The sequence below is a fragment of the Nuphar pumila genome, chromosome 4 (genome assembly GCF_984573655.1).
Source record: "Nuphar pumila chromosome 4, dmNupPumi1.hap1.1, whole genome shotgun sequence".
Classification (NCBI taxonomy): domain Eukaryota; kingdom Viridiplantae; phylum Streptophyta; class Magnoliopsida; order Nymphaeales; family Nymphaeaceae; genus Nuphar; species Nuphar pumila.
The window spans coordinates 86,924,747-87,068,925 of NC_143252.1; the positions used below are offsets into that span (position 1 = coordinate 86,924,747).

Sequence of the window (144,179 nt, forward strand, 5' to 3'; positions counted from 1 at the left end):
GGGTGTTGTACTATTTATTCGGTAACTCAGATGTTATAGTGGAAAGCTCAAGTGGTTTGCTTGGGGACTGGATGTAGGTCAGGGTTTTGACCGAACCAGCATAAATTCTGTGTTTTATGTGTTGTGCCTTATTGCATTCTATTTTTAATTTATCGATCTATTTAGTATTTCACTATTCACCCCCCCTCTAGTGGAATTTCATTTGGTATCAGAGCAGGTTTGCTGGTTTCTACATAACAAGTCTTCCAGCACAAATGACATCTACCTCTTATGCTCGTGATATTGAAGGTCAACACACATCTCGTCCTCCTTTCTTCAACGACTCCAACTATGGTAACTGGAAATGCAGAATGACTATATTTCTCAAGTCCATAGATTTTGCTCTATGGAAAATTATTGAGCATCCATAAACATCTCCATCCGCAGACTATAGCTTATGGTCTGATAAAGAAAAGAAAATGGCAAATCTAAATGCAAAGGCTATGAATGCCTTATATTGTGCTTATGATCAGAATGAATTCAACAAAATATCCATTTGTGAATCTGCTTATGATATTTGGAATTCTTTAGAGGTTATTCATGAAAGAACCAACAAAGTAAAAGAAGCCAAAATCTCATCTCTGGTTCGAAAATATGAGCTGTTTAAGATGAACAAAGATGAACCCATCACAGAGATGTTTACTAGATTCACCAACATCACCAACGACCTGAAATCTCTGAAAGAAACCTATTCCCAGACAGATAAGGTGAAGAAAATCTTGAGATCTCTCACAACTGATTGGGAGAAAAAGACTACAGCTATTGAAGAAGCTCAAGATTTATCCAAGCTTACCCTGGATGACTTAATAGGCAATCTTATGGCCTATGAAGTCCATATGAAGCAAAGTAGGGAAGAGGAGCAACCTTCAAAGAAAACTCCAGCCTTCCCAGCTCTTTCTGAGAATGAGGACTCAGAAAAAGAATCTGAAATTGCGCTACTCACCAGAAAATTCCAGTGCTTCATGAGAAAGAACCGGCTTCCAAATAAGCACAAGGAAAGAAAAGACTCTAAGGAAGATTCCATGTGCTATCAGTGTAATAAGCTAGGTCACTTGAGACGTGACTGTCCTCTTCTCAAAAGAAAATCCAAAACTGAGGAACCAAAGTAGAGGTTCTTCAAGAAAAAGGCTCTACATGCTCATTGGGATGATTGAGAACCATCCACAAGTGAAGAGTCAAGTGATGATGAAGTTGAAACCGCCAACATGTGCTTCATGGCAGAAAGCTCTGTAAGTGAATCCCTTGACTTCTCCTTTGAAGATCTTCAAAATGCTTTTCAAGAACTTTTTGAAGAATAAAGAAAAACGATTCTAAAAAATAAACATTTGAAATCTGAAAATCTAGAGCTTATGTTGAAAAATGAAAAACTCAATATTGAAAATTCTGAGTTACAAAAGAAAAATTTTCTGATTACTTCTGAAATCTCTTCTACTAGCTCCAAGACTAAAAATCTTCAAGTAGAAATTTCAGAATTAAAAAGTAAAACTGAGAACCTTATGAAAACAGTTTTCAAGTTTACTAAAGGAAAATAAAACCGGGATAAACTCCTATCCTCTCAAAAAGTCTCTTTTTACAAGAATGGTATTGGCTACTCTCATTTTAACAAACCTTCTTGTATAAATCAAAAGACCACTTTTGTCAAAGATTCTTCTGAACCTAAAAAGGAGTATTATTTTAATTCCTTGTACTCCTCTAAAGTTATAGACAAACCCAAATCAAAATGGATATGGGTTCCTAAGTCTAACAAAAAGGGACCTGATTGGGTACCACAAAGGATTTTTACTTGATATTTTGCAGGCTCCAAAGAAGAAGAACAGATGGATACTAGGCAGTGGATGTTCAAAACATATGACAGGACATCCAGATCTTTTTGCTGTTCTTCATCATAAAGAAGGAGGAACTGTCACCTTTGGAGATAACAACAAAGGTTTGATAATTGGTATTGGTAACATTGGCAATATTGATAAACCTCTTATCAAAGATGTTCTCCTTGTTAAAGGCTTAAAACATAACCTTTTAAGTATAAGTCAAATGTGTGACACAGGTTATAATGTTAGCTTTAAACATGATGCATGTCTTATAGCAGACACTAACGAAAAAATCATTTTAAAAGGTATAAGAAGAAATAATATATATGAATTATACCTAGAAAACATTACTGAACATTGCCTTATAGGTAATAATGACACTCAACATTTATGGCACATGAGAATGGGTCATGTCAACTCCAAATACATGTCTAAATTAGCTAAAAACAAGTTAGTACGTGGGTTACCTAAAATATCTTTTAAAAATAACTATTTTTGTGATGCATGTCAACTAGGAAAATTGTCAACATCATCTTTCAAATCAAAACATATTGTTTCAAGTAAAAGACCTTTAGAGCTTCTCCACCTGGATCTTTTTGGCCCTTCTAGAGTAGCTAGTCTTAATCATAATAAATATGCTTTTGTCATTGTAGATGATTACTCAAGATTTACTTGGGTTATATTTTTGAAAAACAAAAGTGATACATTTTGTGAATTTGAAATTTTATGTAAAAAGTTACAAAATGAAAAATCTTTTTCTATTATAAAAATCCGTAGTGACCATGGAGGAGAATTTGATAATGAACTTTTTATAATTTTTTGTAACTTGCATGGTATTTCTCATAACTTTGCCTTTCCTAGAGCTGCACCTCAAAATGGTGTAGTAGAAAGAAAAAATAAAACCCTTCAGGAATCTGCTAGAACTATGCTCCAACATAATAATCTTGCTAAATCTTTTTGGGCAGAAGCTGTTAATACTGCATGCTATATAACAAATAGAGATCTTATTAGGCCCTTATTAAATAAAACTCCTTATGAATTATTCTATGACAGAACTCCAAGAATAGACTATTTTAAAGTCTTTGGATGTAAATGCTTTATCCTTAATACAAAAGATAGCCTGGATAAATTTGATGCTAAATCTGTTGAAGGCATATTCTTAGGATATTCAAGTCATAGTAAAGCATACAGTGTTTTTAATAAGAGTTCATATACTATTCAAGAATTTATGCATGTCAGTTTTTGTGAATCTATTGATCAATCTGTTCTTAAGCAGACTAACGATGATGATGTTGAAAGTACATATTTATTCCTAGATAACACAGCTAAATCTAATGAAGATGATCATCAAAGAACATTTGTTGAAATCAGAGATCATCCTCAAAAGCAGATTTTGGGAGACCTGACCAAGGGGGTTCAAACTAGAGCTCAGCTGGAACGAATTGCAAACATGGCATTCATTTCTCAACTTGAACCAAAGAAGATTGATGAAGCCATCATCGATGAGTTCTGGATGCTAGCCATGACTGAAGAACTGAATCAATTCCAAAGAAATGATGTTTGGGATCTTGTACCAAGACCAAAGGATCATCAGATCATTGGGACAAGATGGATCTTCAGAAACAAGCTAGATGAAACAGGTAATGTTATAAGAAACAAGGCAAGACTAGTAGCTCAAGGATACAACCAAAAAGAAGGTATTGACTTTGATGAAACATTTGCTCCTGTTGCTAGACTTGAATCTATTAGAATGTTTTTAGCATATGCAAGCTATATGGATTTCAAACTATATCAAATGGATGTTAAAAGTGCTTTTCTAAATGGTTTTATAAATGAAGAAGTTTATGTAAAACAACCTCCAGGCTTTGAAAATGAACAATATCCAAATCATGTTTTCAAACTAAAACGTGCCTTATATGGATTAAAACAAGCACCTCGTGCTTGGTATGACAGACTCAAAACTTTTTTATTAAAAACTAGTCTTTCTGTAGGCAAAGCAGACTCTACTCTATTTGTGAAAATAGTGAATAATCATACCCTAATTGTTCAAATTTATGTGGACGATATCATCTTTGGATCTACTAACAACACTCTCTGTGAAGATTTTTCTAAGTCCATGCAGAAAGAATTTGAAATGAGTATGATGGGAGAACTCACCTACTTTCTTGGACTGCATATTAAGCAAACCAAGGATGGAGTCTTCATCAATCAATCTAAGTATGCTCATGAACTTCTGAAGAGGTTCAACATGAACTCAACTGCTTCAAAGAATACTCCTATGAGCACAACTACTGTTTTGGACAAAGATAAAGATGGTAAGTCTGTGGACACAAAGGTATACCGAGGTATGATAGGATCACTACTCTATTTAACTGCTAGCCATCCAGATATCATGTTCAGTGTTTGCTTGTGTGCTAGATTTCAGTCAAATCCAAAAGAATCACATCTCAAAGCTGTAAAAAGAATAATGAGATATTTAAAAGACAGTTGATTTTGGATTATTTTATTCAAAATCTTCTACATTTGATTTAATCTCATACAGTGATGCTGACTTTGCTGGAAGTAAATCTGACAGAAAAAGCACAAGTGGAACATGTCATATGCTAGGGCACTCACTAGTTTCATGGTTCAGTAAGAAAAAAAACTGTGTATCTTTATCAACTACTGAAGCTGAATACATAGCTGCTAGCCTATCATGCACGCAAGTCATCTGGACGAAACAAAATTTAAAAAACTTTGGTTTAAAATTTGAAAATACAACTATTTTCTGTGATAATACTAGTGCTATAAATTTATCTAAAAATCCGAACTAAGCATATTCAAATAAGACACCACTTCTTAAGAGAACAAGTCTTAAACAACATAATTAAACTCGAATTTATACCCACTAATCAACAGTTAGCAGACATCTTCACTAAACCTTTAAAACACGAAGACTTTACACGAATTAGAAGAGAATTAGGAATATGCAAATTAAGTGACTTATAATTAATCACACTTATTTGGATTAAAAACATCTTATGAGTTCTGATAAAGTTTTATTTTATTTAAAAAAAAATGATTCCTTCTTATCAATCTTTTCTTTTATCTATCATATACATTTTCTTTATAGTCAAACTGTGTCTCCATATTCACGTATACTCTAAACTTTCATAAAAACACTTTCATCATGACACATTCTTTATGTCTTTTAACATGTCATCTTTCAAGTACACATCAATAATATCTCATTGTCCTATTTCTTTTTACACATATCCATAAGAACTATTTACATTAAGTAAAATTATCATGACATCGTTCACGTCACTTATCTCATAACACCTTCTTAATTACTTTTGTCTTTTTGTGAAAACCTCTCTTACGACAAGCCAACCCATCTCCAACATGATATTATATTCCTCACTTATTACTACTCATTGTTTTTCGTTTCTTATCATCAAATGAAATATCCATTTTCATTACTTCATTTCATCCTATCAAGACACTTCACTAATCGTTATGCCTATACATAACTTAAACAAAGAATAACATTATAAGAAATCTTGTTTTTCAAACTTGAGTCATAATCGAATGTTTATCCTTCTTATTTTTTTTTTGTTTTTTTTTTTCACCACCTTTTTCAAAGTTAAGTTCTTTAATATTTCACGTACAGTTTTACTGTTTAATGCTCTATGTCATCTTTTATATCATATCTTAAGTACAATCTACTTTTGTCTTTTTATCCTTCACACCTTTTTGTGAAAACTCATTCTCGACAACTTGTCCTTCATTTTTTTATTCTCATAAGTACTTTGAGTACCATCCTTTTCTCTCTCTATCTCATACGAAGTGAGCCTCCATCCGTAACCATTGACCCCTTTACATTCTTATAATTCATCTTTTTTAAAAACCATGAACTCCCTCCAAACGAGATTCATTAAAACCATGTCCTTTAAGCAAAACATCAAATTCATGTCAATCATAACTTTACTTTATGTCATACATCTCATATCTAACCTCAAGTGATTGTTGTCCTTTATGACTATTCTCACTCCTTCCACGCATATCCATAAAAACACTTCTTAAATAAGAAATTATTGCATCTCTCACTCATATATCCTTTTTTGTCTTATTCCAAACTCCTTTTTCACGAATTTAGAATGCTTTCACATAAAGTAAAAACATCGTATAAAAAGTTGTTTGTTCTATTAGGCCATTATTTTTTCTTACATCTCATCACTTCCTCACACAAAAATCTTTAAAATCTATAGATTACTCACCTTCTTGACTTTATTCATTCATCACACATCTATTCTAATGGGGCACTCCATACTCAAAGCATGACACATCCCACTATTCGATAAACTCTTCCATAGCAATTTTTCTCTATATAGAAAAATTATTTGTATAACTTTGTCCTTCTTGTCATTCACACCAATATAATACACTATCTTCCAAAAATTGATTTGATTTATCATTCACAAGCCTCTTAAATTACAACTCACGAATTTCTTCATTCAACTAAAATTAAAAAATCATTCACTTCAAATGTCATTCATTTTGTATCACAATTATTGTCTTACTTCTATTTAATAGATTGGTTCATCCCTCACCATTCCACTCGAATTTCTCATTCTTCATACAAGCTATCACTCTTTCCAAGCTCTTATTTCTAAGTCTCTCTTTGATCAAAAGTACTTGCAAATGACATCCTCTTCCACATTTGACATTAACATGCTTTAAGCTTCGGAGTTGAGATTTCCAGATCTCATTCACACATATCACTCCATTAACTCCATGACCATCCAACCAGGCAAGTTAGTTCATCTTGAAGCGTTTCCATCTTTTGATTTACAAACTTCTCTTTCCGAATTTATTCATGTCCTAGCCTCTCCAAAATTAATGACCATCTATCCACATCTCATCAAAGTGTTCTAAACAAACCTTTCTGTCGACCATGATCACTCTACTATCACTTCCATGGTTCATGGAAAAGTCTTTTCCTTCGACATGTCTAAGTTAGGCCACATTCTGAATATATCTTCCTACGGGATTGAGCTCCCCAACATAGTTCCTCTCGACCAAACCGTGTTTAAGAAAGTCCTCCTCTCCACTCCCTCCACCCACTTTCCGTGGCATGAAAGCAACTTAAAGCCTCATGCTTTGTTGTTGTCCAAAATGCTTTCCTCCAATGTAGTCCCTAAGTCGCCCTCTAGGGGATTTATTGCAAATAAAATCTCCCTTCTTCTTTATGCAATCTTCTATGCCTTTCCCATCAACTGGTCCAGTGTCATCTTCCATAACATGATTAACTTTCGTTCCTTTCACTCTCTTCCTTTCAGGTACTTTATCACCCTCATTCTTGAATTCTTCCAAATACCTCTTGCAACCGATGTCGTCTATCACTCCAAGCACACGTTTGATGACTCCTCTCTCCATGAGGAAGAGTCCTCTCACATAAACTCTAACGCCGAAGGCCCTCAAGAAGCAGATCCAGCAGCAACTTCTGACTTTGACATCTTCTCAGCACTTGTCAATGTATAGAACACCCAGAATCTCCTTCTCAAGAGTCAAGCATCACTGCAAATTGACCAAGATGCATTACTTAGAAAGTTTCACCCCTCATTCGGCTCAAATGAACTCTTTATTCATGTTGTTTGTAATAACTTTAAATATTTTTTTCCATTTGGTCTGTAATAACTCTACTTACTCTGATCCCCTCCTTTTTGTCCATGACAAAGGGGGAGAAAAACCTGTCTCCAATAGTGGAGAAAAATACTCTTTGACATTTTTTAATATTCTTATGATATTATTATTACTATGCATAATATCTTTTTTGACAAAGGGAGCATATTTTGTCATCATAAAAAAGGAGGAGAATGTTGAGAAACTATGTTTTGATGACACACAATATGATACACTGTCATATTTGATTTAATATGATATGATAATATGTCTTCGTGAAAAATGTTATATTATGACTGAATATGCTTTGCCATGTATCTAACGAGTATTTGATGCAAGAATATCTCAGCCAAAAGAATGGAGACCTCCTGTTCAAGTACAACAATGGTGCAATCATACCTCTTGAAGAAAAAGCTTGATGAGCCATGCATTCTTAAAGATCATCTAAAGAGATCGACTTCCTCAAGATGAAGACTTTTTTCTTCTTTAGAGTCATATGTAACAGAACCTTCAGAAGCATGCATATTGCATATTACATACTTTATCATAAAAGTCACTTGTAACGCCCCAACTTTTTATAGTAAAAATTTTGGAGTAAATTTTTTTTTTTGAAATAGCGGAAGTGCGTAAAATATAAGTCAGGCGCATTACAGGGTAAAACAGAGAAGTACTAAACCTACCATTCATTAATTGAAACATTAATGTCATAATTACATCCCATAACAGAATTGTAAATCTACTAATCAGAGTTCAAACATAAAATACTGAATAAATGAGATCTCTTGGCTTTATCCAAAACGACACCCCGATGCTACAATTAGTTGCTACCTGAAAAACATTTAAAGCAGAAGGGTCAGACTCCCCTGTCTGCGTAAGAAGCATTATATTTATATGTGGTGTTCAGTGACCTGTGTACAAATATGTGCAAGTACTGCAGATATAACTAGCATGGAAGTTTATAACATTCTAAGAAGATGATTATGCTTTCTAATTCATGATACAATGCAAAAGATGACTGAACTAGATGTATATTTAACCACATTAGTACCAGCTGTAGATTCCACAAGTTTTACTAAAGTCAACTCAACAGAATGTAATTCTTCAGAGATAAGTTTCTAGTCAACTTAAATTATTTAATGCTTATCTTACTCTTACCCTGTGGGTACACACAGGCATAGACCTCGTAGCGGACCGAGACCATACGGGGGTCTATTATTTAACAACCCGTATGACTAGCCGTACGGATATCCAAAGGGGACGGTCAGTGACCGAGAGAGAACTCCCCAGTGGCTAGAACAACAATTAGGATGCACCCTGTACTTGTGCAGAAGACTTGGATCTACCACCTAGGACATACTGGTAGTCCTGGTCCCCTAACTTCGTGGACTGGGGACCTGGTGAGACGCCTAACTCTCACAAGAACAAGAATGTCCACGAAGCTTGTACCACCTACCCTCTCCAAGGTAGACCATGGGTCCAGTAACATACACCATCTTTCAGGTGTACCCAGAGCCCTGAGAAACCAGTAACATATACCATCTTTCAGGTATACCCAAAATCCCACATATTTAATTTATATGTGTATAAATTTTCATTCTTGTTTGTTTGGATCCAGTAACATACATCTTCTTTCAGATGTACCCAGAACCCTAGGAAACCAATAACATATACTATCTTTCAGGTATACCCAGAATCCCATATTTAGGTTATGTGTGCATATATTTAATTTTATTTATTCTTATATGCAAGTCATTGCACCACAGGAGACTTTCAAAACCCCAATTCATACTCAAGTTGATCTTAGTATATGCACATTACCCATCGAATGCCTCAAAGGCACCGACCACAATTTCTCATAATTCTGGTTCAACTTTGTGTCGAGTACTTAAACATTCGGCATTTTCAGTTTTGTTTATGAGCTCGAGTGTACGTTTAGTACCCCCACTGGTTATGCCGCAACATGGCATTATCACACTTTATCATGTGTGTTCCATGTATTGGACATAATCCTAAAGTCCATATGTGAATCACATATTTAGTTTACCATCGAAACTATTTCCTTCATAGATATTTTAATTGCATTCCACTTAAAAAGTCTTTAGAAAAACTTTTCTAAAAGAACCCTTCACGAAAATCATTTTAGAAAACTCTTTACTCAATTTTTTTCATGTTTATTAGTCAACCAATAGGCTCACCGGTCGACCAACCTTTTTGGCTTCAAATCTTCTAAGCAAAACGTTATTTTTTTGTAAAATTAGTCGACCGAAGAATTTATCAGTCGACCGGACAGAATGTCTGTTTTCTGGAAAAGTTTAGCAGCAGTCGACTGAAGGGTTTATCAGTCGACTGATCATAAAATTAGTCGACCGAAAGTTTTATCAGTCGACCGGACAGAATGTCCGTTTTCTGAAAAAATTTAGCAGCAGTCGACTGAAGGGTTTATCAGTCGACTGATCATAAAATTAGTCGACCAAAAGTTTTATCAGTCGACTGGACAGAATGTCCGTTTTCTGGAAAAATTTAGCAGCAGTCAACTGAAGGGTTTATCAGTCGACTAAACAGAATATCAATTTTCTGAAAATTTTAGCATCAGTCGACTGAAGGTTTTATCAGTCGACTGATCAGAATATCTGTTTTCTGGAAAAACTTTAGCATCAGTCGATTGAAGGTTTTATCAGTCGACTGATCAGAATAACTGTTTTCTGGAAAAAATTTAGCATCAGTCGACTGAAGGTTTTATCAGTCGACTGAACAGAATGTCTGTTTCTTGGAAATTTTAGCAGTAGTCGACTGAAGGTTTTATCAGTCAACTGAACATATTATCAGTCGACTAACTATTGTCTCAGTCGACTAATTTTGTCATTTTTCTGTAACTTTTAAAAGGGTGTATCTTTTTATTTTTCAAACATTTTGATCATTCTAAATGGACTGTTTTGCCACCCCTTTCATCCTCAATGTATGGAATCTTTCAACTATAAATATGAGTGCATTCCACACTCAAAAACATCGAATCCAATCGAATTACCCAATAGGAATGATATATCTTTATTTTACCATGATGTGAAATAGCAATCACGTATACATAACTTCAGACCTGATTAAAACCATTCAATCTACAAGGTATGGAAGGTGTATTGAACAAGAAAATACAACCAAACAATAATTTCATGAATAATAATCCAAGATACTTAAGGTTCCACGCCATTTGGCTACTTTATTTTTGTTTCGATCTTGAATCTGTCATGGCTAACACCCACACCAAAAATATATGCATTTTCCTACATAGATTCGAACTGTAGGTTTTGATATGAGTACTACATATCACCAGGCATACACATAGGAACAAAATGTCCTTACAAAGAACACCACAGTGCTCCAACGTTGACCAAGGGTGAGAACCATTGGCTGAACCACTACATATTAACCTATTGGCGAGTAGGTGTTTCAACTCATGCCATCTGGGTCTCGAGGCCCTAAACCTACCTACATATAGGTGGTGCTGGTCACGTAAACTCCATGATATTGCAACATAGATGTGCATCAAGGCATCAACCACTTACATACAAATAACAATGCTCCTTACTTCTTAGGAGTCTCACGACGGTAAGGCTACAACCCCTTCTCTTCGTTAGAGCGGCACCCCACGTCGATAATGGATGTTCACGCGTTCAGCAAGGGAGGTCCACACAGTCCACCAATGGAGGTCGACCACCACTGTGAGAGAGAGAGAGAGAGAGGGAGAGAGAGAGAGATAAAGAGAGAGAGAGAGAGAGAGATACGTCTAATGTAACTCCTTACCAAAAATCTCTCATTTAACTCCTCTATTTAGGGGGAAGTTACCAAATTTTCAAGGCATTAAAACTTCACCCAAAACTTACGTTTTTGGTGGGTGATGTCTATTTCCAACAATGCCCCCTCCTGTCTTTGGCATGATTTCCTCTAACTTCCCTCACTATTTGCTTTATGGGTACCCCTCTTCCATGTCACTTGGGATTCTCCTCAATCCTTGGTAGAGGTAGATGGAAAAGCCAAAAATTTAGGCTTAACATAATCCCACGTTTTTACCCTTTTCACCAAGGTAGAAAACATCACTTTCTTGTGAAAAAAAATAATTTGTGCACAGGGGGTTTTGAATTAAGGTTGCAACTCTACAACCCTGTGCGTCCTACCATAACTCCACTTCACCACTTACTGTTTACTTTTGCGAAAATATTCTTTTTATGTCATATTGGGACGTTTTTCCTTGTTGATGGATTTCTTCCATTTTCATGTGGATTTTTTCACCCGTTGGTTTTAAACTTGCACTTGCTTACTTTAAATGTGCTTCGGATCTCACGCTATCATCCCAAAAGCATCGGGTTTCTTTACTTGGACTCGTGAACCGGGTCAGATCATCGGATCTCGCCAAGATCCGGATCCAAAACCACTTGTGAGAGTTTGTTATCGGTTTCGTTCTAGAAACCACAAGTCATAAAAATTGTACTGTCTAACTTAAAATCTTACTATTTCACATAACGGATCCGTTTTATTCATTTAGAATTTCATAAATTTCACGGGTTTTACATCCTTCCCCTCTAAAAAAGAAATTTCGTTCGCGAAATTTGTAATACATTTCAATCAAACAATTGAGGGTACTTGTCCTTCATTGCTGCTTCCGGTTCCCACGTGCATTCTTCTAAGCCATGATGTCTCCATCTCACATTGACTAGTGGGATGATCTTGTTTCGCATCACCCGCTCACTGCGATCTACGATTTCGACCGGTCTCTCTTCTACGGTCAGATCTTCTTGCACACTGATGTCCTCAAACTGAATCACGTGTGATGGATCTTGAATGTATTTTCTCAACATCGATACGTGAAATACATTATGAATCTTGGCAAGTTGAGATGGTAGCTCAACTCGATAAGCCGTTTCACCGATCCGCTCTAATATTAGGAAAGGTCCGACATATCTAGGACTCAACTTTCCCCTCTTTCCGAATCTGAAAACGCTCTTGGTCGGCGATACCTTGACAAACACTGCATCTCCCACTTTGAAGCTAAACTCTCTGCGTCGCTGATCCACATAGCTTTTTTGTCGACTCTGTGCTGCTCTAAGTCGATCTCGTATCTTCTGTATTTGTTCAGTGTAATGTTGAAGTACCATTGGTGACTCAACTGTTCTTTCGCCAACTTCATCCCAATATACTGGTGACCTACAAGGCCGCCCATACAGTGCTTCGAAGGGCGCCATGCCAATACTTGCATGGTAGCTATTATTGTAGGCGAACTCTGCTAGTACCACGTGAGCATCCCATTCGCCTTTCCAATCCAACATACAGGCACGTAGCATGTCCTCCAGTGTCTGTATGGTCCTTTCTGACTGTCCATCGGTTTGTGGATGAAAGGCAGTGCTGAACTTCAACTTAGTTCCCAATGCCTTTTGTAACTGCCCCCACAGTCGTGAGGTAAACCGAGGGTCTCTATCAGATATGATCAAGACAGGCACCCCATGTAGTCGTACTATCTCCTGAATATACAGGTCGGTCAAGCTCTCAAGTGATTGATTCTTCCTCATTGGTAGAAAATGTGCTGACTTAGTGAGTCGGTCAACCACTACCCAAATAGAGTCATGGTTCTTTCGGGTTCGCGGTAACCCCATCACAAAATCCATCGTGATATGTTCCCATTTCCATTGAGGAATTTCCATCAGCTGCATCGTTCCTCCTGGCCTTTGAGGCTCGATTTTGATTTGTTGACATGTCAAGCACTTTGCGACGTATCTAAAATGATAGCAAGAATTAGCATAATCCCGATCTTATATCATAGAAAGAGCAACCTAATTAGAACACAAAAATTTTTCTCGTGAATTGGTTACCTTGCAACATCGCGCTTCATACCATTCCACCAGTACCAATATTGAAGATCTTTGAACATCTTGGTACTGCCCGGGTGAATGGTATACTTGCTCTTATGTGCCTCTCCCAATAACTCTTCTCTGGTCTCTGGATCACTCGGTACCCATAGTCGATCTTTAAACCATATACTTCCATCCTCCTTGCGCTGGAAAGCAGTGTCTTCTTAAAACGCCAATGCCTCCATCTTTCCGTACTGCGAGTCTTCTTTTTGCTTAATCACGATCCGCTCTCGTAGTTCTGATCGTACAGTCAGGCTAGACAGCCTAAGTACGCCTTGATCATCGGAGAAAGGTCTCCATTCTGTGAACTCAGAAATCATCTTCCATCCAAGATTTACCAGGCTAGAAAGATTTCCCCCAGCCTTACGACTAAGGGCATCAGCAACAACATTTGCTTTCCCTGGATGGTACGAGATTGTAAATTCGTAGTCCTTGATGAACTCGAGCCACCTTCTTTGTCGCATATTAAGTTCCTTCTGAGAAAATAAATACTTCAAGCTCTTGTGATCAGTGAAGACTTCGAACTGCTCTCCATATAGATAATGTCTCCAAACCTTTAAAGCAAAAACCACCGCTGCCAACTCCAGGTCGTGCGTGGGGTAATTCCTCTCATGAATCTTCAGTTGTCGTGATGCATAGGCAATGACCTTGTCGTGCTGCATCAATACACACCCCAATCTAGTACCAGAAGCGTCCGTGTACACCACGAATCCCCCGCTTCCAGACGGTAAGGCTAACACTGGAGCTGTGCTAAACTTAGCTTTTAGGGTTCGAAAACTTTCTTCACTTTTATCATTCCATTCAAACTTTACCCCTTTTCGTAAAAGCTTTGTCATTGGCATAGCAATTCGGGAGAAGTCTTGGATGAATCGCCTATAGTAGCCAGCTAATCCTAGGAAGCTTCGGATTTCGCTGACATTCTTTGGTTGTGACCAATTCATCACAGCTTCAACTTTGGCAGGATCTACTGAAACTCCATCTTTCGAGATCACATGTCCAAGGAACATGACTTCTTCAAGCCAAAATTCGCATTTCGAGAACTTAGCGTATAACTGATGTGTCCAGAGGGTTTCTAAAACAATTTTCAGATGTTCTTTGTGTTCCTCCACATTTTTCGAGTATATCAGTATGTCATCAATGAAGATGATGACAAAGGAGTCTAAGTATGGCCTGAATACCCGATTCATCAGGTCCATAAATGCCGCTGGGGCATTAGTGAGTCCAAATGACATTACCACAAACTCAAAATGCCCATATCTGGTTCGAAATGCTGACTTTGGGATATCTTCATCTTTTATTCTCAACTGGTGATAACCTGACCTCAAATCAATCTTAGAAAAGACTTTTGCTCTTTTCAATTGATCAAATAGGTCCTCGATACGGGGTAGAGGATATTTGTTCTTCACAGTTGCTTGGTTCAGCATTCTATAGTCTATGCATAGTCTCATAGACCCGTCCTTCTTTTTCACGAATAGGACCGGTGCTCCCCATGGAGACGTACTCGATCGTACAAAACCACGCTCCATCAGTTCTTGCAACTGCTTCTTCAGTTCTTCCAACTCTGCTGGTGCCATCCGATAAGGTGCTCTTGATATTGGCTTTGTACCCGGCATTAGTTCAATCCCAAACTCGACTTCCCGCTGAGGAGGAAGTCCAGGAAGTTCTTCTGGGAATACATCAGCAAAATCGCGGACAATTTCCAAATCCTCTAGCCGAGTTAGTTTTGTTTCACCTCCGATCATACTAACCAGAAAAGCCATATCTCCCCGACGGAGATACTTTTGGGCCTTGAGGGTCGAAATAACCCTTTTCTTGATTCCAGGCTTTGCTAATCGGAATTCCACTTCCGGCATATCCGGTCGAGACAGAATTACTTTTCCTTCTCTACAGAGGACTCTAGCATAGTGTTCAAAGAGCCAATCCATACCCAGTATGACATCGTATTCGGTCATATCAAGTATGATTAGGTTGGCAGGTAAGTTGTGTTCTCCTAAAATAACTTCTACTTCTGGCATATAGTTCACACAAACTTCATGGAATCTTATAGGATTATACACTACTAGTTCTTGATTCAATGATTCTGTGGGGATTCTAAGTTGTTTTGCAAAATATAAAGAAATAAAGGAATGAGAAGCTCCACAGTCAAATAACCTTAGCCATAATTTCGTGAAATACTCATACATACTCATATGGTTTTTTTTTTCTACATTACAAAACAACTTTTCTACATACTTACAGAGTCATCGCGGTCGCTGGAAGAGCCAAGATCTCAAATTATTCAGTCCTGCTCTGATACCAAAGCTGTAACGCCCCAACTTTTTATAGTAAAAATTTTGGAGTAAATTTTTTTTTTTGAAATAGCGGAAGTGCGTAAAATACAAGTCAGGCGCATTACAAGGTAAACCAGAGAAGTACTAAACATACCATTCATTAATTGAAACATTAATGTCATAATTACATCTCATAACAGAATTGTAAATCTACTAATCAGAGTTCAAACATAAAATACTGAATAAATGAGATCTCTTGGCTTTATCCAAAACGACACCCCGATGCTCCAATTAGTTGCTACCTGAAAAACATTTAAAGCAGAAGGGTCAGACTCCCCTGTCTGCGTAAGAAGCATTATATTTATATGTGGTGCTCAGTGACCTGTGTACAAATATGTGCAAGTACTGCAGATATAACTAGCATGAAAGTTTATAACATTCTAAGAAGATGATTATGCTTTCTAATTCATGATACAATGCAAAAGATGACTGAACTAGATGTATATTTAACCACATTAGTACCAGCTGTAGATTCCACAAGTTTTACTAAAGTCAACTCAACAGAATGTAATTCTTCAGCGATAAGTTTCTAGTCAACTTAAATTATTTAATGCTTATCTTACTCTTACCATGTGGGTACACACAGGCATAGACCTCGTAGCGGACCGAGACCATACGGGGGTCTATTATTTAACAACCCGTATGACTAGCCGTACGAATATCCAAAGGGGACGGTCAGTGACCGAGAGAGAACTCCTCAGTGGCTAGAACAACAATTAGGATGCACCCTGTACTTCTGCAGAAGACTTGGATCTACCACCTAGGACATACTGGTAGTCCTGGTCCCCTAACTTCGTGGACTGGGGACCGGGTGAGACACCTAGCTCTCACAAGAACAAGAATGTCCACGAAGCTTGTACCACCTACCCTCTCCAAGGTAGACCATGGGTCCAGTAACATACACCATCTTTCAGGTGTACCAAGAGCCCTGAGAAACCAGTAACATATACCATCTTTCAGGTATACCCAGAATCCCACATATTTAATTTATATGTGTATAAATTTTCATTCTTGTTTGTTTGGATCCAGTAACATACATCTTCTTTCAGATGTACCCAGAACCCTAGGAAACCAGTAACATATACTATCTTTCAGGTATACCCAGAATCCCATATTTAGGTTATGTGTGCATATATTTAATTTTATTTATTCTTATATGCAAGTCATTGCACCACAGGAGACTTTCAAAACCCCAATTTATACTCAAGTTGATCTTAGTATATGCACATTACCCATCGAATGCCTCAAAGGCACCGACCATAATTTCTCATAATTCTGGTTCAACTTTGTGTCGAGTACTTAAACATTCGGCATTTTCAGTTTTGTTTATGAGCTCGAGTGTACGTTTAGTACCCCCACTGGTTATGCCGCAACATGGCATTATCCAACTTTATCATGTGTGTTCCATGTATTGGACATAATCCTAAAGTCCATATGTAAATCACATATTTAGTTTACCATCGAAACTATTTCCTTCATAGATATTTTAATTGCATTCCACTTAAAAAGTCTTTAGAAAAACTTTTCTAAAAGAACCCTTCACGCAAATCATTTTAGAAAACTCTTTACTCAATTTTTTTCATGTTTATTAGTCGACCAATAGGCTCACCAGTCGACCAACCTTTTTGGCTTCAAATCTTCTAAGCAAAACGTTATTTTTTTGTAAAATTAGTCGACCGAAGAATTTATCAGTCGACCGGACAGAATGTCTGTTTTCTGGAAAAATTTAGCAGCAGTCGACTGAAGGGTTTATCAGTCGACTGATCATAAAATTAGTCGACCGGACAGAAAGTCCGTTTTCTGGAAAAATTTAGCAGCAGTCGACTGAAGGGTTTATCAGTCGACTGATCATAAAATTAGTCGACCGAAAGTTTTATCAGTCGACCGGACAGAATGTCCGTTTTCTGGAAAAATTCAGCAGCAGTCGACTGAAGGGTTTATCAGTCGACTGAACAGAATATCAATTTTTTGAAAATTTTAGCATCAGTCGACTGAAGGTTTTATCAGTCGACTGATCAGAATATCTGTTTTCTGGAAAAATTTTAGCATCAGTCGACTGAAGGTTTTATCAGTCGACTGAAGGTTTTATCAGTCGACTGATCAGAATATCTGTTTTCTGGAAAAATTTCAGCATCAGTCGACTGAAGGTTTTATCAGTCGACTGAACAGAATGTTTGTTTCCTGAAAATTTTAGCAGTAGTCGACTGAAGGTTTTATCAGTCAACTGAACATATTATCAGTCGACTAACTATTGTCTCAGTCGACTAATTTTGCCGTTTTTCTGTAACTTTTAAAAGGATGTATCTTTTTATTTTTCAAACATTTTGATCATTCTAAATGGACTGTTTTGCCACCCCTTTCATCCTCAATGTATAGAATCTTTCAACTATAAATATGAGTGCATTCCACACTCAAAAACATCGAATCCAATCGAATTACCCTATAGGAATGATATATCTTTATTTTACCATGATGTGAAATAGAAATCACGTATACATAACTTCAGACCTGATTAAAACCATTCAATATACAAGGTATGGAAGGTGTATTGAACAAGAAAATACAATCAAACAATAATTTCATGAATAATAATCCAAGATACTTAAGGTTCCACGCCATTTGGCTACTTTATTTTTGTTTCGATCTTGAATCTGTCATGGCTAACACCCACACCAAAAATATATGCATTTTCCTACATAGATTCGAACTGTAGGTTTTGATATGAGTACTACATATCACCAGGCATACACATAGGAACAAAATGCCCTTACAAAGAACACCACAGTGCTCCAACGTTGGCCAAGGGTGAGAACCATTGGCTGAACCACTACATATTAACCTATTGGCGAGTAGGTGTTTCAACTCATGCCATTTGGGTCTCGAGGCCCTAAACCTACCTACATATAGGTGGTGCTGGTCACGTAAACTCCATGATATTGCAACATAGATGTGCATCAAGGGATCAACCACTTACATACAAATAACAATGCTCCTTACTTCTTTGGAGTCTCACGACGGCAAGGCTGCAACCCCTTCTCTTCGTTAGAGCGGCACCCCACGTCGATAATGGATGTTCACGCGTTCAGCAAGGGAGGTCCACACAGTCCACCAATGGAGGTCAACCACCACCGTGAGAGAGAGAGAGAGAGAGAGAGAGAGAGAGAGAGAGAGAGAGAGAGAGAGAGAGAGAGAGAGAGAGAGAGAGAGAGAGAGAGAGAGAGAGATACGTCTAATGTAACTCCTTACCAAAAATCTCTCATTTAACTCCTCTATTTAGGGGGAAGTTACCAAATTTTCAAGGCATTAAAACTTCACCCAAAACTTACGTTTTTGGTGGGTGATGTCTATTTCCAACAATGCCCCCTCCTGTCTTTGGCACGATTTCCTCTAACTTCCCTCACTATTTGCTTTATGGGTACCCCTCTTCCATGTCATCTGGGATTCTCCTCAATCCTTGGTAGAGCTAGATGGAAAAGCCAAAAATTTAGGCTTAACATAATCCCACGTTTTTACCCTTTTCACCAAGGTAGAAAACATCACTTTCTTGTGAAAAAAAATAATTTGTGCACAGGGGGTTTTGAATTAAGGTTGCAACTCTACAACCCTGTGCGTCCTACCATAACTCCACTTCACCACTTATTGTTTACTTTTGCGAAAATATTCTTTTTATGTCATATTGGGACGTTTTTCCTTGTTGATGGATTTCTTCCATTTTCAAGTGGATTTTTTCACCCGTTGGTTTTAAACTTGCACTTGCTTACTTTAAATGTGCTTCGGATCTCACGCTATCATCCTGAAAGCATCAGGTTTCCTTACTTGGACTCGTGAACCGGGTCAGATCATCAGATCTCGCCAAGATCCGAATCCAAAACCATTTGTGAGAGTTTGTTATCGGTTTCGTTCTAGAAACCACAAGTCATAAAAATTGTACTGTCTAACTTAAAATCTTACTATTTCACATAACGGATCCCTTTTATTCATTTAGAATTTCATAAATTTCACGGGTTTTACATCACTCATTCCCAAAAGCTATATTTCATAAAAGTATACGCTAGTTTTGAAAAATCACCTTTTTGAAAACTAATAATTATACCTTCTTACAAACCTTTATGGAAAATGTATTTTGACATGATATATTAGCTCATGATTTCAAAAAGCAATAATTGTACCTTCTATCATGCATAAGACAACTTGAAAAGAAATAAAAAGAAATGATTTCAAGTATGTAAGAAAAAGATAAAACATAGAAATCGGCTAGACAAAGAAAAACAAATATAATATGTTTAGAAAAGACTTCAGTTACCTTTTTACAACTCAAGAATGTCGACTTACTTAAAGTCATCATTCTCTTTGTAAAACATTTAATAGCTCCTCTAAAAATCTTTTTAGAAATAACTATTTTAATTCCACTCAAGAATGTCGACTTGCTTAAAGTATTCATTCTCTCTGTAGACATTAATTAGCACATCATAAAGCAATTCTTGATATGACTATTTACAAATCAAGATCTCAAAGCATTTATTGTACTTACACTCATTTAAGTAAAGAAGTGACAATTTTTAAATAAAATACTTAAGTACTACAAATCATTAATTAGAATAAAGACAAAACTACATGATGGCTTACACATCCAACGTTCAATGTACTATTATAAGAAAAAGACTTTTTACATAAAATATATCATACCTAAAATATTACAACGACTAGTGTACCCCAAATACTACGTTTATGGAAAGAAGACTTTCGAAAATCCATAAAGATGTTTTTGAAATGACTTGACATCTCACATCCCAAAAAGACTATCATTTCAAAAAGGCAATGACTATTTTTCTAAGGCTATATAAATACAATCAAATTACTTATTTCAGCAAGGACATGTGAGCTTACAACGAGAAAAATTCCTATTCGATATTTGAAAGAGAGCCTTGAAAAAGAAAAAAGAAAGAAAGAGAAAAAGTCAAGAATAACTCTTTGACAAAGAGTATCTTCTGAGTGAAAATAACAGAACATTATGAGAATCCTTCATTCGCGCATTCATATCATTCTGAAGGTTCTATAGGAAGTATTGTAAACTTTCTGTTATTCACTGTATTCCTTCTTTATTGAAAGAAGTAGACCTCTGAGAAAGAGGGTGTTGTCCTTCTCTGTTGAGAGAAGAAGACCTCTGAGAAAGAGGGTGTGCCCCTTCTCTGTTGAGAGAAGAAGACCTCTGAGAAAGAGGGTGTGCCCCTTCTCTGTTGAGAGAAAAAGACCTCTGAGAAAGAGGGTGTTGTACTATTTATCCGGTAACTCAGATGTTATAGTGGAAAGCTCAAGTGGTTTGCTTGGGGACTGGATGTAGGTCAGGGTTTTGGTTTTCTTTAATGTGGCATGCATAGATTCAGTTCTTTGTGTGCTTATCATACCTGCACAAAAGTATTGTCTTCCATAAGCCAATGCCCATTTCTCTTTTTCTGTATATAAATTTTGTAACCACAGACAATCTTCAAGGTCGTATATCTAAATCATTGCCTCCTAATCAGACATAAATGTGACCTCGTATACGCTCTCAAGTACACACCTTATAAACTTTTTGTCAAACCCTGTCTTCTGATTAAATATGTGTCCTATTTTCTTTGCTGCATTTTGAAAGATATGCCACAAACATAGGCGATGATGTGCATCTGGCCATACATGAGACACTCCAGCCACAATTGCGTGATCACCATCTGTAAGTATAGCTTCAGGTTGCTTTTCATTCATTGCCTATGTAAATACTCTGAACAACCACTCAAAGATTTCCTTGGTCTGGTCATACAAAAAATCACCACCTAATATACAACACTGTGAGTGATGGTTCACTTCGATAAACTGCGCAAATGACCACTATTCAGTATTAATCTTCACTGTTATGTAAAAAACAAGTACATCATTGAAGCATTCATAATCTACTCTTGACTTTGAATCTGCCCAAAACATATTCACAGCATATCCATCTTCATCCAGTTGCATTGCACTAAAGAAACCAGGGTCAATGTTTGATTTATTCTGTAAGTAATCAACCAAAGAACATATTTCTCTATTCGTTATGTTATCTGTCCTCTTTCTTCTCAAGTGGTTTCTTAGATCCATAGGTATGAATGGCACATTCTCGCAACTACCATCTATGTGCGCCCATAAATTGTATGTCTTCCTTGGTGCAATGTCAGCGCTATCAACTATTTCAGCAATTGCAGCATGCACTTCAGTTACTTTATGATCCGACCTTAACATAGGAGTCATAAATAAAGTTGCTAAATTATAGCTATGATCACTGATTAAAGTATGAACTACATATTTTCCATTCGGAAGTCTTCTTAACACCATTCTCGCTGGACAACCACATCTTGAATCTGACTTGCTGCATATTGGATTTTCACTTGACTTCTTCTAACCTTCTTTAGAATAAGCATGTCTTTCTCACCACGACACTCTGTGTATTTTTTGACCAAGAATACCTTCTAACACTGAAGCCAAGTTTTAAGGCATAATCATTATAAAATTTGTATGCAGCTTCCTCATTATTAAACTGCATTCCTTCTACGAGAACATAGTCAAGTGTATTATCATGTACATTCCCAGTGCCTGCACCTTTATCAAGTGTACTGTCATGATCGTCTACCTCATTATCGAATTGCATTTCTTCTGCTGAAACATTCAAGTCAATAGTGAATCCAACGCCTGCACCCTTCTTATCATGTGCATCATTAGTGCACATGTTCACTTCTTCAGGTGCGTCATTAGTACAGATGTTCACTTCTCCATAACTTTCCAATGATTGAGATAGATCATCTTCATTGCAACCAGATGATAAGCTCACCACTATCATAAGCAAGATATCATTTTATGTTAGCCAGCGCATACGTTTACTATAATTTATTCAAGATGCATATAACAACGGATACCGATAAGGTTAAGCAAGTCAAAGAAACGATTCAACGAATCACAGTATAAAAGCAACATCAATTTGTTATTTGCTTATACTATGCATTGAGTTGTTACTTACCATGCCAATAAAAGAAACAATTTGTCGTATATGTGTGTTGACGATAGCGATTCACATGACAACGATTTGATTATATCTACGACGCTGTGAAGCGATTTTAATAGAAATCTCTAAATGAACAACGATTTGAATACAAAAATCGCCATCACAAGTGCACACCAATGTATTTTTGCACGCACATGTTTTAAAATTCTTTCTACAAATATCTTATAAATTGATACTAGAAAACACATAATGTCTTACAAATTGATACGACAATTCAGCATAATAGCTTACAAATCGATGCTACAAAACACATAATATCATATAAATCGATATACATATCGCAAATTATATTATCAATCAATACAAAAATTCAACATAATAGCTTATAAATTGACACTACAAAACACATAATATCTTACAAATCGATATACACATCACAAATTATATTATAAAGCGATGCGGAAATTTAGCATAATAGCTTACAAATTGACACTACAAAACACATAATATCTTACAAATCGATATACATATCACAAAATATATTACAAATCGATACAAAAATTCAGCATAATACCTTACAAATCGATATTAACAAACTAAACGATATCTCACAAATCGGTAGTATGTTACTACAACCGTGATTTGCGATACATTGCATATACTAAGTGAATGGACGATACCGAATGAGGTAGAGACCCTTTCTCGCATCTGTAAACAAGCATTCTTGTCAACACGTCCCAGCGTCTTACAAATATCTTTCATTTTCCAACCGTCGAAAGGACAAGATCCACCTACAATAACAAAATAATACCTTAATGGCACTCACGATGACATACGTTCTTCAACAATAGCATGATGACATGGAAAGGTACTCACGATGCCTTAATGGCACTTGTTGGAATGTTTGTGCATCATTGCTTTCTTTCATACTGCCTAACGACTATGAAAAAGAAGAAAAGATTGTAAAAAGAGATGGCTGACAAATGCCCCTATGACGCCCACCAATAATCGAACCAGTCGATCGATTTATAGTTATCTCCACGAGGTAGGAATGAACCTGAGAATATTTTGTAACATAAGACAGGAACGAGAAGGCGGCAATGTGTTGTAACACAAGCTAAAAAGCATAGCGGGAACCTGGACTCGAGACGACGATAAAGGCTGCTCCGACAGCAATAGACGACGATAAAGGTGCATCATCAAAGGGAGCTCCTATTATATCAGATGGTGGAAACATAATGTTTGGACTTTGAAGAGTTAACATCATCCTCGACTTTCTGGATAGAGGACATTTTTGTCTTTTTCTTGAATCATTCTTTCCCTTTTTTGGATGTAGGACATTTTTGTCCTTTTCTCGAACCGTTGTTTAATGGCAAGAATAGCAGGAAAGGGTACTTAAGTCTTTGCAACCACACCGAACTCTGACGCTAAGTGATGCCAACACATAGGGATACGAGCCTCACACACTTATATACGTGGTGCTTATTCAAACCCCGAACACGCATTGTAGCAAACAGTGCATTCTCGAGGGAAAACACGCAACACCCTCCCCACATTGAAGCTGGTTATATGTTCACATACAATATTCTTATCATTCTCCCACTTAAAAACATGACCGAAAGTCAACAGGACGAGGAAAATAAAATATCGGTCATGCTTATAGGAATAAATCTTTTTTTTACTTGAAACTGCCTCAGGAGCAGAGACCTAACCATGCTTGCTCAGCCATCCTTAATATGGTATATGTACATGTCAACATAAAACTTTGAGAGCTTATCCCTTGACTCCAAGGAGTTGTCAAGCTTCGACATATTCAAGGGTGACACCCATGAGATTTAAACTTTGTACTGTTTATCAAATGGTCTAGGCCCCAACAACCTACTACGCCACGAAAACCAATTTACTCGACCTTGTTTGGGAGATCAGATCAAGTGATGAGTGATTTGGTTACATCCTCACCGTCCACAATGTACATAAGGACCATAAGATCTTTGTGAGATTAAGCAATGGATGGTGAGAATGTCAAATAAATTTTTTAAAGTGATTTGACAGATCACCTAATCTGCTCTCGTTGATAGAGGAGTTGCAAGTTTCCTCTTCTCTTATCGAAGATAGGAGCTTTTGATTTTCATTGGTTTCCGCATCGTGGCTGTTCACTGGAAGTGGATAGCAAGCAACACACTTGTCGTAAACGCGATGATGGTATGCATCTTCCTTTCAATCTGAGGCAAAAATTTTGGACATTTTTTCACAGCTCTATAACAATCATGTCAGGCAGACGAGGATAAGGAAGAAGAAAGGTGGGGAAAAAATGGAGCTGAAAGCAGCCACTCATCAGGTTATTGGCCACCAAGCCGTCGAAGGGAAGCTTGGGCCACTCGTTGACAATGCAGGACGATTCTTCAAGCCGCTCCAAGGCCAAGATCGATGGTCCAAGGAGGTGGGATTCTACCAATCTTTCTGGTCGAATCCTGAGATACCCAAATACATCCATCGGTTCTTTCCCCGGTTCTATGGCACCCAACTTCTAGAAGGTTCGGATGGCTCTGGCTCCCACCAACACCTCGTCATCCAGGATCTCGTCTGGAATTTCTCGCACCCATCTGTGATAGACATCAAAATTGGGTCAAGAATATGGTACTCAAATGCATCCAAGGAGTATTTCACCAAGTGCTTCGAGAAAGACAGGGACTCCATGTAACAACCTGATCCAGGGCCTCTCAAGCCCGGGTTCATGGATGTTAGTTTCCAGAGGGAAAATACTCAATAATCTCAAAAAGGACTCAAAATCATGCCAGATTTTTTTTTTCATTTAATAATTAAATGTCCATACATCCATTTGTTTTAGTAACCATCCAAATGCAAAAACATAATAAAAGAGTAGAGGCAAACCATACTTTGATGTGGCAGTCTGATACTAGGTCTTGTGAGTGATGGCATCAGTCTCTGAACCTACAGTTGCAACCAAAAGAAGGGGGTGAGTCTACAACCCAGTAAGATTCCATTTACAAATAGACACAATCGTTGTAACTATAGTGAGCTCTAAGATCATAGTTTTATTTTAGTTTGCTACTTATGCACACATGTTATTTATGAGTTTTACCCCCTTTACCACATCTCTATTATCATTTTCAAACATATCTTCTACTCTAATCGACTATTCCAAACATAGCCTTCTCAGACGTAGCAACCCATGTAGACAACTTAGAGTCTATGATGTTGGCCAGACATATGAACCACTCACAACAACGTAGTCCAAACCGGTTCAGACTATGAACACAGGTGCTGCAGCAGCTCGCCGGTTGTAAGCCAGAAGCGAAGGAGCTCAAACGGTAACTAGCCGTAGAGCTAGGGTGGCTATACCTGCCCCCAAGGTGTCACACGGAGGTATACCTGCCTCCAAGGTGTCTCAAGGAGGTATACCTGCCCCCAAGGTTTTGTGGTTCATGCTACATCCTACATGTGTATAGTGGGCAATGTTTTAAACCCTAAGGGTCACCTAGAAATGTCTAAGATATTCCCAGATTGCTCAAGAAGTACACACCTCAACATTGCCCCAGACCATGCCTTCTATAGAGTTCTTCATCGTATTCTGTGTGGTCATCCTAATATTCACATCTTGAAGTCAGTGTGATATACAATCATCAATGTATGTCCACTAACTACTTTTTAACACGTTCACATCTCTGAACTGTTAAGGATGTCAACCTACAATAGATTAATTCACAATACTTACAATGCCTCTCTCAAAGCATAAGCGTGACATTTTCCAAGGTAATACCTACCCTATGACTCTGAAACTCTACCCTCAATTTCCATGTAACACATTAATCTCATACATGCAATCATGTCATGATACATTTATTTCATAACTTAGAAAATATGCATGATCAGGTTTAAGTATCAACTTGAATTCTATAGATTCTTAAGCATACAAAATAGTGTCTATACAATAACAAAACTAGCATACTTGAAGCATTGGAATCATATTGAAGAATGCCTAAACTAGCTAGCATGTGTTTTAATTAACTAAGGAGGAATTTGCAAATGTTTACTTACCTATAATGCTTAAATTCTAAATTCTTAGTTTTACACAGCCTTTGATCTAGAATCAATAAATACCTCGTATCATTATCAAAATTACTAAAACACCTTTAGACTTAACTGTCAAACTCTGACTTTATTCTTTCAGAGTTTGTCCTCACATCCCCTACTAATATATTCTACTCAAGCAGTAGAATCCATAGATTCAAGAATCACATGAATCTGACTTTGGGGCACTTAGTTATGCCTTGTATATTTTGTAGGCATATCAAGGGTAAAATGGTCTTTTTGCTTTTTTAGCCATTAACAATGACCTCTATGTCATCTTTACCTCATGTTACTTTAATATTCACATCCATAATAAAAATTGGACCACTTAGGTCCTCAACTCAACTCTGATTTGGATCTTGAATTCGGTATTCTCGATCCAAACCTGCTTGAAATAATTTGTCTGGATCTAAATCGGGTCATCTTATGAGGTTCGACTTGAGTTTTGGGTCCAAACCTGAATCCAATTTGTAATAAAAAAATTGAGTCTTCGCTACTTTAAATTTTCCACCGCGCCCGATCAATCAATCGCACACATATCTTTATATATCCTACGTGTTCATTTTGTTTTGGTCTAGACTTAGTCGGTCTGACCCATATTGGGTCCACCTTTGGTCTGGGCCGAATCGGTCTACCATTACAAACCCGACTCGGTCTGCTAACTAATTTAGACCTGATCTCGGTCCGAATAGACCGAGACGGTCTGTCACAACAGTTATAACTCATTTTTTTCTTCGTTTGGCTTAGTCTGGACACACCCTGACTGAGTTCCTCTGGTCTGCGCTCAATCTGGGTCATGTTCAGCCTAATGACCGACTCGACCTGCAGAAAATGCAAACTGAGCTTGTCATCTCGGCATGCAATAGTTTCAACAACTCTTACCGTTGCCGGATTGTTGCAGTTTCCTGCAAGCAGGGCGACACCGTTGGCGGTCATCGGTGGCTGTCGATCTAATGGTGGTAGCAAGGAAAAATCCTCCTTTTTTTCTTGTGTCTGCAACCGATGAGGGCATTCACCGGACCTCCTACCTCCTCGTAGCAGTTGGTCCTCCCTTCTCGTTTTCCTCACCAGTGAGTGGCAATAACAGAGGGAAAACCCCTATGTTGCCCCCTTCTATTGCAAGGCAGGGACAGGGTTCTCCCTGTCCCTGTTTTGTTGAAACGCGTCGGCAACTATGAGGTTGTCGGCCACCTCTCTATCTAAAAACAACAAGAGGGAGAGGATTTACCTGATGGCGATCGGTGGTTGCAACACCTCCTTCTCCCTTCATGCTCTCTCTCTCTGCTCCTCTAGTGTTCGAATGGGGAAAGGGGAGGAGCCCCTCCATGGCTTTTATAGCCATGGGGTCGGTTACTCCCTCCCTTACGTATTAAATGGGGGCACCCCTCTTCCTCTCCCACGATCTGATTCATGGGAGAGGAAGGGGCGTCATTTCCCCCTCTTTCGTAACCCCCCCACGGTGAGGGTGCATTACAATTCCACCCTTCTTACACAAAGATTCGTCTCAAATCTTTCTCGAAAATAAATGGGAAAATTATGCATGCATATCTGCCTCGTTCTCCCATGTAGCTTCATCCTTACTATGATACTTCCATCTCACCAAGACTATTGAGACAACCTTGTTTCTGAACTTGTGCTTCTTGAATTCAAATACCTCAAGTGGTTCTTTCTGAATACTTAATCTTGTTCGATATCCAACACCGATTCCACTGTATCGAGTATATGTGAAGGATCTGCCACATACTTTCTTAACATGGATACATGAAATACGTTATGCATCCTAGAAAACGATGGGGGTAATGCCAACTGATAGTCCATAGAACCTATTCTTTTCAAAATTTCAAATGAGCCGATATATCTTGGACTTAGTTTGCCCTTATTTTTGAATCTCATTACCCCTTTAAACAGTGATATCTTTAAGAAGACGTGATCACCTAACTCAAACTCAAACTCACATCGCCTCTTATCTGTATAACTTTTCTGATGACTCTGAGCTGCTTGGAGTCTTTCACGGATGAATTTGATCTGCTCCTCCATTTATCGAACCAACTCAGGTCCTACGATTTTTCTTTCACCAACTTGGTCCCAACATAGAGGCGTTCTACATCATTTTCCATATAAGGTTTCATAAGGAGTCATCCCAATAATGGCTTGGAAGCTGTTGTTATAGGCAAATTCAATTAGCGGCAAAATTTCGTGCCATGAGTTGTGATACTCCAGTGTACAAGCTCGCAACATATCCTCTAATGTCTGGATGGTTCTTTTTGACTGCCCATTCGTCGGTGGGTGGAAAGCTGTGCTCATTTTCAACTGAGTTCCCATTGCTTCTTAAAAGCTTTGCCAAAAATTGGAGGTAAATTTTGAATCTGTATCAGAAACAATGGAGTCTGGCACTCTGTGCAATCTCACTCTCTTTTATGAAAAGACGAGCCAACTATTCAAAGGAACATGTCTTACACGCGAGAAAATGTGCAGACTTGGTCAATTTATCAACAATTACCCAAATCGCGTTTAATCCCTCTTTTGTCTTAGGGACTCCTGTAACAAAATCCATCCTTATATCTGCCCACTTTCATACAGAAATAAGTAGTAGTTGCAATAGTCCACCCGACCTCTGATATTCAATCTTTACTTGCTGACATATTAGGCACTTACTAACAAACTCAGCAACATCTCTCTTCATTCCATTCCACCAGAAATTATTCTTCAAATCTCTATACATCTTTGTACTTCCAGGGTGAATGAAATACCTGGAATGATGTGCCTCGGCAAGCAATTATTTTCTAAGTTCTTCATCCTTAGGAATACATACTCGATCCCGAAATCTCAGCATACCTTGGTCGTCTACTTTGAAATTTGGATCTTCACCATTATTTGTTGTTGACCTGATTCTTTCTAACTCTTGATCTAAGAGTTATTTTTCTTTGATGTTGTCCCAAATTTTTGACCCTAAGGTCGTCTGGACAAACATCAACCGACCCAAAAGACATTGCACTCCTACTTTTGGTTCTACAATGCTCACCAGCAGACCTGATATGAATAGTCTCGTGATTGATTCCGCTTTTCGACTGAGTGCGTCAGCTACTACATTAGCTTTCCTTGGGTGATACTTCAACTCAAAATCATAATCTTTTAATAATTCTAGCCATTGCCTCTGTCTCATATTTAATTTCTTTTGAGAGCACAAATATTTTAAACTTTGATGGTCAGTGAATACCTCAAATTGTTCTCTATATAAGTAATGTCGCCATATTTTTAGTGTGAACACTATGCAAGTAATTCTAGGTCATGGGTTGGATAATTTATCTCATGCACCTTTAGTTGTCATGAGGCATATGTGATAACCTTGTCGTATTGCATCAAGACGCATCCCAATCCTTTATGCAATGCATCACTATAAACGGTAAAACCTCCAGTGCCAGAGGGCAAAACTAACACTGGAGTAGTGGTTAATCGCTCCTTAATCTCTTGGAAGTTTTTCTCGCACTTTTCATTCTATTCGAAATTCACATCTTTTTTTGTCAGCTTAGTCATGGGAGCTGCCAATATAGAAAAACCTTCCACAAAGCGTCTGTAGTAACCAGCTAACCCTAAGAAACTTAAAATTTCTGTGGCATTCTTGGGTGTGGGGCAGTTGGTTGCCGCTTCGACTTTTGCTAGGTCCACCATCACTCCTTTACTGATAATATGTCCCAAAAATGATACCTGATCAAGCCAGAATGCACACTTAGAGAACTTAGCATATAGCTTGTGATCTCTAAGTTTTTGCAAAACGATTCTCAAGGGTTCTGCGTGTTGTTCCTTACTCGTCGAATAAATGAGAATGTCGTCTACGAACACCACCACAAACTTATCCAAGAATGGTTTGAACACTCTGTTCATTAAATCCATGAATGCAGCTAAGGCATTTGTCAGCCAAAGAGCATGACCCGAAACTCATAATAACCATATCTTGAGCGAAACTCTGTCTTGGCAACATTCTCTTCCCGAATCTTTAGCTGATGATACCCAGAACGTAGATCCAACTTAGAAAAATAGGCTGCACCTTAAAGTTGATCAAATAAATCATCTATCCTTGGCAGAGTATACTTGTTCTTTATTGTCACTGTATTTAATTTCCTATGGTCGATACACATACGTAATAACCCATCTTTCTTTTTTATGAACAAGATTGGTGCGCCCTAAGATGATACCGATGGTCAGATAAATCTGATATCCAACAACTCCTGTAGTTGATCCTTGAGTTCTTTGAGCTCAGCAGGTCCCATCCTATATGGAGGAATGAAAATGGGCGTTGTACCTAGAGTTAGATCTATCCGAAATTCGACTTATCTATCCGGTGGAAGTCCTAGAAGTTCTTCAAAAAAAACATCTACGAATTCCTATACAATCTCTACCTCTGTGACTGAGATTTTATCGTTAACTTTGATCTTCATATAAGCCAAGTATCCAATACAACCCTTCTGCAGATACCGATTGGCTTCAAGACATAAAATAATAGCCGGTTTCACAAGTTTTCTAACTGCTTGAAAGGTGATAGTTGAGTTTTCAGGGTGTTGAAAACTGACACTTTTTCCTCGACAATTAATCGTTGCATGATGGTTAGATAACCAATCCATGCCCAAGATAACGTCCACTCCCTTAAAGTCCAATATTAGAAGATCTACCGATAATAGACGTTCTTTGACTTGTATCATACATTTTTGGATGACTTCATCTATATACACTGACTTTCCTACTGGTGTCTCTACTTGATATTTCATTTCTAGAGATACAGGTGAAACGGGTAATAGTGCAGCAAAAGTAGGGGTGATGAAACTATTTGTAGCCCCCTAATCAAAGAGAACATGTGTACTAACACCAGAAATTTGGAGTGTACCTTCCACCACGTCAGAGCTAGTCAAGGCTTCATGCAGAGTCGTTGCATAAACTCGTCCTGGAGCAACTGGTTTCTTTCTGGGTTTTGCTCTTTCTCCCTGTACTGGCTGAGGACATTTCCTTGCAATGTGTCCCATTTGTCAACAATTATAACATTTGATATTCTTTTCATCGCAACGACCTTCATGCTTGAAGTCGCAAGTCCTACAACTGTTGTTGCCCTTGGAAGGTGCTCCTCGGTATCGAGGTTTCTTAGCTTTTAGTTGTTCAGGCTTCTTTTTTTGTCGCTTATTGTTGTTTTTTGCACTGCTTCCCTCTTGTGGCTTCGAAGATCTGCCGTTGCCTTGACTCTTCTTGAAAAACCTCCGAGACGATGAACTAGTTTGTCCCTGTTGTACTTGCTTGGGTTTCTCTTGTGCTTCTGATTTTGTTGTTTGAGCATCTCAAAACTTGTACCAGATGCCATCTCCATCAACCTGTCGAACCTCCGAATTTGCAGAGGTCCCACATTCTCAGAATTTCAGGTTTTAGTCCACGCTCATATAGCTTGTATTTTTGCTTTTCTGTAGATAATAAAGCCTTTGCGAATCTGGACGGTGAATTTAACTTGGCGATGTAGGCTGTCACGCTCATATTTCCCTATTTGAGCATTCTAAACTCTTCTTCTTTCTCCATCCTCTCAATCCTGGGAAATAATTGTCTGTAGAACTTGTTCCTGAAGGTGATCAAGGGAACAAACTCTCTGCTACCCAGGACATCTCTGACGGATCACCACCAGTACTCGGCATCCCCAATTAAGTTGGATGTCGTGACCCATGCTTTCTCGTCCTCTCGACACTGTATCGCATCAAGTGTTTTCTCCACTTACATCATCCATTTCTTTGCTACTACTACTCCAGGAGTTCCGTCGAACGTGGGCACTCTCTTATTCTTGAACTTCTTAGCCCAAGAATTTCTTCCTGACGCTACTTGGTTTTGACTTTAATGCAGTAAATTTTGTAACAGCTCATACAAAATTCTTTCTGTGGTATAACCGGGAGGCACACCACTACCAAATGTAGCACATTCTTGCCGAGGTGAAACTGGTGAAGCACCTCCACCTTTTGCTCCCATGCTCCATGGAGGTAGGCTGCCTGATGCATGGGGAGATACAGGATTAATGGGCCCTGCAACATTTCTCCTTGCAAAACCCTCATTCACATGTCTCGCTTGAGAAAGACCTGCTTGTCTCCTGCTTACTTGGGAACCTCTTGACTGATACAATGTTCCCTGACGAGTCCTCATACTGCAACATGAGTAGAGTGATTACTAATGGATTACATTTTACTTACTCATTCAGATTATCGCAAGTTTGCACATTCGTTGAAAGAAATTTATTATTTATTAATAAAAAACAATGTTTTTACACCTTTTCATGGCTTCTTCTGTAATACAACCCATTACTTACTACGAACACTAGGCAACCATAGGCCTTTATTATATGACTTAAACAAAACAATCACTAAGGTATCGGGGTACGAGGGGTATAATTTGGTTCTTCTTCTTCCTCGGAGTCTGAAGGAACCCTAACTGGTACTAGCACTGCCATATTGTCAAAAGCACGTAAGTATGCGTGCCTATTCATATGCCCTCTGTCTCTCCTCAGTAAGGCCATTCCTCGAAGAGGTTGCGCTGATTCTCTTATTTGCTCCTCTTCTACAACATTAGTGCCCCTGCCTTGATGCACCATCGACCTTTGAACACCCTCATGACAAGATATACTGGGCTGTTCTTGACTTCTTCAGCTATTGGTAGGTGTAGCGTTGCTTGGTCCAGCCCTATTTTGGCTAAAATGAGGTCTGCCGCAGCCCGAACAACATGCTGCAGCTCCCCTACCACCTCGATTTGTCAGTGAACCTCTTCTGATGTGCCTGTATAGAGGACGTTCTCGTGGCCCTGGAAATTCTCCAATGGGTGGTTAGGGTTGTGATACCCCTTCCTCTCGTTCATTATGCCCCCACTTATTGATTATGACTGAAACTAGGGTTGGAGGAGAAATGGGAGGTATCATACTCCTCATTGCCCTAGTGACATCCAGTATGACCGTCACGAAGAGCGAAAGAACAATGACCATCTGATCCGTTTGGATCACTTTGGGATACATGTGCCTACTAGAGCTCCTACTACCTCTACGATCGCTCTTATTGCCACTATCGTTGTTAGCGTTCATTTCTACTAACAAGAGGCAATCATAAGTTTAGGACCTACATGAATCTTCCTATGACTCTTTTTGCCACATAATCATTTGAATGGTTGCAATAATTGTTCTTTTAGGACCTTTAAATTATTTTGATTCAAATAAAATTCTTCTTTTAAAATTCGACTTTTCTTATCGAACCTGACTTTGATACCACTTGTAACGACTCGATCTGAGGCCTCTCGTGCCCGAGTTCGTGGACGTTAGTTCCCAGAGGGAAAATACTCAATAATCTAAAAAATGACTCAAAATCATGTCAGATTTTTTTTTCATTTAATAATTAAATATCCATACATCCATTTTTTTTCTAGTAACCATCCAAATGCATAAACAAAATAAAAGAGTAGAGGCAAACCATACTTTGATGTGGCAGTCTGATACTAGGTCCTGTGAGTGATGACAACAGTCTCTAAACTTACAGTAGCAACAAAAAGAAGGGGGCGAGTCTACAACCCAGTAAGATTCCATTTACAAATAGACACGACCATTGTAACTATAGTGAGCTCTAAGATCCTAGTCTTAATTTAGTTTGCTACTTATGCACACATATTACTTATGAGTTTTACCCCCTTTACCGCATATCTATTATCATTTTCAAACACATCTTCTACTCTAATAGGCTATTCCGAACATAGCCTCCTCAGGCGTAGCAACCCATGTAGACAACTCAGAGTCTATGATGTTGGCCAGACATATGAACCACTCACAACAACATAGTCCAAACCGGTTAAACCTATGGACACAGGTGCTGCAGCAGCTCGCCGGTTGTAAGCCAAGAGCGAAGGAGCTCAAACGGTAACCAGTCGTAGAGCCAGGGTGGCTATACCTTCCCCCAAGGTGTCTCAAGGAGCTATACCTGCCCCAAAGGTGTCACAAAAAGCTATACCTGCCTCCAAGGTGTCTCAAGAAGCTATACCTGCCCACAAGGTTTTGTGGTCCATGCTACATCCTATATGTGTATAGTGGGCAATGTTTTAAACCCTAAGGGTCACTTAGAAACGTCTAAGATATTTCCAGGTTGCTCAAGAGGTACACACCTCAACATTGCCCCAGACCATGCCTCCTAGTAGAGTTCTCCATCGTATTCTGTGTGGTCATCCTAATATTCACATCTTGAAGTCAGTGCATTATACAATCATAAATGTATGTCCACTAACTATTTTTTAACAAATGTTCACATCTCTGAACTGTTAAGGATCACAACCCACAACAAATTAATTCACGACACTTACAATGCCTCTCCGAAGGCATAAGCGTAACATTTTCCAAGGTAATACAGACCCTAAGACTCTGAAACTCTACCCTCAATTTTCATGTAAAACATTAATCTCATACATGCAATCATGTCATGCTACATTTATTTCATAACTTAGAAAATATGCATAATCGGGTTTAAGTATCACACTTGAATTCTATAGATTCCTAAGCATGCAAAATAGTGTCTATACAATAACAAAACTAGCATACTTGAAGCATTGGAATCATATTGAAGAATGCCTAAACTAGCAAGCATGTGTTTTAATTAACTAATGAGGAATTTGGAAATGTTCACTTACTTGGAATGCTTAAATTCTAAATTCTTAGTTTTACGCAGCCTTTGATCTGAAATCAATAAATACCTCGTATCATTGTCAAAATTATTAAAATACCTTTAGACTTAACTGTCAAACTCTGACTTCATTCTTTTAGAGTTTGTCCTCGCATCCCTTACTAATAGATTCTACTCAAGCAGTAGAATCCACGAATTCAAGAATCACATGAATCTGACTTCGGGGCACTTAGTTATGCCTTGTATACTTTGTAGGCATATCAAGGGTAAAATGGTTTTTTTTTCTTTTTCAGTCATTAACAATGACCTCTATGTCATCTTTACCTCATGTTACTTTAAGATCCACATCCATAATAAAAATTGGACCATTTAGGTCCTTAACTCAACTATGATTTGGATCTTGGATTCAGTATTCTTGATCCAAACCTGCTTGAAATAGTTTGTCTGGATCTAAATCGAGTCGTCTTATCAGGTTCCACTTGAGTTTTGGGTCCAAACTCGGATCCAAACCTAAATCCAGTTTATAATGAAAAAATTGAGTCATTGCGACTTTGATTTTTCCACCACGCCCGATCAATCAATCATACACATATCTTTATATACCCTACGCGTCCGATTTGTTTCGGTCTAGACTGAGTCGGTCTGACCCATATTGGGTCTGCCTTTGGTCTGGGCCGAATCAGTCTACCATTACAAACCCGACTCAGTCTGCTAACTAATTCAGACTCGATCTCGGTCCGAATAGACCAAGACGGTCTGTCGCAACACTTATAACTCATTTTTTTTCTTCGTTTGGCTTGGTCTGGACACACCCTGACTGAGTTCCTCTGGTCTGTGCTCAGTCTGGGTCATGTCCAGCCCAATGACCGACTCAGCCTGCAGAAAATGCAAACCGAGCTTGTCATCTCGGCATGCAATAGTTTCAACAACTCTTACCGTTGCCGGATTGTTGCAGTTTTCTGCAAGCAGGGTGACACAGTTGGCGGTCTCCGGTGGCTGTCGATCCAATGGTGGTAGTAGGAAAAAACCCTCCTTTTTTTCTTGTGTCTGCAACCGATGAGGGCATTCACTGGACCTCCTGCCTCCTCGTAGCAGTCGGTCCTCCCTTCCCATTTTTGTCACCAGCGAGTGGCAATAACAGAGGGAAAACCCCTCTATTGCCCCCTTCTATTGCAAGGCAGGGACAAGGTTCTCCCTGTCCCTGTTTTGTTGCAACTCGCCGACAACTGTGAGGTTGTCGGCGATGTCTGTATTTAAAAACAACGAAAGGGAGAGGACTTACCTGACGACGACCGACGACTGCAACACCTCCTCCTGTTTCTCCCTCTACGCTCCCTCTCTGCTCTTCTGGTGTTCGAATGGGGAAAGGCGAGGTGCCCCTCAATGACTTTTATAGCCATGGGGTTGGTTACTGAAAGTGCAGTAGGATTGAGGCAACGAGCACTAGAGGGGGGGGTGAATAGTGCTTTTAAATATCGTCTTTGGAATTATAACGGATTTTGAAATTCGCAAAGCAATCACACAAATAACACACGAATTTATCCTGGTTCGGTCTTTTCCGACCTACATCCAGTCCCCAAGCAAAACCCGTTTGAGATTTCCACTATCAACCTTGTGTAACTACAAGATCATACAGACCAAATCCGGTCCCACTTTTAGTAACACACCTACTGAAAGCAAATAACTCCTTTAAACCAAGGAGTCCTTTCCTTTTACAGAAAAATGAAATAAGTAACAACTTACAAAATAACCTATGAGCCCTTCTTATGAATGCAAATGAGATGCAATTGGCTTTTGAGGTTGTTGAAATACTCTACTCACGAATTCACTATCTCTCAAAGGAATTTGAGTGAAAAACTGAAGTGAAAAAATCAACTGAGTGAGAAAATAAATACTTGAATGAATAGGAGTGAAAAGCAAGAAGTAATTCAATTGGATTTGATGTTTATGAGTGTAGAATGCACTCATATTTATAGTTGAAAGATTCCATACGTTGAGGGTATGAAAGGGTGTCAAAACAGTCTATTTTGAATGATTAAAATGTTAAAAAAATGAAAATACACGCCTTTTAAAAGTTTCAGGAAAAACGACAAAATTAGTCAACTGGAACAGTAGTTAGTCGACTGATAATTAGCTATTAGTAGACTGATAGTTATCGTCGGTCGACTGATGTGTTTATCGAGTCGTTTGAAAATCTGAAGATTTGAAACTTAGTCGACTAGAGAAAAAATTAGTCGACTGATAATATCATCAGTAGACTGAAAAACCTTTCAGTCGACTGCTGCTAAACTTTTCTGAAAATACATGGTCTGCCCGGTCGACTGATAAAATCATTAGTCAACTGCTGCTAAATTTTCAGAAAACAGACATTCTGTCCGGTCGACTGATAAAATCTTCGGTCGACTAATTTGACAAAAATGACATTTTGTTTAGAAAATTTGGCGCGAAAGGATTAGTCGACTGGTGAGTCTATTGGTCGACTAATAAACACGAAAAATTAAATAAAGAGTTTTCTAAAAAGATTTTCATGAAGGGTTCTTTTAGAAAAGTTTTTCTAAAGACTTTTTAGGTAAAATGCAACCTAAATGTGCACTCTATGTAAGGATCTTACAAGAATCTAAGACATTAAATAAATTTTACATTTGCACACAAGTCTTCAAAGATTCTTCATCGAATTCTTCAATGCTTGTCATCTTTCTTCATTGCCTTAGCTGAAATGCAATTGATTTACTTGCTCATCATCAAAACCTTGTACTTGAAATATTATGTACGACTTTATTGTCGTAACAATCTCTCCCTTTTTGATGATGACAAACTAATCAAAGATAGAGCATTTAGATGCATAGATGGAGATTTTACTCCCCCTATCAATATGCTGCAAAACTTTAGAAGTTAGTACAATCAAAACACATATATCACATATTGATTGTTTTGCATTTCCATCATGCATTTCTAAAACTTTTTCAAGAATGCAATTTTCAATGCTTTCACATGATGCAATATGCAATTTCCATGCATGTGTCTTTGTCTCATGCAAATTCTATCCTTTTCTCTTTCTCATGCAAGTTCTATCTTTTTCTCTTAATTTCTCATGCAAGTTCTATCTTATCTTTTTTCTCATGTTTCTCATGCAAGATCTATCTTTTTCTCTTAATTTCTCATGCAAGATCTATCTTTTTCTCTTAATTTTTCATGCAAGATCTACCTTTTTCTCTTAATTTGTCATAATAAAAAAGAGTAAGGGCAGAGATAGCATAAGCAAAATGTAAATTCAAGTTCAAAATATTACAACCCATACAGTATCAAAGTTCAGTAAGGACAGTAAACAAAGATCAGAAGAGTGAGTTGAGCAACTCCTTGAGATCAGTAATATCTTTCTGAATTGAAGAAAGTTGTTGAGTCACATCTTCACGAAAAGTGTGTTGATGCAGTTCCAAAGCTTCCAGTCGCTGCAAAACTTCATCATTGTCTTGACTAGTAGAACATTTCTTTTGTTTTGCTTGAGACGAAGGTGTTATAGAAGATGGTGAGGGTTCAGAAATTGATGGTTCAGATGGTTCAGTTTGATCAAAGTTTAAAGGAGGCAGATATTTGATTTTCATGCATTTAAAAATAGTTTGATCAAAGAACTTCTTTTGCTCAATATATTTTTCATTGGTTAAGGGTACTTTGAAATATCTGAAAATACGAGTAAGAAGACATCCATACGGAAGAAAAGGTTTTTGTTTCCACAAATTAGTAAAACACATTGGCCCAATTTACAAAAATATTTCCAAATAAGACATAAAGAGCTGTAGATAGATATGTGAAATAGTAATCAAAAGATCCAGTTTTAGGTAGAACATTATGGGCAAGAATTCATCCAGCAATGCGAGCACGAGTTTGAAGATTGGTATTTTTAAAAGGAGGACAATGAGGTGCACCGAGAAGAAGAATTTGTTCAAAATTTCTTTCATCATTAAGTTCAATAGTATTGAAAAGAGTGTCTTAAGGTGGAATATCTAGGATTTGTCCAAGCATTTTTGAATCAAACTCAATTTCAACATCGCGAACAACAGAAGAAAGAATTCCAGTTTCATGATCAATTTGTAAATTTATGTAAAACAAGTGTATTAGTAAAGGATAATGAAGGGGGTCTGCACTTGCATCAAAGAGGTGTGAAATACCTGGAAATAATTCTTTGATTTTGTAACAAGAAAATAGGTGAAATAGGACATTTCGGCTTGGTAAAATAGGAAGTGCAGAAATCGATCCAAAAGTATCATATAAAAGAGGATTTATGAGTAGTTTGAGAGAAAATCCATGTCGTGCTGGAGGTGTAGGTGGAGGAGAACCTTGTGCGGATGCAGTCTTCTGACGAGGCATGGTTGATAAGCAATGAAACAGATTCACCTGAAAAAAATCACAGTTGATGTTGGCTTTCAAATGTGGAGACGCTGTGGAGATTGATCAACAAGTGGAGACGCTGTTATAGAAAATGACGAGTCTCAGAGAAGAGCAGGCTGAGACACAATAGATGTCATTTGGCTTTTCAACACTGCCATGGATGTCATTAGACATTGCAGTAGAAACTCTTTAGTTGCAACAAGAGAGTTTCGTTGAGGAGGAGTTCTTCTGCTACAGAATCAGATGATGACGTGGTGGTTGACGACAAGTGTGAGGAGGCTGCCACACGAAGATTCCGACGAGAACTGAAGATGCACCGGTCACGGCTAGAGGATTCAGGCGAGGAGGGGTGCGACCGTCACTCTGAGGGTTTTTCGAAAGAGAGAGAGGAGAGAGAGGAGAGAGAGGAGAGAGCGAGAGTTTCATTTGGGAAAAATGAATGGGCATAAAAATGAAACGGTGCCCCTTAAAAAAAAAATGGGTGTTAAAAAAAATCAAGGGGTATCGGGTCCCTTCAGTTAAAATTTTAAAAAATATCAGTCGACTAGATTTTTATCGGTCGACTAATAAGGTATGATTCATTAAAAAAAAATTTAAAACATTAGTCGACTAGAAGTTTATCAGTCGACTAATAAGGTGCAATTTTGATATTTTGTTCAAAAAATTAACATTTTATAAATCCAAAAATGAGAAAATGCCTAGTTCTCTCCTAATTCTTATAAAATCTTCATTTTTAAGTGGTTTAGTGAAGATATCAGAATGTTGTTCATTAGTGGAAATAAAATTTAAAGAAATGTCTTTTTTTAACACATGATCTCTTAAGAAATGATGTCTAACTTCAATATGCTTAGTTCTTGAGTGCTGAACAAGATTTTTTGAAAGATTTATAGCACTAGTGTTATCACAATAAATAGTTGTTGTGAAGTAATTCAAACTGAAATCTTTTAAGGTCTGTTTCATCCATAGTACTTGTGAACATGATAAACTAGCCGCTATATATTCTGCTTCAGTTGTTGAGAGTGACACTGATTTTTGCTTTTTACTAAACCAAGAGACTAAGAAATTTCCTAAGAAATGATAAGTTCCGCTAGTACTCTTGCGATCAGATTTACTTCCTGCAAAATCTGCATCACTATATGAAACTAAATCAAAGGAAGATGATTTTGGGTAAAACAAACCGAAATCTGAAGTATCTTTCAAGTAACGAAGAATTTGTTTTACTGCAGTTAAATGAGATTCCTTTGGATTAGCTTGAAATCTAGCACACATACAAACACTAAACATAATATCAGGTTGACTAGCAGTTAAGTATAATAGAGATCCGATCATACCTCTGTAGAGCTTAGTATCTACATTTTTACTATTTTCATCTTTATCAAGAGAAGTAGTTGTGCTCATAGGATTTCTTCTTGATTTTGATGAGTCCATCCCAAATCTCTTAAGAAGTTCTTTTGTATACTTAGCCTGGTTGATGAAGATTCCTTCTTCAGTTTGCTTTATTTGAAGTCCAAGGAAGTAGTTTAACTCGCCCATCAAGCTCATTTCAAACTCTTCCTGCATAGCTTTAGCAAATTCTTTATAAAGAGAATCATTAGTAGAACCAAATATTATGTCATTAACATAAATTTGCACAATAAGAATATCTGAATTAAAATTTTTAATAAATAAAGTGGAGTCTACCCGACCAATGAAAAAACTAGATTTTTCTAGAAAATTTCGTAGTCTTTCATACCACGCTCTTGGTGCTTGTTTAAGTCCGTACAAAGCTCTTTTTAATTTGTAGAATTTTTCTGGATATTTCTCATTTTCAAAGCCTGGAGGTTGCTCTACATAAACTTCTTCATTGATGTGTCCATTTTAGAATGCACTCTTAACATCAATTTGATATAACTTAAAATTCATGTAACTAGCAAAAGCAAGCATCATTCGAATTGACTCCAATCGAGCCACTGGTGCAAAGGTTTCATCAAAGTCTATGCCTTCTTATTGATTATAGCCTTGTGCTACTATCCTTGCTTTGTTTTGAATGACTTCGCCATTTTCGTCCAGCTTATTACGGAAGACCCATCTTGTTCCAATTACTGAATGATCCTTTGGTCTATCAACTAGATCCCATACATCATTCCTAGTAAATTGGTTAAGTTCTTCAGACATGGCCAAAAGCCAAAACTCATCATCATTTGATATTCTTTGGTTCTATTTTAGATATGAAATCAATATTTGCCATATATTGCAATTGCCTTCTAGTTTGGACACCACTCTTTATTTCTCCAATAACTTGTTCATGTGGATGATTGGGAACTTCTTTCCAAACCGGTTGAAGAGGAACATTTTCTTGAGAAGTACTCTCTATCAAAGGTTCTTTTTGAAGTATTACTTCTCCTTCGCTTAGAGGAATAACCTGCTCACAATTCTCATCAAATGCAACATGTAAAGATTCTTCAATGCAAGATGTTCTTTTATTAAAAACACGATAAGCTTTACTTCTAGAAGAATAACCAAGAAATATTGATTCATCTGATTTTGAATCAAACTTATCAAGATTATCTTTGGTATTTAACAAGAAACATTTACTACAAAAAAATTTAAAATATGAGATCTTTGGTATACGATTATAATACAATTCAAAACATGTTTTATATAAGATTGGTCGAATAAGAACACAATTTAAAACATAACATGCTGTATTTATTGCTTCAGCCCAAAAGTATTTTGGTAAATTTTTATCTTGAAGCATGGTTCTAGCACACTCTTGCAAAGTTCTATTCTTTCTTTCAACAACTCCATTTTGTGGAGCCGCTCTAGGAAAAACAAAGTTATGAGATATACCATGTAAATCATAATACTTTAGAAAAGATTCATTTTCAAATTCACCGCCATGATCACTACGAATTTTAATAATAGATGTAGATTTTTCATTTGTAATTCCTCTACAAAGTTTAGAAAATTCAGAAAAAGCATCATTTTTGCTTTTTAGAAAAATCACCCATGTAAATCGAGAATAATTATCTACTATAACAAAAACACACTTGCTACAATTCAAACTTTGAATTCTAGATGGTCCAAAAAGATCTAAATGTAAAAGTTCAAGAGGACGTTTTGCTGAAACTATATCTTTTGCCTTAAAATAACTCTTGATTTGTTTACCTAATTGGCAAGCATCACATAAGTGATCATTCTTTTATGGTATTCTAGGTAGGCCTCTAACAAGATCATTCTTAGATAACTTGGAAATAATTTTAAAGTTAACATGTCCAAGTCTCTTATGCCATAACCATTGAATTTCATTTGAAACAATAAGACATTTTTCATTAAAAGTGAGTAACTCATCTAGATAAAGTTCATACATATTGTTCCATCTTTTACATTTAAAAATGATCTTTTTAGATTGAAAATCAGAAATTAAGCATAAATCATGTTCAAAAGAAACAAGAAAACCTTTATCACATAATTGACTAATGGATAATAAATTATGCATTAAACCATCTACTAAAAAAACATTTTCTATCAAGGAAAATTTTGGATTACCAATGTTACCAATACCGATTACTTTTCCCTTGTTATTGTCACCAAAGATGACGGTTCTTCCATCCTTACTTTGGAAGGTGGAAAATAACTCCGACCTTCCAGTCATATGTTTGGAACAACCGTTGTCCAAGATCCATTTGTTCCTTATTTTGTGTACCTACAACAAAATTAGAAGACAAAACATTTGACCCCTTTCTATTTTTGGGTCTATGAGAGTTAGTCTTAGGAACCCATATCCATTTGGATTTTGGTTTCCTTTGATAATAAATATTCTTTCCATAAAAAGATTTAGCATTTCTAGAGTAATCATGTCTAGGCTTATAAGCATTATAAATTTCATGATTAGATGCATTTCTATTATAACTAGAAAATTTAGTTCTTTGAACAAATGGTTGAGAATATTGTCTTTGATTCTTCACCACATAGTTTGGTTTATTTTGAGTACAAAGAAGCTATATCCCAATTCGGTTTTATTAACCGAGCATCTTTGAGAAACAAGAAGTCTTTCTAGATTCTCTTGTCCATTTGTGAATTTGGTCACTATAGAAAGAAGATCATTTGATTTTTCTTTAAGACTAGATATTTCTTTTTGTAAGAGATTGGTTCTAATTCCAATTTCTTTTATTTCAAATGCTTGATGATGATGCATGAAATGCACATCATGTAAACAAGTTTTTTATGCATTTTGTATCAAGTTTAAGGTTTTAAACCCATGTTTAGATGTGTTTTGATAGTAAGGGGCTATGGTTCGAATTTCAGAAAAATCAGAGTTAAAATGAGAGAGTTATGGCTATTTCAGTGTTTGGGCACGGATTTCGAGGTGGATCGGATCCATATCCGACCCAATTAGGTCAATTGGACCTTGGATCAACTCTTAGAAAGCCCAAAACCCAACCCACACGCCTATCCATATCCATTTCAAAAAGTTTTTCTGAAAACCCCCCAAAAAGTGGCGCCTAGCAATATTTTATTTTTTAACACTCTTTTTGAAAAATGTCAAAACTATAAATAGTTTTTTTTCAAGAACCCTAGGCGTCTTTGGCTGTGTTTGGACGCCCCCTACAATGACTCTACAGCAGCAGCTCCTTCCTCTCCATCTTCTCCAACGTTTTGGCCATTGAAGACCGGCCTATGCTTGACTTCCAAGCATATTTCGATCCCCTTTGTGTTCTCTTCAATTCTTTCTTGTTCCTTGCTGTAGTATTCACCATTTTTCTGTATTTTTGCAGGTGTAGCAGAGGTGGAGACCATTAACCTTGGGCGGGAGTGCGCAACACACCACCAAGGTGAGCCGGCCCTACCTCCATTCGGCTTTCTACACCCTCCGATCGCGAATCGGCTCACATTCCATCATCGGTGGATCTCCAACGTGTAGCAGCTGCAAAGGTGCCATTTTTTGGTGAAGTACAGCATTCTCGAACTGCATAGGACGTCCATCTCCAGCCACGGTCCGCTCTTCTTCATCCCCCCGGTCGTCGGATCTTCCAAAAGGTAGGTCTTCTTCTTCCTTCTCTTTTAGATAAAACCGAATTGGGTGTTGGTTTGCTCTTCTTTATTTTCTGAGTGTTTCTTGTTTTCTTCTTGTTTTCAACCTTAGAATAGAGTTCGTGCATAGGCCAGCACGTTAGCTTAGGTTTGTTTGTTTGTGCAATTCATTGAAATAGAATTTTTTTTAGAGTTTTCATCCATCTCATTAAAATCGGCTAGATCTTCATCTAGTCGATCTTTCAAATTTCTCATAGGGATTCGTGGGTCTGTTCTACTGAAAATCCAATAAAAAAGGTGTTCATTTTGATTTACATTATTCGGTTTTTGTGTGGGTTGCATTTGGTTCTAATTAAAAAAAAAAAAAAAAGAAAAATCCAAAAATCGGCTAGACTTATTCTAGCCGATTCTCGATTTTTACAAAAATATTTTTCTTTGTTTTGATATTTGTGTTTTGTCCAGCATGTGTACTGTGTTGTTTTGCTGAAAATCTCATTAGAAAATTTCATTTTAGTTTGTTCTATTCGTGGGTTGTGCTCGTGTCTTGTGTTGATTTTATTTTTGAAAAAGAAAACAAAAATCGGCTAGAGTTATTCTAGCCGATCTTTGTGTTTTGTTAAATGTATGTGTTGATGTGGGTAAAACGGTGTAGTTGCTGTGTGTTTTAGGTGTTAACAGCAGTCTATAGTTGTGTTAGTTCATTCCATTCGTTTAGGATATTTCTAAATAATCGTTTTGAGCATTTTGTGTTTTTGGTGTTTCGGGATCTATTGAAAAACAAAAATTACAAAAGTCGATTTTTCATTTCTTGATGTTCTTACTAAATTTCAGCATAGTGCTGTTCATGATTGCATTTGTGCAGTTAGGAGTTCTTTTCATTATATTTTAAATTAGTTTTAGCAAAATAGTGGTTCCTTAGTAAGTCGTTTTTTTTTAGTTTAAGTTTTTATTGTTTTTATTGTTTTTATTTTTTTTATTTGTCTTCTTTTTCCCCAAGGAATGGCGGCAGCCATTAGAGCTCCCCTTGAGCTCTTGGTCGAATTTTTAGAAATTATTAATTGTCATTAATTGAGTTAGGAAGGTGTCTAGGTTCAATGTATTAGGGTTTTCTTTCCTAGCCGTTTTTAGGGGTTAATTAAGTAGGTTTTGGGAATTAGGTTAGCATTAACTCCTAGGAAATTGTTTTTTTTATTTAATTCCTTTTATTCCCTAGGTAGAATTAATTATAGTAGTTTAGAAAGTAGCCCTTTTAGAGGTTGGCGATTTTTGAGAAGTGAGGCATTTAAGGAAAAATTTGAATTTTGAATGGGTATTAAAGAAGGAGTTACTCCTTAACTTTGGAAAGTGTTTTTGGCATTAAACAAAAATTCCAATCTAGGCTACACGATTTCCATAGAGTATTAAAAGTATTTTAATTCCATCTTGAAAAGCAAAAATCGTGTATTTTTAGATTGGTCTTTCCATTTTTCCAAAAGGAGCTTTAAAGGCAATTAAGGAGTGTAACTCCCTCTTTAAATGGGGTGATTTTTGAGAATCCAAAGCATTTCAAAATTTGGAATTTGGTAATTATTACATTCCTTTTTCAACCTTCTCCATTAAAATCGTGAACTTTGGATTAATTGTAGCTTAATTAGGAGGTTACTACTTTAGTCTAGACCTAACCTAGTCAAACCGAGGTAGGTCGAGTCAACCCCTAGTCTACACCCCCTTTGAGTCTAGTCAAAACCTAGCCTAGCCTAAGTCAAAACCTAAACCACACCTAGGTCGAGTCTAAGACCAAAGCCCAACTCAAGTCAACCTTAGTTTGAGTCAACCGAGCTTACCTTACCCCATTCGAGCCTATTTGACTAAGTCAAACCTAAACCGAGTCTAAGATCTAACCCTAACCCTAACCAAGTCTAAGTCAAACCTAAACCGAACCCAACTAGTTGAGTCAACCTTAGCTCAAGCCTATCTCTCTCAACCTAGTCAAAACCGAGCCTAGTTGAGTCAATAGAGTGCGTCCTAACCCTAACCTTTGTTCTTTAGTGAAGTAAGTTCATTTAGTATTATTTCTTTTGATTTTTATACTAATTAGTTTATTTATCTACTTTAGTTGTAGTGTAGAAGTATGTGTGTGTATATCGTATTTGTTTCGTATGTGTGAAATGTGTTTTGTGAGTGTTTGAATTGGTAATTAGATATTTTTTTAACTTAGTAGTCGGATTACATTTTATTGTTTAGCATAGTTGCATTTGCATTGCTAGTTAACGTATTTCTAGTCATAAGTTGGTTATCGTGTTTTGTTTGTCGTATATTTAGCGTATTCATAATAGTCATCTGCATATACACTGTTATACAGTGTCATTTAGATTGCATTAGGTGTAATTTGCATTTGATAGTGTTTAAATAGGTTCATAAAGTGAATAGTGCACTCAAATAAAAACCAAATTTTTGTCCTGTCGCACCAGCAGTATTTTCTGTGCAAAAATTTTGTGTTTTCCAAAATTTTTTCTTCTTTTCACTTTATTGACGTGTTAGTTGACTGCATACCAAATTTCAACTCATTCGGAGTTGATTTGGTCTGATTTTTAAGCGTTTTGCGAAAACCGCTTTTTCTGGATTTCAAATTACAGGACTGGCGATATCCTGATTTTTCCCAGATTTGAAACGCTTATATCTGGAGTTTCAGATATTGTTTTTCAATTCTGTAAAAACTGTCATTTTGTTCAATCTGTCAGTTGCAGAACAGAACAAATTTCGGTAAAATCGGACCTCGTTTGCCCTGTCAAACAGTGGTTTTCTGATAACCTGTCAGAATGCTATTTTACACTAGTTAGGGGCAGTTTCGTAATTCTCTTAGTTTCAGCAATTTAGACTTGTTTTCATGAGTTTCTGCATTTTAGGAGTTGCATAATCATCATACAGCATTAGTAGAGTTAATTTGGTTAATTTTAGAATTAATTTAGTATTTGATTTAATTTTTGCTTGATAAATAGCATTTGTTTTATTATTTTCGTAAAATTAGACATAGTTTTAGTTATTGTTTGCATTGTTAGAATAGAAAACTAACTTTTTATTTTTCTGCATTTTTAGGTTGAAAAGCATATTTAGTTTCCAGGGTTATTTTCCAAGTGAGAAGATTCTCTAAGTGGCAAAAAGACGGAAATACCCTTGGTGTGGAGCAGAAGACTGAATGTTTGCTTACTTTTCTTTTAGTGCTTAATTGTAGTTGTATTCACTTTATAATTGTAGATTGACATTTGATATTAATAAATTAAATTTTCTAGAATTTTAGTGATTAATTCCTGTTCCCTGAGGATTCGACCCGTACTTACCACTTTGTGGAAAGTCGGTTTTTATATTTTTGGTTGACGATTTTCCAAAGCTTTATTGAAAATAATTGTTTTAAAAAGATCATTCCAAAAGGCAACCAAATTTTGGCGCCGTTGCCGGGGAACGGCGAATTAATTACTTTATTTCTTAGAGTTTGATTTATTAATTTGTTTTAGTTAGTTAATTAGTCATTTTATTTTTAGTTAGTAGGATTAGTAAGTGAATATAGGATTAACATAGTTAGTAAATATAGGATTCACGTTCTGTTCTTTCTAGGATTCACTTAAAATTCATTCTGCAAGGAGCGAGTAGACAGGTGGGTTTTAGAAAAACTTAGTTGTGATTTCCTGTATTTATCTTTTCAAGTACTTTAGAATAGTTTAATTTGTTATTTCATTTACTTAGTTAAATCATTCTGACATAGTTAGTTTAGCATAGTGTTTAGTAGTTGTTTATTTTGTGTATTTCCATTTTAGTTTTTGTGTTAGTTTATATTTTTTTAGTTAGTTAGGTCGTTGGCTTACATCTGGTCTTAATACCAGTGTATGCAGGGTCGACGAGGTCTAGGAACCCCATTACACCCATTTGTTGACAACCCAGAGAGAATTTTACATTCTCATCGAAGTTCGGCAACAATGGCTGACATGGATCCTCCACCTCCACCCCCAGTTCTTTCACGCCCTCTGCGAGAATACTTCATTCCCACAGACTATGTTCAGGCATCCTGCATTCGGAGACCCGATGTAGGAGCGCCACATTATGAGATTAAGGCCAACATTATTCAAATGCTTCCATCCTTTTATGGCCTTAGTCATGAGGATCCCTACCGACACTTAGATGAATTCCTCGAAATCTGTTCTACTGTGAAGATACAGAATTTCGATGATGATGCGTTGAGGTTGACTCTATTCCCCTTTTCATTGAAGGACAAAGCCAAGTATTGGCTAAAGTCCTTAGATTCTGTAGAAATAGAGTCCTGGGATCAGTTGCAACAGGAGTTTCTTCGGAAATATTTTCCCATTGGTCGTACGAACCAATATCGTAGAGCCATCACTAGCTTTTCAGAGCTAGATGGTGAGCGCTTTCATGAGACCTGGGAGAGAATGAAGGATCTCCTCAGGAAATGTCCCCATCATCAGGTGCCGAAATGGCAACTGGTGCAGAGCTTCTATGATGGATTGTCTGACAAGAATCGTCAGATGATCGACTCTTCATGCGGAGGGACATTCATGTTGAAGAGCGAGGACGAAGCATGGAGGCTATTTGATACATTGGCCGAGAATTCACTCCACCATGCTTCGAGCTCTCAATCTGATAGAGCCACACCCAGCATTCAGAAGAAAGCTGGTGTTCTTGAAGTTGGTCCATCTACTGCACTACAGTGCAAGGTAGACATGATTGCTCAGAAGCTGGACCAGCTTCTCTCAGGACCATCCACTACACAGCAGGTGTGTACTCTTTGTGCCAGTCCGGCACACGAGATCACTGAGTGCCCTTCGGCAGCTCAGTACCCTGAATTTGTTCAAGAACAAGTTCAGGCAGCTCAGGGTTACGTCAGACCGCCGAATAACCCATTTTCATCGACATATAATCCGGGTTGGCGTAACCATCCCAATTTTTCATGGAAGAATCCACAGTCTTCCATGCAGATGCCTACATCCTCTCAGCCAGTTCGGCAGCCATCTTTTACTCAGTCATTTCAAAGACCGAACTATGCTCAGTCTTCTTCTTCTTCTGTTACTCCCCCGATTCAGCAGGAGTCTGCCCCGCAGACATCTTTTGAGGAGAGACTTCTCTAGGCATTCCAAGAGGTGAAAACCTCTAATCAGAACGCCTTCGAGAAGTGTAGCCAGATTTTGAGCTCGCATACGCAGTCCATTGCGAAGTTAGAGTCGCAAATGGGACAGCTAGCTGAGGCTATTAGTAGGAGACCCGAGGGTACATTACTGAGTCAGGCTGTCATGAACCCGAAGGGTAAGGACCAGATGACTGGAGGCCTATTTCATACTGAGACACAGCAGCAGGCTAAATCAGTTATGGCCTTGAGGAGTGGACGTGAGTATCACGTCGAGAGCAGAGAGCGAGAGAGTAGAGAGAGGATAGAGGAGCCAGAGACCATTGTTTCACCTACGTCGTCTCAATCATCATCCCCATCCCCATCATCACCTTCACCAGCTTCATCATCTTCATCCTCAGAGAAGAAGAAGGATAGGAGTGAGCCTTCTCACAAAGAGGAGGAACCAGCAGAGTATATTCCCCCACCACCCTATCCCAAAGCATTAGAGTCTCCTGGTTATAGAGGGAAGCAAGGTGCGAAGATCCAGGACATGCTTGACATCTTCAAGCATGTGCAGATCAACCTACCTTTGCTCGATGCTATTCAGCAAGTGCCGGCTTATGCCAAATTCCTGAAGGAACTATGTACGCAGAAGCGTAAATCTAGAGAGCGAGTTCCTAACAGGGTCCATCTGACTGAGCAGGTGAGTTCAGTACTTCAGCATCAGACACCACCAAAGCTCAAGGACCCTGAAGCCCCTATCATTGCGTGTACTATAGGGAACATCAGGATAGAACGCGCATTGCTCGATCTTGGAGCAAGTGTGAACATTCTGCCCGGATATTTCTTTGATTCTTTCGGGCTAGGTGAGATGAGATCGACTCCGATTACACTGCAGCTGGCAGATCGTTCAGTCAAGGTACCGAGAGGTGTCTTGGAGGACGTGCTAGTTAAGGTGGATGACTTTTATTTTCCAGTCGATTTCATTATTCTTGATATGGAAGGAGTGGATAGCCAGCACCAGACTCCGATTATTTTAGGTAGACCATTCTTGGCGACTGCCAATGCGTGCATCAACTGTAGGACCGGAGCCATGGATCTCTCATTCGGCAATAGGAAGGTAAAGCTGAATATTTTCAATGCCGCAATGGGACCAGCAGGAGACATGGACTGCTTTCATGTAGACATTGCACAGGAGTTAGTGGAGGAGCAGCCCGAGTTGTACATTACTGAGGATTCTTTAGATTTGTACCATATAGAGAAGAATAGCGGTGTAGATAATGTAGACGTGTCTAGAGTGTCGTCAGAGAGACCACCTTGGGGAGCTGTCAGGGAGCCTCTTCCACCACTTGCGGAGACCCCCGCCAAATCGTCGATCGAGTCACCTCCGAAACTTGAGTTGAAACCCTTACCGGATTCACTCAAGTATGCATACCTCGGAGATGATGAGACTCTGCCTGTGATCATCTCATCCTTGCTCACTGAGGAGCAGGAACAAAGATTGCTGACTATTCTTCGAGAGCACAAGGCAGCGATTGGATGGGGAGTTGCTGATCTGAAGGGGATTGATCCTTCATTCTGCATGCATAGGATCCATTGTAATGAGGAAGTCAAGCCATTTAGGGATATGCAGAGAAGGCTAAATCCCAACATGAAAGAAGTGGTGAAGAAAGAGGTGGTGAAGTGGTTGGATGCCGGAATCATTTACCCTATTTCTGATAGCCAGTGGGTCAGTCCGATTCAGGTTGTGCCAAAGAAGTCAGGACTCACTGTGGTTGAGAACGAGAAGGGTGAGAGAATTCCGATGAGGACCACTACAGGATGGCGAGTCTGCATCGATTATAGGAAGCTGAATGTGGCAACTAAGAAAGATCATTTCCCATTGCCATTCATTGATCAGATCTTAGAGAGACTCGCAGGACAGAGCTACTACTGCTTTCTAGATGGATATTCAGGATACAATCAGGTAGCTGTTCATCTTGACGACCAGGAGAAGACCACGTTTACATGTCCTTATGGCACCTTCGCATTTAGACGTATGCCGTTTGGGCTCTGTAATGCCCCGGCTACTTTTCAGAGGTGCATGCTTGCTATCTTCTCGGACATGATTGATGATGTGATGGAAGTTTTATGGATGACTTTTCAGTGTATGGCTCTTCTTTTGAAGATTGCCTCCAAAAACTTGCTCGAGTACTGAGTAGGTGTGTGGAGACCAATCTCGTCCTGAGTTGGGAAAAGAGCCATTTTATGGTCCAGGAGGGGATTGTGCTAGGACACATTGTGTCCAAGCGTGGTATTGAGGTTGACAGAGCGAAGGTGGAATCCATTTCCCGTTTGACTCCACCCACCTCTGTGAGGCAGATTCGATCATTTTTAGGGCATGCGGGTTTTTATAGGTGGTTCATAAAAGATTTCAGCAAAATCTCTCGACCGCTTTGCACGTTATTGGAGAAAGACCAGCCCTTTGTTTTCGGTGAGGATTGTATGAAGGCCTTTGAGATTCTCAAAGAGGCCTTGATTACTGCACCTATTTTGAGACCTCCAGATTGGACTCTCCCATTTGAGATTATGTGCGATGCATCTGATTATGCTATGGGGGCCATTTTAGGACAATGCATTGATAGGAAACCCTATGTGATCTATTATGCGAGTAGAACTCTGTCTGATGCCCAGATGAATTATACTACGACAGAGAAGGAACTACTTGCGGTAGTTTTTGCATTGGATAAATTTAGGTCCTATTTACTCGGTTCGAAGGTGGTTGTCTATTCTGACCATTCTGCATTGAAATATTTATTGAATAAGAAAGACACCAAACCGAGATTGATTCGTTGGGTCCTACTACTACAGGAGTTTGATCTCGAGATTCGAGATAAGAAGGGAAGTGAGAATGTAGTAGCAGACCATCTTTCCCGACTGATCGTGGAGACCACGCAGGATCAGAAGTCGATCAGCGATTCTTTCCCCAACGAACAGATCATGTCAGTTAGTACATCGCAGTTACCCTGGTTTGCAGATATTGTGAACTATCTGGTTTCGAGGCAGATACCTGAGCATTGGAACAAGAATGAGCGTGAGAGATTCCTATCTCAGGTGAGGCACTATTATTGGGATGAACCAGAGTTGTTCAAATACTGTGCAGACCAGATCATTAGGAGATGTGTTCCGGAGGAGGAGTACCAGTCCATTCTGAATTTTTCCCATTCGTTAGCTTGTGGAGGGCATTTTAGTAGTAGGAAGACGGCTGCAAAGGTTTTGCAGTCAGGATTTTATTGGCCCACACTCCACAGGGACACGCATGAGTTCTGTAGGCGATGCCTGCGATGTCAGCAGATTGGGAACATGTCCAAGAGGGACATGATGCCCTTGCTTCCGATTTTGATAGTCGAGATTTTTGATGTTTGGGGCATTGATTTCATGGGACCATTTCCGCCTTCATTCGGAAATTTATACATTCTGGTGGCGGTTGATTATGTGTCCAAGTGGGTCGAGGCTGTGGCAACCAAGACCAATGATCATAGAGTAGTGCTTAAGTTCATTAAGCACAACATTTTAAGTCGTTTTGGGGTGCCACGTGCGATGATTAGCGATGGTGGCAAGCATTTTAGGAATATACAGATAGCTTCTCTGTTGAGAAGATATTCTGTCAATCATAGATTCACCACTCCATATCATCCGCAGACTAGTGGACAGGTTGAAGTGTCCAATAGGGAGATTAAGCGAATTTTAGAAAAGACAGTTCGTCCGGACCGCAAGGATTGGTCCCAGCGCTTAGATGATGCACTTTGGGCATATAGAACTGCATTTAAGACTCCCATTGGCATGTCCCCGTATCGCCTTGTATTCGGGAAAGCATGCCATCTTCCTGTCGAGCTAGAGCATAGAGCGTACTGGGCTATCAAGAAATTGAATTTTGACCTCACCCAGGCTGGCAAAGAGAGAGCACTGCAGCTCTCAGAATTAGAGGAACTCAGGAATGATGCATATGAGAATGCCAAATTATATAAAGCTCGCACAAAAGCATTTCATGATAAGCATATTGTCAGAAAAGTGTTTGAGCCAGATCAGAAAGTGTGGCTATACAATTCTCATTTACATTTATTCCCAGGGAAGTTAAGATCGAGATGGACAGGTCCGTACATTGTGAAAGAAGTATTTCCCCATGGAGCAGTGACACTATTCGATCCTATGACCCAAGGTACATTCAAGGTAAATGAGCAAAGACTGAAGCCATTCATTTCAGATGCCTTGCAGGATGGTGAGTGTGAGATAGTGCATCTCACGAAGGCATGAGGGTTCGATCAGAGGGATGTATCATATGTACATTATTTCTTTTTCATTTCAGAGTTTTTATTTATTTAGTATTTCATTTCACATGTGCTAATTTGTGTTTTGATGTATGCAGGATGAACTTAACATTTAGTGTATCAGTTACCAGGTGCATGGAAGAGCTTCCAAAGAATTCAAGGATCAGATGAAAATCAACTTCAGAAGCTCAGAGAAAATCAGGTTGTATCTATCCTTTCTCCCATATTTTTGTTAGTATCTTTTAGTGTGCATTTGCATTACATTTTTATTCATTTTGTATGCCACTAGGGACAGTGTCATTCAAGCATGGGGGGGGTGGTTTAGATGCATGCACACAAAAATGTCAAAAAATTTTTTATTTTATTTTTGTATGACTGGTAATCAAAGTAGGCATTTGAGAACAAAGTGTAGCATATATGATTGTTTTTGACATAATCTAACAGTTTATAAATTTTTAAGCCCCATAAAATTTTTTTATTTTCTGAACTGAGTCAAATAGAGTAGTATTCATGAGAAAATTCAAAGAAAAGATAGTATTTGACTGTTTGAAAATTTTGAATCACTTTAGTATAAGTATGCACAGTATGTTTTCTGAAAGAAATAAGCAATGGAAAGATGTGTTTGAAAAAATGAGTTTAAAAGAATAGTGTTACGTTTAGTTGTTGATGTCTTCGTGAATCCTAGTAGTAGAACTCAGACACGAGATGAAGTGTTTGAGTATCTTAACGAAAAGGATAACGAAGGAGATCATCTCTTGTCTAAGTCGATATCTGTGGCCTTTGTAGTTCGAGTAAGTAGAATCTGAAGGGTGTTTTACATCTGGTGCCCCAAAGCCAGCTGGTTTGGGAGCCACCGGTTCGAAAGCTTGTTACATGGACTGCATAGAAAGCCTAAGAGATAGAGACATTGCACATGACGAGAGGAAGATTATACGTAAACTATTAGAATAGAAAGTCTAGTGACTCGAGCAATTAAGTCCGAGGGATACTTTGTATCTAGTGCCCTAAGGTCGGCCGGCTTGGGAGTCACTGACCCAAAGCTCGCTACATGGGTCACGAAAACTGACTATTCGAAATAGTGCTCATATGAGAAAAATGTGCAAGAGATCAAAAGTTGAAAAAAAGAGTGAAAATGAAAGAAAAGAATGTGCTGAATGAGAAATTTTTCATTGCTTAGGCATAAATGTGTATTACTGTGCAGAAAATATACAAGTGAGAATAAATGAGTAAAACATGAGAATACTTGACTTTCAGAGAAAAATCATGAACTAGCTACAATATTAGAAAAGGGAAGAAAAAGAATTTTTACTGTGGTGGCATGAGATTTTTAAACTTGTTTTGAGAATGTCAATTACATGAAATATTTATTACAACTGCATTCTTAAGAGCCTAATATTTTTGAAAAATCATCCTCGTATTTCGTTGATGTTTGTGGGTAGCATCTCTGCAAACCCTCACGAGACCTTACTCGTCCACTAGTGTAAGCTAGGGGTTTAAAGGGCTTGTTGCATACGCTAAATGCAACCGTGATTCCTACGAAAGTGAGTTAGTATTATGCATTCATGCTTAGCATTTCTTGTCTTCAGTACATATCATGATTAGGGTTTGTTAAGGGACTAACAAACATTCAAGCATGGGGGTATTTGATGATGCATGAAATGCACATCATGTAAACAAGTTTTTCATGCATTTTGTATCAAGTTTAAGGTTTTAAACCCATGTTTAGATGTGTTTTGATAGTAAGGGGCTATGGTTCGAATTTCAGAAAAATCAGAGTTAAAATGAGAGAGTTATGGCTATTTCAGTGTTTGGGCATGAATTTCGAGGTGGATCGGATCCATATCCGACCCAATTAGGTCAATTGGACCTTGGATCAACTCTTAGAAAGCCCAAAACCCAACCCACACGCCTATCCATATCCATTTCAAAAAGTTTTTCTGAAAACCCCCCAAAAAGTGGCGCCTAGCAATATTTTATTTTTTAACACTCTTTTTGAAAAATGTCAAAACTATAAATAGTTTTTTTTCAAGAACCCTAGGCGTCTTTGGCTGTGTTTGGACGCCCCCTACAATGACTCTACAGCAGCAGCTCCTTCCTCTTCATCTTCTCCAACGTTTTGGCCATTGAAGACCGGCCTATGCTTGACTTCCAAGCATATTTCGATCCCCTTTGTGTTCTCTTCAATTCTTTCTTGTTCCTTGCTGTAGTATTCACCATTTTTCTATATTTTTGCAGGTGTAGCAGAGGTGGAGACCATTAACCTTGGGCGGGAGTGCGCAACACACCACCAAGGTGAGCCGGCCCTACCTCCATCCGGCTTTCTACACCCTCCGATCGCGAATCGGCTCACATTCCATCATCGGTGGATCTCCAACGTGTAGCAGCTGCAAAGGTGCCATTTTTTGGTGAAGTACAGCATTCTCGAACTGCATAGGACGTCCATCTCCAGCCACGGTCCGCTCTTCTTCATCCCCCCGGTCGTCGGATCTTCCAAAAGGTAGGTCTTCTTCTTCCTTCTCTTTTAGATAAAACCGAATTGGGTGTTGGTTTGCTCTTCTTTATTTTCTGAGTGTTTCTTGTTTTCAACCTTAGAATAGAGTTCGTGCATAGGCCAGCACGTTAGCTTAGGTTTGTTTGTTTGTGCGATTCATTGAAATCGAATTTTTTTTAGAGTTTTCATCCATCTCATTAAAATCGGCTAGATCTTCATCTAGTCGATCTTTCAAATTTCTCATAGGGATTCGTGGGTCTGTTCTACTGAAAATCCAATAAAAAAGGTGTTCATTTTGATTTACATTATTCGGTTTTTGTGTGGGTTGCATTTGGTTCTAATTAAAAAAAAAAAAAAAGAAAAATCCAAAAATCGGCTAGACTTATTCTAGCCGATTCTCGATTTTTACAAAAATATTTTTCTTTGTTTTGATATTTGTGTTTTGTCCAGCATGTGTACTGTGTTGTTTTGCTGAAAATCTCATTAGAAAATTTCATTTTAGTTTGTTCTATTCGTGGGTTGTGCTCGTGTCTTGTGTTGATTTTATTTTTGAAAAAGAAAACAAAAATCGGCTAGAGTTATTCTAGCCGATCTTTGTGTTTTGTTAAATGTATGTGTTGATGTGGGTAAAACGGTGTAGTTGCTGTGTGTTTTAGGTGTTAACAGCAGTCTATAGTTGTGTTAGTTCATTCCATTCGTTTAGGATATTTCTAAATAATCGTTTTGAGCATTTTGTGTTTTTGGTGTTTCGGGATCTATTGAAAAACAAAAATTACAAAAGTCGATTTTTCATTTCTTGATGTTCTTACTAAATTTCAGCATAGTGCTGTTCATGATTGCATTTGTGGAGTTAGGAGTTCTTTTCATTATATTTTAAATTAGTTTTAGCAAAATAGTGGTTCCTTAGTAAGTCGTTTTTTTTTAGTTTAAGTTTTTATTGTTTTTATTGTTTTTATTTTTTTTATTTGTCTTCTTTTTCCCCAAGGAATGGCGGCAGCCATTAGAGCTCCCCTTGAGCTCTTGGTCGAATTTTTAGAAATTATTAATTGTCATTAATTGAGTTAGGAAGGTGTCTAGGTTCAATGTATTAGGGTTTTCTTTCCTAGCCGTTTTTAGGGGTTAATTAAGTAGGTTTTGGGAATTAGGTTAGCATTAACTCCTAGGAAATTGTTTTTTTTATTTAATTCCTTTTATTCCCTAGGTAGAATTAATTATAGTAGTTTAGAAAGTAGCCCTTTTAGAGGTTGGCGATTTTTGAGAAGTGAGGCATTTAAGGAAAAATTTGAATTTTGAATGGGTATTAAAGAATGAGTTACTCCTTAACTTTGGAAAGTGTTTTTGGCATTAAACAAAAATTCCAATCTAGGCTACACGATTTCCATAGAGTATTAAAAGTATTTTAATTCCATCTTGAAAAGCAAAAATCGTGTATTTTTAGATTGGTCTTTCCATTTTTCCAAAAGGAGCTTTAAAGGCAATTAAGGAGTGTAACTCCCTCTTTAAATGGGGCGATTTTTGAGAATCCAAAGCATTTCAAAATTTGGAATTTGGTAATTATTACATTCCTTTTTCAACCTTCTCCATTAAAATCGTGAACTTTGGATTAATTGTAGCTTAATTAGGAGGTTACTACTTTAGTCTAGACCTAACCTAGTCAAACCGAGGTAGGTCGAGTCAACCCCTAGTCTACACCCCCTTTGAGTCTAGTCAAAACCTAGCCTAGCCTAAGTCAAAGCCTAAACCACACCTAAGTCGAGTCTAAGACCAAAGCCCAACTCAAGTCAACCTTAGTTTGAGTCAACCGAGCTTACCTTACCCCATTCGAGCCTAGTTGACTAAGTCAAACCTAAACCGAGTCTAAGATCTAAACCTAACCCTAACCAAGTCTAAGTCAAACCTAAACCGAACCCAACTAGTTGAGTCAACCTTAGCTCAAGCCTATTTCTCTCAACCTAGTCAAAACCGAGCCTAGTTGAGTCAATAGAGTGCGTCCTAACCCTAACCTTTGTTCTTTAGTGAAGTAAGTTCATTTAGTATTATTTCTTTTGATTTTTATACTAATTAGTTTATTTATCTACTTTAGTTGTAGTGTAGAAGTATGTGTGTGTATATCGTATTTGTTTCGTATGTGTGAAATGTGTTTTGTGAGTGTTTGAATTGGTAATTAGATATTTTTTTAACTTAGTAGTCGGATTACATTTTATTGTTTAGCATAGTTGCATTTGCATTGCTAGTTAACGTATTTCTAGTCATAAGTTGGTTATCATGTTTTATTTGTCGTATATTTAGCGTATTCGTAATAGTCATCTGCATATACACTGTTATACAGTGTTATTTAGATTGCATTAGGTGTAATTTGCATTTGATAGTGTTTAAATAGGTTCATAAAGTGAATAGTGCACTCAAATAAAAACCAGATTTTTGCCCTGTCGCACCAGCAGTATTTTGTGTGCAAAAATTTTGTGTTTTCCAAATTTTTTTCTTCTATTCACTTTATTGACGTGTTAGTTGACTGCATACCAAATTTCAGCTCATTCGGAGTTGATTTGGTCTGATTTTTAAGCGTTTTGCGAAAACCGCTTTTTCTGGATTTCAAATTACAGGACTGGCGATATCCTGATTTTTCCCAGATTTGAAACGCTTATATATGGAGTTCCAGATATTGTTTTTCAATTCTGTAAAAACTGTCATTTTTTTCAATCTGTCAGTTGCAGAACAGAACAAATTTCGGGAAAATCGGACCTCGTTTGCTCTGTCAAACAGTGGTTTTCTGATAACCTGTCAGAATGCTATTTTACACTAGTTAGGGGCAGTTTCGTAATTCTCTTAGTTTCGGCAATTTAGACTTGTTTTCATGAGTTTCTGCATTTTAGGAGTTGCATAATCATCATACAGCATTAGTAGAGTTAATTTGGTTAATTTTAGAATTAATTTAGTATTTGATTTAATTTTTGCTTGATAAATAGCATTTGTTTTATTATTTTCGTAAAATTAGACATAGTTTTAGTTATTGTTTGCATTGTTAGAATAGAAAACTAACTTTTTATTTTTCTGCATTTTTAGGTTGAAAAGCATATTTAGTTTCCAGGGTTATTTTCCAAGTGAGAAGATTCTCTAAGTGGCAAAAAGACGGAAATACCCTTGGTGTGGAGCAGAAGACTGAATGTTTGCTTACTTTTCTTTTAGTGCTTAATTGTAGTTGTATTCACTTTATAATTGTAGATTGGCATTTGATATTAATAAATTAAATTTTCTAGAATTTTAGTGATTAATTCCTGTTCCCTGAGGATTCGACCCGTACTTACCACTTTGTGGAAAGTCGGTTTTTATATTTTTGGTTGACGATTTTCCAAAGCTTTATTGAAAATAATTGTTTTAAAAAGATCATTCCAAAAGGCAACCACTTGACAAGAGTTTTCCTTCTTGAGATCTTCTATCTCTTAAAGTAACACTTTGTTTTGAGAGTCAAGAGTTGAATTTTCAGTTTTTAACTCTTTGTTTTTAGAACTTAGACTCTTAAATTTAGCATATAAATCATTAAATGCTTCTAATAAATCATCATACTCAAATTGACTTACCGAGTCTTCTTGAGCTATAAAACACATGTCGGCGACTTCTTCATTTGATTTTTCATCGAAAGAGGAGTCACTATCATCCAAACATGCTTGAAATGCCTTTTTCTTCTTGAATTGGTCATTGGGCTTGATTTTGAGAAGAGAACAATCGTTGTTGATGTGTCATGCCTTTTTATAGTTAAAGCACTTGACTTCATTAGGATTGAAAGAATCCGCTTTCTTTACCTTTCTTTGAAATCTTTCCTTTTTGATGAATCTTTTGAATTGCCTTGTAATGAGGGCAATATCTTCATATTGTTTTAAATTTTCAGAGTCAGAAGTAGCCTTAAAAGCAAGAGATTTCTTCTTGGGTTCTTCTTCTTGTCTGTCTTGAAGTTGGACTTCATATGCCATTAAGTTACCAACCAAGTCTTCAAGAGTGAGAGTGTTTAAATCATTTGCTTCCTCAATAGTTGTGGTTTTTCTCTCCCATTCAAGAGTTAAACACCTTAGAATTTTTATGACTAAATCCACTTGTGAATATTTTTTTCTAAGGGATTTTAGAGTGTTAGTGATATCGGTCATTCTTGTTACCATGTCCGATATAGATTCATCTTGCTTCATTTTAAACAATTCAAATTTATGAACTAAAGAAACAATTTTAGATTCTTTTACCTTTGACGTACCTTCGTGAGTCACAAGAAGAGTATGCTAAATTTCATTTACTATGAAGCATTGAGAGATGCGATTGAACTCTACCTTGTCAACGACACAATACAATGCATTCATAGCCTTGGCATTAAGTGAAGCAGTCTTCTTTTCTTCATCGGTCCATTGGCTGAAATCAGTTGATGACATTTGGTACTTTTCTGAAACAACTCTCCAAATTTCGAGATCCATGGATTGTAAGAATATTGTCATTCTCACTTTCCAGTATCCATAGTTTGTTTCGTCGAAGAGAGGAGGACGAACAGAGGAGCATCCTTCTTTGTGCTGAGATGATGTTGTTGCCATGCTAAATGATGGTCAAATCAAAATAATAGCAAACCCGCTCTGATACCAAATGAAAGTGCAGTAGGATCGAGGCAACGAGCACTAGAGGTGCTTTTAAATATCGTCTTTGGAATTATAACGGATTTTAAAATTTGCAAAGCAATCACACAAATAACACAAGAATTTATCCTGGTTCGGTCTTTCCCGACCTACATCCAGTCCCCAAACAAAACCCGCTTGAGATTTCCACTATCAACCTTGTGTAACTACAAGATCATATAGACCAAATCCGGTCCCACTTTCAGTAACACACCTACTGAAAGCAAACAACTCCTTTAAACCAAAAAGTCCTTTCCTTTTATAGAAAATGAAATAAGTAACAACTTACAAAACAACCTATGAGCCCTTCTTATGAATGCAAATGAGATGCAATTGACTTTTGAGGTTGTTGAAATACTCTACTCACGAATTCACTGTCTCTCAAAGGAATTTGAGTGAAAAACTAAAGTGAAAATATCAAGTGAGTGAGAAAATAAATACTCGAATGAATAGGAGTGAAAAGCAAGAAGTAATTCAATTGGATTTGATTTTTTTGATTGTAGAATTCACTCATATTTATAGTTGAAAGATTCCATACGTTGAGGGTATGAAAGGGTGTCAAAACAGTCTATTTTGAACGATCAAAATATTTGAAAAATGAAAAGACACGCCTTTTAAAAGTTTCAGGAAAAATGAAAAAATTAGTCGACTGGAACAATAGTTAGTCGACTGATAATTAACTATTAGTAGACTGACAGTTATCGTCGGTCGACTGATGTGTTTATCGAGCCATTTGAAAATCTGAAGATTTGAAACTTAGTCGACTAGAGAAAAAATTAGTCGACTGATAATATCATCAGTAGACTGAAAAACCTTTCAGTCGACTGCTGCTAAACTTTTCTGAAAATATATGGTCTGCCCGATCGACTGATAAAATCATTAGTCGTCTGCTGCTAAATTTTCAGAAAACAGACATTCTGTCCGGTCGACTGATAAAACCTTCGGTCGACTAATTTGACAAAAATGACATTTTGTTTAGAAAATTTGGCGCGAAAGGATTAGTCGACTGGTGAGTCTATTGGTCGACTAATAAACACGAAAAATTAAATAAAGAGTATTCTAAAAAGATTTTCATGAATGGTTCTTTTAGAAATTTTTTTCTAAAGACTTTTTAGGTGAAATGCAACCTAAATGTGCACTCTAAGTAAGGCTCTTACAAGAATCTAAAACATTAAGTAAATTTTACATTTGCACACAAGTCTTCAAAGATTCTTCATCGAATTCTTCAATGCTTGTCATCTTTCTTCATTGCCTTATCTGAAATGCAGTTGATTTACTTGCTCATCATCAAAACCTTGTACTTGAAATATCATGTACGACTTTATTGTCATAACAGTTACCCCCTCCCATACGTATTAAATGGGGGCACCCCTCTTCCTCTCCCACGATCTGATTTGTGGAAAAGAAATGGGTGTCGTTTCCCCCCCCCCCCCCTCCTCCTCAGGATGGGGGTGGGTTACACTCCACGAGTCTTAAATTGGGTTTCGGGTTTTTGGGTTGCAGGTCTACAAGAACGACATATTGGGGTTTTGGAAGCCCAGCAGGAAATGGGTGAAGGGCATTCTCCATGCGGAGCAAGTTAGGTCGGTCTTGAGGGCATTGGTTTCTTCGAACGCTTCATCGTCATGGGGCAATTTTCGTTCACCTGATTGCGCCTTTGATGGTGGTCCGGTGGGGATCCTGTCTCAGTTGCTGGAATTGAAGCAGTGGTTTGAAAACCAGACGTTTTATCATTTCTATTCAGCATCGTTGCTGCTCATTTATGATAGAGATGGGACTGCCGGGGGTCGACCGTCGGCAGCCACGGTAAAGCTGATTGATTTCGCTCACGTTCTTGGAGGGAAGGTGTGATCGATCACAATTTCTTGTGAGGGTTGTGTTCGTTGATAAAGTTTGTGGAGGATATACTTGTCCGTGCCACTGGTGATGTATCTGGAAATGGAACGACTGAATCTGAAAATAATTGGCGTTCTCGAATGCTGGTGAGTTTTTTCCCTCTTGGAACAAGTTTTGGGTTTCATCTGACGTAATGTAATAAAAAAAGTTTTGCTTGGTCAATTCGTTTTGATTGCTACGGGCTGCACATTTGAATATACATTTCAATATAAATATCAGGAAATTTTTAAGTAGTTGGATGTTTGGTAGTCTGATGGGAGGAATGATTTTGATCCATGTCTGAGTGATCCTCTTCTGTTGCACGGGAAACTATTATATTTTATAAATGTAAATGGAATTGATGGGATGGGATGGTAGTCCTCACTGACAAACCAACCTCTTTTAATTGTGGCACAAGAAGTTGGTAATGCAACATAAAGTATAGATGGTGTTCGGAAGTTTCACGTGCTCACCCGGTATCTGACTTGGTCAGGGGATGAACATTTGATAATCATGCCGGCAGGAATGTTTCGAGTTTCGGTAAATTTGCATTTCGTTTTCGCTGTATATGATATATACACATTAGGTAGACATTGACTTGAAAGTTCAACAAGTAGGACTCATCAATGTGATTGCTTATCTCTTGTTATTGCTGGTAATTAGGAGTTCAAAACGCTTGAAACTTGCCAGCATCTCATGAACTTGCGCCGGCTTACACCCCCCTATCAACTTGGATTGAGTTTTTCGTTTGGTTCGACACTCCCTTGTTTGTTTCTTCCAGATTTCAGAGCCTATTTATCAGAAAATAACAAAGTTCATGGATCATTCAAATCCAAATTTAACTTGAGTCCCTAAAGTTCGTCAGAACAATTGAGCATATGCTGCGGGCTATTCTTCCTCTTCATTTCAGGAGCTAAGGAACAAGATTAGTAGCGTGGTGGAAGTCTCCCTCATTGTTACTGTACAATGTCTTTGATTGCAGCGCACTTGCACAATGGCCTTTTGTTCACTGGTTTTTTTATTGTTTTAGGAGCTAACCTGCATTGCTCACGTAAAATTGCAGTTTCCTGGAAGTCCTTATATTGAAGATTCATCCACCTAATTTGCTAGGAAAATTAGTGATCAGACCTAAGTTTTGAGGTTGTCATGCCTTTTTACAGTACATCATCTGCTTTGTCACAGCTGTTGCATGCACTGGCCATGCACCGGCTTCTAGCTGTCTATCAAACTGAGAACTGACATTACATCTGCTTTGCCACAGCTGTTGCATGCTCTGGCCATGAATTGACTTTTGGCTGTCTATTGAACTGAGATTGCTTTCAAATAATTGTGGTGCAAGAGTCTGCAGTAGCTTATAATGTTGTTATCTCCTACAAATGTCAGATCTGCATTAGCCAAGCAATACCAAGAGTGCAATTGTGGTCATTGTTGGGTGTTTTGGCCGAGCATTTCTTGTCGGATATTATACTTGTTCATGCTAGATCTGCTTATTAGAATATGGATCGGATATGGATCAAATAGATTCATATCCCATAGCCATTCACGTGTTTTATATGTTTTATACTCTAACGTAATATGTATTACTAATACATGACACTTTAGTCCATGTAAAAAGTATTGTAACCCTGTTAAGTTTAATGATGAATTACCGCTGTCACGGGCCTATTTCCTTCAATGGGTCAGCACGACGCGATGGTCCTTCCTTACCGCCACAAGCCTACTTGTCAGAGCGCTTGCTAGTCGCGAAAGCTTGTAATTAGAGTGCAAGAGAGCAAGAGAGAATAGTGGGAGAAGAATTGCAATCACAAGAAGCAATCACAACGAGGGTGAACAAAAGAAAGCTCAACGCATTTAATTCATTCATAATTTTGCCCGAGGGCTATTATAGTTCAAGCATACGGGCTGCCCCTTCGGGGTATTGATTCACCTGAACCGGGCAGCTTACATCAGACTCAACAAAAGCAAAACAGACTCTAAACACAACTTTACAATGTAAGTCACAAGGGAACATGCTCTCCCCTTCAAATCATGCGTTGTCCTCGACACTATCTGTTTCATGGTAAGCCCTGACTTCAGCAGGGTAGTGATTGTTCATTCGGAATGCAGGCTCCCACATTGGTTTCACTATTTCCTTCCACTGCACTAGATATTTTTTTTCTTTGCCTAAGTAGTTGACTTTATGACGAAGGATCTTACTGAGGCGCTTCTCGGCCCGTTGTGCTGCCGGGGCCCTCTACATGATAGGAGCGTGTTGTGGCACATCAAGTTCTAGATCTCCATCATCTGGATGAAACTGCTTGAGGTTGCACACGTGGAACACCAGGTGCACCTTGAAGTCTGTGGGCAACTCTAGCTTATACGCCAATTTGCCCACCTTTGTGATGGTGAAGGATCTTTCATACTTTCTGAGCAGTCTACAGTGCCGTCCGCGGAAGATGCATGTGCGCCCTGGATATAACTTCACCAACACTTGGTCTCCAACTTGGAACCCAGAGGGTCGATGATGCTTGTTTGCCCACTTCTTCATTGTCTTTGTCGCCTTGTGTAAGAATGTCTTTGCCAACTTATTTTGCTCGTGCCAGTCGCGAATAAACTGATAGGCGAAGGATGATCTTTCTTTTTCTTGTGTGGCAAGAGTGTGCGGGGTCAGTGGTTGCTACCCCGTGGCTATCTCAAATAGGCTGTGGCCTGAAGACTAACTCTTCTGTAGATTGTAACAAAACTGTGCCACGTCAAGGAGTTTCACCCATTTTTTCTAATTGGCACTAACAAAGTGCCTAAGGTACTGCTCAAGCATCATGTTGATGCACTCTGTCTGCCCATCTATCTGCAGATGAAAGCTTGTTGAAAACAACAAATCAGAGCCAAGTAGCCAAAATACTTCATGCCATAACTTGCCCGTGAAACGAGCATCACGATCACTCACAATGCTCTTTGGTATGCCCCAGTGCTTCACCATATACTTTATGAACAACTTTGCAGTCTTTTCTGCAGGGCACTCATTAGAAGCTGGGATGAAAGTAGCATACTTTGAGAAACGATCCACCACAACCAAAATAGAACTGAGGCCCTCTACCTTTGGCAGACTAACAATAAAGTCTATGAAGATGCTATCCCAAGGACGTTCTGGAATTGACAGAGGCTCAAGGAGACCGGAAGCCTTTTGGTTTATCCTCTTATCTTGCTGGCAGATAAGGTATGTTCGTACATACCCCTCAACGTCGTCCCTCATCTGCGGCTAATAGTAGCCGCACTCAAGGAGTGCTAAGGTCCGCTCCTGACCAAGATGAATGACCTATAGTGTATCATGACACTCCTTAAACAGTTCTCGACGGAGGCTTCCCTACTGCGGCACGAAAATACGTCTCTCTTTTGTCACGAGGAGGCCATCATGTAGCCAAAATCGTTGAGTCTTCTCTGTCTGCGCCAGAGAAACAAGGTGTTGTGCTGTCGGATCCTGCTGCGTCCCTTCACGTATGCGGCTCAATAATATGCCCTCCAAATGCACTTCAGAAGGCTCTGCATGTGCAACTACCAGTTTAGCCCTGTGGCTCAGAGCATTTGCAACAACATTGGTTTTTCCAACCTTGTACTCCAAGGCAAAGTCGAACTCAGCAAAAAATATTTACCACCGAGCTTGTTTAGGCATCAGCTTCTTCTGTGTCTGAAAATAGCTCATGGCCACATTGTCCATCTTGATGATGAACTCGGGACCTAGAAGGTAGTGCCGCCAGGTCCTGAGGCAATACACGATGACAGTCATCTCACGTTCATACACCGTGTAACGCCTCTCTGTATCCTTCAGCTTCTGACTCTCATATACAATCGGATGACCCTTCTGCATAATAACTCCACCAATGGTAAAGTCTGAGGCGTCTGTGTGAACCTCAAAAGGTTTTGAGTGATCAGGCAGTCGCAACACTGGCTCCCTCACTAAGGTCTTCTTCAAGCCATCGAAGGCATCTTGGCACGGTTCTGTCCAGATCCACACCCGATTCTTCTTTAACAAATCTGTGAGAGGCGCAATAATGAGGGAATAACCTTCGATGAAACACCGATAATAGTTTGCCAAAGTAAGGAATGACCGTAATTCTGACACTTTGCTTAGCAGAACCCATTTCTGGATGGCCCTTATCTTCTGCCCATCCATACGCAGCACACCATGCCCCACAATGTGGCCAAGGAAGCCGATCTCCTTTTGCTCGAAGAGACACTTCTCTCATTTGACACAGAGGTCATTCTCCTTCAACACCTGAAACACTGTTTGCAAGTGCCCGACATGTTCCTCCATGTTGCTGCTGTAGATCACGATATCATCCAGGTAGACTATCACGAACTTGTCTAAGTAAGGGTAGAAGATCTAGTTTATTAAAGTCGTGGACGTGTTTGGAGCATTTATCAACCTGAATGACATTACTAAGAATTTGTAAGCACCATAGCGGGTGACGCAAGTTGTCTTCGGCTCATCACCTTCAGCAATCCTCACCTGCCAGTAACCCAATCGTAGATCTAACTTGGAAAAGATACAGACACTACCTAGCTGATCGAACAAGTCCGCTATCAGTGGCAATGGGTACTTGTTCTTTATCATGACCTTGTTCAAAGCATGATAATCCACACATAACCATTTGGAGTCGTCATGTTTTATCTGAAAAAAGAACCAGTGCATCAAATAAGGCTTTCGATGGACGAACGATGCCTGCGTCCAACATCTCGTCTAACTGTCTGCTCAACTCCTTCAACTCAGCTAGCCCTATATGGTATGAAACCATTGTGGGAGGCTTCGCTCCCAGGGTCAATTCAATCTTATGGTCGACCTCACGTCTTGGTGGAAGACGCTTTGGCAATTCTGAAGGCATCACCCCCCGAAACTCCTCCAACAATGGTGCTAGGGTCGGCGGCACTGCTGCTTCTACCTTCCCTTCTTCTGCATGCACAACAACTAAGAATGTTTTCTCTCCATGTTTGACACCCTTTTTCAGCTGCATTGTCGATAACACTGAAGACTTGCCTTTCTGCGTAAGGCACTGCACAGTGTGGGACAAGTTTGGTCCCATAATCATCAACGTGTTAAATTTTGGCAGCATCATAACATTCTGGCTCTGTAGAAACTCCATACCCAAAATCATCTTGAAATCGTTCATGGGCACCATAGAGAAGTTGGCTTTGCCGGCCCAACTCTCCACTTGGATAGCCACATCTCTTGCTTCACCAAGGATGGGCTTGGCCTCAGAGTTTACCATTTTGATAGTCCTCTGCTTTGGCCCGGGCTTCAAGCCCAACAACTCTGCCTCTTCTCGCGAGACAAAGTTGTGTGTGGTCCTGAAGTCTACCATAACCAAAGTAGACTTTTCATCCGTAATGACTTTGAGATATATAAGTTCTTTACTGACCTGCATATTTTTGGTTGCGCAACTTCTAGCTGCGTTAATCGATTGCATGGCCTCATCCTTGGTTGCATGGTCTCAATGTCACTGCATTCAGTATCACTGCAATTCTCTTGCGTTGCATTAACTTGCTCGTCGTCCTTCATGAGGCACTTAGGGCACTACCTGGCGATATGCTTATCACCACAAAACCAACATGTCACAACTGCACCCTTGTTGTTGTTGTTATGCTTTGTGTAGTTCTGTTTCTTGTCGGATTGATGGCGTGTCGATGCCTCACCTTTGTGGTCGCACCGCTCATCCTTCTTGCTTCTGAGGCTTCTTTTCGACTTTGGTTAATGAAGTGAAAGGCTTATGTTGAGTGTCAACTAAGTGCTCAGCCGCCACATATGTGATCATGCATAGATTTAGGTACATTTTACATAAAAAACATGCATGATTTCATATTAAAATCAATTAAAAAACCCATGTATATGCTAGGATAGAGCATTTTAATAAAAAAATAAAAAAATAGAGAAAATAGAGAAAAATAGATTTATTTTGCAATTTAGTATACATTTACTAAAATTGTTTTAGTCTTCTTTAAAGAAAAAAAGAATTATGAAAATAGTAGAGTAGTTATATTTTTAAATCAAATGAGTCTTTTAGCAAATAATTTTTCTTGAAGCTCTTCTTTTAATTTTTGAAAAAAATAACAAACCGGTTTGCTCTTTAAAAACCCACGAAGGGGGATTTTCAAATCCGTCTTCCTCTGTGCGCCTTCTCCCTCTCTCCTAACCTCTTCCCTCCACCTCTTCTTATCTCCTTCTTCTCCTTCTCCCTGTTTCTCTCTTCTCTTTTTAGGTGGAGGTTTTTCTCATTCCGGTGGCGGCGTATGGAAGGAGTCTGATCTCTTCTAACCCCTCTCAAGTCACGGTGAGTTGTTCTGTAACTTCTTTCTCTTCTTCTTCTTCTTCTTCTTCTTCATGAATTTCAATCTAAGGTTTGAATATTAATGTGGAAAATATAAAAAAAAAACAAGAAAACATAAAAAAAAGAAAAAATGTCTGAAGAGAAATTCCGGCGATGGACAAGGATCTACCAAAATAGTGTTTTTGATCTTGCATAAGTTTTTGATTAAAAATTTGATCGGAATCTGCTGGAAAAATTTTAGAGTGATTAATTTCCAATAATCAACTATATGAATGTTGATCCACTGTTGATTAATGTTTTCCGGCAATGATTTGAACCAATTGAACATCCGGCGATTGTTTTGTCCAGAGTCCATCGGCTGGATTAATTTTCTGTAGTAATCTGAGAGATGAATACAGTCCAACCGATTGAAAGCTTCTGATTCATTGCACACAAAGAAGAAACAAGAAATTTCATTCTTTAACCACCGTGAAATTCAGTTCATGGTTTATTGTTTCTTTAGATTTTTGATTTCCAGTAACTCTGGTGGCTGTTGGAAGTTTCCAGTGTAAATTTTTTTGGTTATCTGAAATTCCAGCAGGTATTTTTGAAAAAATTTTATATTCAATCGGATGTCTGAATCTGATATGAATATTGATAGCAACTGACTGTTGAAGCAGTGATCTATTGCTTTCTGATAAAAACAATGGGAGCATTGTATCTTCATTGATTTCAAGAAAAAAAAAAAGGAATGTTCTTTGACAGCCGGTTGAAGGCTATATCTGGTTTTGTTTAGAAAATTTTTCTGAATGAATTGCTATACGGTTGCTGTCAATGATTCAGAGGATTTCAATGATTGTTGAATATGCTGTCTGAAATTGATTCATTGTCTACCGAATTTGTGTAATAGTTTAATCAACCCTGTGTAACAATGAAATTGGAGTAATGCTATTAGTTAAATAAGCTGTTAGATATTAGCTTAGTACTTAGTTAGTGGTGATTTGCATTATAATTAGAAGATTTAATTACTGTTCCATTAGTAGATAGTTAGTTCTTCTTGCATAATTATTTTTGTAATTAGCATTTATCTAGTTTTAGTATAGTTTTAGTTTCTATATTTCTCTTGTACTGCTCGTGTCCTTTTGACTTGTGCAGGATTGCACGAGATTGGAGCAGAAGAGACTACGTGACACGAAGTACGAAGATAGAAGATTTTTACTTTTGAGTTTAGACTTAGAATTTTAATTGGGTTTGTAAATATTGCACTTTACGCCCTCTGCGAAGGGTATTCATTTGTTGTAATAGTTAGTTGTTTTTACTTTTCTTGAACATTTTACATTTCAAATAATTCGGCAATAAAGAATATGTTAGATTTGTATACTTGAATACGATATATTCCCGTTCCCTGAGTTCGACCCGGTCTCATCCACTAGTGAGAACCGGTTTTTATTATTTGATGTCTGGTTTTCACATGTTTTACATTTAAAAATCTTTTCAAAATTACAACGATTTAAAAGAAGACATCAAATTTTTGGCGCCGTTGCCGGGGAACGGCGTAATATTAGTATTCACTTTATTGCCTAGTGTTTGTGTGCATTTAGGTTTAGAACCACGTATGTGCATATCTTAGAGACGAGCTTACTTTTCTGCACAGCCCACCTATTAGGATCCCCTTAGAGGTGACTGTGTACGATTGGTACCGTATACATAGATTTTATATTTCTTTGCATAATCTTCTTTATGTGTAACTGCGTGGTGTTTGTTTAGTTTTTGTTGTTTTAAGTTTACTCGCTTTGTGGTTTGCGTGGTTTGGCCGCTTAGTGCGTTAGTTAGGTAGAAAACCCAAAATTAGGACGAGTGTTACACCGGTCTACTTCAAGGTGTATGCACAGGCAACGATCACTCGACCCGAGCTAATTGAGTCCCGAGTTTCTTGTTAGGAGAGCTCCTCATCTTATCACCATGGCAGAAAATCGGTCACTGTTCCGTACCCTTAAGGAGTACTTCATGCCCACCATATACACTCCCACCTCCTGCATCACGAGACCTGATGTAGGAGCCAATCAATTTGAAATAAAGGTCAGTATCATTCAAATGTTACCATCATTTCATGGCCTAAGCAACGAAGACCCATATAGTCATATTGATGATTTTCTGGAGATCTGCTCGATAGTGCGGATCAACAACTTTGGAGATGACGCATTGAGGTTGACGTTGTTTCCGTTTTCTCTCAAAGATAAAGCTAAACATTGGCTAAAGGCTCTCGATACAGTTCAGATTACCACTTGGGAAGGAATGCAACGCGAATTTCTTAAAAAGTACTTCCCAATTGGTAAGACGAATCAGTTTCGTAAAGCCATAATCAGTTTCTCGCAGATTGAGGGAGAACAATTCTACGAGACTTGGGAGAGAATGAAAGATCTTCTCCGCAAGTGTCCCCACCACCAGGTGCCTCGTTGGCAACTGGTGCAGTATTTTTACGATGGTCTGACCGAGAAGGACAGGCAAATAGTGGATTCATCATGTGGGGGCACTTTTATGCTAAAAAGTGAGGATGAAGCGTGGTCGCTTTTTGAGACATTGAGCGAAAATTCGATGCACCATGCGACAACTTCACGGTTCGATAGGGCTGCACCTGCACAGGATAGTACTAAGAAGGCAGTTATTTTTGAAATAGGGATAAACCTTGAGTTAAGCAACAAGGTAGACCAACTGTCCTAGAAATTAGATCAGTTTTTGTTGGGTCCCTCTCCTGCCATGCAGGTGTGCGCATTGTGTGCGAGTCCTGCACACCATATTTTACAGTGCCCAGTTGCGCCACAGTATCCTGAGTTTGTCCAAGAGCAAGCTCAGATGGCTCAAAACTTCGCTAGGCCCGCACCCAATCCATTTTCCAACACTTATAACCCGGGCTGGCGAAACCATCCCAATTTTTCATGGCGCAACTCACAGATTCAAACCCCTAACCCTTCCCAGAGTCAACCCAGTCAAGGCGGTTATGCGTCTGGATTTCAGAGATCCAGTTATCCCCCAGCCCAACCTGTTTATACTCATCCCCAGTCTCATGAGCCTTCGCATAGTCAGTCCTTCGAGGACAAGATGCTACAAGCATTTTCTGATATTAAAGCGAATTTGAGCTCGCATAATAAGTCTATTTCAAAATTAGAGACTCAAATGAGGCAGCTCGTCGAGGCGCTTAGCAAGCGAAGTGAGGGGACACTGCCTAGCCAGCCTATTGTCAACCCTAAGGGAAAGGAACCCATGCGTAGCTTGCATATGACCAATGCACATAAAGAGCAAGCTCAAGTTGTAACCCTTAGGAGTGGGAAGCAGTACCAAGCGAGGGAGGCTGCAGAAGAAAGAGAAAAGATAAGTGAGAAGCAGTCTGTCCCTAAGGTTTTACCTCAGGAAAGCGAGAAGGTTCTTCCATCGGAGCCTTCACCATCCTACATTCCTAAAGCCCCCTTTCCTGAGGCGTTAGAAAGGCCGAGAGCATTAGGTAAGGCTGGAGTGAACATGCAAGAGATGCTTGAGATATTCAAGCACGTTCAGATAAACCTCCCCTTACTAGATGCCATCCAATAAGTCCCTGCATATGCAAAGTTCCTCAAAGACCTTTGTACGCAGAAAAGGAAGTCGATGTCCCATGTGCAGAAAAAGATTTATTTAACCGGGCAGGTGAGCGCAGTATTGCAACATCAAACACCACCTAAGCTCAAGGACCCAGGGACTCCTATCATCTCATGTGTCATAGGAAATATCACTGTTGGGCATGCATTGCTCGACCTTGGGGCAAGTGTTAACATCTTGCCGGGTTTCTTTTATGACCAATTTGGATTGAAAGAGATGAAACCTACACCTATGACTCTTCAGCTCGCAGATAGATCTATCAAGGTCCCAAGAAGGATACTTGAAGATGTTTTAGTCAAGGTGGAGGATTGTTATTTTCCTGTCGACTTCGTGATATTAGATATGGAGGGAGTTGATAGCCCACAGCAGACTCCTATTATTCTCGGTCGCCCCTTCCTAGCTACTGTCAATGCGTGCATCAATTGCCGCACTGGTGCGATGGATGTGTCATTCGGAAATAGGAAGATGCGGCTGAACATTTTTCGTGCTGCTATGGGGCCTGCGGTTGAGGAGGCTTCTTTCGAGGTTGATGTCATTCAAGACCTCGTAGAAGCAGAATATGCTTGGTTATTGAATGATCCACCTCTTGAGGAGGATAAGGAATCACTAGAAGAGGATCACTTAGAATTACTTGAGATTCAGATAGGTGATTCGAATTGGATCGGGCACGTCGAGCCATTCAGAGGTAGACAGGATGGGAACACACTGCGCAGTGTCACAGATGACACTATTTTTCATAGAGAGCCCGATTGAGCCTGACTTCATGTCCATTGATATCATGGACGATGAAGGATTTTTCCAGAGATCCGTCTGGCTGGGGACGTGAAACTTAGCGCTTTATGAGAGGCAACCCATATCTTGTATATTATTAGATTTGCTTAGAATTTATAGATTTTATTTTGTTTTTACTTTTTCATTTTATTCATGAGTTTTTCATGTGCTTTTTGTTTCATTCTATGAGTTTTATGTTTTGTCATGTATACATTGCATTCATTACATTCATAGAATGTGTATTTTTAATTCATGTCAGGTCATTCTACTCTTTTCCCTCATTTATTTCTCTCATGTGCATTCACGTAGTTTCATATAAGCATGGGGGAGTGCCACTGGGACAGTGTCATTCAAGCATGGGGGAGGGTGTAGTTTGCACACCTGGATATTTCTGTTTACGTTCTTGCACATGTTTACACATCTCTCATGAAAAGTAGATTTTTAAAGAAAGAGTTTGAAACTTATATGAATGTTATTTCAAATCTGATGTTTTTAGAGGATTTTTAAGCCCCACGAAATTTTTTTCTGACATAGATCTAAAAAATTATGGTTGTTTATGTGGATTTCAAAGAAATGATGATAGATACATGTTAGAATTTATTTTGAATCATAAATATGAATATGCACAGTTCTATTTTTGAAAAACTAAGCAAATGAACAAAAGCGTAAAAATGAGCTCAAAAGAAAAAAAAGAAAAAAAATAGCATGCGTTAGGTTGTTTGGATAATTCCACAATCCTTAGTAGATGAAACTTAGATGTAAGTTGAAACTTTTAAATTCCATTTTCAAAAAGGAGAGTGAAAAACTTCGTGATCCTAAGTAACTGAGAACAGATACAAGTTGAAATGTTTGACTCTCATGTTATAAAGGTGAATGAAGGAAGTCACTTTTATGTCTTAGTTGATATCTTTTGGTATGTATTGAAAAAGTATAGAAGATATTGACATTGCACAAGGCATAAAAGCAGACCACACGCAAGCTATAAGAGAAGAATAAGTGCGCAAAAAGAAAAAGCGTGAAAAATGAAAAAAAGAGAGAAAAGAGCTTAAAAAGAAAGAAAAGTTCAGTGCTTAGAGGTGATTGAGAAAACCTGTGCAGAAAACATATGAGTGAGGATAAGTAAAGGATAACTTGTTTTTATTGGATTTTCTAAGAATAAAACATAAATAATTGTGATATTTAGAAAAGTGAAAGAAATTCTTTTTCTGTGGTGGTATATAAAAGACTCTAATTATGTCTTGATTTTTTTTGTAACACGAAATATTTGTGAAAACAAAGTCTTTAATTACCTACTGCTTATGAGGATGTGTAATATTATGCATACATGACAGAGATGTTTGTGGGTAGCATCATTGCAAACCCTCACGAGACCTTACTCGTCCACTGGGGTAACCCAGGGGTTGAAAGGGCTTGTTGCATGAGCTAAATGCAACCGTGATTCCTACGAAAGTGAGTTAGGTGATAGTTTGATTTCTTGCATTTTTCTAGTTTGCTCGAGGACTAGTAAAACATAAGCATGGGGGTATTTGATCATGCATAGATTTAGGTACATTTTACATAAAAAACATGCATGATTTCATATTAAAATCAATTAAAAAACCCATGTATATGCTAGGATAGAGCATTTTAATAAAAAAATAAAAAAATAGAGAAAATAGTGAAAAATATATTTATTTTGCAATTTAGTATACATTTACTAAAATTGTTTTAGTCTTCTTTAAAGAAAAAAAGAATTATGAAAATAGTAGAGTAGTTATATTTTTAAATCAAATGAGTCTTTTAGCAAATAATTTTTCTTGAAGCTCTTCTTTTAATTTTTGAAAAAAATAACAAACCGGTTTAACAAACCGGTTTGCTCTTTAAAAACCCACGAAGGGGGATTTTCAAATCCGTCTTCCTCTGTGCGCCTTCTCCCTCTCTCCTAACCTCTTCCCTCCACCTCTTCTTATCTCCTTCTTCTCCTTCTCCCTGTTTCTCTCTTCTCTTTTCAGGTGGAGGTTTTTCTCATTCCGGTGGCGGCGTATGGAAGGAGTCCGATCTCTTCTAACCCCTCTCAAGTCACGGTGAGTTGTTCTGTAACTTCTTTCTCTTCTTCTTCTTCTTCTTCTTCATGAATTTCAATCTAAGGTTTGAATATTAATGTGGAAAATATAAAAAAAAAACAAGAAAACATAAAAAAAAAGAAAAAATGTCTGAAGAGAAATTCCGGCGATGGACAAGGATCTACCGGAATAGTGTTTCTGATCTTGCATAAGTTTTTGATTAAAAATTTGATCGGAATCTGCTGGAAAAATTTTAGAGTGATTAATTTCCAATAATCAACTATATGAATGTTGATCCACTGTTGATTAATGTTTTCCGGCAATGATTTGAACCAATTGAACATCCGGCGATTGTTTTGTCCAGAGTCCATCGGCTGGATTAATTTTCTGTAGTAATCTGAGAGATGAATACAGTCCAGCCGATTGAAAGCTTCTGATTCATTGCACACAAAGAAGAAACAGGAAATTTCATTCTTTAACCACCGTGAAATTCAGTTCATGGTTTATTGTTTCTTTAGATTTTTGATTTCCAGTAACTCTGGTGGCTGTTGGAAGTTTCCAGTGTAAATTTTTTTGGTTATCTGAAATTCCAGTAGGTATTTTTGAAAAAATTTTATATTCAATCGGATGTCTGAATCTGATATGAATATTGATAGCAACTGACTGTTGAAGCAGTGATCTATTGCTTTCTGATAAAAACAATGGGAGCATTGTATCTTCATTGATTTCAAGAAAAAAAAAAAAGGAATGTTCTTTGACAGCCGGTTGAAGGCTATATCTGGTTTTGTTTAGAAAATTTTTCTGAATGAATTGCTATACGGTTGCTGTCAATGATTCAGAGGATTTCAATGATTGTTGAATATGCTGTCTGAAATTGATTCATTGTCTACCGAATTTGTGTAACAGTTTAATCAACCCTGTGTAACAATGAAATTGGAGTAATGCTATTAGTTAAATAAGCTGTTAGATATTAGCTTAGTATTTAGTTAGTGGTGATTTGCATTATAATTAGAAGATTTAATTACTGTTCCATTAGTAGATAGTTAGTTCTTCTTGCATAATTGTTTTTGTAATTAGCATTTATCTAGTTTTAGTATAGTTTTAGTTTCTATATTTCTCTTGTACTGCTCGTGTCCTTTTGACTTGTGCAGGATTGCACGAGATTGGAGCAGAAGAGACTACGTGACACTTAGTACGAAGATAGAAGATTTTTACTTTTCAGTTTAGACTTAGAATTTTAATTGGGTTTGTAAATATTGCACTTTACGCCCTCTGCAAAGGGTATTCATTTGTTGTAATAGTTAGTTGTTTTTACTTTTCTTGAACATTTTACATTTCAAATAATTCGGCAATAAAGAATATGTTAGATTTGTGTACTTGAATACGATATATTCCCGTTCCCTGAGTTCGACCCGGTCTCATCCACTAGTGAGAACCGGTTTTTATTATTTGATGTCTGGTTTTCACATGTTTTACATTTAAAAATCTTTTCAAAATTACAACGATTTAAAAGAAGACATCAATATGCATCTTCCAAAATACAGGGGTTGCTCATTTCCACTTCAGACTATGCCCATAGCTGAAGTCCCACAATGAACCAGTTGAGCTTGTCGTCTTCTGGCATGTTAGGCACCTCCAACATGAGCATCTGAAATGTTCTGACATAGTCTTGCAATGAACCAGTATGTTTAAGCTCATGAACCATTCAGTACGTCTACCTCTACGCATTCTTTGGTATGAAGTAGTTGCACAACTCTATTTTGAAGTCGTCAAAGGTGTCTATCACGCATTGACCCCTCTTTATGTCACTGCGCTTTCGCCTCCACCAGGTGATAGCATCACCATCCAGTAATGTTGCTGCAACCTTTATCCTGAGGTCTTTAAGTATCACATTTTGAATATCCAAGTAGTCCTCTACTTGGAACAAGAAGTGCTCAATGGTCTTGCTGTCTCGAGAACCATTGAACTTTCCTGGTCTTGGCACATCAATTCTTGATGGCATCTCACCATTTCCCCTATTTAGAGTCACTGACCGCTACAATGTGCATTTTTTCAACTGAATCTCCCCTCCTTCAGTCTGCAAGTCAGCCACTGTTATCGTCAACAAAGTGATCTGCCCCATCTGTAAGTTCACTTGCTCTTGCAAGCTCGCCACCATATCATTCAGTCCACCGAATGATTCAACTGTGCGTGAAATCGCTTCATCGTGCGAAGTCACATCTTCCACCAGCTTGTTTATAGTTGCAGCCATCTCTTCTTGGCCCCGAGGTAAACCCATCTCCTCAGCTTCAACAACTGCTTTGCCTTTGGTGTTGTGCAGATTTTGATAAGACACCACGATGTCTTGCTCACAAATTACAGTCTGTCGAGAATGAGCTCTGGTACCACTTGTCACGGGCCTATTTCCTTTAATGGGCCAGCACAACATGACGATCCTTTCTTACTGCCGCAAGCCTACTTGTTGGCTCACTTGCCAGTCGCGGAAGCTTGTAATCAAAGTGCAAGAGAGCAAGAGAGAATATAAGGAAAAGAATTGCAATCACAAGAAGCAATTACAATGAGTGTGAACAAAAGAAAGCTCAACACATTTAATTCATTCACAATTTTGCCCGAGGGCTATTACAGTTCAAGCATAGAGGCTACCCCTTCAGGGTATTGATTCACCTGAACTGGGTAACTTACATCAGACTCAAAAAAAGCAAAACAGACTCTAAGCATAACTTTACAATGTAAGTCGCAAGGGAACAACCACAGCCATTAAGAAAAAGAGTGGTTGTCGATTCCCAAGAAGGCTCTATTCTTCCCTCCTTACTCTTTCTTGATTTCTTCAACAAAACACGTCAACACATCAACAGTTTTATCATGGTGTCAGAGCAACAAAAATTTTTGGGCATAAAAAGGTCTTCCTCAGTGACGTGAAAAGTCGACTTCTCCTTGTCGTCCACAGGCCACGTGAATCAGGTCACGTTTTATTTTTGTCTTTCAGTTTTCCTCTTCTTCTTCCTGTTTTTTTTTCGACCTCGCCCTGTCATCAACAGGTCACATGAATCTGGTCACGCTTCCTCCTTCCTCATCTATCTTCGTCTGCTCAAGATTCACCATTCATATCGCAGATCTGAATGCATTCAGATCTATTGTGTATCTTCAACAGATCTGAAATAACATTCAGAGCATCTATCGTTAACTATCGTTCTCCTCTCATATGTTTTTTCTTTTAAACCATAAAAAAATATTTTTATGTCTCTGCGTCTTTTAAATCCTCTGTCCACCATCTCCATAGATTTCTGTTTTTCTTCGAATTGAGCCCTACAATCAACAACTGATTTTCTGTTATCCCTCTCCAGCCGACTGTGACGTGTAGGTCTCTGCGTCTTTCTCCTTACTCTGTCCACCATCTCCATAGATTTTTGCTTTTCTTCGAACTGAGCCCTACAATCAGCAACACGTGTAGGTTATCTCACGTTTCTACTTTATTCTGACCCTATTCTCAATCTGAAATCAGTCACGCCAATCTTGCTTCACTGATTCGATTTCAAATTTTCCTTTAAAGTCATTGTTCTTGTTCTTAATTCTTCTTAACTTCAAATATAAAAATTTTCAAGGTTTGCAAATGGATACTTCAACCAACTCCGGTCTTTCTTTCAATTTCCTGGGGCAGCTAGTTTCTGAAAAACTAAATACAAACAACCATCTAACTTGAAAAAGGCAGATTACTCCTTCTATTTGAAGTCAAGATCTTTCAGGTCACTTGGATGACTCAACTCCAACGCCTTCAGAGTTTATCATACAAGAAGCAAAAGAGAAAGGAGGATTGCCAAACATCATTCGCAACTCTGTATTTATTGATTGGATGAAGCACGATCGGACCCTCATCGCGTACATCCAAGCAACAAATGCAGGGTTGCGAATGATGTTTGGCAATCCTCCTTCCTCTTTTGCTTCTTGTGTGATAAACTCTGGAGGCGTTGGAGTTGAGCCATCCAAGTGACTTGAAAGATCTTGACTTCGAATGAAAGGAGTAATCTGTCTTTTTCAAGTCAGATAGTTGTTTGTATTTAGTTTTTCAGAAACTAGCTGCCCCAGGAAATTGAAAGAAAGACCAAAGTTGGTTGAAGTATCCATTTGTAGACCTTGGTAATTTTTATATTTGAAGTTAAGAAGAATTAAGAACAAGAACAAGAACAATTGTATCAGACTAAGCATATTGAGATTAATCAATATTTCATCAGACAAAAGATAGCAGACAAAAAGATTGAACCGGTTTATGTGTCTTCAGAAGACCAAGTTGCTGATATGTTCACAAAATGTCTCACAAGTAACTGTTTCTGGTATCTGAAGAATAAGCACTACAAGAAAATACATTGTTAGCGACAAAATATTTCCGTCGATAGTTAGCGATGGATTAACGAGCGAAAAACATTCGTCGCTATAATGAACAAAGCTTACAAAATGAGCTACGAAATATAGTCCATCGCCACGTCCGTCGCTAATTAGCGACGACTTTTGTGACATATTGTTTTGTCGATACGGCCGTACCATTTGGCGACGGCGTTTGCGACAAAAGCTGTTTCGTCGCTAATTCGCGATGGACTTGGTGACAGAATATAGTCTATCGCTCGTTTCGTAAATTTGATTTACGTTGGCTTAGCGACGGAATTAATCCGTCGCTAAGCCGTCACTAATTTTCGAATAACCCTAATCCCAGACAACTTTTCCTTTTCTTCTTTCGCTGCTCCTGCCGTTTGCCGCTCCCGCCGTTCGCTGTTCGCCGGTCCCACTCCCGCCGTTCGCCGGTCCCACCGTCCGTAGGCCCTGCTGCCCGGAGATAGGTAAACGACATATTAGTTGCATTTTCTGGCAGGGGGTCGACCCTGGCAGGGGCTTAACCCCTTGCCGGAACAGCAGGGGGTTAACCCTCTGCCTGTTCTGGCAGGGGGTCGACCCCGACAGGGGTTTAACCCCCTACCAGAACAGGCAGGGGGGCGACCCTCTGCCTGCTCAGGCAGGCAGGTGACCCCCTGCTGTTCCGGCAGGGGGTCGACTCACTGGCGAAAAGGCTGGGGGTTGACCCCCTGCCCGAACAGGGGGTCAGTTAACCCCCTATGTTCCGTAAGGGGGTTAACCCCCTATGTTCCGTAAGGGGGTCGACCCCCTGCTGGAACAACAGGGGAGTCAACCCCTTGCCGAAACAACTTTTTTTTTCTGTGGTGACTTCATTTTAAAACAACATTTTTTTGTGCAGATTTTTCAACGGAACCAGCTCGTGCTCAGTCATCTGTGGTAAGTAAGTGACAAAAATAATGCAAATCGGGTAAATACCTGTGGTGAGTAAGTGATGCAAGCGTATCACATGTTATTTAATTTATTAGATGTAACATTTTATTGTTCACACACTCACTTAGTTGTTGATATTTAGGGTTGCTTTGTTGGAGTTCAGAGATCATGCTAAGCATGATTTTAATGTATGAATATGAAAGTGTTCTTATTTTTGGAGTACGGAGTCCATGCTAGACATGGTAGTAGTTAGTGAGATATTGAAGTGTGTTTGTTGCAGGTGCATGTTTGCCATTTGTTTGATATAAATGATTACGATGTATTGCAATGTTTGATGTAATTGTATCCATGCTTGCATGTATTTGATTATGATTTTCATGTGAAATTGTATAATGAAAGCATGCTTCAAATGATTGTATTGTGTCATTAATAGTTTGCACATGAAAATATTAAGTTATCAATGCATGCATCAAAATTCTTGTTATTGTATGACATCATATATTGCATGATAAATTTGATATTTTCTTCATTGTAGCATTCTGATTGTTCTCTTTTAATTCGTTAGGCTATTATTTGTAACATCATAAGAAAATGACTGCAAACCGTGAATAGATGTACCGTAGGATAGTGGACAATGAATTATCGCATGAATATATGGATGGTGTTAAAAGTTTTATTGAATTTGCAACGGCAAGTGTCAGTACAGTGGATCCCACAGGTCAGATTAGGTGTCTCTGCAAGATTTGTAAGAATAATCGATTTATATAACCTCATAGCGTTAGACATCACCTATACAGGAAGGGTTTTGTGAGTGATTATTAGAACTGGATGTTTCATGGAGAAGAATTTAGAAATGATTTTGATGCATGGGTGAATGTGGTGCACGATAATCCATATATGGATTTGATATTTAATGCCACAGGAATAGAACTGGGTTCTGCTATGAGTTCTAGTGATGTAAGAACTGTCGTAGATGAAGAATCACCAAACAATGCAGCTAGTAGATTTTATGATTTACTTAGAGATGTTGATGAGCCACTTTGGAACTGTTGTGAGAGTCACACTATCTTGTCTGCAGTTCTTCAAATAATGAATTTGAAGTTCGAGTATAATTTGAGTCAATCATGTTTTGACCGTTTGTGCATGATTGTGAAGAGTATGTTGCCCAAAGATGAGAAATTGCCACAAAATTTCTATCATGCGAAAGTTATGGTCAACGCTCTAGGTATGAGTTACAAAACGATTAATGCTTGTCAAAATCACTGCATGTTGTATTTCAAGGAGCAGGAAAACAACATATCATGCCCGTCATGTGGGCATCCTCGGTTCAAGCCAAAGACAAGAGGCAATGGTAGCACGAGATCAAAGGAAGTTTCATACAAGTCGCTTCGCTACTTTCCTATCACTTCTAGATTGCAGTGATTGTATATGTCTTTAAGGACAGCTAAACACATGAGATGACATGCAAATAAAGTTCGACACGATGAAAACAAGATCACGCATCCTGTTGATGTTGAAGCTTGGAAGCACTTTGATCGTACTCATCAGAACTTCGCAATGGAAGTGCGAAATGTTAGACTCGGTCTATGTACAGATGAATTTAATCCATTTGGGGGTAGATCAACTCCATACTCATGTTGGCCAGTATTTATAACTCTATACAACCTTCCACCAAGCTTGTGTATGAAACGTCCAAATCTTTTCTTGTCTGTGTTGATCCCTGGTCCGACCTCACCTGGCCAAAATCTTGATGTATATTTAAGGCCATTGATTGATAAATTAAAAATATTGTGGGATGACGGTGTTACCACGTATGATACCCCCAAAAAATAAAATTTCAACATGAAGGCCGCTCTTCTATGGACAATCAGTGACTTCCTTGCATATGGTATGCTATCTGGTTGGAGCACACATGGGAGGTTGGCATGTCCGTACTGCATGGAGGATTCCAAAGCTTTTAGATTGAGGCATGGAAGGAAGCCTTGCTGGTTTGAGTGCCATTGTCGATTTCTACCCAACGACCATCCGTTCCGACGACAAAAGAATGCGTTTAAAGCAGGCACAACTGAAACAGAAGGTCCATCCTCAAGATTGTCTGGCATAGAGATTCTAAGAAGATTACGATACTTTCCAGATGTATTAACAGATGCCCGCAGTCCTACACCCTTCCGTGGATTTAGGAAGGATCACAATTGGACGAAGAAATCTATTTTTTGGGAACTATCGTATTGGCTGACCCTATTGATACAATATAATTTGGATGTGATGTATGTGGAGAAAAATGTGTTTGATAATGTGTTCAATACAGTAATGAATGTTAAAAGAAAAATGAAGGATAATCCGAAGGCCCGTATGGATTTAAAATTAATATGTAAAAGATCAGAATTGGAACTCAAAGAGTATAATGGCAAAGTACTGAAACCAAAGGCAAAGTACATGCTCGAACTTGATCAAATAAAACATGTATGTCAATGGTTGAGACAATTGAGATTTTCAGATGGATATGTCTCTAACATTGCTCGGGCTGTGAAGATTAACGATGAACAATTATATGGGTTGAAGAGCTATGATTGTCATATCTTTATGCAACGATTGATACCCCTAGCATTCCATGATATGTTAGACAAACCTATATGGGAGGTATTGTCTGAGTTGAGCGGATTTTTCAGAACATTGTGCGCATCCGAGGTCATAGTATCACCATTGTTTGTCTGCTAGAAAAGATATTTTCGCCAGCATTTTTCGATGTTATGGAACATTTGATCATATATTTGCCATATGAACTAAGGGTTGGTGGCCCTGTGCAATATCGATGGATGTACCCATTTGAAAAGTATATGTTTTTTTATATTTGTCTCTTTAATGACAGATATTTAAAATTTGAAATATATATTGTTGACAGATGCATGTTCGACCTCAAAAAAAAGGTTCGTAATAAAGCAAGAGTAGAAGGCTCTATTTTGTGAGACGTACACTTTAGAAGAGATTTCAAATTTCTCATCTATGTACTTCGAACCTCATATTTCAACACGTTACACATGCCCGCCCCGTAACAATGATGGAGAACAAGTAACTGTAGCTGACAAGCTGTCGATATTTCAACCACTTGGGCATGCATTTGGTAGTTGTCGATCAAGGCTCTTGACAAATCGAGAGCAAGACGCAACACACATCTATATTCTTTTTAATTGCTCAGCGATCGACCCATACATCGAGTAAGTATACATAGACGCAACACAATTATAAATCCTTTTATGTTCTATATGTGGATACATGGCTCGGTAATATAAGTATTTGTGGTTTGCAGACGATTTGATCTGGAGTTGCAAAGAGAAGTTTCACATCTCACTGATGCAGAAGTACAAAAAGAATGTGAAACTAAGTTTGTGGAGTAGTTGAAACAGTTGGTAAAGAAGCTAACATAAATTTTGTACTTATAAACAACACTAAGTTACTTAATTGATCGTGATCACAATCATTGTTTATGTCTGTGCGTAGGTCCGCCATGGTGATGTTAAAGATCAAGAAATATGTGATTTAGAAAATGGTCTGACCAAAGTTGTGCAATGCTACAATGGGTACATTGTAAATGGTTATCGATTCCATACAAAAGATTACGATATAAACAAATCAACGATGAATAGTGGCGTGTGTGTCAAGGGTAGCAACTACGGTGAAAATGAACATGATTACTACGGTGTTATAGAGGAAATAATGGAGTTGACTTACTTAGGCATAAATAACAGGGTAACTTTATTCAAGTGTCATTGGTTTGATTCAACTGCAACAAGACTCGACAAAGCTTCAGGCATTATGGAGGTGAATCATAAATCCAGGTTTAGAACATATGAACCATTCATATTAGCCTCGCAAGCTCAACAAGTTTATTATACTTCATATCCGAGTATAAAAAAGTCAGATAGAAATGAATGGTGGGCAGTTTGCAAGGTGAAGTCCAAACTATACCCTGAGTATGATCAGTTGCAGAAAGATGAGTTAGCTGAAGACAACGATTACTATCAATCAGATGATGTCTATGACTTCGCTTATGGTCACGATGTTGCGCATGATATGCATGTCATATCTCCATTGGCTGATGAAACATTCATAGAGGAATGTGATCCAAATGATGTACCGAGTGGATGGGTAAACAATGAAGAAGAAGAAGAAGAAGAAGAAGAAAGTCAAACAAGTGACGAGGAAGAATTTTCAAGCTAGTGAGCAAAATCTTGTAATACAAACCTCTATTTAAATTCATTATAATACTTGATGTGAATGATTTGAATTATTTGAATATATTGTAATACTTGATGCGAATGAATGAGTTGTATTGCAATACTTGATGTAAATGATTTGAATTATTTGAATGTATTTAATACTTGATACGAATGATTCGAATGCATTGCAATACTTGATGTGAATGTATTGTAATAATTGATGTGAATGAATGAGTTGTATTGCAATACTTGATGTGAATGACTTGAATGCATTGCAGTACCTGATATGAATGATTTGAATGTATTGTAATACTTATTGTGAATCATTTGAATGTATTGCAATACTTGATGCGAATGATTTGAATTATTGTAATACTTGATGCGAATGACTTGAATGTATTGTAATACTTGATGTAAATTATTTGAAAGTATTGTATGACATATGTTATTTGTTAGAATATGGTTCGTGGAGGTTACAGTGGTCGCTTATCCAGTAGTAGCCAGGCCCAACCTTCATCTTCACGGGCTCCTATGATAGGTATATCATTTAACTAATTGGATGCTTGATTAGTTCAAATGCGCATTCTGAGAATTTCTAACGTATTTTTTTACAGATGATGTTTCGCCTGTACATGACCCACCTACAACAGTTGATCACACAAGTCATGAGCCAACACAGGAAGCAGGGTCTTCTCAGTCTGGCACAAGAAGACTCATTCGAATAGTGTATATCGATAATCGACCGTAAGTATTTCGTTTTCAATTATTGCATATCTTATAAATATTTTACATTGATATTTACTGTGTACCAATTCATGTGCAGCACGAGGTTTGAGCCACAAGAAGTAGTATGGGAGATTAGGAATTCACTTCTTCAACATCTACCAGGACCGGTTGCTCAATGGAAAGAGTACCCAAAGGAGGTGTTAGACATATTGTGGTCCTCATTCACGGTATACAATTGTTCCTCATAGTTAATGTGTTTCATATTTAATTTTTTTAAGTAATGTCTACTAACTTTCTGAAAATATTTGTAGGCTTCGAATTGCTTCGCAACTACGGTGGAAGAAAATAATGCAAGGAAGGTGTGGCAGAAGGTGGCTGCCAATCGATTTGCAGACATGCTGCACAATATGAAGACTGTAGCAAAAAAAGCATCTGGCGTAATAGATGATCCACTACAGTGGAAGGGTCATGGCCCTATTACTATCAAGAGAGATTATTGGGATGAAATGTGCGATAAGTGGGTGGGAGATGCATTTCAAAATCGCTATGCGAAGGCTGCACAAAATCGAGCGAAAATGCCTGAAGCCCATCTACACATAGGTGGATCTAAGACATTTGGGAGCCACATGAAGAAAATGGTAACTCATCAATATATAATATTAATTTTATAAGTATTGTTGCAAACTTGTGAACTAAATCTTTTGTCCTTTCACTTCGCAGGAAGCAGAAAAAGGAGACATTGTACCATATAAAGATATGTTTGTTGAAACACATAAACGAAAGACCACGGGAGTCTTCGTATCAGAGAAGGCGAGAACGACAACGATATTGTATTTATTCTATTAATAATCATTGCAATATGCAAGTTATCATAATGTTATCATTAATTATTAATGCATACTTTAAACATTATTTTGTAGGAGGCATATGAGCAACAGATGGTAGAGCGATATGGCGATGACGCTACTCAGCATCCATCATTTGATCCTGCAGCATGGGTGACTGCAGCAGGTGAACCCAAAAAAGGTCGCGTGTTCGGGTTTGGGAGTAATCTAAACACTTCACCAGTTATTGCTTCTTCCAGTTACGACTCACAGACTTCTTTTACCGACATAAGCTTCAAGCAGCAACCTATTCTTTCTGGTGATGATGTACGTCAGATCATTAAGGACACAATGAATGACTACTTCCATGACACTGTCGCCCCCTTTCTCCGAGATGAGATCAACAATCTTGTGCTGAACAGGGGATCTTCAATTGCAGGTCCCTCTCAGGTATAATCACATATTCAATTTTTTGTCTGCCTTAGAACACATATGAGCATAATCGAATCACATATATAACTTTTTGCCTGCCTTAGAGCACATATGAGCATGATAGAATCACATATAGAGTTTTTTGCCTGCCTTAGAGCACATATGAGCATGCTATAATCACATATAAAGTTTTTTGCCTACCTTAGAGCACATATGAGCATGATAGAATCACATATAAAGTTTTTTTGACTGCCTTAGAACACATATGAGCATGCTATAATCACATATTCAGTTTTTTGACTGCCTGAGAACACATATGAGCATGTTATAATCACATATTCAGTTTTTTGACTACCTTAAAACACATATGAGCATGCCAAAATCACATATAGAGTTTTTTTACTGCCTTAGAACATATATCATTTACGATAGAATCACATATAAAGTTTTTTGCTTTGCCTGCCTTAGAGCACATATGAGCATGATAGAATCACATATAGAGTTTTTCTGTCTGCCTTAGAACACATATGAGCATGCTATAATCACATATTCAATTTTTTGACTGCCTTAGCACACATACGCGCATGATTGAATCACATATATAGCTTTTTGCCTGCCTTAAAGCACATATGAGCATGGTAGAATCACATATAAAGTTTTTCTAGCTGCCTTAGAACTCATCTGAGCATGATATAATCACATATAAAATTTTTTTAATGCCTTAAAACACATATAATTCATGATAGAATCACATATAGAGTTTTTTTGCCTGCCTTAGAGCACATATGAGCATGATAGAATCACATATAAAGTTTTTTTATTGCCTTAGAACACATATGAGCACATGATAGAATCACATATAGTGTGTAATTTATTTCATTATATTTTGTTTATCAATACTGACTGTTCTTTTCTTGTGTAGGCTGCTAGCGATAATCAGCATAGCGGAGCTGAAGGGACAGATAAAGACAATGAACAAGAAGACACACAAAACCTTGGCGATGATTAGAGAACTGTGTTGAAGAAGTTCTATTTTTTTTTGTTTCCTAATTGTAATTGTTGAATTGTAAATAATTAAACTTGTTAATTTTAAGGTGGAACGATTAATTGTTGTAGATTCCTTTTATATGAAATTTTTTAGTGTAGTTTGTTTTTTATTTACACGAAATATAAATTGTACTGGAAATATAAATTGTACCGTTCTCGGTATTTAATTTTCAAATAATTTTTTTTATTTTTTTTCGTGTTTGCGACAGAAACATCCGTCGCTATGCATATAAATCTAGCGACGGCTTAGCGACGGACGTAAATTCGTCGCCAAGCCGAGGTCGCCGTTTAGTACCGGCAGATTGGCGACGGAATACGTCGCTCGTTATTCCGTCGCAATTAGCGACGGACCTGGCGACGAATTTATTCCGTCGCCAGTTAGCGGCAAAAAATTCGCGACGTAAGCATACCGTCGCCTCGTCGTCGCTAATTCGTCGCTAAGTCTGTTAGCGACGGAATGTGATCGTCGCTAATCCACTGCTTTGTTGTGGTGAAGTTGCACATAGTTCACTCCCATGCACAACTTAAGGGAGGGTATTAGAATATAGATCGGATATGGATCCAATAAAAGATCCATATCCCATAGCCATTCACATGTTTTATATATTTTATACTCTAACGTAATATGTATTACTAATACAGGGCACTTTCGTCCATGCAAAAAGAATTGTAACCCTATTAAGTTTAATGATAGATTACCGCAACCATTAAGAAAAAGAAAGGCTGCCAATTCTCAAGAAGGCTCTATTCTCCCTCCTTACTCTTTCTTGATTTCTTCAACAAAACACGTCAACACATCAACAATTTTATCACTGCTGTTGTATTACCTTCTGTATGCCTCTCCGTAGATGTTAAACAAGTGCATACCGCACTTTCGTAGGTGTTAAACCGGCTATAATTTTTGTCACTATAGTTTGGCATTGACCTAATCTATGTAAGCATAGTTCAAACCCAAACTTCAGTTGTCCGTCCTGCCTCATTAGGAGGAAAAGACATTTAGAAATTCCTTCATAATACAGATTTTTAGCACCCTCATATTTGCAGAGTGCACACATAAGAAAGTGATTTCTCCTCGGAATCTCAATGTGGAAGGTGCTCATGATGGCATGGTTAACCATGGCTGCTGCCTGATTTTTCATCGGCAATTTTCTCGCATTACCTGACAACTCTAATATGGTTGATGATATTTTTCCACTCCAGAAAATTAGGGGAGCTAACAGCTAAATATGAAGAGTCCTATAGTATTAGGTGGCATTTACTGGAAAGCCTGCTACGGGGAATATTGAGGGTACACCTAACAGACTGGCTCACTTGTGACTTCAATCCAGAGCCTACTAGTTTGATTCCTGCTGAATATGCACTTAGGCATTTCCATCATAAAAAGGAGTAAACTCTGCCACAGTTAAAATCAGGCAGGCACCAAGTTTCCACTACCATGAAAATTTTGCTCTCTCTGGTTAGGGAGGATTGGGAATGACTCATTTGATTGCGTGGTCTCATTACATGGTCAAAGTTGTTTCTCCACTAAATGACTTGCATTCATGCTTAGATTTTTCTTCTGCTTTGATTATGTTTTGAACATGGCCAATGATGCGATAGCTGCACGGTTTTTTGACTGTTATCCATATTGAAAATGGACCATGCTTGAACGTGTCAGTACTGTATAAAATCGGGACGGTAGCACCTTTTTGGCTTTTGACCACAGGTCATGCTTTAGATGTGCTATGCTTGAGATATGCGCATGCTGGGCCAGATTGTATACTGTCCACAACACTGATTTGCTTGGTGTCTCAGCTCCAGATACTGATATTCGGAAGTAGTTTTGCTGATGTCCAGTGAATGGATTGTGTTATACCCAGGACTCCTAGACTGTTGATCTTATTTTTCTTATTGCTTTTAAAAATAATCATAAGTTTTTTTTATTGTCCTATAAAATCCTTATGCAATGAGCGGAATTAGCTTTATATTTCAACATCCCTTCTCTATAAACACTATCTTAATCGAGGCCCAAAGTTCGAGGCATCCCACCTGGTGCTAACCTCCAGCTTGGCTATCATGAGATGAAAATAGTAAGTTAAAAGGCAATAAAAAAAAGTAGGTGCAGAAATTGAAAGTTTACCTGGAAGTCTCCTAGAATCTTCTGTAATGGAGAACATGAGCGAAGGGATACCAGGTTGTGGCAATTTGAACATGCTCAAAACCGATCCACCTAACTCGCCAGAGGTTCTCACCATACCTTTTACTATGTAGGAAGCATGCAATACAGAACAAAGAGAAAAGAATACAAGAAGGCCTAGATAAGGTGTGATATGCAGCGTATTTTTCCATTACGGAATTTCCATGTCATGGAAGGCCTCCTTGAGTCTGGTAGTAACAGTGGAGTCTATTTATAAGCATAAGGCTATATTGGGGTAACAGTACGAAGGTTAATCACCTTGCATGCAGCTTGCCCCGATAATGGGGAGTCCTTCTCAACATATCAAGCAGCTCTAGGACATGGCCTTGTAGTTCACCCCAGCAAAGTGCATGATCATCAACAAAGAAAAATGCAAAAAATATGTATACAAAGATGAGTATGCATGAAAAATATATACATAACATATGAACTATTATATTTTAAGTGTAATATATAAAAAATATGTATATTCCATGTATAAATAACGTGAAATGTTTAAGGTAATTTAGGTCCAAATTTTAGGTTCAGAGGACGCAATAACAGAAAGATATAGATTTTTAAAGTGGTCGGAATATTCAGGTCTGGATAAGGACAAGCTAGTTATGGTTATGGTAGTTAAGACTAAAAAATTTGATTTCTTGCAGTGGAGACTCAATTTGCCTTGAAAATTGGAGGGCTGGTTAAGGATACTCATAAGGACCTTAGGTTCAAAAATCAAGACTAGTCCCTTTACGGTGTGATCTAGGAGATTTTCTGAGCTCTGACAGGTTTTATAGGGACTGCAGTCCAGGGATGAGCTAAATTTGATAGTCATGATCACGAGTCACAATATTGGATATTGGATATGAACTTGAACTTGGATTTGGCTTTAGCTTGGCTCAGTTCGGTTTAGTCCTGATCTCGCCCTTGGTCTTTGACTTTGACCCTTGGCTATTATTTTTACCATTTAAAACTTATAATAAAGAGTATTTAATATTAACAAATGTCTTTTATTTCACAACGGGTCATATTTTGTTTCCAACATTTGAGAACTTGGATCATTCGACCAAGGGTCTTTTTCATCCAAATTTTTAGTGTCCTTCTCCAATTAGTGTCCCAATGTCGTTAGTAATGAAGAGGCACACCCTAGCCGTTTGGTCCCATATGGAGAGGGGGGGGGGCGCTAGCATGCCCCTCGAAGCCTATATATTTCTTGGCCATGCTTGATCTCAAGCACCATTTGGTTCTTTGCTTTCTAAATTTCTTTCTCTGTTCTCTTTTCTACTTTCTCTTCTCCCCTTCAGGTTGCTCAGTGATAGCGTTTGGAAATTTCTCATATGGTCCCTCAGGTCTGAGTATGTTTGAATTCTCTTCCCTTATCACCTAGCCAAGTTTGAATCCATTGGGACTCTTTTAGGTTTGCCTAAATCCTGCAGTCCCTATAAAATCTGCCAGAGTTCAAAAAAATCTCTTAAACCACACCATGAAGAGACTAGTCCTGACTTTTTTTATCCTTCTGAGTATTCTTAAAGAATCCTCAATTTTTCAGGGCTAATTGAGTCTCCACTGCAGAAAATTAGATTTTTTAGTCTGAACTATAACCAACTTGTCCTTATCCAGACCTGAATATTCCGACCATTTTAAAATTTTGTATCTTTCCATTACTGTGTCCTCTAAACCTAAAATGTGTACTGAACTTACCTTAGTGTTTAAGAAACCCACTGACCAAATTTAGGATTTCTGCTGCAAGAACCAAATTTTCTCCCAAAACCCTGTTTGAAATCAATAACCTTGCCTATACGAGTTAATCAACTTTTACACTTGTCCCTTTACATGTCTGAACCCTTAGCCCACACTAGCATTCTCTCTCTCTCTCTTTTAAGGCATATCAATAAATTTCAACATATGGAGGATTGGGAGCACGAGCTGTCATCGATCCACCAGTCTCTCTCAGACTCGGCCTCCCTGTCGAACTCCGGTATTGCCAGCCTGAATGCTAGATCCGCAGAGCTGACTCTGCTATTACGGTCGTGGTGCATGAAAGAGGAGATTCGCTAGAGGCACCGGTCTCGTGCTACTTGGCTTAAAGCGGGTGACGAAAATACTCACTTTTTTCATTCTGTTACCTCTCATAGGCATCGAAGGCATGTCATTCCTTCCATTTGCATTGAAGGTGTCTACCATTCAAGAGATCAGGTCCTACCAGCGGTGACTGACTTCTTCATCAAGCTTTATACCGAAAACCTCTCGGCCGGTGGGTCGATGGGTATGGACTCCATTCGTTGCATCGACCATGCGTTATCAAAGTCTTTGCAAGTGACCTTTTCTGAAGAGGAAATCTTTGCGGTAGTAACAACTTTGTTCGAATGGAAAGCCTCTGGTTTTGATGGTTATTCTGTGGACTTCTATCGCACCTTTTGGACATGTGTTAAGGGTGATATTCTGAGTATGTTTGCTGAGTTTCACCGTAACAGCCGGTTACCGTCTATCTATCACCTGACCATTATATCTCTTATTCTGAAGACGCTACGTCGGTGGACATAGCACGGTACCGTCCTATCTCTGTCTTAGGGGGAATCTGCCGGATCATCGCCAAGGTATTGGCTACCAGGATGCGCTCTGTTGCTAATCAGATTTTTTCAGATGCTCAATTTGCTTTTATTCCCCATAGACAAATGCATCACTCATTTATTCTTGCCACGGAGGTGGTTCACTCTCTAAAGTCTAGCGGAAGGCCTTTCTTTACTCTTAAACTTGACTTTCACAAAGCATATGACTCGGTGCACTGGCCTTTCCTCTTTCACATGTTGGAGAACTTTGGATTTGGTTGACGCTTTTCTAATTGGGTGCGTGAGTTGGTCACAAATGCACAATCCCAAGTTCAGATTAATGGGGCTTGTGCTAAGTAGTTCAAGGTTGGGCGTGGTATTCGGCAAGGATGCCCCTTGTCCCCTCTGCTTTTTAACGCCGTTTCTGAAGGCATTGTGGTCTTGCTCAAGAGAGCTGTGGGGTGTGGTTTTATTAAGCCACTCGGAGTTCAGAGGCTCCAGAGCAATATTCTTACTTACGCCGATGACATGATTGTTTTTGGCATTGGATCCATCCAACAAATATTAAGAGTCAAGCTCATCATCCTCTTTTTTCTATCGATGTCGGGCCTCTCGCTAAACAATGATAAATGCTGCATTTCCATGATCAATGTTCCTCCACATATGCAGGCCATCGGTCAGAAGATCTTTCAGTGTGCCTCCTCGGATAAGTTTTTCCCCTACCTTGGTCTGCCGCTTCAGCTCTCATGGATTCCATTAGTTGCTTGGAACACCACTCTACAAAAGGTTCAGACTAAGATCTCGACCTGACAAGCCTCCTACCTTTCGATTGCCGGCAGACTTACCCTCATCAAACATGTTTTAAATGTGAGCCCAGAATTTTTTATGTCTATGTTTCTTATGCCTATGGGGATCAATAAGAAGCTCTTTGGGTTATTGACCAGGTTTCTATGGTCTGGGCAAGGTAATAATACCAAGCGTCACCTTGTGGGTTGGGACACTATAAGGCTGCCACAGAATAGAAGGGGGTGGGGATTTTGGACTCCAGGTTAAGAAGTATTCTTCTTGTTGTTAAGCAAAGTGAGCTTGCGCACCAACCGGGGTCCCCTTGTGCAAATCTCCTTCAGGCTAAATATGGATCGGTGAAGTCTTTGTTTGGGGGTCAGCGTGCGATTAGGTCGCCCCTTTCGTATCTGCGGAGTGGATTCAAGCTTGGTCTGTTGTGTGGGGTGGTGAGGGCGACGACGTTGCTCAGAGCCAATTCCTATGTAGAGCGATCTCCCAGAATGGCTTCTTTCGTACTAGAGACACCTACCTTTCTCTCCTTCCAGCAGGTATGAATCGGTTCCATACGAGGATTATCTGGGGCAAAGGTCCTCCTTCAAGAGCGCGCTTCCTTGCTTGGCTTATTCTGCAAGATCGGGTGCAGACAGATAGCTTCCTCAAGTCTATAGGTTTTTGTATTGTGAGTAGATGTGCTCTCTGCGAGGGGGCTGAGGAATCTGCGCTACACCTATTCTGGGAATGTCAAGTCTTTCAGAATATCTTTAAGGTTACCTGGAATAAGCCGGTAGTGTGCGTGCGTCAGGAGTCTTTCGCTGTGGACCTCTTGTGGGGACCCCAGCCAGTTCGTAGATGTAAAAGTTGGCGGATCATTTGGAGAACTTGGTTGCTTTCTTCCTAGTGGGTTGTTTGGATGTCGCACAACAATGCTATTTTCAGGCAGATCCCGGTTAATTTCAACAAGTTAGTAAATTATATTCTGGTGGATGTATACCCCTTGTTACACATCTTTCTTCCTGATCTTCAGTGCCAATTGCCGCTAAGGCCTCCCCCAAATCCAGACTGATCGTCTTGTTTCTGATTTGTATTTTGTGCTTTTTTGGCTTATGTGTTCTTTGTTGGTCTGAGTCCTGTGTGTTTTGTTTGCCGGTTTCAACGTCTGTTGAACCTGTCGTAATGTTGATATCTTTGATTTCTCTCTCTCTCTCTCTCTCTCTCTCTATATATATATATATATATATAGTGTGTGTGTGTGTGTGTCTCATCAAACACATAAATACATCAGACAAAAGTGAGCCATCGCACATTGCGCATTTTTACGACTTTTAGTGGTGGTCCTGGATAGCCACTAAAAGTAAAAAAAACTAAAAGAAAAAATCAGATGGATGCCTTTAGCTTGTCCGATGTTACGTGCGTTCATATATATATATATATATATATATATATATATATATATATATATATATATATAGAGAGAGAGAGAGAGAGAGAGAGAGAGAGAGAGATTTGAACATCAAAACAGTTCAAATCATGTGCTTTTATCAAATATTTATGCATTACCTGGTGGTGAGGATGCGGGGAGTGTCAGGAAGGTTGAAAGAAGACCAAGGTGTAGTTAAGTTGAAGTGGTTGGCCATGTTCCATGTGGATTCATTGGAGGGTATAAAGTTTTTTTTGAGGGAAACATAAACATTTCATTCATAATAAAAGAAACATTTCATACAGTTCTTGCGGTCGAAGATAAATGAAAGGGTATAAAGTTAAACCACACTCCTGGTTGCACCGCAATTAAACTTTTATTACCCTTTTATGGCAATAGAATACAAGGTGGTAACTATGACATTGCAAGCTCGCTCCCTTGACAAATTTTTCACATCACATCAAATCAATGTACAATGGCTCAAAAAAGCCACTACTAATAGCTAGTTTTTTTAGAAACTGCTCTAAGATCATAGACCTAGTCGAGCTGGCTCCTGATATACTTACGGTTGCTGTCCTGCCAAAGTAAAACTTCAAGAACCTACCCCTCGCTCTCAGGGAGTCGTCATGCTTCGGCTTGCTTTGGGGTGATGCTCATGGGATTTGAAACCACCCACCTAGTGGCCTAGGCCCCATCCCACTAAGCCAAACCCCACGGGGCCACCACAAATAGCTAGTTGACATGATTAGTCTGGACTCTGGTCCTCGAGGTGAATAAAACCTAGCTTAAGACTACCTGTTTTTACAAGAAATGCCTGAGTAGCAGGATCATGCCCAATTTAGGGGGCTCATGCTAAAGCCGTGACCAGGGACAACCGCATGAGCTTATTATTCATCAAATTAGCTTAATTGGTATAAAACGTGGCCTCATCAACACAAGTTAAGTTGCTCCAAATTCCAAATCCTTAGCTGAAGAAGACAACCACTAATACTAATAGAGAGCCTGCATGGATAAGGATTTGAACTATATATATATATATATATATATATATATATATATATATATATATATATATATATATATATATATATATATATATATATAGAGAGAGAGAGAGAGAGAGAGAGAGAGAGAGAGAGAGAGAGAGAGAGAGATGTCATACCCCTTTGTTAGGTTTTGTTGGGACTCTAAAATTCATAATTTCAATTATTTTTTCTCGATTTGAATCATCAGATGTGTTTATATTTTTTTTAAATTAATTTATTATAAAATTATAACTATTTTATCATCAAATTTTAGTATAATATCAACAGTTATTTTTTCAGCATTTTAAAATACACATTTGAATTTAAGCATAAAAAAATCTTAATGGAATGCATGTTCTCTGTTGAGTAAACAATGACATAAAACATCTTGGATACATATAAAAAAATACTTGAAAGTATGATTTTTGAAAGGTCTTAAAACCTAACTAAAAAAATGAGTATATATATATAATTGACAGATGAGAGAACCTCAAAATGAAGCTACCACCAAAGCAGGTTATATGTTCCCTCTGTGCGTGTTCTCGGGTCTGAATGAGCACCACGTATGTAAGCATGTGGGGCTCGTTTCCCCGTGCGTGTTGGCATCACTTAGCATCAGAGTTCGCTGTGTTTGCAAAGACTTAAATACCCTTTCTCGTCATTAGCGCCATAAAATGACATTTTGAGTAAAGAACAAAAATGTCCTCCCTCCAGAAAGAGTTAAAATCATCATCATTTTCGTCCTAAGGAGTAAACCCCTCTGCTTTAACAGAAGCTCCTTGCAATATGTTGACCTAAACGTTTCAAATCACCCTTTGACGATGCACCATTTGCTGTAACATGAGCTCCCTTTGACAATGCGGCCTTTGCCATCGTCTGTTGTCGTTGGAGCACCCCTTTGCCGTCGTCTGCTGCCGTTGGAGCACCCCTTTTTGTCATCTACTACCGTCGGAGCATCATTGCCACCATCGGCTGCATCTACCTTCTAGGTGTTTCTCCTCCACTGTCAGATTAGCAAAACTTGTGTCCTTTCAGTGAGTTTTGTGTAAGGATTCATTATGTAAACAAATCGATTTATAAATCTGAATGCTAAATCTTACAACTGGTGGTACTATTCATGCTAAATAACACTTATTTTCATACTGAAACAAATCGATTTGTACCTATCCACCTTCTGGGCATCAAAAAACAGTTAGCACGATTTGTACTTATGAAGGCTAAATTTTTATAACGATTTGTAAGTTTGAATTTAACAATGATTTATACATTTAATGCAGTAACGATTTGTTCGATGCAACAACAATATTTACTTATGAAGCCAAATATTGCGATGACTTGTAATGTTGGTGATTGTGTAACGAATGTGATAATTTATAATAATATATAGTTGGAGAGGCAGTTGTAACATATAATGTTGCGGTTAAATTTATGTGTTGTGCAGGTTAGCAATGACTACAATTCGTAAGACAAGAAAACCTTCGTCGTTGGAGGGGATGACTCTTGGAGAAATCATCCACCAATCCGATACATATGAGGGTTATGTAAAGTACCAAAATATAATAAACATTGAGAATGAAAAAAATAGGAACAAATTGTTGGATATTTATTATGCAGAGCCTGATCCATCAGATATTGACGATGAAAAGCAAACGAAGAAAGATGAGGAAGAACTAAAGATGATGATGAAGAAGAAGAAGAAGAAGAAGAAGAAGGATGGCGAAGAGAAGAAAAAGCAAATGAAGAAATGACTTATCGTATATGTGTATTGACGATAGCGATTCACGTGACAATGATTTAATGATAGCTACGACGCTGTGAAGCGATTTCAATTTTAATCACTAAATGAACAACTATTTGAATATGCAAATCCCCACCGCAATCGTGCAACAATGTAAATGCCGCACACACACGTTTCAATATCATAATACAAATATCTTACAAATTGACACTAGCAAACACATAATATGTTACAAATCGATATACATATCGCATAATATATTACAAATTGATATGAAAATTCAACATAATAACTTATAAACCGATATTAGCAAACAAAACAATATCTCACAAATCGATAGTATGTTACTACAATCGCGATTTGCGTTATACTATTCCAATATTTTCTATACAAAGGCAAATCGTTGTGGCCGACATAGACGTCATTGCGTAAATTGCATAAATCATCAACCGGAATCCAAGTCTCACAAGGCATATTAATTTTTGACAACAAGCGGGATGTGAAATGACATTTCTTTTATAAATGAATGACACATATTTTCATAACAAAGGCAAATCATTGAGGCGATTTATGATTTATACATTTAAAGCAACAACAACTTATATATTTAATGCAGTACCGATTTATGATTTATAAAGTTACCAAGATTTGTACTCAAGTTTGCTAAATCGTACAATGATGTTTACTGTTGAAGCCCAAACATTACAACAATATGTACTTATGAAGGGTGCAATTTCTACATCGATTTATATGTTTGAAGCAACGATTTGTACGTTTAAAGCAGGAACAATTTATATGTTTGATGCAATAGCGATTTATACTTGTTGACAATAGCGATTCACGTGACAACTATTTAATTATAGGTATGACGCTTTGAAGCGATTTTCATAGAAATTGCTAAATGAGCAACAATTTGAACATGCAAATGGCCACCTCATGTCACTACAATGTAAATTCCTCACGCACAGGTTTCAATTACATACTACAAATATCTAACAAATCGACACTAGAAAGCACTTAATATTTTACAAATCGATATAAATATCGCATAATATATTACTATACCTAACCCTATACCATAAACCCTAAACCCTTAATATCTTACTAAACCCTAAACCCCAAACCTAAACCTAAACCCTTAATATCTTACTAAACCTTAACGCTAAACCCTAAACCCTTAATATATTACTAAACCCTAAACCCTAACCCTAAAACCTAAACCTAAAACCTAAACCTAAACCCTAAACCCTAAACCTAAACCCTAACCCTAACCCTAACCCTAACCCCAAACCCTAACCCGAACCCTAAGCCCTAAACCCTAAAACCCTAAACCCTAAACCTCAACTGTAAACCCTAAACCTAAACCCTAACCCTAAACCCTCGATTTGCATGTTGATTGTGTATATCGATTTATAAACTATCAACATGAATTTCATATCGATTTATATGATATTTGATCATCGATTTGCATTATACTATGACAATATTTTCGTAACAAAGGCAAATTATTGTGGCCGACAAAGACATCATTGCGTAAACTGCCTAAAACGTAAACCGCTTAAAGGTATATGTTATTTTATTATAAAATCTTTGGCGGGTCCCATAAGCATTAAACTCCTCTGCTATAAAAGGAGATCCTTGCAATATTTCCCCCTAAACGTGCCATAAAAAATCTTTGTCGTCGTCTGCTTTCGCCAGAGCACCCTTTGCTATCTCAGTGAGTTTCATGTAACCATATGTTTTTATGATTTATGAAGTTAACATGATTTGTACTTAGGTTTGCTAAATTTTACAATGATGTTTTTGTGTTGTGCAGGTTACCAATGACTTACATTTGTAAGAGAAAAAACACTTCGATGTTAGAGGGGATGACTCTTGACGAAATCGTTGAATAATATGCTTTGTATGAGCAATTAGAAGTGTACTACAGAATAATGACACTTGAGAATGATAAAAAAAGAGAGCAATTGCTGATAAAGTATAAAGCAAAGCCTAATCCGTCAGATATTAAAGATGATAATCCAACGAAAATGATGAGGAAGAAGTAAAGATGAAAAAGAAGAAGAAGGATGACAAAGAGAAGCAAAAGCAAAGGAAGGAGGATGATAATGAAAAAAAGCAAAGAAAATCAAGGCAAAAGAAGGATGAGGAGGATAGGGAAAAACAAAGAAAGAATAAGGAGGAGGAAGAGAAGCGAAGGCAAAAGGAGGAGGAGGAGAGGAAAAAGCAAAGGAAGAATAAGGAGAAGGAGGAAGAGAAGCAAAGGCAAAAGAAAGAGGAAGAGGAGGAGAGGAAAAAGCAAAGGAAGAATAAAGAGGAGGAAGAAAAGCGAAGGCAAAAGAAGGAGGAGGAGGAGGAGGATGAGGAGAGGGAAAATCAAAGGAAGAATAAGGAGAAGGAGGAAGAGAAGTGAAGGCAATTGAAGAAGAAGAAGGAGGAGAAAGAGAAGCAAAGACCGTTGAAAAAGAAGGAGGAGGAGGAAGAGAAGCAAAGACAATTGAAGAAAAAGGAAAAGGAAAGGCAAATGAAGCAGATTCAGGTTGAGGAAGAGAAAGAAAGTCAAAGGAAGGAGGAGGACGAGGAAGAGAAGGAAAGACAAAGGAAGGAGAAGGAGGATGAGGAAGAGAAGGAAAGACATAGGAAGGAGAAAGAGGAGGAGGAAGAGAAGGAATGACAATAGGAAGGAGAAGGAAGACGAGGAAGAGAAGGAAAAAGAAAGGAAGAAGCAGGAATAAGAGAAGGAAAGGGAAAGAAAAAAACAGAGGATGGACGCGAAGGAGCGAAAGAAGTACAAAAGCAGAGGAAGGAAGGAGATGAAGAAGAAAAAAGTGTGACCAAGGTACGTTAATCACTACTGTATATCATGATGTACTATTGTAGGTATTATTATGTATATCGATTACTATGAATAGCGATTACTGTGATAGTGATTACTATGTATAGCAATTACTATGTATAGCAATTACTATGTATAGCGATTACTCTATATAGTGATTACTGCGATGGCGATTACTTTGTATAACAATTACTCTGTATAGCGATTACTGTGATAGCGATTACTATGATAGCAATTACTATGACAATGATTACTATGATAGCGATTACTATGTATAGAAATTATGAGGTTACCACGATTTGTATTTAAGTTTGCTAAATTGTATAGTGATGATACGAGCAAATGAAATGACGTTTGTTAAAAGTGATTTGATACACAAATCACTCCAGTCGGCCATGATTTACTGTGATAGGTATTATTATGTATAACGATTATTATTTATAGTGATTACTATGTATAATGCGACTAATTGTGATTTGATATTTTGTGTTACATGCAGATTAGAAGAGAAGCAGAGCAGCAGGTGAAAAGCTGAAAGGCCGGTGTCAGTAGCCTATAGTTCTGTCATAATACAGAAAGCTGAGTGAATATCAGAAGGACCGATTACGAAATATGCACTTCAGTGACCTTCTAGACCAACATTATTTTTAAAATTGTTGAAACACCATGACCCATCTGCTCAATAAGTGAAACCATAAGACAAACATGTTCCAGTTTGGGGGTTTTGAGATCTCCATGACCCTAAAAGATGTGGCATAGATTACGGGTCTTAAGTGCCATGGAAGTGCTGTCCTAACACGAGATTCAAACTACAACCTAAGGGACGAGTGCACGACCCTTCTAGGAATATTGATGGAGGAATAACGTGAGTGTATTTCTGGCGGAAGCAATTCCTCATCGATGAAAGTTTATTTTTTATGTAATAAATGGGAAGGCCGGTCTGCTACATGTGCATCTGAAGCGGCTGACCAAGAGTTGCGTGACTTCTTTCTTTATTTTTTTGGACTTACTTTATTTTTTGATTGTTCTGGTTTGAGAATAAGTTACTTATGACTGCAGTTCCTGAAAGACTTAGATGAAGTCGACAACTGGGCATGGGTTGTTGCTATGCTCGCACACTTGTACAGTCAACTTTACCGTGCAAGTAAGAGTATGAAAACCATCAGTGGTTTTTGGCCATTTGTTCAGGTATTTGTTTATTACATATTTAGTACTTATAGACTAAGCTCGTTGAAGATTGTAGTCTTACTAATATATTATTTTAGTAGGCCTAGACATGGGAGCATATTGTCGCCTTGCATCCTTAGTGTGGCCCTGCGGTTTGTGGTTTAAAATCGTTATAATGTTTAATATTCTTAAGTAATCATCACTTTAGAATTTTGTCTTCCTTAGTACAAATCATTATCTCCTTAGCATCTAACTTTCATTAGCGTAAATCATTGTAATGTTTAGTATTCTTAAGTAATCATCACTTTAGGATTTTTTTTTCTTTAGTACAAATCGTTATCGCATTTGCATCTAAATTTTATTAGCGTAAATTATTGTAATATTTAGCATTCTTAAGTAATCATCACTTTAGAATTTTGTCTTTCTTAGTACAAATCGTTATCGCATTTGCATCTAACTTTCATTAGCGTAAATCGTTGTAATGTTTAGCATTCTTAAGTAATCATCGCTTTAGGATTTTGTCTTTCTTAGTATAAATCATTATCACATTCAGTATTTTGCATGAATAATTATGTCTATATCTAAACCACAATCTCGATTGTACAGGTTGTGTGGAGACCGTATGGAGATGGGGAGGACGAGGACAAAGAGGTTGTTGCTGTGGCTATGAGACTGTCTGTCTGCGATATTTGGCTCTTTAGCAAATGTGAAGCCGAGTTGCAACATGGTAGTCAAGTACTCCTACAAGCTGGCTTGGGACAGTCAATACCAAAAGTGCCTGTGGTATTAAGAAGGAAGATGAATAGTGGTGGGACCAAGAACGTGAATTGGCACGAATGCTTCAGGAAACAATTGGATAGCTGAAACAAATGAGGTGTTCGTGCCATACCATATGATTATAAAGAACGACAATATAACCTCAACTATTTCAAATAATATTGGCAACCCATGCGTCGAAATCGACAGATTGAAGAGAAGCAACCTGAAAGTATGGTCACTCTTATCCCCGAGCATGTCATCTTTCAACATAGATGTAACATCCATCGTGTCCCTTTGGCGGATACTACGATTTCCTCTATTGCAGTACATGATAAAGAGCAAACACAACTCCCAAAGGAGAAGGTATTGACCGACAAAAGGTTAGCGATGCTGGAGAGGGAGAATAAGGAGTTATGGAAGGACATGCAAAATTTGGAAAGACAAATTGAGTCACTGGTTGAGATGATTACCAGTGGGTTTAATAAGATCAAGGGAACAAAAAGGCCACCAAATAAAGAGACTCCACCAAGGCAAAGAAAGAGACGATTTGTATATCCATCTGAGTCGTCAAGTGCCAGTGAATAAACATATTATATGATTTGTGTATCCCGATAATTCTATGTTGTAATTCTATCATTCTTTGTTATAATTATATAATTCTTTCATTAATAAGTGTAACATAGAAGTGCCACTAAAAAATTGACAAGACTACATAAACTTAAGTTTGAAAAAGCGTACAAGTTTCCTTTACTTATGTATTCCAAACGTTATAATGATATGTACTATATAGGGTGAAATTTCTACAACCATTTGAACATTCGAAGCAACGATTTGTACGTTTAAAGCAACAATGATTTATAAAGTTACCATGATTTGTACTTATGTTTGCTAAATCGTATAGCAATTACTGACTTAGGGTTTATTATGTATCGCGATTCCTGTGATAGCGATTACTCTGTATAGCGATGACTATATATAGCGATTATGAAGTTACCATGATTTGTACTTACGTTTGCTAAATCATATAGCGATTACTAGCTTAGGGTTTATTATTTATAGTGATTCCTATGATAGTAATTATTTAGTATAGCGATTAATAGGTATAGCGATTATGAAGTTACCATGATTTGTACTTACGTTTGCTAAATCATATAGCGATTACTAGTTTTGAGTTTATTATGTATAATGATTCCTATAATAGCGATTGCTTAATATAGCAATTATGAAGTTACCATGATTTGTACTTGCGTTTGCTAAATCGTATAGCGATTACTGATTTAGGGTTTATTATTTATAGCATTTCCTATGATAGCGATTACTTAGTATAGCAATTAATAGATATAGCGATTATGAAGTTACCATGATTTATACTTACGTTTGCTAAATCTTATAGCGTTTACTAGTTTTGAGTTTATTATGTATAGCGATTCCTGTAATAGCTATTACTAAGTATAGCGATTACTACGTATAGCGATTATGAAGTTACCATAATTTGTACTTAGGTTTGCTCAATCGTTAAGCGATTACTGGTTTAGGGTTTATTATTTATAGTGTTTTCTTTAAGAGCAAGGAACGTCACATAACATTAGTTTAGGGTTTAGAGTTTAGTAAAACGTCATCTGACACACTACTGATGTTATGCGATGTGTCATTCATTTACACGTACTAACATCGTTTTGATGATACTAGCAAATGAAACAATGTCTTTTAATTAATGCGTAATGTAATTTATTTATTTATTATATTCTTTGGGCATGATTTTTGAAAATGGGCGGGGCGCGAAACAACGTGAAGACATAAAAATGAATGAAGCATCACATAACTTTAGTAGTGTGTTCTGCAAGGAACACAAGACGTTTCCTTTAAAAGCATGGAACAAGCGACATTTCATTTAAAGAAGAACTAAAGCTTTTACTATAACCTGCTTTGTGAGCAACAAATAGAAAAACCGACGTTTTCTTTAACCTTCTTCATCGTAAAAGCTGTATCGATGTCGAAGAAGGACGCTACGATTCAGTCGAACGTCCACAAAAAAGGGTACCTTTGATTCCTTTAACCTGCTTCATCTTTTTTATGTCATTTATAGTTCATTTACTGAATATAATGCTACAATTCATTTACTGAATATTCAGCTAATTTCAGTGCAACATCCACAAAACAAGGTGACATAAAACTTAGCAAAGTGCTCCAAGAGAACATCGACTAGATGCAAGATGAATTTGCAGAAGGAAATACTATCAGTAATTTTATACATATGAAACCCTTATTAGTTATACATTTATGTATGCCATGGGTATGTATATTAACAAGTGCATGTTTGTTGTAAACAAACTATACATGATTTCGTCATGTATATTCAAAGCAAGAAAACAACCATATCGGTCCGCGTCGTCAACCCTTATTTTATGGTATATCAGTTATCTTATATGTTTATTTTCTTTTTTGATTTACTAATGTACCTTCGTATTTTAAACTTACTATTATTATTGTTTTGTTCAACAGAGTATCGTCCGTCGAATGCCATACGCGGCTGGATTTCTAGATGGACTACAATACTGGGGTAACAATGACCAAATGTAAGACTTTTGGTCAAGTGAAAAGGTTTGCGACCATATCGATTTGTAAGATGTTAAATCTATTTAAGATCTTGTTTTGATTCTTAATATCGATTTTTAAGCTATCAATAGGAATTTGCATATCGATTTAAGATATTGTTTTAATTCTTAATAACGATTTCTATGTTGATTCTAAATATCAATTTTTAAGATATCAATAGGAATTTCCAAATCAATTTAAGATATTGTTTTGATTCTTAATATCGATTTCTATGCTGATTCTTAATATCAATTTAAGATATTGTTTTGATTCTAAATATCATTTTTTAAGATATCAATACGAATTTCTAAATCGATTTAAGATATTATTCTGAATCTTAATATCGATTTTTATGTTGATTCTTAATATCGATTTAAGATATTGTTTTGATTCTTAATATCGATTTCTATGCTGGTTCTTAATATCTATTTTTATGCCATTAATAGGAATTTTCATATCGATTTAAGATATTGATCTGATTCTTAATATCAATTTCTATACTGATTCCTAATATCGATTTAAGATATTGTTTTGATCTTAATATCAATTTATATGTTGATTCTTAACATCGATTTTTATGCTATCAATATACATTTCTATATCAATTTTGTAAGATATTTTATAATCGATTTGCAGATATTGATTCCTACATTGTGGCAATCAGAAAAGCATTGGGTCTTATACGTGTTGGATGTACAAAAAAAAAATATGGTTATACAACTCCTTGGACTTTAACATTGGTGTAGACCATGACATTGTGCATTTGGTAAGTTTTTATCTATAAGATTACTGTATCTTGTACCGTGGCCTAGAATTTATTTGCTTTTGCATAAAGCACAAGTTGGATTTTTCAGAGACATGTTGGGTGTCGTCATTGGCCCGTGGAGGCTTCACGTCGCAGAAGATGCTCCTTTACAAAATAATAGCGTCGATTGTGCATCTTTGTAATGAAGTATATTAAAGCAATATACTATGGACGAGAACCAAAATTCACCGTTGTATGTTGTACACTTAAACATGTTTTATTATCCTATATTATTGGTGACTACATTTCTATATTGGTCTGACTTTCGGTTTTTTATTTCAGGATGATATACCTGGATTCTGCATAGAACTATGAGAAAAATTGATGGATTATCTAATTGCGAAAGATACAAAAACCCAACCTGCAAGATTACCTAGAAAGCAATGAACGACGTGAGGCCTCCAGGAATAAGAGAAAGTCATTTTAAATGTCTATCTATTCTCAAGGATAATGTGAAGAGGGTTACGTTCTACTGTCGAGAGAGAGAGAAATTTTTGGTTCAACATTCAATTTCCCAAACATGACAAATTTTTTGTGTACAGACATTTATAAAAGATTTTATAGACTCTGTATACAAATTTTGTAAGACTGTAAAAAATTCACATTGATCCATAAACCAAAATTATGCACCTGGTACACGTGTTTTGAATACGCAAATTGCCACTTCAAGTGCACAAATCACAATAATGTAAATTCTGCAGGCACACGTTTCAAAATCATAATACAAATATCTTGCAAATCGACACATCTTACAAATCGATATAATATTGCATAATATATTACAAATCGATTCTTAATATTGATTTGTATGCTTATTCTTAATATCGATTTCTAAGCTATTAATAGGAATTTCTCTCTCGATTTTTATGATATTTTATCACCGATTTGCAGATATTGCTTCCTAACATGATGTCTACTATAAATTTATAGGATATTATATCGATTTTTATGAGATATTATTTTTTTTAATATCGATTTGTAATATATTATGCTGAATTGCCGTATATTGATTTGTAAGATATTATGTGTTTTTTAGTGTCGATTTGTGAGATATTGTTTTGGTTGTTAATATCGATTTGTAATATATTATGTTGAATTGCCATATATCAATTTGTAAGATATTATGCTGAATTGCCGTATACCAATTTGTAATATATTATGTTGAATTGTCGTATATCGATTTGTAAGATATTATGTGTTTTCTAGTGTCGATTTATGAGATATGTTTTTGTTTGTTAATATCGATTTGTAAGCTATTATGTTGAATTGCCGTATCGATTTGTAATATATTATGCTCAATTGCTGTATATCGATTTATAAGATATTGTGTATTTTTTAGTGTCGATTTTTATGATATTTGTAGTATGATTTCTATTATAGAATTACAATAAAGAATTATAACATTATAACAAAGAATTATAGAATTACAACAAAGAATTATAGAATTATAATAAAGAATTATCGATTTACAATAAAAAATTATAGAATTACAACAAAAAATTATAGAATACTAAACATTACAATGATTTACACTAATGAAAGTTAAATGCTCCAACTATTTTGTAGCTGAAGAATCTACACGTGATTTCTGTGTTGCGTTGCTCACTTTTGAATTAAACTGCGTCTGTCATGAAACAAAATAATATCAGACACTATATTAAGTTCAACAAGAAATGCAAACATCCTTCCAAAATTGTTACATACCAAAAGACTTGTTAAACTCATGCCATCATTCTACTCAAACAGGTCAGGAGGATTGCAGGTTCCAACGTTGTAGTGCACGTCAGTAGGGTATTGTTGCATGTTGGAAATTACACAAGTTAGATATTGATAAGTTGCATATAATACAATTTACATGGGAAGCAATATACTATATTACATATCTGTTCATGCAAATGACTTGGTTGTTTCTTAAACATTTTCTTGCCAACCAATTCCAGTGCACCCTTTGTCCTCCGACGACTACGATCAGAGGCATGTTTCCTTTTGATACCCTTCGCTAGGTGAATATTTTCATCATAATCTACAATATTTACTTCTAACTTGTCGAAGATGATGTTTACACTTTGGTGCAACTTCTTATAAGAGTTAGGAGAAGCGTGATTTTTACCTATGCTGTTTGATCCCATTTTCTTAGATTGGTCTTCATGAGCTGCAACAAACTCATGTTGAATTAACTGTGCTTTTTCAAGTAATTCTCTTGATACTTTTCTCATACATACATAGGCTTTTTTGCTTTTCGATGCCAAATCTGCAACATGCAATAATGACCTACATAGTTGTTGGTAACGGGAGGCTATGTGGCACTTCTCATCAACACTAGATGGATTGACATTATTTATATCCAGCAGTTCAATCTTTGCTTGTCTCGTCCATCTTCGCATTATATATGACTCATGTATTTCTTGTATCTTCTCTTGATTAAGTGTCTTTAATGTATAACAACATAAAATACCTTTGAATTCAAACATTTTGTATGTACATTCAACTGTTCTGTTGTCAACATTGTACGTAACATGTGATTCTTTTATTTTTAGTTGCTCTTCGCCCTCCCATACAACATGGCATTTGTGCATATTTCCATATTGCATATATCCTTATATGTTGCAATTCATGACCTGTATAACCTCCTTCTTAGTTCATTCAAATACAGTTAGTGTATACAGATCTGCAGGTCACATCAATATTTTCATGCCCAAAGTTATAGGGCGGGTGTTGAAGCATTTCACATCTTGTTCAAGCTCATTCTGTCTAAGACCGTCTACAAATAATTCATACTATTCTATAAAGTGAAACATTGTTAAACATGAATACAAGGTTTTTTTCAGTGTGACATGCATAGATTCAACTCTTTGTGTGCTTATTATACCTACACAAAAGTATTGTCTCCCATATGCCAATGCCCACTTCTCTTTGTCTGCATATAAATGTTGTAACCACACACAGTCTTCAAGGTTGTACATCTGAATCATTTGCTTCCAATCTGACATAAAGGTGACCTCATCTATACTCTCAAGTGCACACTTTCTAAACTTTTTATCAAACCCTGTCTTCTAATTAAAAATGTGTCCTATGTTTTTTGCTGCATTTTGAAAGATATGCCACAAACATAGGCGATGATGTGTATATAATCATACATGAGACACCGCAGCCGCAATTGCATGATTACCATCTGTAAGTACAGCTCCAGGGTGCTTCCCATTCATTGCCTGTGTAAATACTCTGAACAACTACTCAAAGGTTTTCTTGGTCTAGTCATACAAAAAAGCGCCGCCTAATATGCAACTCCGTGAGTGATGGTTCACTCCGACAAACTACGCAAATGACTATTGTTCCATATTAATCTTCACTATCGTATAAAAAACAAGCACATCATTGAAGCATTCATAATCTACTCTTGACTTTGAATCTGCACAAAACATATTCACAGCATACCCATCTTCATCCAGTTGCATTGCACTAAAGAAACCAGGGTCATTGCTTGAATGCTTCTGTAGGTAATCAACCAAAGAACATATTCCTCCATTCTTCATGTTATCTGACCTCTTCCTTCTCAAGTGGTTTCTTAGATCCATATATGTGAATGATACATTCTTGCGACCACCATCTATGTGCGCGTACAAATTGTATGTCTTCTATAGTGCAATGCTGACACTATTAGTTATTTCAACAATTGTAGCATGCGCTTCAGTTACTTTATGATGTGACCTTAACATAGGAGTCATAAATGAAGAAGCTAATTTATGATTATGATCATTGATTAAAGTACAAACTACATATTTTCCATTCAGAAGTCTTCTTAACACCATTCTCACTGGACAACCACATCTTGAATCTGACTTGCTCCTTATTGATTTTTTACTTGAATTCTTCCAACCTTGTTTAGAACAAACATATGCCTTTCTCACCATGACACCCTGTGCATTTTTTGCTCAATACTACCTTCTAACACTGAAGCCAAGTTTTAAGACATAATCATTGTAAAATTTGTATGCAGCTTTCTCATTATTAGATTGCATTCCCTCTACGAAAACATAGTCAAGTGTACTATCATGTAGACTTGAGGTGCCTGCACCTTTGTCAAGTACACTGTCATGATCGTCTACCTCATTATCGAATTGCATTTCGTCTGCTGGAATATTCAAGTCAAGAGTGAATCCAATGCCTGCACTCTTCTTATCATGTGCATCATTAGTGCATATATTCACTTCTTCAGGTGTGTCGATAGTACAGATGTTCGTTGCTCTATGACTTTCCAATGATTGAGATACATCTTCTTCACTGCAACTAGTTGATATGGTCAACACTGTCATGAGCAAAATATCAATTTGCGTTAGCCAACACATACGTTTACTAAGATTTCTTCAAGATGCATATAACAATGATTACCAATTAGTTAAGCAAGTCAAAGAAACAATTAAATGAATCACAGTATCAAAGCAATACCATAATAGCTTACAAATCGATAATAACAAACAAAACCATATCACACAAATCGATACTAGAAAACACATAATATCTTACAAATCGATATACAATAATTCAACATAATATATTACAAATCGATATTAACAACAAAAACAATATCTCACAAATCGATACTAAAAAATACATAATATCTTACAAATCGATATACAACAATTTAGCATAATATATTATAAATCGATATTAACAAATAAAACAATATCTCACAAATCGATATTAGAAAACACATAATATCTTACAAATCGATATACGACAATTCAACATAATATATTACAAATCGATATTAACAAACAAAACAATATCTCACAAATTGACACTAAAAAACATATAATATCTTACAAATCGATATACAACAATTCAACATAATATATTATAATCGATATTAACAAACAAAACAATATCTCATAAATGGACACTAGAAAACACATAATATCTTACAAATCGATATACAACAATTCAGCATAATATATTATAAATCGATATTAACAAATAAAACAATATCTCACAAATTGATATACATGTTACTACAATTGTGATTTACGTTATATTGCATATACTGAGTGAATAGACGATACCGGATGGGGTAGAGGCCCTTGCTCGCATCTGTAACCAAGCATTCTTGTCAACAGATCCCATTGCCTTACAAATATCTTCAAGTTTTCAATCGTCGAAATGATAAAATCTACCTACAATAACAAAACAATGCCCTAATGGCACTCACGATGCTATACGTTCTTCAACAATAGTATGATGACATAAAAATGTACTCACCACACTTTAATGGCACTTGTTGGAATGTTTGTGCGTCATTGCTTTTTTTCATATTGCCTAACAAAAACGAATAAGAAGAGAAGACTGTAAAAAGAGATGATTGACAAATCTTTATATGACGCCCACCAATGATCGAACCAGTCGTTCGATTTATAGTTATTTTCATGAGATAGGAATGAACCCCAAAAAGTTTTCTATCTAACATAAGGCAGGAACGAGAAAGTGGCCATGTGTTGTAATGCAAGCTAAAAACAAAGGCGAAACGTGCAAATCTATTTATGGAGAGCGAGAGGACATTTTCGTCCAATACATATCTATATGTTGGGGGCAACTCGCAGGTCCCAAGATATTTCTCCGTACGCACTTGAACACGGGAATTTGTGTTCAGTGGAGAACACTGCACCCTCTCAGCTACCACTATGTAATTCAGTCAGGTGCATTGTTGCAAAAACCTCAATTGTGGGCGGTGTGGCTAATGGTCTGCTGCCAAAAGGCTTTATCTTTACAGCAATAGCTCTACTCAACAAATCATTCTCCTGGTAGTTGGGAGGAAACCGTGAAGTCAGAGGGCGTTTTCGACCCCAAAAGAGCGGAGGTCACCGAGTTTTTCACACTCCTGAAACGCAACGCAGAAAAAAGGAAACTCTGCTGTTACCAAAGTAAAAGATAAAAGAGAGAGAGAGAGTGGCGTCATCGATGAGGATAGTCGGCTTGGCGTTGGTCGCCGCCGCGGCTCTGGCGTCACCGTGGTCATCAAAAACCCCAGCGGTTGGAGCAAAGAAGAGGCCCTCAGATGGTTCAGAGAGCTCTCCGAGAGGTTGGGGGTCTGGGCGATCCCTCTCTACGTTGGGATCCACACTGTCACCTTCGCTCTCTGCTTGCCTTACGCCATCTTCTTCGAGGCTGGGGCGTCCATCCTCTTCGGTTTCCTCCCTGGCGTCCTCTGCGTTTTCTCGGCCAAGATTCTCGGCGCCTCCCTCTCTTCCAACCCCCTTCCTCGTCGCTTTGTTTCTGTGATAACCCACTTGCTTGATTTCTTCTCTTATCAATCGTATTCGGTAAGGTGGTGATTCGCTCTTTGCCAGGAACGACGTCTTATTATTTTCTCGGCTTTCGTTTTCTCTACGCGTAATTTGATTTTTTCACGATTGCCCACGAAATTCTGTGAGGAAAACGACCAGAATTGTTGGAATAAGGGTGCGGTTCTTTATTTGGTTGGAAAAAAAGGGAGAAAATTGAATCGAAAAAAGTGGATGGAATAATATGAAGCGTGTTCTCATGCCACCATTGTGAATATACGGATGACAAACGATGATTTTGGTGTTGAATGGGCTCTGTTTTATGTTTATTGATTAGTTTCAAGCGGTGATCATTGGTCGCTAGCATGTTGAGAAATCAAGATGCTTGATTGCTCATGTTGATGATACTGAAAATGCTGAAAGTATTTTTATGGTGGTTCTACTTTTCAATGAATTCTTGCAATTGTCGGATGTGGCATAGGAACAAGCCGTGTATGAGAAAGGGATTCTGAATTTAGAGATATATATATAATCAGTCTTTCTTCCAACATCCTGTTGTAGCAGTGACGCGGAAAGGGACCTCCAAATTTGGGGTTTTCTATGGCTTGACTAGCTTTCTGATTTTGTAGGAAGAGATACTGAATATTTTCACCGGACATCGTGTTGTAGCAATGGCATGGATTTCTCTGTCCTTATTCCTACATGACTCCTCTATGTATATCTAATTTTGTTGGTAATATGTGACTATGGCAGATGGTTGCCATACTTTACATGATTGAAACTTTATTGCAATGAATTATGTGAGAGGTAGAAAATAAGATGAACTTAGGGGGAATTAGTATGTAGGATCATCTTCTCTTATAAGCACCCTTGAATCTACAAGGTTAGCACTTACATAGATTTACCTTTTTTGAATGATAACCAGAAAACTAAAACCTTCAATAACAGATCCATTGCACATATACATCTCAAAAACAAACCATAAGAAACTCATATATAGAAGCCAATCTTCCTAAGAAATTCTAAGTAGAAATTCACCCATTCCCAAACAAGTTTCCATGAAATATTTATCCTGATAATATAAAATAACCTCCAAAATCCAATGTTCCTAATCTAGCTAAACTCTGTACAAGAACTTATCAACAAATCTAATTGCGTTATTTTATTTCTTGGATCTAGAACATTTACTTTGAATAGATACGAGATCTAGTTATTGGTTCGATAATAATGCCATCAACTCAAGAAATAGTTTTCATATTCGCTTGTGTTTATTAAATTCAAACCTGCAAAGCAATTGTTATTGCTTGATCTTTTGATATAGAGGTCAGACTAGTAGACAGGTAATACATTAAAAAACAATCATGAAAAATACAATCAATTGCATCTGTAGAAAATGCTGAAGTATTTTATTGTTATCTGAATGTGATTTTTGCATGTGCATTTTCGGATCACTATAGGAAAACTGAAGCTCTTTCTCTCTAGCTAGTAACCTCAATATCATGGTTTTTTTTTGTTTACCATGGAAGTTGTAATTTTGTACCAATCTGTTGGACACCATACAAGTCCCAGTAGTTCTTGTTCCTGACAGAATCTGTGGTTAAGCAATTGATAAACTTTTTATACCATTAGGAATTAGTAAAAACCTTATAACCATCTGGGGAGAACAATGGATCTACAAAGCAATGGACTATGGTCATGCTGTATTCGTAGATCACTTCTTCCTAATGAGGAATTATTTGGAAAAAAATACTATGGCCATTTGGAAACCTTTGGCATCTTAGATTTGGTTGCCCAAGAATTAGTCCTGGTGATGGACCTACATTTTGGCTTTGGTCCAGAAAAAAACATGACAAGACACCAAGAGTTTTATGTATCAGGAAAGCAGTTATTTATGCTTTTGTTAACAGGAAACCTGTTTTCTAAAGAACTTGTTTGTTTTGTGACTTGTTTTTTCGTTCATTTCAGGATAGTTTTACGGAGCTCAAGTTCTGCATTGGAATGGGCACAGAGGAGCAAATATTTCCACCTGCTTGCTAGAGGAGTTGCACGAGATGGTTGGAGATTTGTCCTCTTGGCTCGCTTCTTTCCAATCCCATCTTATATAATCAACTATGCATTGGCTGCAACAGATGTTCGTTTCTTGGTCGATTTCCTTCTCCCAACAGTTATTGGCTGCATCCCCATGATCTTGCAGAATGCTTCTGTTGGCAGCCTAGCTGGTGCAGCCATTGCTTCAACTTCCAAATCTCAATCTCAGATCCTATCCTACTTACTTCCTGTTCTGGGGATAGTATCTAGCATTCTTATCTCATGGAGAGTTAAAAATATTCATCTGAGATTGCTGTAGTTGAAGATGAATCTTCAAGGGCCCATTCTGCTAAGAATGCCACTGGACATAATCCTCTGACGCCTCAAACTTTATCTGACAAAGCAAGGTTGAAGAAGAGGCGCTAACTTGATTTTAAAATTTTCCCTTGTTTATTCTCCTATTGGATGAGCATGCATTGATGTATTGTAGAATTATGGGAACTAGTACTGTGCAGCTTGAACCTAACGGGAAGTTCTGAATTTGAACTTCTGGTACGTGCTCTCTTTGATAGAACACGCTTCTCTTTTTCAATCTACACACATTTTGATGGAACGCACTTCTCTTATTCAATCTATACACACATTTTTAGAAAATGAGAATCACAGATAAGCTTTGTGGGTGTCACGAGCTAAATTCCAAGGCCAAATTTCTTGCATTTCAAGCCAAGGAACGCACGTGTTTCTCGCACGTAATCTTCTTACACAACGAAATTTTAACTTAGCATCCTTTCTTTTAAGAAATCCTTTTGACATAGTTGTCGCGTATCCGATAGCCACTTATGTGCATAACTGTTCCATACCGGCTAGCACCTCCAAACAAATGGTCAAACGTATCTTGTCGTTCACACAGGCAAGTATATTATGTCTTAGGCCGAAACGTGCCTATACAACACTATCAACTTAACCAACATTCAACGAAGGTCATAAAAAGCATGGTACATCCCCAAAGCCTTTATCGATGCATGCTAAGTCTTCAAGTATCATTGCGAGCTACCTTTTTTTAATTTCAGTCACCCAAGCCAACAACGCATGGATGCCTTAGTCCTCGCATAGCATGTAGAGGATAGCGAATCCATGGGCACACCTCCAGTATAACCTTACTACCAAAGGGACAAAGTCATTCGACCTCTAGTTTGAAGACCAATTGATGATTGAATACCATAGCGTAGAGCACCACCCAAACTCATTCGCCGACACTTAGGCATTCACTCACCTAGCCTTGAGTCACCGTACTCGGTTGGAATTACCTAATGTGATCCATGGGAGAATTAGCCCTAACCCACACACACCCCCGTGCGTCCAACCGCTACACGTGAGAATCTTGCAAGCTAAGAGGTCATTAACCAAATCTCTAAAGGCAACATCCTTTAATCCGCTCGCATTGCTTAACCAAACAATGCTCCACGTCTGTGCCACCATACAACGATGCACTAACGATGATACCGTTGCCTATCGTGTGCTATGCTACCATCATACATCATTGATCAAGCCAACACATACCGCGTATTCCTACACTCGATGCATTTTTCACTCAGTAGAGCTTCACACTGTGCATATTCCATTCTGAAGGATCGGCCCGAGACATTCTCTGTCACCCAAATCATTATCGTCCTCGACAATGCCGGTGCAGGTAAAAACATAGTCTTCATTGATATATCAGTTTTCTTTTGTACTTATCTTTGGTTTACTCTTTTTCTTCACCGTACTCAACTTGTTATGATTTCCATCCACCATCGCCGCAACCTTTAACATGTCAAGTCTCATTCCTTAATGCACCTTCGATCACTTAGACAATGATCTTTTGCTTTATCAATATCAAGCATACTTTGCTCGTAAGACCCCAATGCAGTCCCATACACCAGCAGGTCGTCCTCGCTCGCACGACAAGCTTGCCATCTTTATGCTCATGGTTGGGGCGCCTTCTCAACCCAACAAGAGCAATTCCATTGCACTTTACACACATCCATGCATCTGCTACCGCACCTGTGCTGCACCACGCTTGTGCACGTGCCACGCCCCTTGCATAGCCCAGTGCCAAACCCAGGCACATGACACACTTCGTGGCATGCACACACCTCTTTCGTACCAGGCAACTTACCAAGTCCTATACCACTGGCACGTTGCAAGGCTCTTCGAGGCTTCGTGTGCAACACTCTAAGCCATCGTCGTCCTCGACAATCTCTTTGCCAACAACCAGGGAGTTCCCTTCGACAACACAACCCATCTGAATATTATGCTCCTTCATCCCATTCAATTCTTTTTTTTTTCTCACAATCACGGGACCCCAACGTAGTCCCAATTCTCAAGCGGGTCTCCCATGCCCACATGACATCTTGCAATCTCAGCTCGCTTCACACGTGTGCCCTCTTTGCACACGACCACTTTTCCCACTCAGGTGCCCCCTTCGCCCTGACTTCACCACTTAACCATGTGGCCCATACACAAACCACCAAAATAAGGTAAAGCCCATTCTAGATGTTCTCCTCACTTGACTTTCCTGTAAGCCCTCATTGCTCATTTGCTGGCTTGGTCACTTCAGATATACTTGACTGCACACCACCTATCCTCCTGTTCGTGGTGCGTGGAGAGTATGCCAGCACGCATGAGCGACAATTAAGGCACACCTTCTCGCGTTGCCCTCAACTCAGAATGACAACTGAGGCAATCCTTCTCGCACTGCCCTCAATCATGAGAGACAACTGAGCTTCTCCTCGCGCTGCCCTCAACACAGAGCGACAATCGAGGTAATCCTCCTCACGCTGTCCTCAACCATGAGCGACAACTAAGCTTCTCCTCGCGCTACCCACAACACCCAAGGCACCCTCGAACCCAAAGGCATGCCTACATTATGGCTTCAACCCGCAGTCATCACAACTTTTGAACACACTAAGTGCTATACCTTAGCATGCCTCTAGCAACTCCAACAACGGTCCACCGCATTCCAGAGCGACTTTCTGTCACGCACAAACCCTGATTCTTAGGGCATTTTCTTGATGGTTGGTGAGCTCGTAACAAGCGAACACTGCCCTATTCAGTGCTGCCTTGACCCAAAGGATTCATCCTCTTTAAACGCACCTTCCGTATGCCACTGTGCCTCGCAAAGCTTTAGAGGTATGAAGGAAAACAACTGATAATGCATTCATTCTTAATATATAAATTCATGCATTTATGCATATTTTATTGGTTTACATTTCATGCTTATGATGTTTTAGGAACAAACAATTCAGGGTTCAAATTTCATGCAATTCAAAGTTAAAATAAGAAAGTTATGGCCATTTTATGGGTTTTGGAGCAAATCCCAATGTAATTCAAACCTGGATCCAGTCCAGAACACATTAATTGGATCTTGGATCCAATTCTAATGTGTTCAGCAAATATTTTTAACCAAATCCATTTCAAAGTTTTAGAAAAATCCATTTTGAAAATGGCACCTAGCAATTATTTTGATTTTAATTTTTTTTTAGAATTTTGTAAAAATTAGGACTTAATTGTAATTATTTTCAAAACCATTATAAATAACCACATTAGGGTTGGCATGAAAGGGTCTTCAGCCCATTTCACACCAACCTCTTCTCCTATTCTTCTTGATCATGCATACATATTTGCATTTTATCCATCTTTATTTATGCATGATCCAGTAAAAAATCGTTTTAAAAACTCATTTTTATCATTAGTTTTGAGAAACCGCATTAGAATAGAAATTATTAGAAAATTGTGTATTTCAAAGCTTGCCTTGTGTTTTTTAGTGTTTTATTTAGTTTAAGAATTTTTAATTAGAGTTTTAATTAGTTTAGAAGAGTTTAAGTAGAAGTTTTAATTAGTTTAGGAAGTTTTGTTTTATAAAACACATTTTTCAAAAGACCTCTTTTTGCAAATTATTGAAAATTATTTGGACTTGTTTTCAAAAATATTTTTTAACCTAATATTTTATTATAAATAGTACATGTTAAGAAGCAAGTGACATTTTTTCCAGTATTGGAAAACACGCCCCTTGCTCTCTCTCTCTCTCTCCCTTGCTCTCTCTCACTTTGCCAATTTCTTTCTCTACCTCTTCTCCTCCTCCTTTTTCTTCCTCTTTTTCTTCTTGCTTTAAACCCTTATTGTCGTCGACAACTTCTTCTTCTTCGTCGGGAAGGCGTGCGTGTATCTGGGATCAACCATCTTCTTCTCTCAACCCATCCGTCGAGAACAGATCGTTCAATTTGTTTCTTCTTCCTCTTTTTCACCATAGTTTAGGTTTTGCATATCATAAAACATAGCATCACATTTAGTTTTAGTTGATCTTCACATCATCTATAAATTTAGTTTAGTTTATTTTAGTTTTATTGCATCTGAAAAATAAAAAGAACAAAAATATGTTTCATTTTGATAGTTTAGCCGTTTTCTGGATTTAGTCATTGAAAAGTCTTGATTTAGGTAGATCGTAGTTTTAATATAGGATTTATATTTTGTTTTCTTGTTTCTTGATTAGTTTTAGATTATTTTAGGATTAGATTCAGTTTAGAATAGTCCACAACAAGTTTTCTTTTATTTGGTTTTTACTTTTAGATCATAGAAATAGGATTTTTTTATTAGCCGATTAGTTCTTGCATCATTTTCTGAAATTTTACTTTGTCGTTAAGTAGATCTGATTTTTTTTTGTCTAAGGATAGTATTAGGTTAGTTTATTTAGTGTTCAATCCATGTTCTTGAAGTTTTTTTTATTTCTTTCATCGTTTTAGTTAATTATTAGATTAAATTAGAAATTGTCAAATAGAATATTTAATATTTCTTTTAATTCAGCCAATAGACTGGCATTAGTTATTTTTATTATTAAATCAGTTAGTGTAAATTCCAATTCCAGAATCATGACTTTTAATGCTTAGTTAGGTATTAGATCGTATTTATGAATTGTCATTTTTTAGAATTAGTTTTAGTCGATTTAATATAGCGTGTAATTCCTGTTTTGGTTATCAGCTATTGACGTCTTTTTTTTTATTATATTATTCCAGCATGTACTCTGGTAGTTAGTTAGAAAATAAGGTTGCATTGTCACTAGCATCTTAATTAATTGTTTAATGGTCTGCCGATTCTTGCTTTTATGTAAGTTATTTACTTAGGTCATTAAATTAGGTAGCTAGTTAGCTTATTTTCTTGAGTTCCAGCTGTGCCTAGTATATTCGTAGACCATGTGTATGCGTGTTAGTTGTTAGATAGTATAGTTTTTATTTGGTCATCTAGTAGTTAGTTATTTTTTTATCTTGCATATAGTTCATACTAGTTTTAATTAATTTGGATTAGCCGATTAGTATAGATTAGTATTAGTCGATTGTTGTGCTAAGTTCTTGTTAATATTTTTTTGTTTTATTTAATTAGATATCATGTTCAGCTGAGTGTGTTCTTGATCATTAGGTTTAGTTAATCTCTTGCTTTCTTGAATTTAGTTAAGCTTAGTTTGTTACATTTGCTTTCTTGAATTATAGTTAGTTAGGTTGTTTTGCTATTTTGTCTTTTAGTGTTAGGTTGTTACATTAGTTTGTTCATAGTTAGTTCTTGTTTTTAGTTTAGTTTAGTTTGATCAAATCTTGTTTTTGCTGAATTCTTTTTAGTCATTAGTAGTAAATTCTTATTTAGATCGATTCATACTGCTTTATTTCTTGTTTTTGTTTCTTGCAGGGAAGCATTTGGACATGTATTGAATCCATTTTTGTGCCCTCGAAGTACCTTATGAGGTCCCCTCAAGCCCTCAGAAGTGCCCTCAGGGCGCCTTCAGAGGGAAAAAGAAAACGTGCATTACCTGTTCCATTGAGGGAACGAAAATTGGGAAGGACAAAGGGAAGCAAATCAATCAAGAAGGGACTAAAAGCCTCAAGCACTGAAGACACTTTTGCTTTTATTTTAGAATAGGATTTATTTTATTCAATTCAATTCATTTGGAGTTGTAATAAGGCACTTTATTATTATTTGTTTAAGCCCTCTGTAGGGGCAACACTCTCTTGTTTATTTAGTTAATTAAACTTTTATTTTTCAAGACAATAAAACGTAGTTTAGATTATGTGTTTGAATACAAAGTATTTTCCGTTTCCTGAGTTTGACCCAGACTCCACCACTTGTGCGAGCTAGCTTTTATATTTTTGGTGTCTAGCTTTCACTTGAGTTTGATTAAAAATATTATTTTAAGAAGCATTTTCATAAATCTCACACCAAATTTTGGCACCGTTGCCAGGGAACGGCGATTAATACGAGTATTCACTTTATTGCCAGTGTTTGTTCAAGTTTTGATAGGTTGCTAGTTTCTTTTCTGTCTTTACTTAGGACTGTTTAGTTTCTTTTTCCCTATTCATTAACTAGGATTGTTTAGTTTCTTTTCTGCATTTAGGTTTAGAACCACATTGTTTGCAAACCATAGATACTAGCTTACCTTTCCTGCACAACCCACCAACTAGGATACCCTTAGAGGTGACTGCGCAAGATTGATATTGTGCTCATAGTTTATTTTTCACATAATATCTGTTGGGTGCAAGTGCATGGTGCTTGTTTACTGCTTTTGAGTTATATTTATTTTACCTGCTTTGTGTTTTGTTGTGGTTTGTCCGCTTTGCATGTTAGGTAGGTAGAAAACCAATGTCTTAGGTCGGTTGATGCATCGGTCTACCCTCAAATGCATGCAAGGGCGACGCTCGCTTGACCCCAAGCTTACTGAGATAGTTAAGGACCCTGAGTCCCTTATTAGGAAAGCCCATCGATCTGGTCCCATGGCTCAGGATCAATAGTTAATCCATCCCCTTAGGGAGCACTTCATGCTCAATACTTACACTCCCGCTTCCTGCATCACAAGATCTGATGTGGCGACAAACCATTTTGAGATTAAGGTCAGTGTCATCCAAATATTACCATCTTTTTATGGCCCTAACAACGAAGACCCCTACTGTCATCTTGATGAATTCCTCGAGATTTGCTCTACAGTGCAGATCAATAATTTTAGAGATGACGCGTTAAGGTTAACGTTGTTCCCTTTCTCCCTCAAAGACAAATCCAAGCACTGACTGAAGGCTCTAGATACAGTTCAGATTACCACTTAGAGAAACACATGTAAAGAGAGTTCCTCAAAAAACATTTTCTGATTGGTAAGATGAACCAATATCAAAAGGCCATCACCAGATTTTCATAGATTGAGGGAGAAATGTTTCATGAGACGTGGGAGTGGGTGAAAAGATCTTCTTCAAAAGATTCCCTACCACCAGGTGTCTCGTTGGCAACTGGTGCAATATTTTTATGATGAGCTTATTGAGAAGAACCGTCAAATGGTCGATGTTGCTTGTGGGGGCACTTTCATGCTAAAGAGTGAGGATGAGGCATGAGCTATTTGAGACCTTGAGTGAGAATTTGATGCATCACACTTTAGCATCATGTTTTGAGAAGGCCACACCTGCATAGGATGGCGCGAAGAAGGCTGGCTAGCATATTCGAGATAAGGACGCACCTTGAGTTGCAAAACAAGGTCGACTAGCTGTCCTAAAAATTATACCAACTATTGTCGAATCCCTCTCTATCCTTGCAGGTGTGTGCGTTGTGTGCTAGCCTTGAGTTTGTCCAGGAACAAGTTCAAATGGCGTAAGGTTTCGCCAAGCCTGTGCCAAACCCACATTCCAACACCTATAACCCGGGTTAACGTAACCATCTAAATTTCTCGTAGAGAAATCCATAAGTCCAACCCCCCATCCCTTCCCCAGAATCAACCCAGGCAAGGCAGTTATGCGCCTGGTTTTTAGAGACCTAGTTACCCCCCAACCCAGCCCTCCTATAGTCAGCCTTCATCCTAGGAGCCTACTTCCAGCCAGTGCTTCGAGGATAAGATGCTGCAAGCCTTCTCTGACCTCAAAGTGAACTGCAGTTCCCACACACACTCTATTGCAAAACTTGAGACACAAATGGGATAGCTTGTCGAAGCGCTTAGCAGGCAAAGTGAGGGGGCATTACCTAGCCAATGTTGGTTAACCCTAGGGGTAAGGAGCCGATGCATGGCCTGCACATGACAAATGCCCATCAAGAGCAGGCTCAAACGGTTATAACTCTTAGGAGTGTGAACTAGTACCACTCGAGGGAGGCTGCAGAAGAAAGCAAGAGATCTAGTGAAAAGCAACCAGTCCCTACTGTTCTACCTCAGGAAAGCGAGAGGGCTCCCCCATCTGAGCCTTCCAAGTCCTACATCTCCAAAGCCCCCTTTCTTGAGGCATTAGAGAAATCGAAGTCATTCGACAAGCAGGGAGTGAATATGCAAGAGATGCTTAAGATATTCAAGCACGTTCAGATAAACCTTTCCTTGCTTGATGCCATCCAGCAGGTCCCTGAATACGCAAAGTTCTTGAAGGAGATTTATACGTAGAAAAGGAGGTTGAGGTCCCATATGCTGAAGAAGATCTATCTGACTGAGCAGGTAAGTGCGGTGTTATATCACCAAACTCCACCGAAGCTTAAGGACCCAGAGGCTCCTATTATTTCATGTGTCATAGGAGACATCACTGATGAGCGTGCCTTGCTCGACCTTGGGGCAAGTATGAATATCTTGTATGGTATTTTTTTATGACAAATTTAGATTAAAAGAGATGAAGCCAATACCTATGACTATGTAGCTGACAGATAGATCGATCAAGGTCCCGCGAGGGATTCTTGAGGATGTTCTGGTCAAGGTGGAAGACGTCTACTTTCCTGTAAACTTTATCATCATATATATATAGGGAGTGGATGATATGAGGCAGACCCCCATCATTCTTGGTCGCCCCTTCCTGGCGACCACTAATGCTTGTATCAATTGCCACACTGACGCAATGGATGTTTCATTTGGCAATAGAAAGATGAGGATGAACATTTTTTATGCCGCGATAGGGCCTGCGAGCGATGAGGCTTCTTTGATCTCATTCAAGATCTTATAGAGGCAGAGCATGTTTAGATGTTGAGTGATCCACCTCAACAGGAGGTTGATGTATCACTCAAGGGAGGAAACCTTGGTTTGATTGATAGATGGTCTGGTGAGCTGAATTGGACCTAACACTTCGAACCACTCCTTGAGTTGGCAGAGAAGCCTGCTCGACCTTCCATTGAGAGTCTGCCCAAACTTGAGCTGAAGCCCTTACCGACCTCGCTTAAGTATACCTTTTTAGGCAAGGATCAGACTCTCCCCGTCATTATTTTCGTGGACCTGACTGACACTCAGAAGTGTAAGCTTCTGCAGGTCTTGCATGAGTATAAGGAGGCAATTGGATGGTCGGTGGCTGATTTGAAGGGGATAGACCCCTTCTTTTAGATACATAGAATTATCATAGATGAGGGTGCCAAGCCCTCAAGAGAGATACAAAGGAGGTTGAATCCCCATATGAAGGAAGTGATGAAGAAGAAGGTAGTTAAGTGGTTGGACGCAGGAATCATTTATCCTATCTCTGATAGTCAGTGGGTGAGCCCCACCCAGGTTGTCCCTAAGAAGTTTGGGCTCATCGTTGAGCTGAATGAGAAGGGAGAGAGTGTCCCCATGAGGACTACTACAGGGTGACGAGTGTGCATTAATTATATGAAGTTGAATAGTGCAACATGAAAGAATCACTTCCCATTGTCGTTCATCGACCAGATTCTGGAGAGATTCACATGCCAACACTATTTTTGCTTCCTGAATGGATATTTAGGATATAATCAGGTGGCTGTTCACCCCGAGAACCAGAAGAAGACGACGTTCACCTGCCCAGATGACACCTTTGAATTTAGGAGAATGTTGTTTGGGCTCTGCAATGCCCCGACAACTTTTCAGCGGTGCATGATGGCGATCTTCTCTCATATGGTAGATGACATCCTTAAGATTTTTATGAATGATTTTTCGGTCTATAGCTCTTCATTTGATGATTGTCTCCAAAAGTTATCAAGAGTGTTGAAGCATTGTATGGAGATAAATTTTGTACTTAGCTGGGAGAAGAGTCATTTTATGGTACAATAAGGGATTATTCTTGGACATATTATGTTTGAGAAAGGGATTGAGGTCGATAAGGCCAAAGTGGAGTCGATTGCCAGATTATCTCCACCGACCTCTGTACGGTAGGCGAGTTCATTTTTAGGGCATGCAGGTTTCTATTGGAGGTTCATCAAGGATTTCAGTCAGATTTCTAGACCTCTATGTAACCTGCTGTCAAAAGACCAACCATTTGTTTTTTATGATGCCTGTCTGAAGGCATTTGTGTCTCTAAAGGAGGCCCTGACCACCACTCCCATTCTTCGCACCCTCAATTGGTCAGTGCCTTTCAAAATTATGTGCGACACTTTTGATTATGCGGTTGGATCAATTCTTGGCCAAAAAGATAGAATGAAAGTCTCACATCATTTATTACGCTAGTAGGACCCTCTTTGATGCTCAGATGAATTATACGACCACTAAGAAGAAACTGCTAGCCGTCGTCTTTGTTCTTGAGAAGTTTTATTCATATTTATTGGGCTTCAAGGTCATCGTTTACTCAAATCATGCCGCTCTGCGGTACTTGATGAGTAAAAAGGATGCCAAGCCGCAACTCATTCGTCAAATTCTTCTGCTACAAGAATTTGATCTCGAGATTCGAGATAAGAGTGGATGCAAGAATCTTGTAGCAGATCATCTGTTCAGACTGACCGTGGAGCCACCCACTGATCAAGGGACCAATTGATGATTCTTTCCTGGATGAACAACTTCTTCATGTCAAGCGTCTGCCTTGGTTTGCACATATCATTAATTTCTTGGTGACCGAAGAGTTCCCTGCACATTAGAACCGAATAAGAGAGATCACTTTTTCTTGCAAGTGAAACATTATTTCTAGGAGGATCCAGAGTTGTTTCGATTATGTCCTGACCACGTGATTTGGAGGTGCATCTCCGAGGAGGAGTACGATTCCATTCTGTGTTTATGTCATTCTCTGGACTATGGAGGCCACTTTTCTAGTCAAAAGACCGCTGCGAAGATCCTCCAGTCTGGATTTTGGTGGCCAACACTTCATAGAGATGCTCATGATTTTTGTTTGAGATGCGTACGCTGTCAGCAGACATGGCACATTTTCAAGCGTGATATGATGCCCCTTATTCCCATTCTTGTCATAGAGATTTTTGATGTTTGGGGCATCAATTTCATGGGTCTTTTCCCACCATCATAAGGAGGTGCTTCGATTTATCAAGCATAATATCTTTAGTAGGTTCACTGTTCTAAGAGTGATGGTTAGTGATGGAGGTAAGCACTTCTGAAATGTGCAAGTCGCTTCCTTACTCAGGAAGTATTCTATGCACCATCGGATTGCCACACCATACCATCCACAGACGAGTGGCCAGGTCAAAGTCTCCAATAGGGAGATCAAGCGGATTCTTGAAAAGACAGTCCGGCCAGACCATAAGAATTGGTTCCAACACCTTGATGATGCATTATGGGCGTATCAGACTGCTTTCAAGACCCCAATTGGTATGTCCCCCTACCGTTTGGTTTTTGGGAAGACATGTCATCTCCTTATTGAGTTGGAACATAGGGCATATTGGGCTATCAAAAAGTTTCATTTTGATATGGCTCAAGCTGGCGTAGAGAGGAAATTGTAAATGAGTGAGCTTGAGGAGTTGCAAAATGAGGCTTACGAGAGTGCCAAGATCTATAAGGCTTGAACAAAGCATTTTCATGATAAGCATATTTCGAGGATAAGCATATTTTGAGGAAGAAGTTTGAGCCTGGTCAGAGGGTCTGGCTTTATAATTCACGACTCCACCTGTTCCTAGGGAAGCTGAAGTCCAGATGGGATGGCCCGCTCATTATCTATAGAGTTTTTCCACATGAAGCTATTGATATTTTGGACCCTCGAACGGGTAGCATTTTCAAGGTCAATGGGCAATGACTAAAGCCCTACATTTCTGATGTCGTGGTTAGTCAAGCCATCAAGGTCATTGACCTCATTGATGAGTGAGGCAGTACACAACGTTTGTCTATTGTATTTTTAGGATTAGAGTTTTGGTTTTTTATTAGTTTTCTTAGGATGTGTTTTTCTTCTTTCATGAGTTTGATGTTAGAGCATGTATGCATTACATTTTGTATATTTTTATGAGTTGTATAACAGGTAGACAGGTGGAACCTCTACAGACCCATTCACATGCCGTATTTCATAAGGTTCCACAGTGTGGATCATGTGACTTCTACCCCTTTTCTCCCATTTATTTTGTTCTCATATACATTCACTTAGTTTCGTGAAAGCATGGGGGAGTGCTACTAAGAACAATGTCATTCAAGCATAGAGGTGGGTGTAGTTTACACACCCAAACTTTTTCTATCTTTGTACTTGCATTTTTTATGATGACTTATAAAAATTGGGCTTTTAAGAAATGAGTTTGATCTTATATAAATGCTTTACATAATCTAATATTTTAGAGAATTTTTAAGTCCCATAAATTTTTTTTTCTGACATCGATCTAGAAAATCGTGATTGTTTATATAAATTTTAAAAAAATGGCGATAGATGCATGTTAGAGTTTATTTTGAATCATAAGTATGAATATGCACAGTTTTATTTTTGAAAAACTAAACATATGAACAACATTGCATTCATGAGATGAAAAGAGCATACATTTAGTTGTTTGGTATCTTCGTATTCTCTAGTAGCTGGGCTCAGACACAAGTTGAAGTGTTTGATTCCCATGCTGAAAAGGATAACAAAGGAAATCACTCCTTTGTCTAAGTTAATATCTGTGGCCTATTTGGTTCGAGCAAGTAGAGCCTGAGGGGTGTTTACACCTGGTGCACTAAAGCCATCTGATTTGGGAGCCACTGGCCCGAAAGCCCGTTACATGGACTTTATAGAGAGCCTAATAGATGTTGACATTGCACATGACAGAGAAGCAGACTATACGTAAAACTAAAAAAATTGAAGGTCTAGTGACTTGAGCGATTAAGTCTGAGGGATACTTTGTATCTGGTGCTCTAAGGTCGTCTAGCCTAAAAATCACTGACCCAAAACTCGTTACACGAGTCACAAAAATTAGAAATTTGAAATAGTACTCAACAAAAGAAAGAAAGAAAAAGTGTAAAAAAATTGAAAATCAAGAAAAAGAAAAAAACATAAAATAAAATGTTCACTGCTTAGAAGCAAATATTGAGAAAACCTGTGTAGAAAGCATATGAGTGAGGATTAGTAAATGATGACATACACATATTTGACTTTCTGAGAAAAAAGCATAAATGATTATGATATTTATGAAAGTGAAAGAAAAACTTTTATTTTATGGTGGCAACAAAAAGACTCTAATCATGTTTTGATAATATAATGACATGTAATATTTGTGAAAACAAACTCCTTAATTGTCTAATGCTTTTTGAAGATGATTTTTTATGCATACATGACAGAGATGTTTGTGGGTAGGATCATTGCAAACCCTCACGAGACCTTACTCGTCCACTGTGGTAACCCAGGGGTTGAAAGGGCCTATTGCATACGCTAAATGCAATCGTGATTCCGACAAAAGTGAGTTAGGTTTTTGTTTTGATTAGTTTAATACTTTTATTTTTGCTTCAGTTTGCTCAAGGACTAGCAAACGATAAACATGAAGGTATTTGATCACGCATACATATTCACATTTTATCATCTTTATTTATGCATGATCCAATGAAAAATTGCTTTAAAAACCTATTTTTATCATTAGTTTCGAGAAACCGTATTGGAATAGAAATTATAAGAAAATCATGTATTTGAAAGCTTGCTCTGTGTTTTTTAGTGTTTTATTTAGTTTAAGAGTTTTTATTTAGAGTTTTAATTAGTTTAGAAGAGTTTAAGTAGAAGTTTTAATTAGTTTAAAAATTTTTATTTTATGAAAAACGTTTTTCAAAAGACCACTTTTTGGAAATTATTGAAAATTATTTAGACTTGTTTTGAAAAACTTGTTTTAACCTAATATTTTATTATAAATAGTACATGTTAAGAAGCAAGAGACATTTTTTCCAGCATTGGAAAACATGCCCCTTGCTCTCTCTCTCTCTCTCACTTTGCCAATTTCTTTCTCTACCTCTTCTCCTCCTCCTTCTTCTTCCTCTTTTTCTTCTTGCTTTAAACCCATATTGTCGTCGACAACTTCTTCTTCTTCGTTGGGAAGGCGTGCGTGTAGCTGGGATCAACCATCTTCTTCTCTCAACCCATCCGTCGAGAACAGATTGTTCAGTTTGTTTATTCTTCCTCTTTTTCACCATAGTTTAGGTTTTGCATATCATAAAACATAGCATCACATTTAGTTTTAGTTGATCTTCACATCATTTATAAATTTAGTTTAGTTTATTTTAGTTTTATTGCATCTGAAAAATAAAAAGAACAAAAATATGTTTTATTTTGATAGTTTAGCCGTTTTCTGAATTTAATCATTGAAAAGTCTTGATTTAGGTAGATCGTAGTTTTAATATAGGATTTATATTTTGTTTTCTTGTTTCTTGATTAGTTTTAGATTATTTTAGGATTAGATTCAGTTTAGAATAGTCCACAACAAGTTTTCTTTTATTCGGTTTTTACTTTTAGATCATAGAAATAGGATTTTTTTATTAGCCGATTAGTTCTTGCATCGTTTTCTGAAATTCTACTTTGTCGTTAAGTAGATCTGATTTTTTCTATTTAAGGATAGTATTAGGTTAGTTTATTTAGTGTTCAATCCATGTTCTTGAAGTTTTTTTATTGCTTTCATCATTTTAGTTAATTATTAGATTCAATTAGAAATCATTAAATAGAATATTTAATATTTCTTTTAATTCAGCCAATAGACTAGCATTAGTTATTTTTATTATTAAATCAGTTAGTGTAAATTCCAATTCCAAAATCATAACTTTTAATGCTTAGTTAGATATTAGATCGTATTTATGAATTGTCATTTTTTTTAGAATTAGTTTTATCAGATTTAATATAGCGTGTAATGGTGTTTTGGTTATCAGCTATTAACGTCTTTTTTTATTATATTATTCTAGTATGTACTCTGGTAGTTAGTTAGAAAATAAGGTTGCATTGTTACTAGCATCTTAAATAATTTTCCTTATAACTTGGCACCATCTCCTTCTTTGCAAAATGTCTGCTTGCGAGGAGTGACCTCTTTCAGAGTGCATCCCGAATCAATCAAGAAGCGTATTGCTAATCTATCGCCATGTTATCTTCAGAGAGCGTTCGTCAATTGTCTATCCTTTCGTCCAACATCTTACTCCCCAGTTACACTGGGGCATTTTTTTTAAAAATTTATATCTACTTCAAAACGTCTTGTATGCAGGTAGGATCAAACAAAAATCTTTCATCATTCATTTACATTTATTTGCATTCATTTGCATTTGCATAGAATTTTTACCCATTCAGGATAAGAGATAAATCTTGAGACCCTGGCAAGTTGTCCAAGTCATCGTGAGGGCAAAGATTGAAAATCTCCCATAACAATCAATAAGCACTTTTCAAAACACTAATCTTTTTCAAATTTGACCTTCGGGTCACGTCTTTTATCAAAACCATTTTCACTGGTCTTGCCAAAACCAACCTTTGGGTTAAGCCTTTTTCTAAATCCGGTTCTTACTGGTCGAATTCTCTAAATCCGATTTTTACTGGTCAATGTTTTCAAACCTAGTCCACACTGGTCTAGTTTTCTTTTGAAGATTCAAGTTTCGACTCAAACTTCCTTCTAAATCCAGTTTAGCACTGGTCCTTACAAATCCCGCTTAGCACTGGTCCTTCCAAATCCGGTTTAGCATCGGTCCTTCCATAAAATCCAATTTTTGAGTTGGTCCTTAAAAATTCAGTTTAGCACTGGTCCTTTCAAATCCGATTTAGCATTGGTCCTTCCATAAAATCTAATTTTCGAGTTGGTCCTTACAAATCCAGTTTAGCACTGGTCCTTCCAAATCCGGTTTAGCTTCGGTCCTTCCATAAAATCCAATTTTCGAGTTGGTCCTTCCGAATCTGGTTTAGTATCGGTCATTCCATAAAATCCAATTTTTGAGTTGGTCCTTCCAAATCTAGTTTAGCACTGGTCCTTCCAAATCCAATGTAGCATTAGTCCTTCCATAAAATTCAATTTTTGAGTTGGTCCTTCCAAATCTAGTTTAGCATTGGTCCTTCCAAATCCGGTTTAGCATCGGTCCTTCCATAAAATCTAATTTTCGAGTTGATCCTTACAAATCTAGTTTAGCACTGGTCCTTCCAAATTTGGTTTAGCATCGGTCCTTCCATAAAATCCAATTTCGAGTTGGTTCTTATAAATCTAGTTTAGCACTGGTCCTTCCAAATTCGGTTTAGCATCGGTCCTTCCATAAAATTCAATTTTCGAGTTGGTCCTTACAAATCCATTTTAGCACTGGTCCTTCCAAATCCAGTTTAGCATCAGTTCTTCCATCAAATCCAGCCTTGTGTTGGTCCTTTTACACAATCCAGCCTTGCGTTGGTCCTTTTACAAAATCCAGCTCTATATTGGTCCTTTTATAAAACCCAAACCTCGCATTGGTTCTTTTATTGAATCCAGTTTTGTGCCGGTCCTCTCACCAAAATCCGGTTTTCATATTGGTCGCTCTTCCAAAATTCAACTTTTGAGTTGATTTTTTATTAATACCAAGTTTTTTTCAAGGTTCACTATTTAGTTACGGATGTGTCAATTGGATGTCAAGCGATTTCTTTCACCATGGATTTCAAGAACATTTTTGCCAATTTGTCGTAAAAAGTAGTTATTGATTTCAAACTTTTATTGCACAAAGAATTACCTCAAATTACCTTCAGTATTCCTTCCAAAAGGACAAAGCTTTTGTGAAGAAAGAAGAAAATTCAAGCTTTTCTGTTGGTCAACCAAAAGGATAAAGAAAAATCCTCGATATGACCGACAAAAGAAAATTCAATGATGTTGAGAAGCCATTAGTGAATTTGTATTGATCATAGCTATGGCACATTTTTAAAGACTATTCTTTTGGTAATAAGGCAGTGAAAATATCTTGGGTGATATAAAAGAATTCACTCAATCTCAATTTCAAGATTTCTTCAATCAATCAAGCTACAATTAATTATCCGCAAAAGGGATCTCTCAATCATCGTCAAGATGAAGACAAATGGATGAGTTGGACCCCCGGGGCAAAAAGAAACCTCAAATCATCTCCAAGTTGAAGGAGTATGTGACGTGTCCTTCTAGGAAAAGTTTAAAACATCGTCAAGTTGAAGACTGATGCTATGAACCTCCCAACAATCCCTTAAAGATTTGATCACTGTTATCATAAAGAGATTTTCAATCCAATGAGACAATTTTATCAATATAATTCTTGGACTAAAGAAGACTCGAATCATCTCTGAGTTGAAGGAGTATGTGACATGCCCTTCCAGGAAAAATCAGAACATCACCAAGTTAAAGGCTGATGTGATGAAACTCTCGCCAAATTCCAAGAGAGTTCACTTTTCATGTCTCAAAAGAACGCAAAAGATTATCAAAAGATTTCAATTAAAGAGACAACATCATTAATTCAATTCCTGGAACCAAAGAAGACTCAGATTATCTTCAAGTTGAAGGAGCATGTGATGTATCCGTCCAGAGAAAATCAAAACATCACCGAGTTGAAGGCTGGTGTGATGAAATTCTTGCCTAATCTTAGAAAAACTCATTCTCTATGTCTCAAAAGAGTTCAAAAAGATCATCATGGGTAAACCCCATATATCAAACTGCCGAAACAACAAAAAATCCTCTTTATTTATGTGAAATTCTTTATCAATATCATTTTCATAAATTGCTTTTATAATACTGAGAACAAATTCCTTTCTTTTTATATCAAGGAAATGGATAGCTTACTTGAAGAAACTCAACAACAATAAATTTGATTTTGATTCTGGATTCTATGGAGTTAACATCTAGTTGGAGGTAATACTCTAGGTAGTTGAGGGAATATCATTCAAACAAATGTGCTTACATTTCAATTATTTTCAATCAACTATAATTTTTATTACATTAGCAATATTTTCAAGCTATCCTGACATGAAGTGAGAGCTTGATGTCTATTTTGATATATCCTGGCGTAGTTGTTATCCCTCTTTAGGACTTGATAATGGGAGTTCTCAAGATCCTTCCCTTCTCGTTTTGATCTGAGCGCCTGAGCTCTCAGATTTGCACACTTCCCTGTGTTCCCCACTGTCCCACCATAGATAGTTCCCATTCAGAGTAAGGGTTAAACCAAATTTGTTTTTGCAAAAGGTCATTTGTTTTAAAAACCATTTAGTCTCAGCAATGAGACACCCAAGATTAATCCCTTTTTAAGCTTTAGGGAACCCCATTTTCTTCCTTTTGCCAACCCCACTCGGATCTATTGTGCAAAATCTGAAGGTTCCATCATGGTTTCTTCATTTGAGGATTCTGTTTATCGTCCCCTTCAGGTTAAGGGTCAAACCTGAACCTTGTTCTTCCATGAGGTATTTTTTTTGCCCCCTTCATGTTAAGGGTCAAACCTGAACCTCGTTCTTCCATGAGGTATTTTTTGTCCCATCCAGGTTAAGGGATAAGCCTGAGCCTCATTTTGATGAGGTAAATTTTATTCTTTATTCTCCATTTCATACCTACCATAATCACCATAACTGATTCTTTCACACCAATCAGATTCTTCTAACTGGGGCATTTTTATAGTCCAAATTTGGTGTGTTTTTCTTTTCCACTAAGCTCAATTTTCAACTAACTTAGTAGCAGAGATGGGCATCATTAAACACCCCAAATTTTCTTCATTCATTTCCAGACACCCCCCTGCCATAGATGCCAAACCTGTACGTCAGTGTAGGAGTCTAACCCTAGGTCTGTCCCCTTTTAGGTGTCATTTCACCCCATTCTGTCAGTAAGATTCCCATTTTACGTCACCTTAGATCCTTGTCAGTATGAGTTGGCCAAAATAATTTTAAAGCTTAGAACAGTTAGAATGTGTTATCATCGAAAAAATTTCCCCCCTCCCTCTGTGTGAGAGAGAGAAACGATTCTGCCAGTCAAACTCGACCAAAGTTTTGAAAATGATTTTTAAAAAATTATTCACCTTTGTTTTGAAAATTTATGGGAAAATTCCGTGGAATGGGATCCGTCTGTCGGTACGAGGTTCAACCGTTCCTGGAGCCTTTACCAGGGGTAATTGAACCAAGGATCAAATGTGTGCTTTGACTAAGTTAAATTATCTAAATTATGCTCTATTTTCCTAGAATGCATAGAGAATCAAGCAAGTGCTATGAAATTTTGAAAAGATGCAAGTTTGAGAAATATGATGTTTGCTTTGGAATTTTGAAATATGCTTGGAAAATGATTGCAAAAGGAATTCCTGGAAAAATCATGAATTGTATTGGAAAATAAATCTTGAATGGACAATGGATTCTCAGGAAAAACAGATCTTTGAGAAAATCGATTTTGGGATTTGAAAATGAAATTGAGAATGTGGAAATCTTGGGAAATCATGATTTGAACTTGAAAAATATTTCGAATCTCATTTGAAAACCCAGAATTGTTGAGAAAATCAAATTCTAAGAAAGACTTAGAAGATTTTGAGAAAATTGATTTTTCTGAAATGGAATTGGGAAATGAGTTTGAAAATAATACGAATTGAATGGATGAATATGAAATTGAAAGAGAATTTTTTGAGGAATTGAGAAAACCCTTTTGAAATTTTGAGAAATGCAGTGCATTTTTGAAGTTAGCCTAAGAGTGTAGGATGAATGTGGCTAATACGAAGATCACAAATCTTGGTTTTCTTCGTATTCTGACAATGTCCATAAATACGAATCCCACCAAGTTTGTGAACTTCATAAGAGCTTGTGCATGCGCCATTCGTGTCAACCATAGCGATTTTGGAAAATATGCATATGCATCATATATTAGATATTGGAAATTGCAGAAATTAAACTATATGTAATGCAGTCCTATTCTAAGCAGGAAAGTAACTCTTATTCTAAATTATTACATCTAATATTATATTGAATTGAAATAAAAGAAAATAAAAGTCTTCTTCCTGGATATTCCTGTAAAACTGGAAAACAATGTTAGCATAAAAATGTGGGTTTATCTGGATTTATCCAAAAATATTGAAAATTATCAGATATTATTCAGCTATAAACCCAATTCATACCTCTTTGATATAAAAATTAGAAACATATAATGAAAATTTGAAGAATAAAACTTGAAAATTCAAAATTGGAGTAAAAATGACCAAAATACCCCTGATGACCTTGAAATCAGGGTTTTCTGAGAGAATTTTTATAAATTTTGGAAATTTGAAAATCAAATGAAATAAAATTAAACATAAGATGATTCAATATGATGATATGCATGAAAATGTAGAGAATTAAAGATTCAAATTTCGAAATTGAGGTCAAAATGCCCTTGAAAACAAGACTATGACTTTGAAACCAGGGTTTTCTGAAATAATTTTTGCAAAAATAGGAAATTGAAATACAAATGATATTGAAATTGACCCTAATGTGATATGATATGCTTATTCACATGATAAAAATCCTAAAATGGCAAAAATATCACAAATTATCGATTTTGACTTGATTTTCGCTTGATTTTCGCTTCTGAATTTAAAAGTAAACTAACATATAAGGTAAATGAACTTGGAATTGAACCAAATTTGGCATGGACACCTAGACTAACCCTAAAAACAGAATGGAACTCGAAAATCTATTTTTTTTATTTTTTTTAATATAGAAATTAACTAAAAATCCTAAAAATCAAGATTTTGCCTAAAATGCTAACTCTAAACTGAATTTTGAGTACTAAACAACCATAAAAATTTCCCAACTTTTATGGGGTGACAGAACACAGTTTGGAAAAGATTTTTGCCTTTTACAGATTCTAATTTTGACCTATGGTCAGAGCTTGATAGCTCCGAAAAGTAGGATCGGAATCCAGCGACTCTAGGACTTTGAGTAGACTGATAGGTTTCAGAAGAAATGATAGGAAAAATAGCTGAAAGTAAAGAAAATGGCTGAAATTTTGGGCAAATGTCTCTGACAAACAGAAGAAAATTTCTTATTTTTACAGTATTAGGATTCGAGTTACGGTTTGGGAGAGAGCAGAGGATTATCTAAGATCTAGATCTCTGTAATTCTCAAACATTGGAATTTGACAGACAGGGAAGTTAATTCCGGGAAGAATACCTAGGATGCTCTTAAAATTCTTAAATTTTGGTGAATGACAGAGGGATTGGTGAGATCTCTGTTGGAAGTTTTGACATCCAGCCTATGGGTTGAACAAACACGGTGGATTAGGGTCGGTCTAGACCCTGACAAGGAAAAAAGTGAGATTTTCACAGGTTTCATGAAAAATCGATTTTTAGCAGAACCTAAATCTTATTGGAAAAATATAAAAAAATACTGAGAAACAATAGGTTTCAAAAGGAACCCACTGTATTTCTTTTAGGAGAATTTGGATCGTTTATCTGAGAGATCTCGGACGTTCTTGTCTACTAAAACAGAACTTGGAATTTTGAGAAGGGGGAAATCCTAGTTTGGAGTTCGATTTATTAATGGGGGTTGCAGAATCCAAACTAATTCAATCTTTCGGCAGAAAATCAATAACATATAAATCTATTGTCCATAAAATTCCTATGATTTATTGACAAAAAAAAGATTACATGAAATAATGACTGTTATATATGCTAAAACCAACATCTAGAAATCTTAATGACATTAAACAAACTATCTACAGAACCATACGACTAACTTAATAAAATACCTAGAATGCATATTTAACATAAAAAAAAAGAAAATAAATGCATCAATAACAGGGAGATGTGAATCATACTTATATATATTTTTTTGGCTATGAGAAAAGAGGATCCGATCCATGGATTAGACGGATCCTCCTCTCACATAGCAAAAACATGGAACATATATAAAGAAAAAGGAAAAACAATCAAATAATGGAAATTTTGATGAAGGATCTTACCTTTGAAAGGGAGGCCTTGTTAGATTCAATTGAAAGAGAGGTTGTGGGAGCCGTGGAGCCTATAGTACCGACTGGAATGGAACAGGTGGCTGCAAGGGGAGATTTAATGTGGCTGGAACCAGTTGATGCTGCGAGGGGAGCTGGAGCAATGTTGGAGAAGGTGACTGTTTTGGCTACAAAGGTTTGATTGAAGCAGTAGTTGGAAGTGCTTGATCTTGTTGTTTTGATGGAGCTGGTACCAAAGAGGGGCGAGCTGGAGGTGATGGTGGTGTTGGAGATGTGCTGCCGAGTGGATGATGGTGAAGCAAGGTGCTGCCAGCTGAAGATGGTGGTGTTGGCTATCCCCAAAGAGATGCAGCTGCTGTTTGGAGGGGATGATGCTATGATGGACCGATTGGAGAGAAGCTTCACCAAGGCTGCAAGTGGGTGCTTCAACTCACTATGGTGGAGGTGGCTGTAGGGGAGCTCAAGCAATGACAGCCATGGCTATTGTTAATGGTGCCTAGGAGAGGACTTGAGGGTGCAACAAAGAGAGAGAGAGAGAGAGAGAGCATTCACCATATAGGCTTTCTTCATTTTTTTTATTAAAACCTAAAACTTAGGCTTTTATTAGAGATAGACTTAGGGATTGAGAAGGGAATGCCCATGCGTGAATGGGAGAGGGAGCTCCAGCCGTATGGAGTGTTTGTGATTTGGAAAGAAAAGGAGCAATAAGAAGAGGAAGAAAGGGAGGGGAAAAAATAAGGAAAGAAAAGGAGGAGGAAGGAAAGAAGAAAGAAAAGGGAAAAAGAAAGAAAGATGGAAGAGAGGAAAGAAAGAAGAGGGAAAGAAAAGAGGAAGGAGGGGTGATACGTGAGTGGGCTGGACCAAGAAGAGAAAGGAAGGAAGGGAGAAAGAAAAGAAGAAAGAAAGAAAAGGAAAGAAAGGAAGAAGAAAAGAAGGAAAAGAAGAAAGAAGAAAGAAGAAAGGAAAGAAAAGAAAAGAAAGAAGAAGAAAGAAGAAAGCAAAGAAAAGAAAAGAAAGAAGAAGAAGGAAAGGAGAGGAAGAAAGAAAAGGAAATAAGGAGAGAGGGGGCTGGTCGACCACCATGGTGGGTCCCACCTCCTCTCATAAAAATAAGAATTAAAATAAAAGAAAATAAAGAAGGGAAAAAGATATATATATATATATATATATATATATATATATATATATATATATTTTAAATAAAAGGGTAGATATGAATGAAAGAGCCATCTCAGAGTGGGCTCACTTTTCAAATTTGAAATTCATTTCGAGGATCATAGGGGTAGAATAGTTTTTTTAGAAAACTTTTGGACAAAACGAGTTTTTTTTGGCAGTTTTTGAAATGAGCTCAGAATTTGAAGTTTCATACCCCGCTGCAAAGCAAATCTAGTTTAGAATTTGAAAATTTGAGTTTGAAAGAAATCCAAATTATTTTTCTCGAGAAAATATTTCCAAATTTAGAATCCTAGGGGGTAAAAATGTTAATTTTGAAAACCCAAGGTTTAAAATTGATTTCTAAAAACTTTTAAAACTCAATCTAGATTGAAATTTATAAAACTGGAGTTCTGGACTTCGAAAATGAAATAAAATGTGATGAAATGTTATGAAATGCTGAGAAATGATATGAAATTATGAGAAATGGTATGGAATGCTATGCAAAATGCATACTCTGAATGAAGAATTTTGGATATTGGACTTTGATTGATACTTGTACCAGTTCAAAAAGTATTAAAATTGATAAAATTTGTAAAATGGTTCAAGAAATGGTTTTCGGGCTCTACCGGACCAGAGTGACACTGAAAATTGGGGTGTGACCTAGATTGAACTGAAATGAACTGGATTGAGCTGGGTTCTAGGGTTTCAAAATTCAAATGAACTAACAAGACACTGACTCAACTGAACTCCTCGACTGAATTATCAAGAAAAACTACCATTTTTAGAGAAATGGTGAGAAACGATCACTGGAGTAAAGTGAATTGCAGACCAGAGCTGGGTTTGAGCTGGAACAAAGAACAATAATACTTATATGAACTAAAATTGAAGCTCAAACACTAGCTCAACTGGCTGGACTCAGCTCAATTTTAACTAAAAGAGCTGAAATGGGCTAAAATGGGCTCTTGGGCACTTGGAAATGGTTTTGAATTGAAACTAGAGCATTTGAAATCCTGGTGAGCTCAAGCTATACTTAGAGGAATATGATTGACTGTGAATGACTAACTCAGAGACAATTGGCTTGGATTTGAGTGAGAAATGAGCTCATTTCTAAAGAAATGATCCCATTTTGGCAGAAAATGGCCAGAAATGAATATGATCTGTTCACTGTGTGCTTAGGTGAGCTAGAAATGACTGATATTCTAACTGTTCTGAACTGACCAATGAGCTTGGTTGACTCCGACTGACTGGGGTATGGGATGACCTAGGGGTAAAATTGTAATTTTCCTAATGAAAGTGGGTAAAATGGTAGTTTTCTAACACAAACTTGGGGTTGGACTCCTACACAGACCTAACGGGGTTGCACTGCACGAGGGAGATTGTCTGAGAATGGATGAGGAAAATTTAGGGTGTTTACAGATGCCCCTCTTTGCTACTAAGCCAGTTTAGGGCCGAACTTAGTGGCAAAGGAAAACACACCAAACTTGAGCTATAAAAAGGCCCGAGTTAGAAGGATCTGACTTGATATGAAGATTAACCCAGATGAGAATGGTAGATATGATATGGAAAATGAAGAAAAAAGATTTTCTTCAAAGAAGTAAGATTCAGGTTTTGCCCTTAACCTAGATGGGACGGAAAATTTCTCGTGTAGAAACGAGGCTCAGGTTTGACCCTTAACCTGATCGAGAGATGAAATACCTCATCAAAATGAGGCTCAGGTTTAACCCTTAACCTGATCGAGAAATGAAAATGATGGGATTCTTGAAAGAAGAACCCATGATGAAACCTTTGAACTTTCGCATAATGAATCCGATAAAGGTTTTGCAAAAGAATAAAATTCGGGTCCCTAAAGCTTGAAAAGGGGTTTGATTTTGAGCGCCTCATTGCTGAGACTAAATAACTTTTGAAATTGATGACCTTTTGCGAGAAAATGATTGGTGGCTTAACCTCGAGCCGAAATTGGACTGTCTATAGTGGGACAGTGGGGACACAGGGAAGTGCGAATCTGAGAGCCCAGGCGCTCAGATTATACCAAAAAAGGGAAAGAATCTTGAAAACTCCAATTATCAAGTCCTAAAAGGGATAACAAACGGTGTCAGGATGCGCCAAAGATGAACAACAAGCTCTCATTTCACACCAGAATAGCTAGAAAATATTATCAAAATGTTGAAAATTATTGTTGATTCAAAATAATTGAAAATGATGCACATTGGTGCAAAAATATTCTCTCTTTTCTACCTGAAGTATTGCCTCTGATTGGGCTTAACTTCGTAGAATCAAGATTCGAATTCAAATTGCTTGCAATTGACTTTCTTTCAAGGAAGCTATCAATTTCCCTGATATGAATAGAAAAGTGAGTATTCTTGATATTATGAAAGCAATTGGTGAAAGGATATTGATAAAAGAATTTCACAAAATTTAAAGAAGATTCTTGGTAGATTCGGCAGTTTGATATCCTTGGATTTTTTTTTCATGATGATCTTTCTGCATTTTTTCTTCTTCTTTTTTTTGGCAGAATTGGAGCGCTTTTGGGTTTTTGGGGATTATATCATCCTTCATTTTGGAGATGTCCTGACTTTTCTCTCTTTTTTTTTTCCGGAAGGGTATGTCAAAAACTCCTTCATCTCAGAGATGTTCCGATCCTTCTTTTCCTAAGGGATTATCTTGACGGTATTGGCTCTTTGGTTGGAAATCTCTTGATGATAGCAGAAAATAAATATCTTTTAGGGTTTGTCAGGAGGCTCATCACAGTCGCCTTCATCTAGACGGTGATCTGAACTTTCCCTGGAAGGATCCGTCACATACTCCTTCATCTTGGAGATGATCCAAATCTTCTTTGGCCTCAGGGGTCTAACTCGCATAATTCGTCTTCAACTTGACGACATTTGAGGGATTCCTTTTGCAGATATTTAATTGCAGCTTATATGATTGAGGAGATATGAAAATTGAATGGATTTTTCTGTATCACCCAAGATATTTTGACTGCCTTATTTTCCAAGAATGATCTTTAAAAAATTGCCATTGATTGCGATCAATATCAAAAACTTATGACTTTGCAACAACATTGAATTTTCTTTGCTGGCCATATCAAAGATTTATTCTTCATCCTTTTGGTTGGCCAATAGAAAGATTTTGAATTTTGAATCTTTCTTCGTGAAAGCTTTGCTCTTTCGGAAGTAATGTTGAAGGTATTCTGAGGTAATTCTTTTGTGCAATAAAGATTTTGAAATCAACAAATATTTGACGATAAATTGGCAAAATGTTCTTAAAATCCTTCATGAAACCGAGCATTTGAAACGCGACTCAACGCATCCGTGACAAAAATTCTCTTCTCCTTTCACCAAAGAAGAGACTCCACCAATTAGAATTTAAAGGAAAAAAAATTCGAGTCGGAACTCGAATTGGTTCAACGAAAAACATCAATGGTTTACTAGGGACAACATGGGTTTAATAAGGATTTATCCTAAGAACGACATTGGTTCAATTGAGAACGACATTGGTTCACTGGGAACAACATGGGTTTAATAGGGATTCAGCCTAAGAACGACATTGGTTCAATTGAGAACGACATTGGTTCACTGGGAACAACATGGGTTCAATAGGGATTCAGCCTAAGAACGACATTGGTTCACTGGGAACAACATGGGTTCAGTAGGGATTCAACCTAAGAACGACATTGGTTCAATTGAGAACAATATTGGTTCACTGGGAACAACATGGGTTCAATAGGGATTCAGCCTAAGAACTTGGATCAGGAAGACTTCAACCTACAGATTACATTTCTGCAAAATACCAATCCAAAAGGGGTTCGACCTAAGGACTATAAAGAATATTAGATTAGGAGGATTTCAACCTACAGATCCATTTTTTGACAGTGAGATTAGTTCCAAAGGGGTTCAACCTAAGAACCACGGTTGAGAAAGACTTTTGGTTCACAAAGGGGTTCAACCTAAGAACCATATTAGTTTGACAGGCGTTTAACCTACAAATCACATTGGTTTAGTAGAGATTTGACCTACAAACTATCAATTCCATAGGGATTTAACCTAGAGATCACATTGGTTCAACAAGGATTCAACCTACAAACTATCAATTCCATAGAGATTTAACCTAGAGATCACATCGGTTCAGCAGGAGTTCAACCTACAAACTATCAATTCTATAGGGATTTAACCTAGGGATCACATCGATTCAGCAGGGATTCAGCCTACAAACTATCAATTCCATAGGGATTTAACCTAGGATCACATCGGTTCCGCAAGGATTTAACCTACAAACTATCAATTCTACAGGGATTTAACCTAGGGATCACATCAGTTCAACAAGGATTCAGTCTACAAACTATCAATTCCATAGGGATTTAACCTAGGGATCACATCGGTTCTACAGGGATTCAGCCTACAAACTATCAATTCTATAGGGATTTAACCTAGGGATCACATCGGTTTAGCAGGGATTCAACCCACAAACTATCAATTTCATAGAGATTAAACCTAGGGGCCACATTGGTTTCGTAGGAATTCGACCTACGAACTATCAATTCCATAGGGATTTAACCTAAGGATCACAATTTAAGAAGGAAGGGTTCAACTTGTGGGCTTTGAATGGACCATCATAGTTCAACTGTATGTGGTTTGCTTTCAGGATTATCCCCTTTTCCTAAATGGGGAGTTCAGGTTTATCCCTTAACCTGAAGAGAAAAAGTTTGATGCAAATGTAAATTGATGTAAATGAATGCATGTAAACGCACTTGTATGCAAATGAATGCAATTGAATGCCAATGTATGCAAATGAATGCAAAATGATGTAAATCGGTGCACATGCGTGCAAAATAAGAGATTTGTTTGATCTTGCTTGCATACAAAGTATTTTGAAGTAAAAACAAATTTTCAAGAAAAATGCCCCAGTGTAACTGGGGAATAAGATGTTGGACAAAAGGATAAATAATTGATATTTGACAATGAGCTTCTTGATTGATCGGGGAGGCGCTCTGAAAGAGGTTACCTTTTGTAAAAAGACATTGAACATTTTGCAAAGGAGAAATATAAAAGATGGCACCAAGCCATGAGGAAAATTGATAAATTTATTAATGCATTGAAGAAGGAAATAACAAATTGATAAGAGAACTGGGACTGCATTGTCCCTTCAAAATGACAAAATGATGAAAGTGACATAGTCTTGACATTGTCAATTTCTTAGAAAACTTGCTCAGGATGGTCGACTGGTGTCTTCCTCATCTTCAATAAGAATATTCTTGTTGATGCAATCTTGAATGATATTCTTCAGGACGAAACAATTCTCAGTGTCATGCCCTACTGCCCGATGAAATTTGTAGAATTTTTCTTTGAATCTACCCATGATTGTTGCGAGATTAGCTGCTTTAGGTAAACAGATCATATCTTTTACGAACATATATTTCAGAACACTTTCCAGTGTCTGGTCTAGAGGGGTGAACTTTCGATCCGTACTCCAATCCTTGTGCTTTGGCTTTTCTTGATCTTTCTCTTTATGTTGAGGGCTAGAATGAAGAGGCTTATCATTGTTGGAGAACTTTCTTTTTTGGCCCTTGGATCCCTCTGAATAGTTATCATGATTTTTCTTAATGCTTTTGCTATCATTGGCAGAAAGAGTGAAGTGAGCCTTCTTTTTCTGTTCATTCTAATTGTTACCCTTGGTAAAGATGAAGCCTTCATAAACTCTATTTTCCATGCTTAGCTCGAACCACTTGGCTCGTTCTGTCAGTTCGATGAAAGTTTTTGATGGTGTAGTAGAAATGAGACCTCTCAGGGGTTGCAAAAAATTATTTAAGATCAGTGACAATGTATGTCCCTCTGATATCGGGTCCCTCATCTTGTTGCAAGCTGATCTCCATTGGTGAATAAAATCTTGGGCCTTCTGATCTTCTTTCTGTTTGAGGCCGCAGAGATGACTGAGAGTCGAAAGTGCCTCAGTATTAAAGAGGAATCGCTTGATGAACATATTTACCACTTTGTCAAATTCTTTTAATTCAATCGAGTTAACATGCTCTGAATACCATTTTGCAGTTGTCCCCTCCTGACTGCGAGAAAAGCAAAGGAAAAGAGCCCGATTATCTCGCTTGAATTTTGCACATTCAGTGAAGAACATAGCCAGATGTGCCTTTGGGTCACCATATCCGTCAAATTTAATGAATTTCCTGGGGAGATTGTCGTCCCCATCCAAACTATCATAGAAGTCTTCACTGGTGAAGACTTTCTTGCCCTTGTCACGGGCCTGCAGATCTCGAACTATTTGACCACATCTTTGAATTATGGTCGGTCAGAATCATTGATGGACTGATCTTTGAACTTGTGGGTTGACCCTTGCCCTTGGGTTGATTTTTGAAATGCCT

The 144,179-nt window shown here is 37.7% G+C and overlaps 1 protein-coding gene, 1 non-coding gene and 1 pseudogene across 2 annotated transcripts; 2 read left to right on the plus strand and 1 right to left on the minus strand.

Annotated features, from left to right (window-relative positions):
• Nucleotides 1–25,058: 25,058 nt before the first annotated feature.
• Nucleotides 25,059–64,414, plus strand: LOC149840285 (inositol polyphosphate multikinase alpha-like; annotated as a pseudogene).
• On the minus strand, nt 49,255–49,357 carry LOC149840286 (small nucleolar RNA R71). Its single transcript, XR_016431733.1, has one exon. It is a non-coding gene; the product is annotated as a small nucleolar RNA R71 (small nucleolar RNA).
• Nucleotides 64,415–92,970: 28,556 nt separating the features above from the next.
• Nucleotides 92,971–115,342, plus strand: LOC149840287 (uncharacterized). The gene is made up of 5 exons (XM_090005040.1): nt 92,971–93,054; nt 93,183–93,305; nt 93,927–94,043; nt 112,274–112,704; nt 114,626–115,342. Exons 1-5 carry the CDS (start codon nt 92,971–92,973, stop codon nt 115,005–115,007), a joined length of 1,137 nt encoding a protein of 378 aa, XP_089861166.1. The 3' UTR covers nt 115,008–115,342.
• The last annotated feature ends 28,837 nt before the right edge of the window (nt 115,343–144,179 follow it).

Excerpts from the sequence above, each read along its gene's own strand:
- LOC149840287 (XM_090005040.1), top strand. The coding sequence starts at position 92,971 with ATGGGTATGGACTCCATTCGTTGCATCGACCATGCGTTATCAAAGTCT. Across the intron at positions 93,055-93,182 it reads CTGAAGAGGAAATCTTTGCG|CCGGTTACCGTCTATCTATC; the intron begins GTAGTAACAACT and ends TCACCGTAACAG. Across the intron at positions 93,306-93,926 it reads TCTGCCGGATCATCGCCAAG|GCCATCGGTCAGAAGATCTT; the intron begins GTATTGGCTACC and ends CCACATATGCAG.